The sequence below is a fragment of the Molothrus aeneus genome, chromosome Z (assembly GCF_037042795.1).
Source record: "Molothrus aeneus isolate 106 chromosome Z, BPBGC_Maene_1.0, whole genome shotgun sequence".
Lineage (NCBI taxonomy): Eukaryota > Metazoa > Chordata > Aves > Passeriformes > Icteridae > Molothrus > Molothrus aeneus.
The window spans coordinates 55,366,156-55,510,334 of NC_089680.1; the positions used below are offsets into that span (position 1 = coordinate 55,366,156).

The following is a 144,179-nucleotide window of genomic DNA, read 5'->3' on the forward strand; positions in this document are numbered from 1 at the left end:
GCGCTCCCGGCAGTGCCCGGGAAGGCCACGTGGCTCCGCGCGACCGCCGCGCGCCGACAGCGCCCCCTGCCGGCCGTGCCCCGCTGCAGAGCGCGAGCCGCTCGCCTTGGCACCGCCCTGGTGGGCGGGGTTCGGCCGGCGCTTCGCGCGCTCCTATTTGGCGTGGCCCAGGAAAGGGGTGGTGCCGCCTCCTCACGTGAGCGGGGGCCGCGCGCTCTCCTGCCGGATGGCGCCCTCTGGCGGTTGGCGGCCTCCCGGTCTCGCCGCGCCGGCATGGAGGGGAGCGGCAGCGACGGCGGGGCAGCTCCGGGCCCGGCCGCGGCCCCGGGCTGCGAGGGCGAGGGCTGCGAGGGGCTGTGGGAGCTGCCGGTGGAGTGCTGCGAGAGGCGGCCCGTGTGCGGGCGCTGCAGGTGACGCTGGCGTGGAGCCGCGGAGGTGCCGCGGGGCCAGTGGGTCCCGCCCCGCTGGCCGTGAGGCGGCGCCGAGGCCCCGGGCGGGCGCGGGTCGGTGGCACGGCAGGGTTTGAGTCGCCCTCAGGGACACCCGCACGGAGCGGGTCGGTGGAGCAGGGTCTCTCTCGCTCGCCCTGTGCGCCCTCCAGCGCCTATGGCATCGCACAGTCGCGGAACGGGTCAGGCTGGGAGGGACCGCACGGGGTCATCTGGTCCAGACCCCCTGCTCAAGCAGGGCCATCCCAAAGCGCACGGCAGAGGATTGCATCCAGATGGTTCTTGGGTATCCCCATGACGGAGACTCCACAACCTCTCTGGACAATCTGTTCCAGATAGAGTAGAGATGTTTTTCCTCATGTTCAGGTGGAACTTCGTGTGCACCAATTTCTGCTTGTTGCCTCTTGTCCTGAGGCCATCATGTCCCAAAGACAATGTACACATCTCTTGTGTAGCAGTAACATGACATGAATTAACTCTGTTGTCCAAGGAGTTGGTAAATGTGGTGGGAAATACCTAGAGGCTCAACACAGAGATGGTGCTACACCTTTTCTCTGTATGCTCACCTTAGAAAAGCAAAGGGGAAGCAATGTGTCCCCTCAATGCCATGCAGCGAGGCACCTGAGGCTCAGTACATCTGGACAGTCTTTGGTGCTTTGTGAAAAGAAAATGAAAAACTAGCTTTACTTAACAGCTTTATGGCTAATTTTGAAATCCATTCAAACATTGGTTAATACAACTTGTGAATTCAGGTGTCTTTTTGAAGCAGACAGTGACTTACGGTCTTACAGAAATATCTCACAATCTGATTGTATGCTTATGTATGTATGTATGTACTTTTAGTAAAGCAAGTGCAAGTTCCTGAACTGAAATGCTTGTGCATAACTGCCAGGGAAAAAATGGTTCTCAGCACCTATACTGATTCATCTGTTCCTGGTCATTGGTGAAATGAGTGGAAAGGCATGTAATTTTGCTGACAGTGTAGTTGCAGTCTCTTTTCAAGTGTCAGAGTTCAGAAGCTTGCTGCTGGAGAGTTTCCTGTATGTAAGTTGTAATAAAAAATATGTATCATGCAAGTCATAGTATTTCAAAGTGTTCACTGTTAGAAAAAGTAGTCATAAGCAATAGTTGATGCTCAGAGATGAAAACCAAGCAGGAGAGTGACACTTGCCTTTTGCTGCCCTCTTTTTCTCTTTAGCTCAGAGAACTTCTTGAGCTGGATGTAATATTTTATATCCCCCAGTAAATACAGGGGGTTTTTTGATGTGAATTTCTCCAGTCCCCCTTGAACTCATGTCAATTCCATGTATCAGCAACATCTGGCTGGTTAGCAAGGACACACCACAGGCCTACAAACCACAGTGGGGAGGAATTATCTTTTAATTTATTTTGGCTGTGGCTTCCACCTTCCTCCCTTGCACATAGTATTTCAGGTATGAGCAAGCCAGCTGGAGATTTATACCTTGGGTGATGCATTTCTGTTTATATTTATAAGGATCCTTCCTCATCCTATAACTGCTTAGTTACCTAGTTACCTTTTGGGAACTCTTTTAGAAAGCCAGAGTTGGTTTTTGTTAGCTACAGCACTCTGTATTTATTGATCCTTTCAGAGATCTTAAATAGGTCTGAAAAGTAGGGTTCCCTTTTCCTAAAGCTATGCCAATTATTTTCATATAAACCATGTATTTTTGTAAGGTTCTAGTAACCATATTTTTATTTGAAATCTTCTTTGTTGAAGTAGTTTGGCTTTTTTTTTTTTGGTTTGTTTGTTTTTGGTGGTTTGTTTTGTTGTTTTTTTTTTTGTTTGTTTGTTTTTGGTAGTAGTGGCTTACTGCTCAGCATTTCTAGTCCTTCTTACGTGCCAAGGAATTGGCTGAGTGAGAGTTAACCCACTGTCATCCCTTACTGAGCTTTTTAATGTTGAGTTCTTTTAAAATGCCTGTAGAGTACTTCTGTAATTGTTGTTTATTTTATTAGTGTGTTTCACAATATCTACTTCAGGTCCTTAAATTTTGAACAGATTCTCTGATGAGTCACATACAAAAATGGTTTCTAGAATAGGTGTCTCTCTGTTTTTTTTCATAGTAAATGTGATGCAAAATATTTGTTCAGCTCCTCATTACCATGCAGAATATTAAAACATCATCTTCCTAAAGAGCTGTGGATGAATTACATCTCCTTGTGAGGAGCATGGGAACAATGAGCACAGACACTGACAGAAATGTAGGGGCAGAGAAACCAAGGAGGATGAAAAGACCACAAAGCTACTTTTTAAGAAAAAAGGATTTTTTTTTTTTTTTGTGGTGGTAACAATGCAAGACTAATTTGTACATTCACTGTATTTTTGCAGTGTATCCCCTCCATGCTATTCTTCAGGATTATAGCTAAATTTTGCTTTACATTGATCATGACTTTCTGTGGCATGACTTGGAGTTGAAGTGGGTAACGCTGTAGCTTAGGGTGCCTCATGGGAAGCAATATTACCCTTAACAGTATCATGTTGGTTGGGGCCAGGTATATTTAATTGACTTCCTTAATTTTCTGAACTCTAGATTTTTGTTGTAAGGTTCCTTAATGAATGTGATTTAGGTCTGAATTCAGTACAAAAGCATAGAAGAATGGGTTCTCTTTAGCATCATCTGGTGATTTCTCAAGGGAACTGACTTCAGGTTCTGATTTTTTTTAGAAATGGCAAGAGAGCTGATTGACAACTTGCTAACAAGTGCTCAGTCAGTCAAGATGTGAAATAGAAATGTGGGAGTAAGGTAGATAAGTTTTCATTTTGGATAATGTGAATGTCACTTGAGTGTCCTGAAGGGACAGGATGTTTCTAAGTGTTATGTGTTGGAGACTTTTGATTGCCCATGGTGGTGGTGGGGAAAGTATTAGCATTTGCAATAGCTTATGGGGGAGAATTTGAATGGAATAATGTAATACAATTTTACATTTTGAAGGTGTTGTGTGTGTAAGAGCCAGTTAAAAAAAAGTTTAAAATGACCCTGCTTATGATTAGTGTTTCAGATGGCAAGCAGCTGATGCAAATGAGGTATGTACATCATACTGTTTTATTCTTGAGGAGAGAATTTAATACATAGTCTGTCTGCCAAAACCAAAAGGTTAGTGGTGATAAACTTTGAATGACTAACTTCTTAAGGCTTTCATAGCTAACTTAAGTATTCAACTTGTTTTCAGAAGTTAAAGCCCCACAACCAAACATTTAAATAGGAGAATAGGCTTAAAATAATTTCCAAATTGCTATTAGCTTGAAAAACAAAATGAGCAGGCCCCACAACTGAAGCAATGTAGGACAACAATTTGATTTTGTGTGTGATGCTGATAGTAATTTAACATTTTGAAATTGTGGACTTCCGTGGGTCAGATTTCATTGTGTTCTAGATACATGGTATTCTGTTGGGGGAAAAGCCTTTTATTAGTACAAGAGCCATGAATAGACTTCTTGCCACAAGTCTTGACTGTACATAGGAAAATTCCATTGTTATAGGAGAACTTCTGGGTAATATTTTCAGGAGAAATTATGACTTTAAACTGTGAGTATTATTTATCATCTCTGGACGTTGTTAGGTGTCATGTAGGCCATCACAAATACCCACTGATAACAGTCCTCTATATTTGCAGGACGGGTTTATGTTGTAGAGTTAGGTTAACAACAACTGGTATTTTCTCAGTTCTGCTGTTATATGTGCTGTGCTGCTGTATATATATTTCAAGAGTGGGGGGGAAGAAAAGGAGTAACATTAATCCTTTAATATAAATACTCCCTTTGCCTACATCTAAAATAATTACAGTGAATTTGAGTGCTGTGAGAGCTCTTGATAGCATTGATAATTCAATGATGACTTCTGATGACATGGTGCTGCTTCATATTTTGAGGAAAAATCTAATGTTCTTTTATAAGTGTCACATATTTGTTAATAATTCTGTTACGTCATATAAAGGCTGAGTCTGAAGAAGCAATTTGGGCTTTCTTCAGCACAATAAATACATGCATTTGCTTTATAACACACTGCTATGGTATTTAGGTGCAAACATGAATTTTTAAAGTTTGAGTAGCAGTTGCAGAAAGTGAAATATGCTTGCATTAAGTATTTTAGCAAGGGCTGTTGAAAGAAAACACTTCATAGCCTTTTATTACTTGTACTTTGGGATGATTTTTTCCATTTGGCATGTTTTTGTTATTGCTGTGTGGAGATGAATACCCATTTCCTATGAGGAAATAATTGTCAATTATCACCCTCACAGTCTGACATACTCAGCTGGGGCTGTAGCCTGGTCACTCTGTCATGTCACCATTGCTTACATTACAGAATCTTACATACAGAATAGGTGAGGTTGGCAGGGACCTCTTGAGATCATCTTGGGTTCAGACCCCTCCTGAAGCAGGACCAGCTAAACCAGGTTGCCCAGGATTGTGTCCAGCTGGGTTTTGAATATCTCCAAGGACAGAGACTCCACAATTGCTCTGGGAATTTCTCCCAGTGTTTGATTCCATCTGTGTTCAGATGGAGTTTCTTAGTTTACCTGTGTGTTTTGCCTCTTGCTCTGATAGTGGGTGCTGTTGAGAAGAGCTTCATCTTCATTCCCTCCCATCAGTCATTTATACACAGTGATAACATGTTCCTTAGCCTTCTCTTTTCCAGGGCAAAGAGTCCAATTTCTCAGCCTCTTCTTGTTCAAAAACTTCCAGTCTCATAGTCATTTTTAGCTGTGTGCTGGACCTACTCCAATAAGCTTGTTATGTTCTGGGAAGCCCAGATCTGGATCCAACACTCCAGACATGTCCTTAGTAGTCCTGAGTAGAGAGGAAGGATCACATCTCTTGACCTCCAGGCGGCGGTGTTAAATGCTGCCCAGTTTGCTATTGATGGCCTTTGCTTCAAGGGCAAGGACAGTTTGCTGGCTCATGATTAGTCTCTCTGCCAGTTTCTTCTCTATAGAGCTGTTTTCCAGCTAACTCTTGGTTCCAAAGGGTGTATTGGTGTCTGAGGCTGTTCTTTTTATTCAGGGCTTTGCATTTACCTGTGTTGAAATTCCATGAGGTTCCTTCTAGCCCAGTTCTCCAGTCTGTAAAGGTCCATCCTGCCAGAGGCCAGTATCCCCAGATAGGGTTCTTCTAGATGTGCACTGTCCATCCAAGGGAATGCATGGGTTGAATCCAGCTAAAACCTACTGCTCTTTTTGAAGTTCATTTTGTGTTTGTTCAGCTTTTGTACTATGCTAAACCATGTAAATACTTCTTCCATGCTGTTCTGGCTGGGTCAGAAAGATAATTGTCTCTATTGATTTTCTTGTGGTCAGGAAGATAATTATCTCTATCGATTCTCTTGGTGGAGGCCATTTACACAAACAGTTGATGCACAGAGAAGTTTATCTAAAGCAAAGGCCACCCTCCAGTCACTTTGTATTGAAATAAATCCAGCTTCCTTTGTGATAGCCAAGGAGCTTCCTACATTTTTTTCTGAACTTTTCTTGAAAGGGTTTTTTTATCATCAGTCACACCTTTGGATGGCCACACTGCCGAGTACTAGCCACTCCTGTCAACTGTGAGCTTTCTAAAGGCGCGCTCTGTCCCAGCATACAGGTCAGTGGTGAAGAGTTTAAATGGTGTTAGCCCAGTATCAATGTCTGGAGTAGTCCACTAGCAGCTTGTCTCCAGCTGGACTTTATCCCACTGGTCATGCCCTCAGCACCTGGCTTTGAGCCAGTTCTTTTCATTGTCAGTTTATCTAGGTACTTTATCAGCTTGTCTAGGAGGGTGAGACACTGTCAGAAGAATTATCAAAGCTGAAGTGAACAACATCTACTGCTTTCCTCTCATCCACCAAGGTACTCACTTCACTATAGAGGGCCATCTAGTTGATCAAATGGGATTTTCCCTTTGTAGATCCATCTGATTACTCTCAATATCCTTTTTTTCTTGTTTGTTTAGAAATGGTTTCCATGAGGATTTTCTCTACTGTCTTGCCGGGGGCTGATGTAAGGTTGACTGACCTGTCCTTTCCTGGACCTTCTTGCATAGAGGAATGACATTAGCTTTCTTTCAGACCTCAGGAACCTCTCTTATCTGGAGATCATCAAAACTGTCCTTGTCAGCCAGCTCCCTTAACATGCAGAATGCTCCAAGAAGGATCCACCGCATGGCAAGGCTGAGTGATGGCGGCAGCACTGCTGTGATTCCCCTGCAGCTCATGGTGAAGACCCACAACCCATGGAGATCTGTGGTGGAGCAGAGCTCCATCTGCCACTCTTGGAGAACCCCATACCCAAGCAGGTGGATACCCAAAGGAGGATGTGGTCCTGTGGGAAGCATGGCTGGATTAGACTCCTGGTGGGACCTGTAGGGCAAAGAACCTGCATGGAAGCAGGTTTGTTGGCAGGACTTGAGATCCTGTAGAAGGGACCCACACTGGTGGCAGTTCATTAAAAACTGGAGCCAGGGGAAGGAGTCATGTTGGAGACGTTTGTGGAGGACTGTCTCCTGTGGGAAGGGACTCTGGATCAGGGGAAGACTGTGAAGAGTCCTCTTCTTGAAGAGAAAGGAGTAGCAGAGATTGTGTGATGAAGTGACAACACTGTTGAGGGTAGAGAAGCTGGGAGTGAAATTGAGCCTGGGAAGAAAGGAGGGGCGGGGAAAAATGTTTTTAGGATTTTTGTTTTGTTCTTGTTATCCTACTCTGATTAATAGCAAACCCATTTCCCTAAGTTGAGTCTTCACCTCCTCTGGTAGCTGGTGAGTAATTTCTCCCTGTCCTTGTCTCATCCCATGAGCCTTTCATTATATTTTCTCCCCCTGTTAAACTGAGGCGGGAAGTGCTAGAGGCTTTGGTGGGCATGTGGCACCTATCCAGGGTCAACCCACCACTGACAGTAAAGAGACAATGGTGAATATGAGATTTGTCAGAAGAGCACAAGTAGCTGGTGATAAAACTTTGTTCTGAGATGAGGCAGAAACTGCCAGAGATAGTAATCTTTTGTAAGCATGAATTTGGCTTTCCAATTCTTAATCACAGTCCAAAGTTACGTTATGGAGATGCTATGTAGTGTAGTCTGTGTGGCTATCTCTAGAGTGTCTGCAGCATCAGCGTTTGCTGAGAGAGATATTTTGGTACGTTAGTAGTGTTTTGCGGATATGTCTAAAAGAGTATGTGTGAAAAATTATTCTGTTGATGAAATAAGTCTTATTTTGCTTTCAGATTTTTTTTGTAGAAGGACTTTGTAAGCGGCACAACTCCAGTTGAGGTCTGGGAGGAGGCAATTGCCTAGAAGGGAAGAACTGGAGAGAGGAACTGTTTTTTTTAAAGGGGTTGTTTCAGCTGTTGCTTCTAATAGAAGAGCGAATAAATTGTTCTGTGTGTTCCAGTATAGCTGAAGGAATCAGAAATTATTTATCTCTTAATAGGTTTTTGGTCTAAGGAACTGAATTTTCTTTCTTGTAACTTTTTCCTTTATTACTTTTCAAAAAATACTGTGCCTTTTCAATTCTGTTGTATCCTTGTGTTGACCCACTAATTGCTTGCATAGGTTTTCCAAAGTGTCGTCCAAACCTGGGGACATAATAACTAGAATGATGCTTTTGTAAGGTAATTTTAATGCAGAAAAGCCTGATAAAATATTTGAGGCCTTTTCACCTATAGGTAGTATTTCTTAAAAAAATAGCTAAAAGTATTTGTCAAAGATTTCTTATCTCCTTACTATGAATGTATTGTAAGCGTTTATTCCCAGCATTCAGTGAGTTTTATATAAATAGGGAATTCATCAGGGTAGATGTGCGGATGTATTTTTGTCTCCCTAAGTGTAGGTATATAGGCAGCTGAGAAGGTAAGAGAGACCTGGGTGCCAGTCAGGTGTCTGACCCTTCTCCAGGTCTTTGTCAGCCCTGTAGACAAAGTGAATCGCAAGAAGGACTCTGTTGCCATGATCATATTTTTTGTTACTTGATTTATGCTTTCTTAGCCAGCTTGGGGGGGTGTTTGCATTGAGAGATCAGGAGCACTGCACTTAGAAAGCTAGAAAGTGAGTTAAGTTCTTAAGCAAGAAGGTGCTAGTGGCCTCTTGGCCAGTTGGTAATACTTCACTTGCCAGCAGAGAATCCAGCCACAAGACCACAGAACAAATTATTGTTTTGAGTTTTATGCTTGAACACATTAAGAGAAGATAATTTCTGAATGGTTTTACAGCAGATTGCAGATTATTTTATCAGTAAGTGCCTATTTTTGCAACAGCAGAAAGTTACTTTACAAACTGAAAATTTATTTCAGCATTAAGTGGTTATGTTGATTTTCTTGCCACTGGAGAAGCAGAGATATTTATGCTGTAAATATGTCAGCTCTTCTGAAGAGGCTAAGGAATTTGAATAAGACTGGGGGTGTGAATAGCAAAAGTATACAACCTGAAAGTTTCTTCCATTCAAGAGTTACCCTTTTTGCTTGATAGACACAAATGTCTTTTAAGTTTTTATTTATTTTCAATAGAAGATGCTCAAGGAGATTTGAGGAATTTTAAGAGGGGGTCTTGAACTTGCGTGCTTGGTAGTAAACGAGATGTGGAATTTACCAACTACAAATTAAGATGTAACTTGTTTGAAATTGATTAACTACAATATATGTAATCTATACCACATTCAAGAAGAATAGCTAAAGTGGAAAAATTATCAAGCATTAGATTGGAAGTTCAGTGCCTTTTATAATCTTAACATGCTTCTGGTGATGTTGCTTTAAATGATTATAGTTTGCTCACTAAATTCTGTTACTTCTCTTGGCTAGAATTATAAATATCAAGCTAAACATTGGTTTTTTCTTCTGTGTTTAGCAGTTACTGTATATGCAGTAGTTTTTCATGCTGATGTTTCTTTGGTGTGTATTACCAATATTGAGTGGTGCCAGAGCTGTTGGTGAATTAAAGTTTTTGTGACTTCATTGTTACTTATTTCTGCTGCACTGAATTTCAAAGGCATTTATTAATTTCATACTATATTGTGATCAGATTAATGAGTAGTGACCTTTTTAGGGGGCTGGTTTTGTGCCTCAGCTGACTTGGTTAGCATACTTTTTTGATCTGTTGGTATTAAAAAGGAAAGAGAATATATCAGGCTGGCCACATATGGTCCGTGGATAACTATAGGTTAATAGGAGCACACCCGAAGACAAGAATTCCATCAGAGAATAATCTTGTTAGTTAAAAAAATGTAGTATGTTTGATTGGCTTCTACTCTGTAATTACACCAAGCACACCTTTTCCTTGGGGATGGTAGTGCATTGTAAAAGAGGTCAAAAATGCTTCAACATTGATTAAGCCTTCTCAGTTTAATTGTAAGGAATACTAAAAAATACTAATGGTTATTTTTCTTGATTTGCTTTTGATTTTTGTAAACCTAGCACAAAGCAAAAACCTAAAAAAGGATGAGTTTTACTTTCCATTCTTTGGGGGTTACAAAAGTAGCTGAAGACTGTTATCCATATACCCAAATAAGAGTTGGTTTAAGTGCAGCAAATCCAGTGATTTTTCATGTGATATCTGGGGTTTACGTCTGATATTTGGCATACGTAAATTCCAGCTGCAGCGCTATCTCTTTTGAGGAGAGGCAGCCCTGACATATCCCTGAGTTATTTATTTTGTAGTGTGCTATAGAGCTTGTCTGAACCTCCTGTGACTAATTGGTCTTAATTCTGTCGGATTCTTTTCAGTTACCTGTTGTTTGTTTTTTCTTTCTTTTTTTTTTTTTTTTACATTTTCCCTCAGTTTGAGTTTTGTTTTTAAAAAACCTTTCGTGTAATTTCAGGTGCATCACTCAAACCTTCTTCCTTTGTTGAAACAGTATGCCTAGAATTTCTTAGAATTTATTTTTTCTTCTAAGTAATCTGAGAATGATTTATCAGGGTCATCTGACTTCTTCCACCTGATTTTTTTCTGATTTCTTTCATTGATGCAATTTTTTTTTGTTTTCCCTTTCAGCTGTGATAATTGTTGGAGTCTTCTCTCTCCCTTTTAATGACTGTATGTCATTCCACTCCCTGATTTCCCATTCACATTTATCCCTTGCAATGTGTGTCCCTTTCTCATTTTTTAAAAGTCAAATTGTGTTTTGAACACTGGATTCAGTTTTCACTTGGCACTTTTATAGGGTTAACAGAGTTGTACTTTTGTTTCACAAACTCTGCTGAAATGTTTTTCATGAAAAACTCTAATGCTTTTTGCTTGGAACAAATAATCCCAGTTCAGACTCCTGGATCTGTCAGCCTAGTACTTGTCTGTGCTATTTCTAGAAGCATACCTGTTGAAATAAATAGGGCAGGAGATCTTTCTCCTTTTTAATGCCTTTATTGAAAATCAGCTTGGGTGGGAAGAACCGATGGGTCACACTCATACTGCCGCTGCTCCCATGAATGCCATGGAGGAGGAGCAAAAGTGCAGCTTTGTCCGCTGGTCAGCAGCTGGTTCGGTGGGGCTTCTGTCCGCACGAGAGCACCAGGAGATTCCCAGGTTTTCGGTTTGACATTCGAGGTTCTCTTTCCAGCCAACATCTTTTAGATTAGGGTGTGGGGTAAAAAGGGTCTTAGTGGACACTGGATTCTGTTCCTCACGTCTAGACATCGCTTCGACCCCTCAATTCCGTGTTGACTCGTTGTTTTTAAGGGTTTTTGCTAGGTTTGGTGAGGGGCTTCTTCATTTGCATGCCAACTCCGATGTTCCCTCCTCTTCACAGTCCATGTCTGCTCGTCTTCACCATCCAGGTGCCATCCTCCAGGAAGCAACAGGGTGCCACTCAACAAAAAGGGGAATTCCCAACCATCAACAACAGGTAGTTAACGAAAAACTATTAAAAACAGATGATTACCACAACAAACAGTTAGAACTCCACCCTGGCAGCAATTGGCTCAACCTGTGAGCTCTGCAACCTTTAAAAAAAATGGGCAACTTTTCTACTCATAACAGTGGCCCCTCTTTTTCTTTGATCAGACTTAAACTTAAGCTCGCATCAACTGGCAATTTCTGACTCATGAGCATAGAATTTCTTTAATTTTTTTGTATTGATTATAAATTTCTTGAGCACTCTGGTAATCATGGTTACTTAACTTTATTACTTTTTTGGTTTCTTCAGGTTAATTTTCTAGAGATCCCTAGGTTGGTCTGCATGGCAGACCAATTAATTAATTTTAATTAAGCAGGGAAAAAAGCATGGTAAAAAGAGCAAGCCAGCAAGCATAAACACGGTGACGAAAGCTACTTTTTTCCACCAATCTCTTTTGAAAGTCCATAGGTTATCCCACCAACTGGAATCAAGTGTAGGAGTCTGTTCTTGGTTACTTACATATGCTAGTTTTCTTATTTCGTTTGAGATGTTTCTAATGATTGTACTCTTCATCTCTAATACTGCCTGAAGCCTGATGATTCTGTTTAACATGGATATTGGGGTCTGATAACCCCAGGACTCATCTTGAGCCCAAGTGGCTGGGCCATAAGTCTTGATAATTTTTCTTGGGATCTGAACCTGGCTCTTACAACTTTGGATTCTTCCAATTTCTGTTGCACTTCGCCTCCTCTGTTTGGTTTTTCTTAAATCATCGTATGTAGGAACTCCTAAATTTCATCCAGATTCTTTGGGTAATAAAAAAAAAGCTGGTTTTATCATTCTAATGGTGCAACTGCCAGACCAGTCTCCTGGCAATTTAGTGTATGTTGTAGTACCACAAATCCAAAACAGATGTTTAGGGGCCCCCCAAAATGTGTTCTAAGTTTCTTTTGGGCATTCCCAATATTTAGAAATTTCTTTCATTCCCCAAAAGGGGTTTATCCCTTTTTCAGCACACTCATAAAGTTCATATGTTTCATGCTGGATGCACTTATTCCCTTCTGTTTTGTCAACAGACCAAAATTTATTTGGATCTCCTGGGAGCCAGTAGGTAGCAGAGTTTTTTACTGCTAAATACCTTTTACAAACCATTCTTCTTACTGGCATACAGTACCCCTTCCCTTTTCTTAAAATACCTTTTTCTCATGTTATTCTTGCTTTCAGATCCCATTGTTCTTTTCCCTTCACCTCTGTAACACTAAATTCTGGATTATTCTGTATCCAGTTTAAGATTTCTAACAGCCCTAGACTAATCCCTTCCCATGGCTAAATTTTGGTCATCTGGGTACTTCCACAAACCCAACAATTAGTTAGATTCAATTTGTGGATGATTTTTTCCACTGAATCCCTGAATAGATTCTTACCTCGGGATATCTCTAACTGGTTTTGTTCTCTCATTGCTTTTACTATCTCTTTCTCTTTGACCAGATCTACCGGGCTTGCTTCAGTAGCATCATGTTCAAAGCACAACCAGGCTTCTCCTACAGGGCACTCCCAGGAGTTGCTCTCTAAAAGTGGAGGTATTCCAGGCTATCCAATACATTTTCTTATCCTCTTGACAAAGGACCAATTGGGAGAGGTTAACACAATTAGGGTTAAAATTGGTGTGGACTCTTGACAAGGAATTACTTATTCCTCACAGAGGGGTTGGTAGCCCTAATTGCACGGCTGTCCAGGGCTCCCCAGAGCACCACCAGCAATTAGAACCATCATTACTACCCTTCCCAAGAGTGCAGTTTGGGTCATCTTGCATGACCTGCCCACCTAGCCTTGCCTCTTGGGGACTTTACTAAGAAAAAGCCTTCAAGCTCTTTAGAGTCCCTTCTACCTGCTTCTCTGGTTAAACCTCTCTTGGTTGGTCTTTCCTAATTTAGTTTCTCCTAGGGAATCATTCTGTAGAAGATTAACCTGGAGTCTTTGGTACTAAGTTGGGAGAACTTAACCAGAATTACTTAACAGTCTTTAACCTTTTTACAAACCTCTTTTAAACACAGAACTGTCTTATAACACTTTAAGATATGGTATGGTTCTGATACCAAACTCTTTTCAGTTCATCAGTCTTTTTGGCTCTTCCTTTTTAGAGTCAACTTTAAGTCTTTCGGTCCTTTTATAATTGTACAATCAGGTGAATTAACTCGTGATGTGGTTGAATCCTGTCCTCAGGGGGTGAGAGAGGTGTGGAATCTGGTCCAATGCCAGAAGGAGAAACTGACATTGAATTCTGTCCAGTGCCCAGAGGTGAGACTGGTCCTTTTATTCTCATGATGTGGGTCCAACCCTTTTCTCTGGTCCGCAATGCCAAATTAGCAATGAGGAGTACCTGAAAGGGGCCTTCAAATTTAGGCATTAATGGTCCATTATTCCAGGATTTTATCAAAGCCCAATCTCCTGGGTTAATGTTATGTACTTTTGTGTCCAGAGGGGAAGTTTGGGGGAGATATCCTCTTTTTCTAAGTCCTTCTAGGGTTCTTCCAATGACTTCTAAATATTTTGTGGTAGCTTCTTCTCCTTCCAAGTAGTCTACTGTGCTATAGGGTGTTAACAAGAATGGCAGTCCAAACATCATTTCATAGGGTGAAATCCCTATATCAGACCGGGGTCTTGTTCTGATGTGCAAAAGCGCTAGGGGCAAACACTTTAGCCAATTCATTTTTGTTTCTTCGATCAATTTAGTCAATACATTTTTGAGAGTTTTGTTCATCCGCTCTACCCTCCCAGAACTCTGGGGCTGCCACGGAGTATGTATTCTCCATTTCATTACTAAAGCTTCGATTATATTTTGCAATGTTTGGGCCATGAAATGTGGATCTCGGTCTGAGTCTATGGTGTTCACCATTCCATATCTGGGGATAATGTTCTCCAAGATTACTCTTGCCACGACCTGGGCTGTTTCCCTTTTTGTTGGGAAAGCTTCCACCCAATGGGTGAGATGATGTACTATAACCAGTAAATGTTTGTATCCCTGCGCTGAGGGCATCTCAGTGAAACCTATCTGTATGCCCTGGAAAGGTCTTAGAGGTAATTCCCTCCCTCCAGGTGCTACCTTTCTCATAACTTTCTGGTTTACTTTTTGACAAATTAAACACTTTTTTGTAATTGCTTTTGCCAGGCCATATACAGGTATGCACAAGTTATTTCTTAAGAAACGATCACACAATCTTTGGATCGTGGGATAGAGTTTCTTGCCCCCACACTTTCTCTAGCTACAGTAGCCATGATCCTAGCCTTGGCGTTTGCTCTTTCTTCTTCCCTCCTTAAATACACCTTCAATGCTTCTCTCAATAACTCATTAATGTCCTTCTCTTGCCAATCTTCAATCTTTTCCAGTTTTCTCCATATATCTGGCCAAGATTTGGTAACAAACTGGACTTTTAGTAGCACTTGACCTTCTGGGGTGTCTGGGTCTATTTTAGAGTACAATTGGAAGTTCCGCTTTAGGCGATTAAGCCAAGCAGCAGGAGTTTCTTCTGTTGTGCACCCTCAAATGCCAATTTGGTATTAGTTCCTTTGGGAACTGACTCTTTGGTCCCCTGAATTATCAAAGACCTATATTCTATCATGGCCCTCCTCCCTTCCTCCTGATTAGAGTTCCAGGTGGGATCTGTTAGTGGCAATTTCTGTTCACCTGATGGCACCTGGGGTCCCGGACGGTTGTCTTTCTCCCAAATTCTTATGCCAGCAACTTTAATCATCCGGACCTCTTCTGGTGAAAAAAAATATATTTAAAATGGAATTCATCTCCCCCCAGGTGTAGATATTTGGACCTAAGAATTGATCCACTTGATTGGCCATGCCCACTGGGTCCTCAACTAAATTCCCTAACTCTTTCTTGAATCCTCTCATCTCGGAAGCAGTTAGAGGAGCATTCACAAAGCCAATTATTTATTCCAAAAGTCCAGTTTAATGAAATTGAAATTAGGCAAATTGTGCACTAGGAAGACAATAAGTGGGTTAAATTAGAATGAATATGAAATGTTCAGGAATTCAATATTTTGATGCTTTTGTCAGATAGTGGAACGAAAATACTCCTGATCTAAAAAGCACCTAGAGTTTATGGCTTAATTACAGATGCCAAACAGTCTGAGGAAATCTACTGCCAGAAAAGTTAATTAGAGATAAGGCTAGTTTTGTTAACAATGGATTGTATTCTTAACAGCTGTAAAGTGGGAAATCAAGACAGTGGTATTTTATAAAAAAGGATGATCCAAAAAAGTTTCACACTTATGATTCCAAGGTTCTTATGGTTTGCTATGTATATGAAACAGTAGCAGTTCAATTCAATTTTATAATGTATGGAACTTGTTTTTCCTGGTATTTTTGAATTCAGAATTACACTTAAGCAATTTAGGAATAAGCTGCCTTTCTTCCCCCTCCCTTGATTTATTAGAATTGTTGGTTAGAAACTTCAGAAATTCTCTTTGTTAGAATTTTCAACAAATGAAGCTGTAAGGCTGTAAAATCATTATAGTTTATTTTGTTTCTAATAGAAGAGCTTGTTAATTGTACTTTCTAATAGGAAATTTCTTCATTAAAATACCAAAGAAATATCAATGAATTCCAATTGTGCTGATTCTTCTGGAGACCTATGTTAAGTTCTCCTTGAGCATCAAAGTTCTTTTAAAAATCCTAATGCATGAAAAGCAGGCAGCTAATACAGTGTATAAAGTTGATTTTAAGTGCCTTTTAGAATATGTCATCTCCACATAGGTTAAAAAATAACCCCTCGTGTACACCAAGCCTACTTACACCTATGCCTTACAAAAGTGAACAGGGATGCTGATGAATATGTGCTTTAAACTCAAGTGGTTTTAAAGATATCTAGGCACCCAAATATCGTGGAGCTTAAGTCTTTAAAACTGCTTCAGTAATGTCTTTGTGTTTATAATGGCACAGTGGATATAATCTGTCAAAATCTATTAAGCTGGTTATTTAATATAACTCTATTCTGATTTAATATAACTCTATTCTGAGCCACTGCCTTCATTTTGTATTCTGTCCACCTTGGCAAATGCAGATTTTGTAACTGTTGGCAGAGGGGCCGGGAGGAATTTAGTAGGGGCAATATCAGAGGCCTAATGAAGTCAGGTACCACTAAAACAAATGTGGGTAGGGGACAAATGGAAGAGGAGCACACCCTTCTTTGACAAACTGGTTAATGGATTTAACTGTCTGTAACCATGATGACAGGTTCTGGTTCTGGAGTAGGGGGTGGTTACCTTGGTCTGAATTTAAGAATATTAAGGGAATGTTTGGGACCTTTCTACGTAAGTCAAGCTGGGAATATACAGACTAGGTAATAGGTTTACAAAATAAACAAAATAAAGAGGCCTGTTGAGCTCAAGCAATCCACAGTTCAAAGCAGGCGAGGTCTTTGTGCGGGTTTATGCTGTGGGCAGCGCTATTGAACATGCTCCCAGTGCCCAGGCGGGCGGGGTGGAAGGCGTGCGCAGCCGTGCAGGTCACAGCCAGGTGGAGGGAACAATGCTACTGCAGGAGGTTAGAGCTGCCGTTCAGAGAGACGCTGACAGCTGTCTGGTCATGAGGAACCTCAGGAAATTCAGCACATTCGAAGCTCAGTTCCCAGGGCTTAACGAGCCCCGGTATCACTGTCAGCCTGCGTACTGGCCTGCAAGGGAGCCACATGCAGCAGAGGTGGGCAGCAGGGTCAGCAGCATCCCCTGGTGGGAGAAGAGGCCCTGTCCTGTCAGTTTCAATCAGAGTGTAGCTGTGTTTCAGTTTCACAAAAAACGAATTTAACTTTCTGAGAGTGGTTAAATGCTAGAGCTGGTTGCCTGGTGAGACTCTGGTAGGCTAACATCAGTTAGCTCAAGGCCTTTGAAATTATGTCTGCTTTGAGTCCAAAGCTGTCCAATTCTGAATTATTTTATGAGTCTGTTTATAGCTTTTTACTGCTGTGCTCTGTTTAAGTTAATACCAGTGGCCTCTCAGACCATGATACTTTTATGAGCGCAAAGTTAGCTATTAACTGTTGTGATCCTTCTTATTCCTGTCAACTACTTAATGGGGTACTCAAGTGCAGTCTAACCTTGTTTTTTGTTAACTTTTATAAGCATGCTTGCTAAATATATACTACACTAGTAATAAAACTAATGTTTCCAAGTTACACAAGAAAGTTTCATCTATGCAACAGACTTCTAACTTTCTTATTTTAAAGAAAGCGTTATTGTGGGGTATTTTTTCCTAGGACCTGAAGCCTGCAAAGCACGTTGAGTGGTAAAAATCACTCTGGTTCTGAGGTTTGATGTGGTGACTGCTATATTAAGCATTAAAAAACACTTGTGCTGAATTGATTGTTTACCTTATAAAAGCAGCATCTTTCAGTATCTGGAAAATGCTTTAGAACGGCTTAATGAATTTGATGCCTGGTTAAATAAAAGAGATACTCTGTATTCTGTAAAAATAAACACATTTTAAAGAAATAACTTTTTACTGTTAAGTAACAGGTATGCTGTTTTAAAATACATTATTTTGTTACATTATATCAGGAAACTGACTACTTTTTAATAAGATAGATGCTAGATCAGAAGCAGTGTATTTGGCAGAACTGCTGTTCTTCATAAAAAGGACACTAGAGTGCAGTGTGGCATTTAAAGTGCTCTCACAGCTAAGTGGCATCAGGAAATCTGAACAGAACATTGCACACGGCCTTTTTGGTATTGTTTTATATTGATGAGTTATACTGAAGTTTTCTGAGTGTCTAAATACAGCTCCATTCTACTACCATCTATGGCAGAAATGAATATTATACTAGAATACTTTTATTGACTATTCTATTTCATATTTAACCATTTTCCCCATACAGTTTATTTGTCATATACTCTAGTAACTGTGTTTTTGCTTGCATTCAGTTAGACTGCAGAATCTTTCTTTTAACAGGAATATCTATTCTTTAAAGGAGTTTTGTCTGATAGACATTATCTACTTTCATGTTAATGCTAAATATCATTTAGGAAGGGAATACTGTTTGTGCTCTGTTTTACCATAATAAATTATAACAATACCTTCATTTAATAGGGTTTAAGAATTTTTTTTTGAAAGGAGTAAAGGTTAAATTCATAGCTGTAAGTGACAGGATATAGCATTGTTGTGTAGATTGAGAAACATAAGAATTTAGCTCTTGTAACTTCTGAAATATGTGTGGGGACTGATCCTGCTTTCATTAAAAATCGACTACAGAATTCCCTTGACTTCATTTGGTGCAGAAGTGAGCTTTTAATTTAGCTTCCTTTTTTTATCTGCTTGTTTCAAACTAGGACTCAGACTTGGTTTTGTTATTAAAAAATAAAGTATATATTTCAATAGGTTCTGTGTTTAAAATACTATAGTGAAGTTGCATGAGAGACCTATTTTTCAAATGTGGAATGACCTATTCCTTTTGTGGACATAGAAAGGGCAGTTTTATTGAAACTTGGTCAAAGTGTTTTGAAGATACTGTTGCTCATGTAATTCAAATTTAAAACTGAAAAAACCCCATAAGCTGGGAAATAGAAATATAGTGTTAGAAGTTCTTATTCTTGGATGGATAGATTTTTGCAATATTACCCTTAATGAAAAGTTGATTAATAAACTTTTTTGATCAATAAACAAGAAATAACGAAACAACAGTGCAGGAAGGTTTCAGGTAAATTTAACTTGAGATCTGTAGACTGCATTTATGCAGCTTCAGTTGCTGTTTGAGCCCCTCACTGCACCTGGAATGTAGTGTCAGTGGCTCCTGTTAACAGTATCTTAATCTCAACTTCCCTGTCTCACTAAATAAGTTTTAATTATGAACCTTTATTATACATGGGGTGCTCAAGAACCTGTGTTCCCTCGCAGCAAGCTACCAGACTGAGAAGAAGAGGGAGAGTCAGCCACAGTTTCTGAGAGTCATGTGCAGAGGGGCTCTTTGTGCAGGCATGCGAGGGACTACCAAGCCTACCAGACCCAAGATGATGGTGCTGTATTCTTGAAAATGTTCTCTTTTTTTTTTTTTTTTTTTTTTTTTTAAGTTTTTTCCTCTTTCTTGCTTGGATTGGTGGGTTCCTCTCTTCCCTGGGAAATTCAGGACTTTTTCATGAGATGTTTTGGTTACACAGTCTTTCTGCTTTGTCTTTTCTTGTGGTAGCATCTGAGCTCATGAAACAGATTGAGAATTATAAGCTGGCAATGTAAGACTTGAGTTTAACTTCTTAATGTCTCAATGGCACACTTTAAATGCCATTATTGCTTCACCTTCTTCGACAGATTTAAAGCTCTGCTAGCTGTCTGGCATCAAGCTTGTCAGGGTGCCAGGTATTTTGCCAGACTGTAGAGCCAAGATGCATGAAAATGTCAACAATCTCAGGCTCATTAGTTTTTGTCTTTCCTGGCCTTTCTGTAATGACTGCAGTGCTGCATAAGCTAAATACTATTTTATTTATTTACTCCTATTAGTTCCAGTGGAAACCACAGCCAACTTTAATGCAAACAGTTAAGCTGCAGAAAGAATGTTCTGCTATTGATTTGTTAATTTAAGTTATTTACAAAGAAAGCTGCCTGCCAAAGTCTGCTTTCTTGTTAAAAGTTCAGAAAATGATACAGTGTGGATATTTTTTCTTTTCTTCTTTGCACCTTTTGTCTTCTAAAGCACTAGAAGATACTTGTTGCATCGGATATGTTTTGATTAGGCTTGTAAAGCTGCTGTGAACATACCAGGCTGAAAAAAAAAATCCCAAGCTAACTTGTTTGTCCTTTATTTATGATTTAATTGGTCAGGCAGAAAGGTTATTTGCCTTGGGAAATGGACACACGAGAACACAACACAATTGAAAAGTCTTTAACAAGGTTTGTGCTGCCTTTGTCCACATTTTTGAAATATATTGATTTTTCTCTGCATACTTTCAGCATAAAAATATGCAGAAGGTCACTCATTAAGGATAGCATACTCTTACAGGGTTCATACACATGCTGTACTAAAGAATCCACTAATTTTGTTGGGTAACCTGTTGATTCCTATTGTAGTGTCAAAGTCTAAAGGAAATGTCCAAATTAACTTAAAATTCTTCCAGTATAATTGCATGTCACTGCAGTGTTATAAACTTCTCCATAAAAGCCACTTCACCCATAATTGGTAATTCTCCAGATACTATGTCTTCAATATGTGCTGCTGCTACTACTACTGATGATGAGGATAAAATCTCTTGTACTATTTACTTCGTGTTGAAAACCACTGTGAAAAATATGGTAATGCAAAATAGAAGTTCAAAATGATGCATAAGCTACCAGATACTTGGAAGGAAGTACTTTTCTTCATTAATTTTAGATTTCTTTTTACAAATAGACATTTTCTAAAGAGAAATGTAAGCATCTATTTATGTATGTATGTTTATTTGCCTAATTTCTGAATAACTGCACTAACTGATGTAGTTTTCAAAGAAATAGGAAGGTTTTCTTTAATGAGAACTCAGAGCTTGTAATGAACTAAGTAAGTGACTGCTTCTGTCTCTTAATTCTGGAAAGTTGCCTTTTTAGTCTTAAATCGAGGGAAATAACATCTTGCAATCTTTGTAAGTAGGGCTTTTAAAATATATTGCTATAGTTGTTCCAATCCAGATCAGTTGAACTTTGACTGAAAATCATTACAAGCTGATCGTTGTTTGGTGCTGAAGAAGAAATGAGTTAGTGATGTAATCCTGTTTCTAGTAGCTGGCTGTCAATTGCTGAAAATTTAGCTGTTTTTGAGATACATGTGTTGCTTTTTTTCCCCCCGGTAGGAGCTCAGGACATAATCCCTGAAATATATTGGGTTGCTCTGAAAATAAATGTTAAAATGAAACCACATATAGTCTTTGTTCTTGTTTTCAACACTTATCTCGCTGAGCTTTATGTTCTCCTGCTGAGTGTAGGAGCTGGATAATGGTCTACTGCTTTTTTTTTTCTTTTTTTTTTAAATGGTGATTTGTGCCAGTAAACCATACTCAGAGCAAATGGGTCAAACATGAAGTTCTGTGGTGGAGAGCTAAATAATGAATAGCAGGTGCCTGGGGATCATCATAATACTGGGCACCTGTAGAATGATATTTGTAGCTGATAGGAATAGTGGTTTTGTGATTTTCTGAACTCAAAAGCATATCTTCATGCTTTAGTAACTTTTGACAATGGACAGCTTTTTATTGCTGTGAACTTCTCCCCCTGCCCATTATGTGATGCAACATAGCTGTTCATGAAACAGATGTAAATAAGTGTTTCTTTTTGCCCTTAGTCTCTGCTGGTATTCTTTGATGCCTCTGTGAATTAACTACCTTATTCTTTGCTCAGGTTTTCTGAAGTCCAGTGCTCTGGGCAAGGCCCAGGACTGTTTCAAATTTACAAGACAGCAAAGTTTTCAAATTGGTTGACTATGATGGAAAATCAGTGTTTTGCACCAGTGGCTGTGGTTAGAGTGGAAAACAGAAAGAAGGGCAAGGGATGTATCTTCTCCCCATATCATGTAGGAGCAGGAGAACTGCTAAGAGTACCAACTCTCAGCAGTTCTCCTGCTCCGACATGGAATCTGAGAAATCTACAAGAAATCTGAGTGCTAGGAAATAGTTCTGTGATCTCCTAGCTGCTCACTAGTACTGTGTGCTTTGTTGAGAGGCAGGGAGATGACTCTGTCTTCCTGTCCCCATTCTGAACCTATTTCTGTACCTCTTCTCTGAAGTATCTCTGACCTCATCCCATTGCCTTTTCCCTTTGCTGTATCCCTTGACCATGTTAGTTCCAGTGGGATTATAGGGCAGTTCAAAGGCAGTTTTTGTCTAAAAATACTGCGTTGCTTTTTGAGCACCTCTTTGTACTGTGACCAAGTTTGCTGTGTTGATAGTACCTTCTGGCAAGAAGAACAGATGCTATGTTATATCAACTGTACAGCTATGAGGAAAGTTCTCTGGAAATGAACTTTCATTGAATACAATGGTAACCTCTGTTTAATTGGTAAATTTTATGGTCTTGTTGGTTTGGAAGTTTGTGATACTGCCTTAAATGTCTTCTGGCACAAATTGGTAAATTTAATCTGGAGTATTTTAATGAATTTAATATTTAGTACTGCAGTGGCTTTTCCTGAAACTAGATAGAAAAGTTTTGGAACCCATACCAGAATATATTACAGGTTTAAAGTGTAAAAGGAGCAAGATCTATAAGTTAAAAGAGATAAAATAAGGTTTGAATTAGATCTTAGGAATAAATTCTTTGCTATAAGGGTAGTGAGTCACTGGAACAGCTGTTCCAGAGGAGCTGTGGGTGATGCATCTCTGGAAGTGTTCAAGGGCAGAACAGGGCTTTGAGCAGCCTGATCCTGGAAGGTGTCCCTGACTATGTCTGGGCAGTTGGAATGAGATGATCTCAAAAATCTTTTCCAACTGAGGCCATTCTGCAGTTGATCCACTGATACTGTTAGTCTAAATGAGTGTTTCTAGGAGGATGCCTTTTTTTCCTGGCTGGTACTCTGAAACAGTAAAAGGAGGAAGCTGATAGTCATATGGTATTGTATGAAGTCCTGACATTCAAACTCAGGGGCTTCAAGCTCTTCAACACAGTGAACTTTTGATGTGTATTGGAAAATGATCTGCAAAATGGAGAGATACCAAAGGACTCCATAGCTCTCTCATGATGTCATGAGATCTGTGGTAGAATGTTTCATATGAATTAGAATAAGATCAGCTGAATTAGTTTATTTCTGTGTTCTGTTGCTTAAAGTTGCTGTCTTTATTGTATTGAAAAGGTAACAAAAGCTTTTGTGCAGGATAACTAAATTTTCTTTAAATAGTTACCTTTTTACACCTGAAGACAATTTGTTTGCAAAATAGATGATTCATATTGTTGGGTAACAGAAAAAAAATTTTTCCATTATTGTGTGTAATCTTTTCCTTGAACAAAAGATTTTCACTGTGATTTGTATTGGATATTTTTCCTGTGCATACATGTCTAAGTGTATGTTTTTACTCCAGGAACAGAGATATGTTCCATTAAATTCACTGGTTGCACTATTAAAAAACTAAAATACTGAAACAAAAGCAACCCATACATCTGTTTTATTTAAAACTTCTTTTGGGAAGCAAAAAATTGGCAATATGCCTTTTTTATTTTTTAAGTTTTCTTTTTCTTTTTTTTCTTTGTCAGGAAGCTGGTGTTATACAGATTATCAAGTGGAAAAAGAAGTGCTCTATTAGTGTTCTTGGTGCTCCCTCCACCTCTGTTTCTGATACTATGTTTTATGTGGCTATTGACTCCTAATGAAGTTCGTAGGGATTTAATTTTACATTTTTATGCCTCATGACCAGTGACTTACTAAATTTTTTAAAAGAGACAGGAGGAAGAAATGAAAGTTGGAATACAATAAAGTCAGAGTAATGTTCTGTGCCTGATTTTTCTCAAGAAACCACATTAAAAATAAGGCTTGAAATTTTGCTTGATTAAAGAATGTCCACGATAAGCCTAGAAGAAACCCAGACAGTGCTGATGACATGAGAAATGACTTCAGGTATTTTTGATCTGGCTTCTCCAGCACTCAGAGTACACACCAGAGGTTTGTGTAGCATCATAAAAATGTTTTGTGTTTAATTATTAGTAACACTTTACAATTGATGTGCATTTTTGAGAACTGCCTGGCATTTAACTGCTGTTTTCATGGGATTATTTATTGAAAGTTTGTACTATTGAAAATGATGTCATATTAACTTCAGACGGTGTTTTTCTTCTGAATGTTGGGTTAGATTTGTTTCTTCCTAAATGCGTAAGTTTATACATATCTATGTGTAAGGTCTGTGTATGAGATCTACTTATCTACAGATAAGTAGATCTATATTCTTTTATGCTTCCTTTATAACTGTAGCGTTAAGGTGGATAATGCAAAATGTTAAATAAATGTTTAGATTTTGTTTGTCCTCTAACATAAAGGTAGCAATAGTAGCATTAGTTTTCAAATTTTAAAAAATACCTGGGCTTCTCCTTTTAAACTTCACCCCTCACCCCAGCTTTGTAAAACTCCTGAATGTTGTTTTAATGCATGGGAGTAATGGACTTGTGTCAGTATAAAGCATACCTAATAGTGTTATTATAAAACAAACATATAGTAACTTTGTGGCTTTTCTTCAGATTTCTCAGGTGGGTTTTGACCTTGAAACCCTTGGTGTTTTGACAAAAACAGTAGAGAAATCTAATTTAATTGAAGCAGCCATTTGTGTCTTGGCAGGCATGTTTTTTGGAAAATACAGTCTGGGGCCTGACCTTGGCAATATGTGGTGGAACATGAATATGTTGCTACAAGTGTTAGTAGTTAATAAACATCAGCTTCTTCCTTATTTTAATATTGGAAGCATTGTTTCTAGAACATGTGCTTGGCAAACTTAACCTCTGTATGTTTCCATACAAATGTCTACAAATGCTGAGCATAAGATTGCAACTTTGTTAGTTTTTGCTTACTTTGGGTTCAAATCCTCAAATAATTTACTGTAGTTTTCTGACTATGGGTGTATGAATACACGAACTTGCATTCACAGAATGATGCTTGTTTTCAGAAGAAGCCTTTGGACATGTAGCAGGGTAAAGTTCTGAAGCAAGTTGCAGTAAAATAATACAGAGACTTGGAAAAAATTCCAGAATTAGCTCACTGTTTCCCAGACTATGGCATATTTACTTTTGGAGTATCTCTGCCCAGAAACTAGTAATCACACTAAATCTGTTACCACAGTCCCCTGTCCAGATACAGTTCTTCTGGGAAGGTAAACTTAATGTTATTCTGAGTATCATTCATTGAGATATAAATAATGGAAAGAGAGCTATTAAGTCCGTACATGTATGTGGCTGTCTTTTTCATATGGAACATCTTGCCAAATGTGGAATGATGATTTTTTCTTTTAATCATGCCATTGTGATAGGTTACTTCATCTTAAATTTTAGACTAGAAAAGCTGTATTGAAAAACAGTTAAGAACCCACTGGGTATCTTTGAGCTGTACTGAAATTGCATACAGGAGAATATCCTGTAAAAATATCCTAAAATTATCCTCTTAAAATCCTAATCCCAACCGACAAACCTTTTCCTTAATATTCTGAACACTACTGCTCCTGCCTAGAGATGCTTGCTACTTTGATCTCCAGAAATGAGAAAAAGATGATGTTCAGTGTTAAAGAAGTTCCTGGTTCTGCTTCTTTTCTGTAACATCAGCTGTGTATGTAGGGCAAGACTAAAACAGCATCTTTAAACAAAAGAAAAAGACTAAATATCTTTTCTGCCTAGGTGGCCTTTCTCAGAGCAAAGGCAGCTTTTGTGGGGGTGGAACAGAACTTGGTTTGTTCTGTAGTGCTTCCTGTCCCACAGATGTGGACTGGTAATGTTGATTTCATGAAGAAATAATGTTGGGGGGGTTTTGTCTCACAATAACTGTTAGGTTCCAAAATAAAATTACAGAAGTAAGTCTTGTGCCCTCAAGATGGGGTTGTAACAGTGTGTATTCAACATAGTTAGGTACCTAATTGGGTGCTTAAAGTTAAGTGATGTATATGCATATGTAAGTAATTAAATTATATTGGGAAATTCTTTATTTGTCATAGTCTGTGCTCTGCTCCTTACAGATCAAATTATAGGCAGAATTTATTTTTGCAGCTATTTGAAAATACTTACTTTCCAGGTAATTTCTTTATTTTTGTTTTTTTTTTCCTGTGAGATTAACAAGGCCTAAACTATCTCTGAAAAATCCAAACCAGTGTGGAAAATACAAAAAGCATATGCCAAAGGGAGACTTGAAAATAAGTTATATCTAGTGAAATTTGTTATAATTAAACACCCTAAGGTCAGAAATAAGTGGGAAGTTCTTTTGTGTGCTTATGAGAGGTAATGAACAGTGTAGCTCATGGGATTGAAGTCAACAGCTAACTGTTCTGGAACAGCTTGCTTTAGTAGATTTTCATGCCTTCATCTCTCTCCAGCAGAAAATGTCATAATGTGGAGACCTTTAACAACTTTCTTGTAAGTGAAACCAGCTGTTGGAGTGAACCAGCTATTGGGGAGAAACCAAGGAGTCACACTTTGTACACACACCTGAGTTTCTGATGTACCTGATGATCAAAAAGAGGATGAACTTTGACTTAATCGGGGCACAGGCAAAAAAACAGACTCCACAGTATTTTCTGCTTCTAGGTTATTATCAAAACAGAGATTTCTGTTTAAATTGCTCACATCTGAGAACATTTGGGAAAAAGATAAGGGGATTGCACTGGAGAGCAACCCCATCAGACCTGGAAGTGAGGTTGTTTTCAGTTCGTTCATGATGAAGGTCCCTTGGGTAGCCCACTGAATAGTCAGGTTACTGAGTGCTTCATTTTAGGCCTGAAGTCTGACCATTAATACACCAGAATGTGCCAAATTTATGCTGCATTAGCAGCAGGAAAATACCAGTACTAGAAGGAAAAACAGGCAGCAGGCTACTGGAACAGTACGCCAGAAGAGTGTATCAGAATAATTTCCTGTTTGTCATTACATTGATTTATTGACTGTGAATCTTTTAGTCTAAATATTTAACATTAGTTTTTCTGGTGCTTATTTTGAGAAGTACCAATTTCTTGTTTTGCATCAACATTCCCCCCATCCTCACTTTGTATTGTGACCGGTGTTGGGTAACCTTTAACTGTATATCCTGTGAGAAGGGAATATCCTCTGTGCCTCAGTTGTTGGGGCTTGAAGTACACATTTTAAATTAGCACAGCCTGTCAACTGATAAAGAGATTATCAGTTCTTACTGCCTTTTTATAATGCTGCCATTTACTTTTAAATACTAATGTTTGAATGGGGATCACTTGTACTGGTGTGGATTACTGTAGCATTACTTAGTCCACCTGTCTGGGTGCATGCTCTTGTGAACAAGCAAATTCATTCTCTGTCAGGCTCATCATGAATTTAATCTGAACCTGTCTTCAGAATTCACTTCTTTGAATCACATCTGCTGCAGTGATTCACTGCTTACTGTCTCTCCGGTGTGCTCAACCTATGAAGTGTTAACAGTAAAGGTTACAAGGAGGGTGCAGGTGAAATTCTGCTCCAAGTCCCTGTCACTGCTGAAAATTATGACTTTGTATGTTTTAAGCATATAGAGTTTTGTTTGCAGAGATGGTGTGATTTTAATTGATGAATACATGTCGGAGTTTCACTGTTAAGAAAATTCTTCATTTTCCTGAGTAGTTGAATAATCTGTGCAAAGAGCTAGAGTGACACCTGCCCATGGATGTGTATGCAAATGTGTGTTTTTCTGCAGTGATGGTTCAATTTCTCTGTGTAAAACTTCAAGCTTACTTCTTTGCTTCTGTTTGTTCTTGATCATTCAGCAGATCAGTTTCATACTAAGCATAAGTTAATTTCTTTAGATACTGTTCTTCAGCTAGTCATTTCAACAGCTTGAAACAGTACACTAAAGAATTTAAAATACATTTTTTTCTGACTTAGATTGGATGTTCCTGGTAAGGATTTTTCTGCTTTCATTCTACATGTCTTCAGCATAAATGGAATTATAAAAAAGTAAAATACAGCATGTCTGAGTTTTCATGTGTGTATACATCTAAAATGTTGTATTCTAATCAATCATTATAAATATAAATTGTAAGTATTGTCTGTTCTATTATAGATCATCATATTGTTGAAACTAACTTCTTAGGAAAGAAGTAACAGACTTGTCTAATAAGGGTATGGATACTAGTAAGCTGCTCATCTTGAAGATGACGGAAGAATTTTTAGAGTGCTGTAACCCTAACTAAACCACAGGAAGTGTCTGAACACTGTTCTCAAAATGCTGTTTCAATGAAAGTCTTGCCTCTTTATTTTTAGAAGTGACAGGAGTTTCAAACATAAAATTACATGAGGTTTAATACGATGTGGTTAGGTGAAGTTCTTAGGGAATATGTATTTGTGCAATGTAGTTATATCTTCTTTCACAAGCTGCTGATTATTTTTATTGTTCTCTCACTCCCTTTGCCACGTAGCCGTCCTCAGAAGGTGTGTTTGTGTCCTTTCCTGCCTGTACATCCGTTAAAGGTCTCCACCTGCCTGTATATAATTCAGCATCCAGCAGAGGTGAGTAAGGCTATGGTAACTATGGGACTTGAGCTCTAATCCTAATGCAGCAAATGGTAGGCAGGAGGAAACAGCTGTGCTGTCAGCTCGCTGTCATGCTTCAGCCCCAGCCATCAGCTGAGTACCACGCAGTACCACAGTACTTGCCCCTCTGCCAGATGGGATGGGGATGAGAAGCAGAGGGAGAAAATGTAAAACTTTCTGTGAGAGAGATAAGAACAGTTTAATAAATTAAACAAAGTGAAATACAGGAGCAGTAGTACTACTGCTACTGCTACTATTAATGATAATAATAGCAACTGATGCATGATACAGTGCTCACCTTCTGCTGGTGCCCAGCCCATCCCTAAGCAGCAACGGCAGGTCCTGACCATCCCCAGTTAAATACTGGGCATGATATTCATGTGAAATAACCATGTTTAGCCTGTTTGAGTCATCTGACCTGGACATGCTCCCTCAAAATTTTTTGTGCAGCTCCTCACTGGCAGAGCGTGAGACACTTGAGAAGTCCTTGGCTTAGGTGAACACTACTTAATGTACTGATGTTCTCATTGTTGCTATCAACATTATTCTCATCCTGGATCCAGAACACAGCATTGTATCAGCTACTGGGAAAAAATGAATTATATCCCAGCCAAAACCAGGGCAATCATATAATGATTTTTCCTTTTAAACATCATGACTGAATGCCAGTTCATCTGAGTTGCTATATTTGTTGTTCAGTTCTTCTGAATTATTGTATCTTTGAAATCACACCTTATTTCTGTAACTCCATGCATGCAAGACATCTCAACTGTATAGTCTTACTGGAATTGAAATCTACTTGCCTGTGTACAAATTGTAAGAAAGAAATATCATTGTTATTAAGTAACATTAAATAAAATAAACGCACATGGGTGTGACTGGTGGGGTATCTTGTACGAGGCCAGGAGTTGGACTCAATGATCCTCATGGATCACCTTCTAACTCAGCATATTCTGTGATTCTGTGAACACTGTGTCTCACAGAGGTGCTAAGAGTTGATCCATGGAGAAATGTATTTTGGTTACAGCAGTGGTCTCTTATTGATATTAGCGTTCTGTTAAAATGTGAATTAAGCTATTCAACGTAGTGATGACTTTGCCTGTTTCCCCAATGAAAAACTATAGCTTCAGAACAGTATGTTTTGGTTTACCAATAGGAGGCTGTACATTGATGTTCTTCTCTTTGGTTGACAATGGCCTATGGAGGTGTGGATCATATGGTGTTTAGAAATTGTACCACAGTTACACAGATCTGGGTAGATAATGGGTCTGCAAATCAGACTGTGGAATTCAGAAAACTGTACTCTCATGGTGCAGCTGTTTGCTTGACATTGCACAGCTGTTCAATCAACATGCAAAGAGTAATTTCCTGAAGGAATTTAAACAGAACACAAAAGCTCCAATTTAAAAAAGTCTTCTCTTGCAGGGAAATAAAACAGAAGCCATGACGTGTTTGGGCTCTAAATGGGAAAACTGATTTTTAATGGACTGTGTTTAATAGAAATACTCCTCCATGTTACTTCCTATTTTAAAAGTACCTAAATATACACTGAAGTCACTTGCTGGGAAAAAGAAGTTTAAAAATATGCCAGAGATATTGAATTGGCATTTTAATTGTGTTGAATTCCCTGTTCATGATGGAGAGTATTAGAAAAAGTCTGCAGATTTTTCTGGATTTGTACAGCATTCCTGTGTCTGTCTGGAAGGCTATCTACAACTTTTTATTATTTAGCAATCAGAAAAGCTGTCTGTTACAATGGGATGCAAGTTTTCTATTACTCTATGTTGCATAATGATAATTTATAGAATAAACTATCCTTTAAACATATGGTAACTATCACTGTGGTAACTATCCAACTATATGAGGGCCCTTGGCTTATCAGAGATGAGTCCTATTAAATGGTGGTCTTTGGAGGTAGTCACAGGGGGTGCTTTTGGTTGCATAACTGCAGAGGGGTACATGACAAAAAATAAGTTCCCTTTGCTGCTCACACTCAAAACACAATCAGTCTTGAAGGCAGATGAGCCTTTTGGACTGTATCTGATCCTTCAGTCTGCCGTTGCATTACAGATACACTCTTAACAGTCTGTTTCAGAAATAACCCAATAAACTAACCAGATAGAGAATATCTTTCCCCTGCTGCATGTCAGTCTTAACTGTCATCCCCCACATGCTTCATTGTTGGCTTTGGAAGTCTGCAGTACGTTGGATTAAGCCTTCAACTCTGGTCAAATGGTGCTATTGAGACTGGTACTGAGGGAAGATAGTAATGCAGAAAGTCAGGAAAAACATTTCCTATGTTTGGATTAGTGTGACTAATGTCTTCACATTCACACCATCCAGAGGCCAAGCTGCCAGATAGACCTGCACATGTATCAGGTGTTGTCAAAGGGAGAAGAATCACTTGCTGTAGAACAGTGGATCACATGTGAGAAATTGTACTGTCAAACTTCCATTTTGCACAATAGCTACATGAATTATTTAGATTTTTGTTTTTGGAGGAATTCAAGGACAATACAGCCTTCCATGTCAAGGTGTAAATACTTGGTTTCAGATCAGTGTTATTGCATCACTGCTCATCATGAGACTAACTTAAAAACTAAAAATACAGAAATCCAGCATCAGGACTATTGCAAAGGTGATGGAATTATTTGCTCAGTCTGATTTATTTTTTTTTCTTTGCATATAGGTAAATATATATATGTATATATATGCCTCTCTCTCTCTATATATATATAGATAGATAGATACAGATATAGATATAGATATGTATATATATAGATATATAATATAAATATATAAGTAAATAGAATAATTGTGTCATTTTTCCTTTTTCATGCCTGCTGTTATGATCCAGAGATCGGTGGCATGGCTAGGTGTACAAACCCCTTTTTGTCTTACCTTTGTCTTTGATTATTCTTGGAAGTGATTGCAAGTAGGGTGTACTTTTCAAAACCTGAGTGATGTGTGTAACTCAGGACAGAACTCCTAAGCATCTTTCTGTGGAAATTGAGCCCTACCCAGGTTTTCTACTGATCCTGATGTTATTTCATTAATGCTAATGCTTTTTTTTGCCCACTGTTTATTATTCAGTGATTTTTCTCTGAAGTTTTGTTACTGTTTTTTATACTGATAGCCTAGTTCAAATTTATGATGATGATCATAAATTAGTTGAGACTGAGTTCAATATTGTCAATTAAAACAATACAATCTGAAGCATCAAGATTGGGGTTTTTTTTTCCTGAAGATTTTTTGTCCTGTTACCTGCTAAAATTTTTTCTCTGTCTGTAGTCAACAGAATTTGATAGAAAATAAAAACATTAATAATTCATAGAAGCTTTTCTTGATTTTATTCAAAAGTAACTTTTCTTTTTTTTACAGGAAAGTCGAGTGTTAAGAACGGTACCTTTGCTAGCAGCTTGTCTCCCTCCAGACAAATGCAAAATTTTAGTTGGTCGACGTTTTAATGAAGACAGGTGAGCAGGATTGCCTGTGCATTTTCTGGTTCTCTGTAAATCATAGGAATATATCTTTCAGTGTCTTTTAAAATAGCCAACAGTGTTCTTAATTTTTATTTCAAGTGTGCACACTCACATTCTGATTTCCAAAGATAGTCAGAAGCACTTGATATTCTTCCTTCAGGTTATAGTCTCAGTTCTGCGCTCTTGGAGTGTTCACATGGCTACTTTCAAACTCTTATCTGTTTCCAGTTCAGTTCTTTCCTTGTACTAGGTCTGTCTTGCTATTCTGTTTTGTTCTTTTTTGATTTGCTTTATCTGACTAACCATTTGGTGTCACTGAAGTAAAACTAATAGTTTTTACTCAGGTGTGGGAAATTGAGAAAGCAGCCTCGTTGTGAGGCTCGTTTAAAACTCTTTAAAATTTAAAAAAAGAAATATTAATTTTCTTCTTCCTCCTCTTAAAATTAATCATAAGAAAGTGTAGCTCTCAGAAATTTTAAATTATTTTTTCTAATATTCTGAGACATTGGAAAATATTGCTTTTCCATATAGCATCTTTAATCTTCATTAGATGAAGCTAAATCTTAGAAACCAGGTCTTGGTACAAATGCCAGTGAAGCTTTACTACATACATTTTTAATAAAGCAAATAGAAAGTGTGAATACTTAAAAAGGAAATTAATTCTCAAATTGAGTTGAATCCTTAGAGGAACTTCTGTGAGTGGTTAATATTTGCAGTTTTCTTTTCCTTTAATAAAAATTGAATGTTAATGTTAATACACATGACATGCTGAGCAAGGCCAGTTGAAATATACAAAAGTGTGGGGGAGAACAGAGGGGTAGGGCATCTGTTATCTCAATTCAGTAAAGTGATTACTTATTCCTGAATACAGAGTTAAGGTATAATTTACATAGCTGGCTATACACTGTACAGTATGGTTTTCTAAAACTCCAATTACAAAAGCCTTTACATTTGAAGGATCTCTATTAAAATACTCTCTACAAAGATAGAGAACTTCAAAACAATGGAATGTAGCAGGATGGGCAAAAAAAAGTGCTAATGTCTTTTCCCTGCATTGTTCATAGGCTTGTACAACTGCAGTATATTTGCTATTCACTATGGAAATGTTAGGGCAAAAAACAACTATTGTCTCTTATGCATGAATAAAGTACAATGTATTGGATTAATGCTCTTTTTAGGCTACTAATAAAGTTTTGTAGGCATTTGTTTTTTTATAATAATACTTTTCACTCAGAAGTAATTGTGGGCCTGTATTGACCAGAGATAACAACTGTATCTAATATCTAATATGTCAAAAGTTTGAATTATTTTGGTACCAGACTTTTATAAACAACCTTGTCACTATAGTTTTTAAGTTTCATTTTATATTTTGTGACTATTTGGATGGGGTGATTTTGTCTTTATTTTTAATTTTTCTGGAAAGGTAATCTAATCCTCAAGCTTTTCCTCCTTGCAAATATTCAGACTTTGGTGATTCTGGAGGCTGTGATAAAATTATAGATTCTAATGAAGGAACACTTACAAAACCCCAGCTGCAAATATTTCTACATCCACCACTCTGTTACTTAGGACAATGTGGGAACAATTACAAATTTATCTGCATTGCTCTCTGAAATCAAGCCACACAAAGTGCTGGTTCTGCACCTGGGATGGGGCAACTCTGGCTGTGTGTGTAGACTGGAGAATGAGAGGCTCGAAAGCAGCGATGTGGAAAGGGACCTGGGGGTCCTGGTCAGTAGTGAGCCAGGAGTGACCTGGCAGCCAGGAGGGCCAAGCGTGTCCTGGGGGGCATCAGGGACAGCATCACCAGCTGGGCAAGGGACGGGATTGTCCTGCTCTGCTCTGCTCTGCGCTGGGGCAGCCTCACTTTGAATATTGTGTGCAGTTTTGGTCACCACAACATAAATGACATTGAGCTGTTAGAGTGTCCAAAGGAGAGCAATGAAGGTGGTGAAGGGCCTTGAGGGGAAGCCGTGTGAGGGATGTCTGAGCTCACTTGGTCTGTTCAGCCTGGAGAAGACTGAGGAGGATCTCATTGCAATTACAACTTCTTGTGAGGGAAAGAGGAGGAGCAGACACTGATCTCTTCTTTCTTGTGACCAGCAACAGAACCCAGGGGAATGTCCTGAAGTTGTGCCAGGGGATACTTAGGTTAGATACCAGGATAAGGTTTTTCACCCTGAAGGCGGTTGGGCACTGGAACAGACTCCCAGGGGAAGTGGTAACAGCACCAAGCCTGTCTGAGTTCAATAAGCATTTGATCAATACTCTCAGGCACATGGTGTGACTCTTGGGGTCCGGTCCTGAACAGGGATGGGAATTGAGTCAATGATCCTTGTGGGTCCCTTGCAATTCAGCATACTCTACGATGTTGCGGTTCTTTGACTCTATGAAATCTCAGTATAATTGCCAGCCCTCCTGCAGTTCAGTGGCCTAGATTAGAAATTAAATGGACCACTTGGGAAAATTTGAGGCTTCACTTTAAAAGTAATAAAATGCAATTTATTTCTGTTGGTTTTCTGTAAAGCTGTTTAAGGTAATTATATACAATAGATATGACACTTTGTAGTGCTTGTTCACAAACAAGAATTCTTACTATATCAAATATCAATGAATTGAGTTTTGCCACTTACCGAATAATGTAAACCTGGTTACAGGTTGTGGTTCTTTATTCAGATAACTTTTTTGTGAGCTTTTTGTGTGCTTTGGTGTCATTATGCTATCAAACTAATTCATGCATTTTTGCCCCTTAGCTCAGTCAAGAATGACTAGATGCAGGCAGAGATCATCAGCCTGTCACAGCTTTTGTCATTCTGTGTGTGAAAGTAATAAATGCTGGTTAACTGAACATGTGCTAATTTCCATCCGAAACTGTATTTTACCATATCAAATTTCAGATCTCTCAATATAATTTAGATAGTATTCTCTCTGGCTGTTTTTTCTTTGAGTACTATAGACTTTAGCTTTGCAATAAGTCCAGAACAGTTCCTTTCTTCTATTCCCTCCTCCTCACACTTTCCCTCTCTCTCAGTGTGCGTGCTCTCCTGGCTGCAGCGCCTTTCTGGGCATATTCACAGGGAACACACAACTCTTGCAGCTTACTTACTACCAAAACCTTGAAAAGAGGTTATAGTGAGGTGGGTGTTGGTTTCTTCTCTGAACTAACAAGCAATAGAGAGAACGAGAAGAAATGGCTCTCAATATGTGCTTCCGTGAGAGGTTTAGATTGGAAAATTCCCTCACCAAAAGGACTGTCAGGCAGTGGAGCAGACTGCCCAGGAAAGTGGTTGAGTCACCATCCCAAGAATTATTTAATAGACTTGTAATAGATAGGGAGTTTGGGGATATGGTTTGGACATGGCAGTGTGAAGTGTCCAGTTGGACTTGATTGTGTTTGGGGTCCTTTCCAATATAAACAGTTCTGTGATGATCCTTGTGCTAATGTTTCTGTTCTTAAAGATTATGCTTTACATACAAAGAAAGTAGATAAATGATAAAAAAATAGATAAAACAGAGGCACTCTTCCTGGATATCTCTTATGCTTCTGTCCTGACCCTAAAGGGCCTCTTTCTATATGTGGAAATGACAGAGGGTAATTACATTTTTAAAACCATTTTATTACTTGATTGAAATTACTACCTTTTAGGAATTATGGCAGTCCACAGTCTTCCAAGCACAGGAGTACTGAGAGGGGCAGAGGCACCTGCCTATAACTAAGGTGAGATAGTAAAAATTATAAGAAAAACTGAGAAGTCCTCATTAACCTGATGGTTTTCTACAGATAATATGTTAGCATCTATTCTTTATTAGTAGTATTGTTTGCTACTAAATGGCAGTGTTACATTTTTAAAATCTGAATGCTTGCTTTTCACACTGGATCCATGTTGAATTAAAATCATCTAGAGAGTTTGAGAGCAACTGAGTCGATGTGTAATGAAAATGTATATGGTACAAAAATGGGATTATGTTTAAATTACACATTTCAAGAGCATGCATCCCAGAAATAATGAAATGCTTCTTAAGTGCAATCATGAGAATGTATAAATCTTTGGTGAAAAAGTGGCTGGATATTCAGACAGGAATGAAATATCTGAACCGTTCTGCTTAGCAGAGATGTTGTGCTAAATGGATTATAAAAGCCTACAATACCTGCTGCATACCAAAACTAAGGCTGATTTATAAGAGAAGCAAGTATTGTAGATATTTCTCTTATGGAGCTCAAGGCCATAGTTGTATCTTACAGCATAACTTTTAAATTATGTCATCTGTTTGAGCTTTATGTTAGCTGCTGGCCATGTCAAGCAGATAAAAAAATTTGTATTGATGTATATATAGAAAGAGAAAATTATTATCTTCAGATTGATCTTACTTTTCATTATTGCAATAAAAATCTTACCTGGATTGAGGTAAATTACTACAACTGTAAATGATACAAATTGCTTTTTCTTGGAAATGCCAAATTTTCTGAAGTTTGAAAGTCTGCAAGTACTGCGAAATGCCAGTGAAAGTATTGGAAATGTCACAGTGTCTGTATAAACGATTTTTCTTCAGCATAATCTTTATAGAGGACATTCCTTCAATTACTTGAAATCATTCTATTTTAAGCATGAGAGCAACTAAGGGCTGTCAATATTAATTACATATGTACTATATGTATTATAGAATTACAGAATACCAGCATGGAAGGGGACTTCAATGATCATCTGGTCCAAACTTTTTTTAGCAAAAACACAGTCTAGACAAGATGGTTAAACCTGTTCAGAAGAATCTTAAGTGTTCAGTGTTGGGGAAGTCATGGAAGTAACACTTGGTGGGAATTAAAGGAATGGAAGGACTAGGAAGAGGAAAGACTAGGAGAGTTGTGATTGTTCATCCTGGAAAGGACATGAGCCAATTGCAGCCTTCTAGTACGGGAGGGGAGCCTACCAGATAGATGGAGAGAGACTATTTACAAGGGGGAATGGATTCAAACTGAAAGAAAGTAGGTTTAGATTAAATATAAGAAGAAAGTCTTTACTTTGGGGGTGGTGAGACATTGGGACAGATTGCCCAGAGAAGCTGTAGATGCCCTGTCCTGATGTGCTCAAGGCCAGGTTGTGTGAGGCTCTGAGCAGTCTGGTCTAGTAGAAGGTGTCCCAGTTTGTGGCAAGGAGGTTGGAACAGGATGATGTTTCAGGTCCCTTCCAAGCCAAGCCATTTTGTGATTTTGTGATGATTCTATGATCCTTGGATGACCTTGAAATAGGATGACCTATGATCCTTGAAAACCAGTGTTTTCAACTGAATTGTCAACTATAACATCAGTTGTGGTGCTCCTAATATAAACTTAAAGAGCTTCATAATCAATACAGATTTGGAATAGTTTTAGTAATTCATTTTTTAATCCTCTAAGGGGATTTAAAATCTCTTCTGTCTCAGGATTAGGATAGTTTAAATTGAAGACTTGGGTTCTCAAGACAAACATGAAAATAATGACCAGTTTTAAGCCTTGGGTATTAGATACCGTGTAATGGGATGGCCTCTTGCTTTTGATTTTATGTAACAAGATTGTTGGTTAAATTAAAATGATACCATATTACTATAGTGTAAGTAAGGCTTAAAAAATAGTGGGAAGAAGTGTTTGCCACAGGCTTATCTTACAGATTTCCAGTTTCTATTTACAATTTTCCTGTTCATTTTGGAAAGACAAATCATTATGTTTTGGTTTTGTTTGTTTGTTTGTGTGTTTGTTCTTTGTAGTAAATGACATTGACAGGAATGAAACACAGTGTTGAATCAGTCTGGACTGTTTGCTGGAGGGAGGATGGCTGGCAGTGAGGGTGGTCACATGGTGGAATACTATGTCCAGGCTTATTGGTACACTGAATTCCATTCCACATTCATTTCATATGCATCCTTTATGGTCCCATTTGAGTCTTAATCTCAGGATCTCAATGTCTTGCACTTCAATACTGTCTGAATTTAACATTCTTAAAATTGTTTTTTTCACATGCCTCCACAGAGAGTGATAATGGAGTGCAGGTTTAAGTACACCCTGTATATATCAACTCAAAATCAATTATGAACCCTTTCTTTCTTCCCTAGTCCTCCCCACTCCTACCACTGCTTCCCCCTACAAATACATGTTATTGCTTGATTTTTGGAAAAGTGGCGCAGATGCCTGGTTTCTGGAACTTAAAAGGTGACAGTGACAATAGAAATTCCTCAGTGTGAACTTAGATGTTTACAGTGTGCCTGTATCTGTGATCTTGCACCAAGTGGATCTTGGTAGGTATCATGAAGAGCCCACTTTATGTGTTGACTATTGTTAATCCCATTCTGATACACCTAAGATGTGCTGGCTTCTCTTTCCACTTCACATGGTGTTTCAACTGCATAAAGATCTTCTCATCCTACCAAATTAGTTTACACCTTATGGCCACTGAGGTACTATGTAGAATTAATTTCTTATTTGATGTCACATGCTTTGGACAGTCAACCCTTGCTTTATATTTCTTTAAGCTTTCTGATTGAAGCAAGACTGAAGACTGAGAAATGAGTTCCAGACAAGTAATGCAGTCTTTATTACAAGACTAGCCTTTTCTTGTCTATTCCATTCTGGCGAGACGCCATCTGGAGTACTGTGTCCAGCTCTGAGCCCTTAACACAGAAAAGATATGGACCATGGACATGTTGGAATGAGTCCAGAGGAAGGCTATGAGGATAGTCAGAGAGCTGAACGCGTCTCCTATGGAAAAGGCTGAGAGTTAGAGTTGCTCAGTCTGGAGAAGAGAAGGCTCCAAGGGAGACCTTATGGAAGCCTTTTGGTACCTAAAGGGGATTTCAAGAAAGCTGGAGAAGGACTTTTGCAAGGTCTAGAACAAAGGAAATGGTTTTAAACTGGAAGAGAGTAGTAGATTTAGATTAGATACTAGGAATAAATTCTTTACCCTTTATGGGGTGAGGCATGGAAACAGGTTGCTTGCAGAAGCTGTGGCTGCCCCATCCCTGGAGTGTTCCGGCCAGACTAGTTTAGACTTGGCTTTTTGAGACCTGGAGTACTATTTAAATGACAATGTCTTTCACAGGTTTTTATAGGCTAAGACAGTGGTGTCCTGCCAACACTTCAGGAGTTTCTATGTACATCAACTGTACACTCAATACAGGCAGTGTTACTCCTGTGGTACCACTGACAAGTGTAGAAGCCCACAGGAAGGAAGAAGAGCGTGTAAAAGAATGGGAACTAGAACTGTACCAGTTAGTATAAGTAGTAATTAAAAAAACACCAAACCAATGGAAATTATAACATTTTCAAAAGTGTCCTGTTGGTGTGGACTATGAATTGCTAATATTTTCTCTAAGGTTAAAAATAGGATAATTGCAGTAATTTTATGCTAAGTGTTTGAAAAAAATTTTCTAGAATGCATGTATTAAATTTTGGTAAAAATTCATAATGTCTTTGGCTCCAATACACATTAGAGTAGTGATTAAGCATTGCAAAAGATGTGATATATTGCTTTATTCAGCTTTCATTGGTCACTTTTGTGGTTGTTTTTTCACTGCCCCCACTTAGAAGCTGCCCCCACTTTAGCTGTTGGAGGAAAACCAACAGCTTCAGAGGTGTTGGAAGGAGAAAGTGATAGATGAGAAAGGGAAATTTAAATAAAATTTGGTGGAGATGAGTGGGAGCTAATATTTGAAAGTATGTGTACATCATGAAAACTTTCAATAATCTATTTGATTTTATGTTTCTGTGCATTAAAGGTATCCTGAATTAGCAACTGTGTGCAGAAATCCCAATACTCTAATTTTGTATCCTGGAGCTGAAGCAACCAATTTGGAAGAAGTTGCAGTGATGTCTTCTAGTCCATCTGTTATGATTATCATCGATGGAACATGGAGTCAGGCTAAAGATATATTTTACAAAAATTCTCTCTTCCGCCTTCCCAAGCAAGTGAGTTATAAACTGTAAAATAAAAATTCAAAGTTTTGTCTAGTAGATTCTTGCTTCTAATGAGTTAGAAGGGAGTGGTTTTCTGAGGATGTAACCAGCTAACAAAAGAAAGACAACTTGAGGAATTATTTAGGCAATCGGTAAGATTGTAAGAAAGATGATTGTAAATATTGAGGGTTTCTACTTTCTCATTTGAAATTTGCTTTTGTTTATTTTTGAGCTAGCATATGTAACTTCATAGTGAATCATTGTTTTGCAAAATTGAAAACTAATTTGTGTAGAAAATTTTAGTGTCTTGTTTAAGATGTTAGAATACAAAGATTGAAATAAGTGTTTCATTTCCCCTGCATAAGTATTTTACATTACAGAAATAGGAAAGCTGAAAGTTGAATTTTCAGCCTCTTAGGAAAGCATCACACTCTTCTCATATGTGGTCTCCACCATATTAAAAATTCTGTCTCCAGTAACATTTTACAAATACTGTCCATTTGACTGTATGAATAATTTTGTATCTGTATCTTAAGTGTTTTCATCAGACTAGCATTGTTTGTGTACATTTAATTTTTTGACAAAGCTGCCCTTTTTATTCAGGGACATAACTGAAAGTGTATTTTAGAAAAAAGTATTAATACCAACAGTTTTACTAATGGAAAAATTAATTCCCTTCATCATTGGATCATAATTAGTATCCCTGAGGCTGTTAAAATGTTTATTTTATTTTTAATAATGGACAGCAAGCTTATGGATCATTTTACATACAAGTAATGCTTTTAAAATTATTAAATCCTGACTAAGGCAAATTGGAGATGATAAAGACTTTGAATTGATAGAACATGTAAAAATAATGGAATGAAAATTTAGTAAGATACTATACCAAAAAAACTCTTGGAAAATTGAGCAGTGTGTTGACTATAATGCATGAAACCTCATTTAAATATATAAATAATTTATCTTTTAAAAAATCCATAATATGCAGTTTGTTACTTTACATGTATTCTACTGTTGCATTAGATTTCACCAAGATATTAAGATATATCTGTGCACTACAACAAATGAAAAAAACCATTTCATGTTTACAAATGTGTTCCTATCATAGGAGGTTATTACACCACAAAGACTAGATATAAATCACATCTACATATGATTTTATAGACACCTAATTTGTCCATAACTGTTTTCTGTATGTTAAGATGTTTTGTACAAGATTCCATAGCTGTAGGAGAAAATGTAGGTGTAGGGTATTGATCTATAACCCTCTGTACATGAACATGGATAAAAATGTGTAGAGATGTGACAGGCCAGAGAGATTTTCTGGATGGAAGTTGATAATTGGGTACTGTGCACCTTTCCTCCCTGCAAGTGGGCACCAGAACTAACGACTGGATACGATTTGTCACTGGGGTGAGTCACAGACTTCCTTTCTGAGAAAGTTCAGAGGCATTGATTTATGAAACAGTGATGCAAGGGATCATACTTCAAGCTCTAGGAAAGAAAATCAGCAGACAGCATGAATATAAAAAAACATTCTTAGGAGATTTGCTTCTTTGTGCATACATGAATTCTGTAGTGCTTCGATTGCAGTCTTTAGCATTTGCAGTTATTCATCAACACTCGACTTCTTATCTGGCCCTTTTTTCAAGGAAAGGTATATTCTGACATTCATATCCTTCTTTTTTATTGGAATTGCATTGCTGCTCTTGTTTTAAAGGGCTTAAATTCTTAGAGTAAATTAATACAGTGATACAGTGATTCTTGAAGTATTAAGTTAATAAAAGTACTAATTTTTTCTTAAACTGTGGTAAATAGTAAATATATCAGAGCTATAATCAATATTTGGTTTGATTTTTATTTTATATGCTACTTGATACTTTCTATTATTCAAGTCACATGGGTGTGTTATGATGACATTGTTGGAGTAGCTTCCTGCAGGAAAAACTGTTTTTTTTCCCATGTTGAGGTGTGACCTGGCTGACATCAGTCTCTTAGATCAAGTTTAAAGGATACATTTAGTGGTTTGACTGTTATTTTTGCTTTATTTGTTCTGTGCTGTGCCAACTTAGAGCTTGCACTGTAGCTGCATACAGTCACCGATGAGATAGGTAAGGCTCCAAGATGACACACCCTGAGTGTGGAGCAGTGCAAGGGCTGTGTACACACCTGGATGTTAGACTAAGTTTGATCATTTTGTGTTGAAATTATCTTGAGGCACCTGTGCAGCCCCCTAGACACTTCTTAATGGTTAAAATTATGAGTAATGTGGGAGAACGTAGTTATAAAACTGTCTGCAAGTAAACACCAGCACTGTTAGGGACTAAAGTTTGTTCAACCTTTGGCAGTGTTCTGTTTCATCTTTCTCACTGATCTAGACATCATGGCCAACACTGTAGGGTTTTTTGGGCTTTTTACTATTTCTACATTATTTCTTGTTTTCTATGTCGTAGTTCATCTGTCATAGTTAAATGAACCATGCAAATGGTTCTCTATTTGAAAAAAGTTTTTGCTGATCATATCTTGAAACTTTGGGTTGATATTGCAATTTTCTGAGACAAAAGTGAGTTGAATATCCCTATATTTGAAATTCAAGAAGGCAGGCTTTGGCCCCAGAGAGAAAATAACGTGGATATGACAACAGCTATATAGAGGGGATGTTAAAAGTGAAGAGGATGTGATACCTGTAGGCATTATCTGTAATACAAAAAGAAACTAGACTTATTCAATAAATGGCGATTTGTGCTTTTAATCAATATTCTGGAGGTAGAAAAGAGCTATTTTAGTAATGAAGACATTAGCAATTCTTAACTACAAAGACACCATCGATTGGAGTCATTGAAAGGAATATTTAATTGTATTACTTTACAGCTTTGCTGATTTTGAGTAATACAAACTGCTATGCTGAATGATTTTCAAGATACTGTGGGATATTTTAATAAACTTGGCTGTTGTTTTAAATTAGTATTAAAATCTTGAGATCTCCAATAAAAGCTCTGTTAATTAACAGCTCAGTCAGCAGAGCATTTTTCCTTGAAAAAAATGTTAAAAGAAATTTAAATTGCGCTCTTCCTGAAAGCCCCAGAGGAAATAGATATATATGAATCTAACATATTTAACCTTATCAGAAAAATGTAAATTTATGTCTTAATCCAGAATCATTCTTATTGTATGGAATTTTTTTCATAAATTGCAAAGCATGAGGTTGGACAAAATTTTTAGCAAAAACCTATGAGGCACTGGGGTTAAGGTGACTTTACAAAATCACAGACTTAAGTAGATTGGAAAAGACTTTTGAGGTCCTGAAGTTCAGTTTAGGACAGAACACTACCTTGTCAACTTGTTGGCACTGATACCAAACACCACATCCTGTATTTCCTTGAAAGTCTTTTCCCCTTCAGGGACAGTGACTCACTCCACTGCCTCTCTGACCAGCCCATTCCAGTGCCTAATCATCCTTTCTGTAAAAAAGTTCCTCCTCATTTTCAGCCTAAACCTCCCCTGGGGCAGCTTTAGACTGTGTCCTCTTGTCCTGTTTTTAGCTATGTGGGAGAAGAAACGGAGCCCCACCTGGCTACAATCTCCTTTCAGGGAGTTGTGGAGAGTGATAAAGTCTCCCCTGAGTTGCCTCTTCTCGAGGCTAAACACCCTGAGTTCTCTCAGCTGCTGCTCATGTGACTTTAATAGTCTTTAATATGATTATTACATTGATTACATAGGGTACTCCATGAAATAGCACCCTCTGGAGAAGCACATTATCCCAGGATGCTTTGCATAGCCACAACTGAGGAAGGGGTCTGCAGGCTTTTGTGCAACAGCTGCTGTTGCAGAGGGGATACAGAGAAGGTATTCAGTTACCTTGGAGAAGCAGATGCAATAGTTGGAGAGAAGAACTAGCCATTTGGCACAGTTCATGTGGTGGTGTATTGTGTGAAGCAATCACAGGCCACTGTAGGTGAAGCTGCTTCTGTTTATGAGGAGATAAGCACAGCATAGTGGGGAGAGATGACTAAACTCCTGCTTTTGGCTTTCTACTCCTTCCGCACTTCAGCACCAAATAAGAATTGAAAAAGTTAACCTGAAAACCATATATATAAAAAGTAGACAATCTATCCCAAGTGCTTATTGTTTCATTGGAAGTAGGTAATACACAAATTATTTTTATTTATGGATGAGTATTTCTGGATCACTGTTGTAAATCCAGGAATATGCTATTCCAAACCTGAACGAATTATTTCTAGCACCTGATATTTTTTTCCTTTTTTAAAAATCCAGTGGAAATCTTTGGGTCTTCCTACTTTTGTGGGATAATTGTAGAAAATAAATACCCATCCTTAAAAATACTTGAAAAGTGCTACGCAGTGGTTGTTGCCTTTGCTGACCACTTTTTGGAAGGGATGGGAACTAAAGAGAAAAGGTTTATAGGACTTCCTAGATAGTACGGTTTATTATTTCTTACTATTTTTGCCATCTTCCTGGTCTTGTGGCTGCACAAGGTGCAGCCAGCTTAGGACAGGAGGGTCCCTGCCTGGCCTGCAGCTCCCTCCTTCCCCTCTCTTGGGTTGTTTTGAGATTATCTTCCTGTGACATTGAGGCAGAGCTGGGTTCCAGGGCTAAATGTGGTGGGATCTGAGGAACTGTGTGATTGTTCTGAGGCTTTGATGGGCTTTGCACTGAGCCCTGCATCCACTGGCGGGGAGATTTGTCATTTAGATGAAGGCTTTGAGTCCCTTGTTTGTTGTATATGTTTGCCCCCCACCCTGGACTGCCAAGATGCGTGCTTGTCCCAGAGGTACTGTGCTGCTTTCTGTGTGAAGCCTTGTCCATGAGTCCTGCTGGCACACATCTGTCCTTTCTCACCTGTCATCTCATCTGGCTTACCTCCGGGGACGGGACAATAGAGTCCTCCCCTTGCCTTGTCTGCCCTGCTGGCAGTGACTCAGCCCTAGGCGGGGCTCGGTGCCCTCAGGGCACACTGGCTCTGACTTGGGGCTCAGCAGAGGTTTTGCACCTCTTGGATTCTGTTTTTTTTTGGTGCCTCTGTGCTTCCTCCTCAGAGGAGAGGAGTCTTGGGTCAAGAGCAATGCATATCAGTGTGCATGGTAAGACTGAGCAGCAGAGGCACTGGGAGCTGTACCATGCCATGCTGATGCCAAGGGGACTGTCCCTGCCCAGGCTCTGGAGCAGCTCTCACCACCTCAGTGTCATCACATTTTATTTTGAGAATATTGAGGGGTGGGAAAAAGAATTCATATTCTGGTATTCAGGTACAAATAAATAGTTTTAAGTGAATGTGGAATGGTGCATGGATACTGTATTTCCCTCTAATTTTTAGCTGAGGCATCAGCATTGATCTAGCCAACAGTCAAGAAAAATTTCATTTTAGACAGTCAGGTATGGGGCATAAAGTATAGTTCACTGTTATTTTTTTTTGCTTTTTTTTCCTATGTTGTTATATGTAACTTTCTAACCTAATAATCTGTAATGCTTTGACATTTTGTAGCGACAAAATACTTTGTAAATACCTCAGAACTAATTTCATTAAATTAGTGTTCCAGTTTTAATGTTACCATTTGCACAGACTGTTTGTCTTCTTGTTTCTGCCTTAACTCACTGTTAGTCTGAATGGTGTGTCTGCTTGTACATGAGTGGGCTCGGTTTAAGGCTGGGGGAAGCTTTATATTCATTGTGACTTTTTAATTCTTTGTCGATGCACTCTTCTGCCACTTATTGGGCATAATAAGTTCAGCAGCATTGTGCCAACAAATTATCCTATTTATGCATTCATCACAGCATTGCTGTTATTCATGTATTCAATACTTCATTTTCTTTTTTTCCATCATGCCTTCACAATTTCTAACACATCTATTTTGTTTTCCTTATACTTTCTTCGCTACATGAAAATTGGTATCACATCAAATTGGTATCATCTGAAATCTGGTTTCTTACAGCAAATTTTTAACCTTTGAGCTTTAGTGTTTAGTTCAGCTTGCACTGTATGCTTAAATCTGCTTGACTAGTCATGAGCATTTGTAATTGTATGCTTGTATTGTCAAGCACTGGTTCTCAAGCAAGTTGATGTTTTGGTATCCAACTTTAGATTATGCTTGGGATCTCTTGCTCCTCCTCTCTCTCCCTTCTCACGCTTCCTTCCCTGAGATGGAATTTATTTTCTAACCAGCTTTCTTGGGGCTCAAGATGTCACTTTTAAAAGATTTTAACAGATCTGTCTGCAGTCTTGCTTGAGCTTTTAGAACATAAGAAGTAGCTTTGAGACTGGGGAGTCATCATTAAATCTGACTTACTGTAACTACTCCTTTAACATTTGAAAATAATTTGTGTATTTCTTCTCCTGCAAGAGAATTCAGATGCCGTATTGAGACTATATGGCAGAACCATCCAGAAATTGCAAGAATGTATGTGTAAGACTGATTGTTATTCAGAGATTTTCACAAACACTGCCTATACCATCATTTTAGTGAACATTTAGAGATTTGGAGACTAGAGTTTTTTATCAATATCAAGAGCATCTATTTGCAGTAACCCTTGTAGAAAAACAACCTTTAATAGTCAGAAAGTATTTCAACTGATGCAAAGCAGGCTTTCTACATGATCATTTTTAGTAAGGGCCATGTAACTAAAAATGGTAATTATAATTTTGTTGATCTATCTACACAGTTGCATCAGAAGAGTGCTAATCTCCTGTGTGTTAGACTGCATTATGTGTATATAATGTCATGCATGACTGTCCTAAGGAGGAAAAGTCATTCCTCCAATGCTCGAAACTTCCAGCACAATTGATGCTCATATTCTTGAAATAAGGATAAAGTATCCAAAATGATCTTTTGACGACAAAATTTATGTTCAGCTCTAGAATTGTCAGTTTTCTGAGGACAGTCATGTGTCAATGCTTTCTTACCCAGTCAACAGCGAAGACTCAGAAAGTCTTAATATCACAGTTTAAGATTATCACAGTCCTTGATGACTGCGTGAGTACTGCATGTTGTTGGCTGTGTTTCTGCTTATCCTTTCACATATCTAGGTACACTGCAGTAATATTAATAACTTAGTGGAAAATCTGATTAAGAATAGGATTAGGAGATCCAGCGATATAAGTGCAGTATTGGTCTAGCTCAATGCAACTGTTGAAAACAGGTGACGTACCTTACAAATTTACTGAAGCTGTTTACCCACCTGCTTCATGGCTCCTTCAGAAGCAATCTGACTGAATCAGTGCAAAGGTCACTTTTTGCAGATCCCTCACCAAATACCCTCAATAGAAATGTGTCATACAAAGAAATGCTGTCTTGTTTAAAAAATGCTAAATGAGGCATCAGTAACTGGTCTGTTTTCATAGTGACTGTAATTTTATTTTATGATTTGTAGAGAAATTGTTAGTGGAGCCTGCAGTGAATCCAGGTTGTTCAACATATTCTGAAATAATACCAAAGGTATACTAGTTAAGTGACAAAATGTCATCATGGCAGTAAGTAATTGAAAGTGGTAGTGATAACTCAGTGGAGAGTTCTATAAGGAGTGTGAATTTCAGTAACTGGACATTAATACAGTACACATAAAGTACAGGAAATTCACTGTAGATAAATGTTAATGAAAGCATATTAAAAAACGATTTTTTTTTTTACAAATGGGCAATTTACTTGTCAGCAATGTGATTTTGGGATTATAATAATAAATTTGATGCAAAATTTAGTGCCCAAGAGCTAGATGCACATCTGCTTGCTTGAATGCACACATGCTGTTCATTTCAGGCCCAGAAGCCTCCTATTAAGAAAAGGGCACAAAAATTCACAGACAACTAGAGGAAAACTCAGGCCTCTAACTACATTATCTGTGTACATTTTGGACTTTTCATACAGAGAAGACAACATTTCAAATTCTGAACCAGATTTGGAATTGTTAAATTGTCATGCACTTAGGCAATACCACTGATGATGATATTTTTCCTGCATTGAAATCTTTGCACGAAATACCCCTTGAACACTTCTTGTTGTAATACAAATTGAAAAACTTTTGGTGCAGTACAGAAATTCTTTTAATTGTTAATTGGAACTGGGATTCCAATTTGCTGATCTTCTGTTTAGGAGTAGTAATCAAATATGATGAGTGATTAACTTTATGCAAGACTCTCTCTTAATGTGCAGTCTTTGTAGATTTACTTGCATGAATTGTAAAGTAATACCTATAAAGCCCTAAAAACATGCCTTGGCAAGCTTCTTAAAGGGGCTCACAATTTTTCATGTACTCAGAGTTAAAAGCATAGGAGAAATGCAGACAAGATATCCTGAAGCGTCAAACAACAAAAAAAAGCTTTAATGGCAGCTTCAGAAAAGCAGAGAATGCTGGCAAAAGTTTAAAGCAATATACAATCAACATAAAACACTTCAAAAAGCATTAACTTGGTGCCCCATTCAATTTAGCAGGCTCCAACCCCATCCCATTTTAAGTTTCTCAAAACTCCAGGAAGAGGAAATTAGAAGAAGAAAGAGAGAAAGACAGAAAAGCTGTAGAAAAGAGCATACACTTCTGGTTCATGGTGTTCAGCTGATAGGAAGTCCAGCAGGAAATAGAGTCAAGACCTGTGCTAGCTTAATGTCCTGGCTAAACTACCCTTTGGCTTTCCTGTGCCCTTTCCCCAGGTGGGACTTCCCTCATCTGGCCACTCTGGGGCAAGACTGGGGCTCCAGGGCCAGGTGTGGAGTATTGCCTGTGTTGTGCCAGGGAGTGCTGGCCACTGTAGGGCTGGGATCCAGGCCCAGTGCAGTGCAAGGCATTGCCTCATCAAAGGCAAGGCCCAGCCCAGGATGCGCCCTTATGCTCCATGCACCCGAAATGTTCCAGCCAGCAGTCCGCCCAGTCTCTTGGATACCCTCTCCAGTATTTGTACCTGAGTTCATTGCAGCTCACCTTACTTGCTTTTTCCTGCCTTGGCAATTAGTTCAGAGTCTTCTGTAGTGTATACAAAAATTTCTTTTGCAAATTGTAGAACCGTAGAATGGTTTGGTTTGGAAGGGACTTTAAAAATCATCTAGTTCCAACCCTTTCTACAGTGAGGGAACTACATCAGTGGACAGGGCTACAGGAAAGGGGTACAAGTGTCATCTATCTGGACTCCTGTAGAGCTTTTGACAGGGTCCCCCACAACTTCCTTTTCTCTAAATTGGAGAGAGATGGGTTGGATAGGTAGACTGTTAGGTGGATGAGGAAGTAGGTGAACAGTCACATCCAGAGGGTAGTGGTTTAGTGAGGGTCAAGGGTTTAGTGTTCCAATGGGAATCAGTGGCAAGTGGTACCCTCAGCGGTCTCTACTGGAAGCAGTGTTATTTATTTAGTGTCTTCAGTAATGACACAGACAAAGGGATCAAGTGCACCCACAGCAGATTTGCAGATGACTACAAGCTAAGTGGTGGGATGACACTCCTGAAGGATGGGATGTCATTCAGAGGCATCTGAATGAGCTTGAGAAGTGGACCTGTGGAAGCCTCATGAGGTTCAACAAGGCCAGGTGGAGGGGTCTGGACTAAATGACCCTTGAAAAGTCCCTTCCAATTAAACTATTTTATGATTCTATGAAAATAAATAAGTAAACTGAGAGTTTTATTTCTTTCTATGTATGATGGGCTTTCAGCTCAGGTATCCTAGCCAAATTTTGCCCAGAGTAGTTCAACATTTTCTTAAATTCAGTTTTCCCCATTTTTCCTATTGAATTTAGGTATTCTTCATTGTACAGTTTGATGGCCTTGAAATGAACTAGAAAAAATGTGATCTGCTAGTAGATAAGGTAAATGCTACCATATGCTTTCTTTCTTAAACATTTTTTTAAGCTGTTTGCTCATATTTATATGAGATCCTAGGAATCCTGCGGTAAAATGCATCATAATAAAGCTGTTAAAATAGGTTGTACATTTGCTACCTATTAAAGGTAAACATAATGGTTTTGAGGCAAGACCCTCAGGATGATTTATGAACTTGTTTGTGGCAATAAACTGCAAAGCTTCAAGGTACTACACAAATGTTCTTACTCAGCACTGCATTTGTCAAAGGGTCATTCCTGCTGAGTTTATTTACTCCCTTCTGTCTGACCTTTTTGTGACATTCTCTCTCTGTGCATAAGATGGGTGCAGTCTGCTAAATATAATTCTATTTGCAAGCAATATAATCAGGTTGTTAAGAACACTTACTGTTTAATTAAAATACCATAGTACTACAAAAAAATCCTTCAAAATGCTTCACTGTCTTCAATACAAAGGGAAGGTGTACAAAAGGTGTTAACTGATGACAAGAAACTGTGTTCTTTCACCTCATAAACTGATTAATTAAAAGCAATGATGCCACTTTATAGTTGATGTGCTGTCTTCTGAAAAGGCTCTATAAATTTGAAATGTCAAGGTTATATGCTGTCTAGAACTCCAGTCAATGGAAGAGAACTTCAGCAATTTTCAGGCAGGGGGAGCTTTTCTTATTATCAGCTTCTGAGAAACGTGGCCCAAATCTGCTACAGTTTGGAAGATGTGATTAAATATTTATTAAACACTTAGACATTTCTGTTCCTTTTCAATTGTTCACTGACCATCATGTAATATGCCTGAGTAGCTGTCAAGACAAACTGGTCCTTGAGATTCCAGAGGTTTGATCTTTCACCAAAGCCAAGTCACATCAACATCTGTTTAAAGAATTCTTTGCCAACTTACCTTGTTGCTCTTGTCAAAACTTCATGTTGTGCAAAGTGAGTAGCACTTACTGGATTGTATTTGTGTGGCCTCTGCGGGGTAAGCGTGGATTCACAGATGGTATGGGATGTCTGAGAGTAAGTTCTATCAAACAGCTTGCTTGAAACTCTGTCATCATAGGGATTCTTTGGGAGAGCATTCTTAACCCTCTTCTGTAGGAATCAGTGAAGAGATGTGCCAGCTATTCTCAGGACTTCACTGAGCACTAAGAAAGAAATAATAGAGCTGCTCGCGGAGTATGGAGAGCAAGGGACAAACTCTTGCCACTCCTTTTATTTAAAAGAAAAGACATTAAAAAACCCCCTTCCTCTACGGGTCCACCTGCTTTTCAGTTGAAGTGGTGCCACTGAAGTTACTAGGTAGGAGAGTCCCATGGGCTTTCCCTGAAGGGTCAAATGCTAGACAGGAAGTCATAAAATGCCACCTGGTTTAAAGCAAATTACATGGTAGATGTGATGAAATGCTAAAGTGTCAAAAGGTTTAGGACACTGAATTGTAGTTGGCTGTAGGGTCTTCTGTCAGCGATTCAACTTGCAGCAATACCAGAACTATCAGTACAAAATTAATGCATAACTTAATTTGCTCAGCTATGCACTATGCATAGCTGAACAAATGCTGAATTTAATTATTTTCTGTTAATGATGAGTAAAGTCATGAATGAGTTGGTGAAGAAACTGTAATGGTTTGAGGTTCATTGAATAGTTATAGCATACTTTTTAACAGTAAGTGGGGTTTGTCATCTAGTCCTCTGGTATATTCAGATAATAAAACTTTATTTGTGAATTTGCCATTTTCAAACCTAGAGGATTAAGGAATGAGTAGCATTTTGTTTCTGAAAACATGTTCAAAAATCAGAGGAATTTCGTTGATGGAACAAGCAGTTACTCTAAAGTGTACTCGGCCATTTACATAAATTCCTTCCAGAGAAAGTTAAAATTTCCTTCTAATGTAGTTATTGCTCACAGACACAAGTGTAATACAGTTTATGTTGTATAGCAAACTGTCTAACACCTTGACAGTGGTTTACAATTAATGTAAAAGTAGAAATATAAAACCATTTGTTCATTTTCACACAGAAAACACCCAGAACAGAAGTAAAAGCAAAATATCAAGTCACTGTTGTCATCTGGCTGTATCTTAATTAACTCTTATTCTGATTGCTCTCTGAATTTTTTATAAAATCTCCTATTCAATGAGCTCAGGAGATGCAGAGAAAAATACTTTTTCTCATCTCCACAGTTACGAAACTTCAGCAAGTGATGAGGCCTAAATAATAAATAGTGCCAAGTAGTAAATGAATTTGTTTTACAGTCCCCCTTTTATCTTTATGCTTTTTTCACTCTATTTTTATTTGTTACAGTTTACAATTTGCATGAGAGAAATTCAATACTATATTTTGCCATAGAACCTAAATAAATGAACAATGCCCAGTTTAATTCTGCAAGGGAAAGAAGTATGATCATGAATAAAAAGTGCAGGTGGGCAGGAGACAAATCAGAAGCCAAGGCAACAAAGACCAGCCACAATGGTTGCAGCAGGGAAAACTGTAGTAAGGCTGGTCCTGGAAAGTATGGATTCAACCAACTATCCATCCGTACTCATGGAAGAAAAACACTGCACTTTCACTGACTTGTTCCAAGCACATTTCTTATCTATCTGTATATGACAGTAGTGTGTACTAATAGTGATTTTACTAATAATCCCACAGGGTAGCCCAGTTGTCCTTAGGGTGAAGGAGGCCCTGTGAGCCTTGGCAGTAAATTTTTGTTTGTCCATTATATTGGTTTTTCTCCAACTGTGCAATTTTTACTGTAGCAAGAAAACTTGTTTTCATTAAGTAAGTAGTTCATAACCTATCCTGTGTATGATGACTTGTAAGATAAACATAATGATTAACAGCTGTTACATATTGTGAAATGTTTGACGTGTTAAGTTTTTAGTTGCTGTCTTATTACAACCAAAACATAAAAAAAAAAAATTGAACTCAAGACAACAAAATGTTTTATGCTAGGACTGTTAGAAATTGCTGTTTAAGAAAACTGAGATCAAAGAGAGAGAACTGGGAATTATTTTGGGTCAGGATTGTAGGCATAGTTGAGATATGATGCTGAGCAATCAACAGTATTCTGTCCATGTGACATTTAGGTTAATTTGAATGACATTAGTCATTGACATTTTTCTGGTAAATATGTATTTATTACCTCTCAATACAATGACATTTTCTTTGTGACTGAAAGGTGTGAGATGATTTACCAGATGTCAGATGTGTATGCTTCTTTATTCTTGGTGTTGTGTTCCACTGTGAGGAACTGTGAGGAGTTCTTTTAATAATGATGGTTGGGAACAAAATTAAGCAAAGCAGGGCAAACATTGCATCTGTGAACCATTTATTGGTAATGAGAGAGCAAGATAAAAAGGAGTTACTCTACCAAAGAGGGCTACAGAAGACAGAGCAAGAGGAAGAAAAATGGGATAGAGGGAGAACAGACAGAGGGAAGGAGAGAGCATTACCACCAGAGGTCAGGGAGTGCTGTCTGTGTCCATGAGGCACGGGCTGTGGACGGCTACTGTGGTGATGGGCAACCAGACAGGGGAGGGGTGCTCACAAGGGAGAAGGTCCAGAAACCTGGACAGAGTCACGGTGAGGATCACAGTTGTGGGCAGGCTCGGAGGCAGGCTGGGTTGGACACAGGTGGCTCAGCAGGGACACAGAGGTGAAGCAGGCAGGGCGCTGGTCAAGGGCACAGGGAGGCAGGGCAGATGCGAAAGCGAGCAAGAGCTAGCGAGGACAGGAGAGCCAAAAGGCTGGGGCCAGGGCAAAAGTGTAAGGCTCAAAACGCCTCGACTCAAAAGCAAGTTTTGACAAGCAAGTCTCAAAAAGCAAGTCTCAAAAAAGCCCTTTGAATCACCAAGCTTCAAAAGCAAAAGGACAGCCCCAAGCCAACAGCCCACACTCAAAAATCGTGTTTGAAAAGCCCCCCAGGGAGTCAAAAGGCAAAGAACAGAACAGTCCCCCAGAGCTTCTTGTGCAGTTACTTTTTATGCCCTGGCTCCTCCCAAAGTCCACCTGCTGACAGGAGACCATTGGCCCAATGTCCCAGGGCAGTCCATTGGCAGAGACCTTTTGTCACCTGACTGGAGAGCGTCTCTGGGGTACAGTGTCTGTGGTGTTCCCCTGCTGACTGCCTGCACCATGTGAGACATGAAATGGTTGCCAAGTGGAGTCTCCCCAGAGACAAGGCTTTCCTCCATCTTCTCCTAGCGACCTCCTGGACTTGTGCAACCCCTCTCCTACATGCCTCTGACAACCATTGTTGAGGCATAACAAAATTGAATTGATTCCTCACACTTGGGCAGAAGCTTTTTTTCTTTTCCTTTTGTCTCATAATTGTTGTCAAACCCTTCGAAAGATGTCTGAATATCCACGTGCTAGAACAATTCAGAAGCATTTGCAAATTTTGTACCATTATACCCATATTCTCATGGGATAAGAACATTTCGTAAAAAGTAAACTGGAAATATATTTAATTTTGATTAAATTTGCTTTCCAATAGCTACATTAATTGAAGATTTTTTTATTCTTTTACTCTTTCTTTTCATGTTCCCTTCTTCTTCTGCTGCTTTTCCTCTGTCCAAGGAAGTGCCTACTGCTCTTCCCATACAGTAAGAAAACAAGAAATTACACAAAGCAAAAATAATTGGTAGGTTCCAAAGAACAGTATCATTGCATTGATGCTACATTTTGACACTGAGGTATTTAATTTTCATTTTCAATTTTCTGATATTTGCAGGTAATTATAGTTAAATGGCTGTAACAATACAATTAATTAATTTTTCTTTCTTCATTTCATGACCCCATTCTCTACGTTCATACTCTTCACACTGACTGAATTTACTTGCCACACTTTCCTCTTTTATTAATTATTAAAAGAATAGTGCTGCATAAAATATTGAACTGTTGGCTGGCATTAATTTTTTAAATGTAAGCAGAGCAAGAGAGATATTACCAGAAATAATTTCTAGATTTTTTCTTCTCCAAATATAAAAAAATACAGTGCCTGGAAATTAACTGGAAATGCATAGTCATTTTACAAAGTGGCATGAATAGCCTATATGACATGTACTTAAATATAATTATTTTTCCATAACTTAATGGCAGTATTAAATTATTTATTTCCTTAGTTGTAGGTCAAATTGTGCAATTACAGAAACTGAGACCATAACCAGATGGTATTTCAATTATTTTTTTACAGAATATATAGTCCAGATATTCCTAGGTCAGTTCTATCTTCTCTAAAGTCTTACCTGTGAATATTTTCCTTTCCTTACACTTTTACTGTCTGTTAGCTCTTCGTTTTTTTGACATTTTTATCTGCTTCATGCTGTGTTCTTTTACAGGAGGTAAAACTGTTCCTTTTGGGTTAGAGCTGCAGCTCATGTGCACTTGGACTTTATTTCAGTTACCTGTTTTCACTGAAGGCCAATCTATTTACTATTTAGCTTCCTTTAAGGATGGCAAGGCCTCCTGGTTGGTGGTGGTTTTTTGTTTCTTGCCTTTTTTTGGTTTTTGTTTTTTTTTTTTGTTTTGTTTTGTTTTGTTTTTTCTTTTCTTTTGGGTTTTTTTTGCTTCTTATGCTTGTAAATATTCATACAGGAAACGAAGGGGATTATACATGTCCCTCAGGGCTGATACTGGGGCTGATACTGTTCAACACCTTTTCTGGTGACAGGGACAGTGGCATTGAGAGCACCCTCACCAAGCTCCCTGATGATACCACACTGTGTGGGGCAGGGACATGCCCAAGGCAAGGGATGCCAGCCAGAAGGACCTTGGACAGGCTTGGAAAGTGGAACTGTGGGAACATCAAGAAGTTCAACAAAGTGCAAGTGCAAGGTCCTACACCCGGGTCATGGCAATCCCCGACACACCCACAGGTTGGGAAGAGAAGTGATTGGGAGCAGCCCTGTGGGGCAGGACTTGGCGGGGATGGCAGATGGAAAACTCCACATGGGCCAGCAGTGTGTGCTCACAGCCCACAAAGCCAGACGTGCCCTGGGCTGTGCCAAAAGCAGCGTGGCCAGCAGGGCGAGGGAGGGGATTCTGCCCCTCTGCTCTGCTCCGCTCTGCTCTGCTCCGCTCTGCTCTGCTCTGGTGAGACCCCATGGCAGGGCTGTGTCCAGTTCTGGTGTCCCCAACTTGCTCCTACATGGAACTGTAGGAGCAAGTCCAGAGGAGGGACATGAAGTCAATAAACAGACTGGAGCACATCCCCTACAATGCCAGGCTGAGACAGTTGGGGATGTCCAGCCTGGAGAAGGGGAGGTTGTGTGACCTCATGGCAACCTTGCAGGATCTGAAGGGGGCTGCAGGGAAGCTGGAGAGGGACCCTTCATCAGGAACTGTAATGACAGGACAAGGACTAATGGCTACAACCCATTCTTAGGCAACCTGTTCCAGTGTCTCACCACCCTCACAGTAAAAATTTCTTCCCAATATCTAGCGTAAATTTCCCTCTTTCAGTGTACCCATTACTCCTTGTCCTGTCATTACTATGTGTCTCCAATTTAGAGGCAAGGATGTCCTGTGAAACTGTATCCAAAGCTTTGCATAAGTACAGGTAGACAGTGTCAATTGCTCTGCCCTTATCCACCAGTGCACCCTTATCTACCAATAGCTCCATCACAGAAGACAAGATTTCCCCTCTGTAAAGCCATGCTGGCTCTTTCCAGTACCTCTTTGTTTTCCATGTGTCTTAGCATGGTTTCCAGGAGAATCTGCTTCATAAGCTTGTCTGGCAGATGAGACTTCTCTGTAGATCCCTAGATCTTCTGCTTTCCATTTTCAAAAATGGAGCTTATGTTTCCCTTTTTCCAGTCATCAAAGTCTTTAAAGTCATGCCCTCGTGGATTGAGGGTTTTGTGACAGGTATCTACTTTTTCAGGCTGTCCTTTATGACAGTTGCATGGCAGTTATTCCCTCCAGTATTTTAGAAAGAGAGTGCTCTTAAGATGTCACTTTAAATTAAAGCCAGGATTTTGAACAAGATAATTTATTTATATTCTTGATTTAAATTTCAGTAGCCTGCTGAGACTAAATTTACTCAGCCTGTCTTCTCCAGCACAAAGTTAATTTTACTAACTGCATGAAATTTCTGTAAGATACGGAAAACTGTTTTTGCTTACAGGTAAAAGGTGCTTGTGCAAGGTGGATACTGAGTGAAAGATCTTCCCCTGCCTGTCACCCATCCTTTGTCTGAGGTTGTTTTTGCAGTAGCTTCCAGAGAATGCTCTTACTGCCTTAAGCACCTTGAAAGCAATTTTTTGTTAGGTTCTAGAAGGATGGGCAAGATAGCAAGATGTGATTGCACTCTTTCTGAGGTTTTTTCTGGTGCCTTTTGAGGTAGTTTAAAGAAATGGCTATTTTTTTTCTGAAAGGTATTTATTAATATGTCCATATTAATAAATAGTGGTTATTAATAAATAACCACTAGTTACTCATATTAATATTTATTAATATGAGTAACTAGTGCCTATGTTAAGCAGGAGGACAGATGGTACTTTCTTCATTCTTGAAAAGTTAAGCAAATTAATTTCCAAGCTGACATTCAGATTTTCAAAAGACACTATCAACATAAAGAGGAAGGGATCTTAAGTATTAAGTTTTTTATAGAAGCCACAGAAAAATATATTATGCCTCTGCCTTTTTTGAGATGCCTGTAGAACAGGCAAGAATTGTTTAGTGTGCCCTGTGAGACAGATGTACTAACTTTTTTGAATTCTCGGTGATGTATTATTTTTCAAGTATAATTTTGCATAATGTTGGGTTCTCTTGGAGAGTAAAGCTGGTGAGGATAAAGCTGCTAAGAGTAATGATGAAGAAATTAACACAGAAAAGATAAAAAGATACTGATATTAAGGAGAGGACTTAGAGCTTTCTGCTAGACCTCCAGTTCTATTATTTAAAATAAAAGCAGAAATCGGTTTCCTGTTTTTACTGACTTAAATTTTTAAAATTTCAAACAGCAGGTCTTTGACCCCATCAAGGCAACACTTTTGCTCCTATCAATTTTGAACAGCTGAACAAGATCAGCTGGGTCTTTAGTTGCCTGGAGCATGTTCAAGGAAGGCTCAGGAAGAAAAACTCTGCCCCAAGAAACACTGAAGGGTCACAATTTTTTCTGTGGTTCAAATCCTTTGTAAATGCTCAAAGGCTGTAGCATTTGCTGAGGAAATGGTGCATTGGCAGATAAGCAGAGTTAAGTTAGTGTAACAGTTTGTGAGATTTGCTGAAATTCAGGCTTTTGAAGCAGGAGTCTTCAGTTACAAATAGAAATGAAACTTTATTTTATGTGTCGCTTCCTACTTCTGATGGCTGGGAAATTAAGTCCCCAAACTCCTTCACACTTACAGAGAGCAGATACACTAATTTCAGTGTCTTGGCTGAATTCCAGTGAGTAATTGCATTCAGATTATCTAAATTTCTCTCTAGTTTGAGTTGGCTGAGATAGTTTCCATCTTCTTTCTTGTTATTTTTGTGAGCAATATTAATCTGGCTGCTGTTTTTTCAACTTGTCATTTCTGTATTTTGATAGAAATTGATATTATTCCAAAGTGTACATATGATCTCCAAATTACTTTGAAGCAAAAACAAACAAGTTGTTGTATTGTGGTATCTGTCTTTTTATGGAGAAGCACTTCTAAAATGTCAGATTTATTATTTTGAAGTGTACTTAAACAGGGTATTTTTGTATACTCATTTTGAATTGAGATATTGAAGTCTGGTGTAGGAGGCAGACAGTCTGATTTTGTCTTAAATTAACTGTATGAATATTTCTGTAAATTTGAACTAAATTTGTTCAGCTGGATTTGAGAGACACAGGTGACAGATAAAGAATTAATGCACATAGATAATGCAGAAACTTGGATGAGATTGTTGCAATACAGCATCTGAAACTATTAACTGCACAAAAGGCAGTGCAAGTTTAGACCTCTTGGGGAAAAATTAAATAAGTCATCTTCCTACCCAATCAAGTCTGAGGACAAGTAAATATTTCATATGTCTAGGCATTTTTTCCAAGAAGATATCTTCCTGTGTCTGAAATATTTAGTAACTATGGTAATTTGTTTTGGTTTCTGTATTGTTTCTGCTTTGTTTTACCATTCAGAGTTTATGCTCTGAGTAGGTGGAGTATTGTATGTTTTATTGGTTCAGTAAATGTATCTAGTTTCAGATGGGAGCTTTGATGAATCTGTCCAATTTGCAGTAGACAAAGACTACCCTGACTGTATTTAGGTGACTAGGGATGATTTATTTAGATTGTGCTGCTTTAAAGAGTAGGGTAAAATGCATGCTGAAAGAAGCCTAAGAGACAAAATTGTAGCTGGCAGTTGTCTTGATCACATATTCTTCCTCTGATCTCCACCACTCTCTATGGTATTTTAACCTTATCCCAAGGAAAGTGTAATTTTTCAGAAAAATGGATGGGGACACTTGTTTCCATCCTTTCTCTTTCTACTCAGGAAAGAAGAAACTTGTTGCTGCTGCTGTTGCTGTCAGTACTAGAAAGTTGCCTTTTGTGCCTTGCCAGTTGTTTGAGAGCTGCAGTTACACACATTTTGGCTCCGTGGTTGTGTGGCAGTGTACAGGCCCCTTTTCTTTATAGAAGTTGTGTGCAATCATTGATAGGTTTTCTTTCTCTGGAATGTTGATTATTTCAAGTGTTTTTCAGCATGAGACCAAGGAATGAAGTATAGAAAGCAGGAAACAGAACTATTCCTAACTCCTAGGAAAAAAACCCTCATGGCGCTGTCCAAGGGAGGGGCAAACCAGTGGGCCTGCAGGTGCTCCATCAGGTGGTTTTAGCCTCTGGAGATGTACTCCATGAAGAATGTAGCTGTCAGCTGTTGAGAAAAAGGTGTGAATATATGTCTGCTTTGCTGCTCAAGACATGTGTTGGAGAAGTGATGGACTGAGTTCACTCTGTTTTTTGATACCTAGGTAGAAGTTTCTAAGTGGTCCCTACTTCTTCCAGCATAGTTTTCTGTATACTTCAATTAACTAACTCTGTGACATGGTCACAGAGAGAAGGCATAAAACCAAAATGAAAATACTATCTTCTTTTTCTTTTCATTATCTACACTGATGTCTACATTCTACATTTTTTCTTCCTCTGAAGTAATTTTATTCTTTTCTGGTTTTTCCATGCCAAATTGAAGAAGATAGGCAAGAAAAGCTTAATTTTTCTGAATTTTCCTATATTTGAGTAAATTGACTTTTTATAGCTAACTTGCTTGTGCTTTCCAGAATGCCTTTTGCTCTTTTCTTGTTTCCTTTTTTTTTATTTTACTATTTTAAATTTCATTTAAATTGGGATAAGTAAGGCAGTGGAATTTCATCTGACTTATTTATGTCTCTTCAGCAGTCTGGAATTTCTCCTTTTATAAATGGGATACCTTGAACTTTAAGGCATGGGTAAAATTGCTTGTAAGAGAGATGAAGGAAAATAAAATATTTCAAATAAAAGGAAAAACAAGAAAAGTGGAGGAGGAAAGTATTGAATAAAGTGAGGAATGGTGAAAGACTTCTGGCAGGCAAAATGGGAACAATATTATGGCCATGGGGGATCACTCACTCATTTTTTCAAGAAGCAGAAAAATAAAAGACAAATAAAAGACTCATTCATGGGATGAGTTTAAAAAAAAAGAAAATTAACTTACTCTTTTATAACCATATGTCTGGGTTTTTTGTATTGCACTACAATGTTGTTGGAAAAAGAACTGAGAATTTTTGATTAAGAATATTGACAATATTGCTAAAATATTATTTGTTTTGCAAATTGCATTTTAGATATATGTGGAGATGGAAATCTTAGGAATACGGGAATAATATCTGAATTTTCACACAGAGTCAAGTAGTGTAAATTGGGTGTTGTTTCAACCACTTTTTAAAAGCTTGGTAAAAGCTTTTGGAGCTATTGGTTGAATTAAATTTCCTTTACTTAAAATCCTTTAATTTTCAAGATAGTGTAAAGTGTTTATCACTTCAGGTAGAGCCAGTAAATTATTTTCAGACAGGATTTTGTTAAATAAATAGTTCTAATTAATCTAATTAGCCTAATTTGTTATGTGAATAAATAGTTTCTAGAAGTCTGAGATTCAGAACTTTGACAAATAATATTTTGCCAAGATAGAAAATGTTAATGACTATGTGGCCGTTGTAGCTTGCATGTTTTTGTGTGTTTAGAGTAATAAAACAAAGCATAAGTGAATAAATCTATTTTTGTTATAGCATATATATACAGCAATTGAAATCAGTTGCTGAAATTTCACTTAGCCTTTCTCTAACAAAAAATTGCATTTCCTTTGCACAATTATACAGTTACCGTTGTGCAGTTTTTATTTGTGATGGTGACTCATGTGTATTACACTGAACAGTAGCATGGCAATGGCATTTGGAAGACCAAAAAGCAAAAAGAAAAGAAGATGAGTGAACACAGAGGGAAAGGGGATGTGTTTTGCTCGGTGTAGAGAACAGCTATCTCATGTGTTATCCTGGCCCATTTATTTTACTAGAGTTTGCTATTTTTCAGGTGCAGTTAAAACCCAGTATTTCCAGTCAATATGTAATTCGTACACAACCAACAAACACCTGTCTGTCTACTCTTGAATGTGCAGCTGTTGCTCTTTCCATCCTGGAAAAAAATAAGAGTATACAAGAGGTATGTAAACTTAAATACCTGAATTTTTCTTTTATGAATGGTACAGGGGCAGTGAAGGTACTTAGCTATTAATGTAAAACTTGACAGTTAAAATCTTAATGACAGTTGTAATAGTTTTGTTGCATAGCCAACTAAAACAGGAATGCAGCAATGGATACAGTTTTTCATTTATTAACTCTGGAGTGTTCAAATTGCTGTGACTCTTTCACGTTGTGCTCCAACAGTGAACACAACAAAGTGATCTTTAACTCTGAAAAACCTAATTCATTTTGTGACAGGAGATAAGGTATGTTACTGCATGGAAAGAGGTAAATTGTTTTCTCCAAAAACAAGACAGCAGAGATGATCTGAATTCCCCCTTACAGCTATCTTGAAGATTAAATGCTTTTTTAAACCATGTCTTATGATCTCCTGCATTCCTCAGTCATGGAATGTAACCCACTGGGTTATGTCTGCCTACCAGCTCGCTCACAACTCTTACATGTCACTGGAGGAATTTGGGACTTAATAGTTCTTGAGTTTAAGTTTATCCCAGGTCAGAGAATACTAATTGGACATTAGCCTTTCCTTGTAAATTGTGATCCCACTAGTCTGTGATGGAAGAGGTCATTAAGAAAATGTCCTTCTTAATCTTTTGTTGCTGACATTAGTAATATCAATTTAATAAGCCCTCTGAAAAACACCTACAAGTACTTTTACACCACTGAGCCAAGTCTGCAATTCAACTGTGTGCCCAGAATTCAGTAGTGAATGATCTGTGAAAAAAGATTTAAAGCCCATCCATGTACCCCTACATGCTCTTCTTCACCCTGGAGTGCTCATACTGCTCTCCATCAGCTAGCTAATATTTTCATATATTAGGTATGAAACATCTGCCTATTAAAAAAAGTGCCCAGGTCAAAAATTGCTCCTGCAGCTGGCATAATATATAGTATGCCATCTCTGTGTCTGCCTCTGTGACACTAGACTCACCTTAATATTAAATTAATTGGATATAAAACCCAGATTTGGACAAAGTGTATAGACACACAAGAAAATAAGGCTCAGAAATTGGAACTCCAAGTAAAGATGGTTTTCAAGAAACTTGTGTATATATGTGGGGTTTTATATTTACCTTGTCCTTTGTTGTGCTAGGACAACATATTTTTCCTTTGCTAGAACTTCTGTCTTACAGTGAATGCTTAGTTAATGTCTATAGTTACCAGTCTTATATTCTGATTCACCCCTACCACTGAGAATTGGCCCAGCCTACTTTTCAAAGACAAAATTTCTGTTTTCTCTAAGCATTGCAGTAGCCAAGAGCTACATTAATGCATTTTTTATACCATCTCTGAACTGAGTGCTATTCCCAGCATATGAGACAGTGAACTGAAGTTGAGAGCCATGGAAATTAAAAACGTGCTGGTTTGGTACCCAGTATGTCACTTAATTTTCCGGTGTGCTCTTAGAGTCATATTTTTCTCAGTAGAATCTCAGCTCCTGCTGACTGCAGTTACACATGTGATTGCTTTACACCTTTACATCTGCACATGGGGCCCCCCTGACTTAGCCAGGCAACCAGAAAATGAAGAGTCTACAGTTAGGGACCACTTGAGATACATTTGGTTTGTGTGGTTTCATTAATCCTATGCAATACCTCTGGGCAGAAGCATGGACACAGTTGTGTCTCCAGGATTGCAGTCCAGGTACCTTGATCATGAGTCCCTCCTCTCTTCCTAAAACCCTGCCTCAAGAGATTTTTGTGCAAGCCCAAGCAGCTTAGTTATTGTGACTTATTCTATTGCAGCTTGTTGACCAAGCCACAGTAATTGATTGTAGTCCATTGCTGAGGTCAGCTCAAAGCCATAACTTACAGTAATGTGGCTAGGGCTGAAGTCAAGATTGAGTGGTTCCAAAGGAAGGAGTGAGGGATGGCACCATGAAGGTTGTGTATGACTGCTCTGCGATTCTTTTCAGTACATCTTCTGTTCAGGTCCACCTTTTGTGTCTCCAAAGGGTATACTTTAACAGCATTTATCGTCCAATTTGTATTTTATTAGCATTTTTAAGTAGTCATTGAATTAAAAAAATGATAATAATTGATGTCTCTAAAATACCTTTCTAAAAGCTTGGAGTTCTTTTGTCCCCCACCCCTTCATGTTTCTGCAGACTATACTCCATCCACTTCAAGCTTTATGCTCTTTCCAACTTCAGCATGGTGCCCAGATCCATCACAGCAAGGAACATCTTCTCAAAAATGGCTTATATGACAAGCCCATGCCAAAGAATAAACGCAAACTCAGAAGAATGGAGCTTCTAGTGAATAATATTAAAATATAAGAAAGTTGTACTGACTGTACAGAGGGGTTTATTTGCAGCTAGCAAATGAATATGAATCTGGATTTGATCCAAGCAGTTGACTATACTCTAATAAAAGAACTTTTAGGTCCTTCTTAGGCAAGAGTTTATCTACCAGTGTGACAAAAAGTAATGGATGAGCTTTTTTATTTATGCAGTAACCCAGGTGCCTTTGTTCAGATGATGGAGGAGCATTCTCATTTCCTGTAGAGAAGAGGAAGAAAACTGGACTTAATTTAGACTTATGTTATCGCTTGGATGTCAGATATGATCCTCAGTATGACTGGATGAATTTATTTTGGAGAGGCTTTTACCAGTACAAAAAGACAAGAAATATGAATATGGATGTGATGGAATGGTAAGGCCTCAGCAGTTAGAATAATGTTGAATTACTACTGAGCTTTTTAGCTTCATTATCTAACTAGAGTAGACTTTAAAAGCATAATCCCGATATTCTTTAGTTCAGATGAACATAAGGCATGTTATTTGAACACTTCTTTCTAACTTTGAGATTTTTATTTCTTCTATAATTAGAACTCCTTTTTGTAAATTTACATATTTTTTACAATGCAGCCAGGTTTAGTTTCTCCCAGACTTAATTTTTAAATTAAGTATGCATATATTTTTACAAGAAATTGAACAATTCTGACTTACAAAAATAAAAGTAGAAATCATGATTTTTGGAATTATAACTCAGATGCTTTGTTTTTACTTGAGCAAAAATTAGTCTTCCACAGATGGGGAGATGTTGTGGATGTAAATACATCATACTCATACTCTGACATACAATGATTATGCTACTAAAGGAATTAAACAAGCCCAGTGTAAACTGGTCTGTAAGAATTATGATGCAATGACAAATGATTATGTCTGGGTACAGCCAACTAACATAATTATAGATCCTCTAGGCTTCATGTGTTTAGTTTTTCACTTCTAACAGTGATATGTGTACTTCTTTCTAATAGGAATTGCTAGAAGCAGAAGAATTGGGTATTTTTACAGGCTTTCTGAAATAATATTTTATGATCTGGAGGGAAAAGTAAAGTGAAGTAAAGGTTCTGATACTCCTTTCCTCTACATAGATGTCTCCTGCATTTAAGAGATTAAAATGCTTAATGTTTGTCTTTACTGTCAGTTCCCCTCTAGGTAACAACATGAAGCTAATTGGGTACTAATTAGTATTAGAAAAAGATATTTTGTCTTTAATTTATGATTTGTAAGATAAGAAACTACAGGAATGGGGTGGGGGTTGGATGAGGGGATGTGTAAGCATAACTAACTGAAAGCTTTTCTGCAATTAATAAGGGAGGTCAAAATTAGGTCAGAGATTAGCTAAGAAGTTTTAGTTAACCCTGAGCTAATAGTGACCTTTTGTTTAGGCATGGATAAACAATATAATTTGTCTGGCTATGTGAGCAAAGCTTATATAACCTTTTCCTCTTCTCCCGGTCTAGATAAATCCGGTATCTGTCACTAAATTCAGCAAAGCTGAATTAGTTTTGACAAATCTGAAGCAAACCAGTCTCATATGATTAATGATAGCATAGATGCACTTTTGTTCACATTGGAACAGAGCAAGGGCATGTTTATTCCTGTAGCACACCAGTCGCCAGGCTAACTTGGAGTCTGAAGTTGTAGTCTTGTGTAATTTGTGTGCACAGCCTTGTGTGGGATGCTGTGTCCACTTACCTGCTGGACTTGTAATCTTCCTTCCCTATGCCCTGGGACATGGTAAACATGGGTATCAATTAAGCTTTATTGTTCATGCCATATTTACATACATTGATGATGTTTGCATATAATGTTGTATATGTTAATTTAATTTACCTTATTTTAAATTCATCTCCAGAGGCAGTGTATCTTTTGACTTACATTTTGAAGTTTATTTTACTAGGCAGAAGATTTAATGTGTCTTTACATAATATGTGAGTTTATATTATAGAGAACAGAAAGAAATTTGTATTACAGCTGGGATTCATAGCCATCTGCAAAATGCCTTAGAATTACAGGATCAGAGAAATAGTTGCCTTAATTGAGTTATAATCCTACATTAAATACTCTTCTGTGTGGAATCTGTGCAGAGTTTTCATGTTTTTCAGCAATGGACAAATTCTGCACGGCCTACAGAAAGCACTTTTTCACTTTGTTGATTCCTCTTGGTCTTTTAATTTTGCTCCTGTGGGTAACAGGATCTTGTAGGATCTTCCATGCTGGATGCATGGAAGCTTTTAATTGTTAATTTCCTCTGTTGTACAATACCAGATCAATCAATATGCAACAGTTACTGAAAAAATTAAAAACAATGTATTGCAAACCTCCAGGCATTTTAATTTTTTGAGGTTTTTTGTATGTCCCAGCTCAGTTATAATGTAATGAACACTTAAGTGCAGCACAGCAGTCACATGAAGTTCAGTTTCAGATTTGTTTGAAGCTATTAGACACAAAATACAGTACTTTTTAGGTGGAATTTGCATGATTTTGAAAATACGCACAGTGTAAGAGGAAAAATTTAGAAAGTTTGTTTTCAGGTCTTTTGGATTCAGAATTTGCCAATAAATACATTACCTCAAAGAAATGAATACTCTGAAGTCCAAACTCTCTTGACAGAAGCTATGTGTGATGATGAAGTAGCATTCTTTGTAAGCAATTTCATTAGAATAAATTTAATTTGCAATTTTACTTTGCTGGAATGGTAAATCCGTTTCATTTTTCCCTTACCAAAAGATTAATGAGTGAAACCCACCAGTCTAACAAGATATTGATTAAAAATGAAGGAATGTATTTGCTTCTCATGTTTGGTCCTTTGTCCTTGTCCACTTTGTACTCCAAATATTGCTACCAAAATGAAATCTGCTTTCTGTGTGCCTCAGCCTTATGTGTTGGGAAATTGGTGGCATGGATAGCAGGCTTTTGAACACATGCAAATGTTTTTCAGAGGTGAACACCATATTTTCATAGTCAGTAGGAGTAAGTCTATGAAAAAAGACAAGGATGGAAATGTTATAAAATAAGAGCACAAACTACACCTCCCCTTTTGTTTAGAATGCTTTCTTATTAAAGAGATGCTCAGGACAAACATAAATGTATTTTTCTTCAACATTGTACTTTTGTTGCTTCATAACCCATACTACCAATAAATTACTCTTTTATTAGTTTTTCTTGAGATAAAAAGGAAACTTCAAGTGACTTCAAAAGAGGCAAAAATTATTTTAAGACCAAGGATTTTCTTCTCAACTGCTACACTAGATAAAAAGTTGCTTATGTTGCATTATTTTCTACAACTTCCCTGCTTGTTTTGAAATTTAATTAAAAACTGGACTTCTTAAAAGAGATAGTGGTTCATGCTTTTCTCTTGATGTTTGTGTGTTTTATGTCTATATACATGAATGCACATAAATTATATATTTGTTTCTGCCTCAAAGCAATAAAATACCTAATTTACTGTGGTATGTTCCACTGCATCTCTTCAGAACTGAATTTGTTCACATGTGCTGATATTAAAAATCCTAGTCATTTTTTCTGTCTTTTTAACACCTTTCAATCAGTTAATGAAGAGATACAGCTTTGTGTATGCTATTTGAAGAAAAATGGTTCCTTTGTTATTCAGTGAAACCTGCATGAAGACTAACGTGCTGTGGCAATTTCTCAAGCATTTCAGTTTCAGAGCCCTCTTCAGTCTTTCTGCAGTGGTGACTGACTGCTGTTTGGTGCCACACAAACATGCACATCTTCCCACCCTGAAACACCACCCAAGTGCTGCATCCCCAGTTCTGTCCCCTAGTAGGTGCAATGAGAAGAAAACCAAAATAACAGAACTGTTTCTGTTCTTTTGCAACCATTTCTTATCTCCCTTCTACAAAATGTGCACTTCAGGGACTTTCATATTGCTTTGGTTATGGGGTTTGTTCCTTGTATTCCAATTCACAATCCTTCCAGACTCCCAGCCCTGAGAGCTGCTACTTTTGTCTCATAGGCACAGATAACATACAAAAATAAAGAGGAGAGAAGAGTATATGTTTTAAGTAGGATGAGAGACTGTTGTGGTTTAACCCAAGCCAACAGCTAAGCCCCAGGCAGCCACTTGTTTGCTACCCCACCAGCAGGATCGGGAAGAGAACTGGAAGGGTAAAAGTAAGAAAACTCATGGATTGAGGTAAAGACAGGTAAATAGGGAAAACAAAAGTTGTTCACAACAGCAAAGCAAAATAAAGAACTGATTCACTGCCTCCTGTGGGCAGGCAGGTTTTCAGCCATCTCCAGGACAGCAGGGCCCCATCACATGTAACAGACTTGGGAATACAAATGCTGTCACTCTGAACATTCCTCTCTTCCTTCTTCCACTAGCTTTATGTGTCGAGCAGGATGCCATGCAGCCTGGAATATCCCTTTGCCTGTAAGCATCTGCGAGTTGGGATCACCTGTCCTGGCTGTGTCTCCTCCTGGCCTCCCATGCCCCCACAACTTCCTCACCAGTGTGGCAGTACAAACAGCAGAAAGGCCTTGGCTCTGTGTAAGCCCTGCTCAGCAATAACAAAACATCTCTGTATTATCAACCCTGTGTCCAGCACAAATCCAAAACACAGCCCATATTAGTCACTGTGGAAGGAAATGAACTCTACCACAGCCAAAACAAGTACAGAGACTTAGGTAAAAGTTGTTTCTCTTGTTAGTGTATGTTTGCTATAAAGCTTAGTACTTGTCACTGTGGCTTGGTATTCCACATAATACCAGGATTCTCCTGTTTATGAAATATATCTTAGGTTAGCTGCATTGGTTTAGTGGTTTAATATTTACTAAATATTTCTTTGAATTCCATTGTATTTCCTAAAAGATGCTAACTACCTTTGTATGTGGGAAGGTACCTCTGTCAGTAAGCAGCAGCAGAATTGCTCTACCTATGGGACCATGGAAGCAGTAACAGAGAGCCTCAGAAGCTGTAACTGAAAGATTCTTTTGGACTTGAATGCTAAGATTTGCTCTCAGTGAAGAGAGATATTAAAGAGTATATACAAGTTACTTAAAGCACATGAAGACATACCAACTTCATGTGTTAGTGGAAAAGAACTACAAAAATATTTTGCAAATTAGTAATATATAAACCATTTTCTGCTTATATACTTGAATGGAAATATAGATAATGTATTTACAAAATGCATTTTAATTTTAGAAGTTTATCACCATTTTGAAATATGTTTTAAAAGGAAAATTACATTTCTATGAAACAAAAAGTCTTGCTTTTAGTTGCTTGTTTTCCTTTTATTGATGACTCATATATATATATGTATATAAAATGCGTAGATAAAAGTAAAAATAAATTTCTAGTGAGATTTTTATATGTTCTTTTTAAAGATATTTTAAGATGAATATACTGAGAAATAGGTCATATACCTGTCGTGATTAAGCATTTGCAGAATTGAGGTCATGTACATTACGTTTGATTTTTTCCATAATTACCAGCAGAAGGTAATGAGGAAAAAATTATACTGTTCTATATTAATGTTTCAGCTTGTGGTGCTTCATTATACTTGAAGTAGTCCTCTAAGGGATTTTAAGTTCATCCAAAATCAAGTTCCCTGTTTTTTCAGGGATTAGATAGGATGTCTTCAGTCAGTGCTAGATGTGCTGGTGTATGCCAAGTATGGAGTCAGTATTGTGGGGAATACTAGGTTCAGATGAAAAGTTCATTCCTATATTTTTCCCTAGAAAGATTATGTGGATTTTCTTTTTCACAGCAAATTAAATTCCATAGAGTAGTGCCTGGTTTGCTTTTGTGATGTTTTTTTCATGGGTGTTTAATAGAACTGTACATAACTGGAATCTTACTAGTCATTCTGTTTCATTCTGAAATGTATCAATAATGGATTAGTTAATGAAAGGTGCTAGTAGTCAGGTATTTGCCAAAAACATTGAACACTTGTGGTCTGTGACCCTTGCCTTATCCAAAGACACTTTCTTTAATTTCTTTGAGCAGGCATTGGTAGTAGATGAAGTACGTACTTCAGTTATCTTGAAACTGTTGTGAGATTATCATTTTCTTGGCTTTGTTCACCTGTGTCCTGCCAGACAGACATTTCTCCCCTCTGGGGAGCACTTACCTGCCTGTGATCATTGAGAGTTTCTTTAGCCCAGCAAGCTGAACCTACACCTCAGCCTGCAAAACTAAATCCTCCCTGCCTGTTCAGACAGCAATCATGTTTCCTTTTGACCCTGTTGTCACTGTGGGATCGCAGATGATATTTTGCAGAGCTATTCTGGTACAGTTGGGGCATTATGTGCTTTTGGTATGAGAAAGGTGAACATACAGGGGATTTATCTGAAATGGAAAAAAGAAAATGTCAGTATTGTCTGATAATAACAGACAAAATATGAAAGCAAACTTTTAAGGGCCAGATTCTACACTTTACCTAAGAGCTCCTAACAAGTGTTCCTTGCTTATATACCCTTCTCAAGAAGCCTGGAAAATCACTGCCCTTCTGTTGCAGAGAATAGAAAAACAGTTCTGTCTTTCTGCCTTTATAAGTATTTCTGTCTCTAGAGGCATGTATCACTTCCAAGATGGGGGAAAGGGTCATGACTATAGTGTAGCTCAAAACTGTAATGCTGAATATCACAGCTTTAAAAGTGAATCTGTGCATGGATGTGGCCTCTTCTTTAGGATATTTAAGGACATCAAGAGAAATGTAATTGTACTTAATAATCTGGCAAGAAACATTCACTTACCTGTCAGCATTGTTGACTTCAGACATAAATTGCTCTAAATTATTGCTGTTGTTTTCATAATGTGTGTATGAGAAAATGGTACTAAGTCAAAGTGATAATGAAGTTTGAGGAGAGGGAATTGAGTATTTTTGGTTCTTTTTTAAAGGTAATTCTAAAATTCAGAAGCACAAGACAAATTGCTAGAGGAATTGAATTAGATGTGGAGAGCTGTATGAGTAACAGAATAAGAGAGTGTCTGACTCTTAATTTGCATCTGCTCTTCCTAGCACCTTGAAATCAGAAAAAATTGTAATGTGAATTTCATAACATTTTAGAGAATTTCATAACATTTTGGATTCAGTCTCCATCTTAATATTCTGTTGAAATAAATGATTTTTTTAAAAATGTCTTGTGCTGCTCTTTTTGGAGATATGAACTTTTGTGAAGTTTCAGAGTATACTGTAGTGGTTTGGATTAAATTCACTGCAAGTTTTACAGTTAGTAGATTTTTAGTTACAGGGGTTTTTTGCCTGTAAAATACTGAGCATATTCTCTGCCCAATATTACTGAAGCAACCACAGAAGATGGAAAGCTAGTTGCATGCTGTATATGTTTTCAGCTTTCATGATGAAATAGAGTCCTCCTGAAATAATTGCATAAATTGTGTCTATTCAATATCAACAGGTGATTTTCATTTCCTTTATAAGTTCATCGAAAATTATGGTCATATTAGTGCCTTTATTTTGAGACAATTACTACTTCATAAAAGTAGATGTTTGGCAAGTAGTTACTTATACCAATTTTTATTTATGTCAAAATGTTACTAACGTCTACCTATTTGTATTTCTTCACTAATTCTTAAGAACTTTGTCCTCTGCCCAGCAGGTTGTCCATCTTCCAGTCTAAGGTTCTGCTCCTGATGTGTGTCAGGTAATCCATGATGATGAATAAATTCTTCATACGCCACTTCTTTCTTGGGGGAAAAATGCAGTGCTTTTGATTAACAACAGAACTTAATAAAGGGGAAAAAATAAAATATGACAAGGGTATTCTGCTGAGTGATTCTTCCAGTTAAGTTGATGATTTCTACAGGAGCATGCCTCATGAATAATTCAGGTAAGATGGAAGCAAGTGCTTTGCTGGCCAATGATTCAATGAAGAAATTGTGTTAGAACCAAAGCATTCTATGTAAAATGCATGATACTCTTAATGTATATGTTTAAGTATTAATATGTTTTGTCCTATAGGATAACCAGGGTGCAGTAGGGTTGAGCCCCAAACAGGATTAATGTATATCACTTCTGAAGCTGTCATAAACGCTCTGTTTTAAAATGGAACTGAGGGGAAGGTTACTGTTGTTTAACATAGCAGCAGGCTCCAGTTCTCAGGCAACCTGAACTGGTTTTCAAAAGAGACCCAAAATTTTACAGATGGCTATGAAAGCTCTAGTGAAGAAGCAGATACTCCACTCTATGTTGCTCTGCTTCCTGAAGAGTTAAATTTCTTTGAGTAAATAATCTGAGCAGCAACACAAGCAAGCTTTAATAGAAACATCTTTCAAAAGTGATCTATGGTAGCTCATGTACGAAATGCATAGTAAATACCAACTGTTGTGTTTTAATTTCCATATTCATTAAATAAATATATTTGTTGTGCAAATATGCCTTGTGAATGCAGCCACTGGATGCTTGAGTTATATAGAGGATAATGACTTTTATCTGAGAATCTTTGAAGAGTTTGAAGACATTTCTTAATTTCTGCGTTTTCACTGTAGTGATAAAACATGCTAACTTGCTTCCTATGCTTAAAAGGAGTTTTTGAGAAGTTAATGGATTGGTTGCACCATTCCTATTTGTTTGTTCCATTAGTGCTGTTTGATAAGGCTGGAGTTCATGGTGCAGCATGAACTGTGTGTGTTGGAGGCCTCCCTGAGGAATGTACAGCTGGAGACTGCCTTTTGCTTCCACTTTACCTTCACTGGGGCATTGCACACTGGCATAAGGACTCCACTGCAGCATGTAAAATTTGTTTAAACATCCCAGAAAATGTGTTGTAATGTGCAGTGGCATTCAAAATTTCACTGCAATATCTGGATAGTTACTGCAGAAATTCTTTTCTCCTTCTTAGCTATGTTATCCCGGAAGTTCTGCCAGCATCACTGACAGGCTCAATGTTGGCCAGCAGTGGGTCCATCTTGGAGCCAGCTGGATCTGGCTCTGTCTGACATGGGGGAAGCTTCTGGCACCTTACTACAGAAGCCACCCCTGAAGCTTCTCCCTTTCCCCCTCCCAAACTTGCATCAGAACTGCAGTACTGTGTGCTTGCACTGCTGACAGCACAGATGCAGGACAAGGTTCCCATGCCCAGAGAAGCACACACATTTAACAAAGACCAAGATCAAGGAAAAATCTGCAGCTTTAAGGAGTACAGGGACAGCAGAAAAGTGGCAGCTCTCTTGGGATTTGAGCACCCGTGGTATCTTTGTGCTGCAAGAATGGTGAACTGACCCTAACTCAAAACAACCCACTGATGATCTGGCAAGGATTCCATGATTAGGACTTCAGAGGAAGACAATCCTCCCAAATCCTGGGACCACATCAGTGTGACCCAAGGGGAAAAAACCTTCCTTACTGCAGATGCGGGGCACCAATGGTGTTGTGATGCTGCAAGAGCAGCAGACAGTAAATTACCACAATGGCCCAGGGGGATTTGCCAATCTGCCACAGGGCAAAATTCCTTCCTAACACCAGAGCTGCCCATTTCCCGAGCTTGTGAGCAAGCCCAGACCAGGGACTTCTCCTACTGAGACACAAGCAGCCAGGTAGCTCATGAGCTGAGCGCAATGTGCCATCAGCCTGGAAGAGTCTAGCAGAGCCCTTCCCCATTAGGACCTTGGGAGAGCCTTCAGCACAGGGCTTGGACACTCCTGCAAGCCACACTCCTTCCCTTGGGCTTATGTGAGCAGAGGGCATCACCCTAGGACTTGCTGTGACAGTCCTTGCAGTCATCTCCTGCTCTGCTCATGCTGCTCATAAAGCTCAGGAGTGTGGGAAACGTCCAGCCTTGAACCTCTGCAGAGTCACCTTCCCAAACAATTGCCATGGTTTCTCCAAGAGAAGGCAGGCAGTGCCTCGGGGTGATAGAGAGCTGCTACTCTTCTGTGCAGCACGACAAGGAACAGGCCATGGCACAGGTCACTGCATTCAAGAGCAACATAAGAAGTATGTGGAACTGTTGGAATGAGTCCAGAGGAGTGCCATGACAATTACCGGACAGTAGGAACACCTCTGCTATGAAAACAGGCTCAGAATTGGGGTTCTTCATCCTGAGGAAGGAAAAACCTTCAAGTACATAAAGTGACAGCATCAGGCACAGCACCAGGCATAGCATTGCCAGCTGGATGAGGGAGGGCATTGTGCTGCTATGCTCTGCTCTGTTCTACTCTGCTCTGCTCTGCTCTCCTCTGCTCTGCATGGGAGCAGCCTCACCTCAAGTGCTGGGGGCAGCTTTGGGTGCCATAATGTAAGAAAGACATAGAGCTGTTAGAGAGTGTCCAAAGGAGGGCAACCAAGACTGTGAAAGGTCTCAAGAGCAAGACTTACAAAGAGGAGCTGAGGTCACTCGGCACGTTTAGGCTGGGGAAGGCTGCCAGAGATCTCATTGTGGTATACAACTTCCACAATGGGCAGTATTGCTGTCACCTATCTGGTGACAGTGATAAGATGCAAGGAAATGGAATGAAGCTGCTGGCTGGACTCTAGGAAAAAGTCCTTCCCTGAGAGGGTGGTCAGTCACTGGAACACTGTTGCCTGGGAAGTGGTCATCATGTCAACAAGCCTGACAGAGTTCAAAGGCCTAGGTATTTGGACCCAGTAATCCTTAAAAGGGTCCTTTCCAACTTTAGGTATACTGCAGTTGCATTATTCTACTACACATCTAAGGTAATTGCTTGAAATACCACTAAACACTATTTCCCCATTATTTGGCAACGTAACAGCTTTCTGTTTTTAAACAAGTTGACAATTTGTACTTGGCAGATTTTGTTATGAATAGAATTAATTGTGTATAGCTCTTGCATACTGTCCTTGTCTTTTGCAGTGTGCCATCTAGGATATAATAGGTTTAATTAAACCTACTCAGTTTGACAAAACATATTTTAATGATGCTCTGTAATGCTAGAGATTTTGCATTTAATAGCACTTAGAACATATTGACACACAAAGCAGTTGTGACATGTTTATATTTCAGTGTTCCTTGAATCCAAACTCTGTTTTAATAAAAAATGACACAGTATTTATTATGCTATGATACGTAGGTCATTGATTATTAAGGATGACATCATTTCAGGAAAGTAGATGTGATTGCTCTGAAATGTAATGACAGTTTTACAAAGATTATCTGTACTTCAGGCTCCCTATGGCTTTCGATTTCCTTTCAGTTAATTAACTTTAAAAATATTAATTCCAGGTAGCAGGTCAGATTCATCTACAAATAAAACCTCAGAAATATGGTTAAACCAAAATGGGTCACTGTATTTTAGTCCTTAAGTCTCAAATTGTACATGATTGAGTTGGGGTAGCTCATGCAGGGCCAGAACTCAGTGATCCTGACGGGTTCCTTCCAGCTCAACGTATTTTTCAATTCTGTGATTGTATGATTTTTAGTTAAATATATGCATACAAATATTTCAGGAAACATTGTAGAGTAGTAGTATTTCTTGATGAGTGAGACGCCGAAAATGGTGATGTGTGTGTACAAGCTGTGATGTAGAATAATTAATGTTAAACATGGTTACAGCATAAAGTAAACATGGTTACATCCTGTGGCTGTTCTTTTCAACCCAGTGAGCTGTCCTGTTAGCCTTAAATGCTCAGTGGAGCAGCCTTTAAGCTTGTTCCTGCAATACTACAACTAATTCAAGCTAATTTCAGTTCTACAAACTGGTATTTTTACTGGTGCCTTTTCCTGTTCTCTTAATAGGTTTTTGTCTCTCTGTGAAACAGAAGTCAGGTCTGCAGTCTTGCTAGAGATTTGTCGCTCAAGCCACAATTTATCCTTGGCAAAATTGTAATTCTCATAAAACGCAAATATAGTTTATGCTTTACAAAAATGTGAGATACTACAGATCCCTTTAGGAGCACTTAGATTTTGCAACTCTTTCATCTTCCTTTGTTGTCTTTTCCTTGATTTTCAACATCTCCTTTATGCTAGGAATTACATTTGAACCTCCTTTGTGACTCTCTTGACTTGCCCTCTTCCCAAATTAGAGCATATGCCAAACCACCTCTCTGAAAAGTTGCATTTAAATATATTTCCTTTGGCTTTTGTCTGACAAGTTGCCAAAAAAAAGAGTAACAGTTTTCCCCAACTAATAAATTAACATATTCTTTCTCTTATTTTAAATGCCTACCTTTTGATTGGCCAGACTTGAGAATTACTTCTCTGAGTCTCTGGAATTTAATTGCATGTAAATTAGTTCTTTCATTTGCCTGAATGTGCTAACCACTTTCTATTAACATTACTTTCAAAGACCCATTTTCTTTGCTCCAAAGACCTCATATCTCAATGTAAGTTTACAATATTTTCTGGTTCATAAGACTGAATCTTAAACTAAAACAGCAACACAAAATTGGTGCTGCCGTGGCATCAGTTTTGTACAAACTGATATGTTTAAATTTGTTCTTTGGGAAGTTCTCACTAATTTTGCCATTTGGGATCTCTTAGGCCTTCATGTATGTTAACTGACAATTTATCAGACAGTAATTTTCTGTAAAGCACTTACCAGACTATAAAATACAAGAGACAGCTCAAAATTTCTGAAGTATATTGTAGGGGATGTCTGTGGGTGAATTTGTAAGGTTGTATTCGTGCTTTTTTGTCTTATGTAAACTCTTGGTGATCTGTATATTGGTACACAGCAGGCCTTGGCTTTGGGCTGTGTCTGCTTCCCTTGGTGAGGAAGCTCTAGTGTTGGACACAAGTGCTACACAAGCAGGAACCAAACTTTCTCTTTTCCAGTGGGACACAAGGGGTGCATTCTGCAGGGGCCCAAGTCTGCTGTGGTGGAGGTGCAGCTGGCTTGCACACTGCTCACTGCATTTAGGCACACAGGTGTAAATATTCACCAAAGTCCTGCAGAGCTTGTTGTGCCTGTTCAGTGTGGTCAGAGGAAGCCTAAGTCCTCCAGGTGTCACATCCCTGAGCTCAGTGAGCTCTGTGCAGCCCACACCTGCTGCCACAGGAAATACTGCACATCCTGCTGATGTGTGCAGCAGGACCCTGGTACTGCAGGGCACAAATTATGTGTGAGGACACGAACTTCTCTTCCCCTAATTTTCCTCTTGGATCTTTGTAAAGCCTCTTTGACAATGAGACAAAGACTGTGATGGCCAGAGGAAAGATATGTTAAGGCATTCTCTGGAACATAATTTTATTTTAAATAAATTTTACGGCATCAGAAGTGACTGTAGTGTCACAAAACCAATGTTATTCCTTCCTTGGTAAGGAGTTTAAACACAGTTAATATTTAGTAATTAGTGAAGCTATATTTTTTCTTAATTTGCGTTAGTGTTTGTTAATTTTCTGTCTAGTGCAAACATACCATCTTTCATTAGAAGGAAACTTGGGCTCTGATTTCTCAAAGATCCCAAGGGAAACTTATACTTTTGAGCACTAATCCTGCTAAAAGTAATGTAAACTAGTAATTTGATTTAATTTGTAGCTGTGGGTAATAGACATGCAGCCTTCAGATGTAGGCTTATATTTTGTTGATGTTATCGTATAAGCAATTTTCAGATGAATGGAAATATTTATGTAGAAGTTGACTGTGCATGACAGTGCTAATATTATCAGACTAGTGCCTAGTGAATTCCCTTAAACTATCAGGAGTTAGCTCAGGAGAAGCTTAAAATTATGTGAAAAGTCTCTAAGACCTTTCAGTGGATCCATCTAAAACTAAATGGACCTGTAGAATGTACTAAATCTGATAATCAGGAGATGTAAAGTCTAGTTATTTTCCCTTTTTCACTATTTCCTTCTAAAATGTTTCTCTTTGTAGCAGCTCATGAATGTAATAGGCTCTTGTAAGTGACTAAAGGAATTCCATTTTCCTTGACTTTTTTTTTTTTCTGTAGATCTAGATGGCCTTAAGTGGCAGCATGAAATATTGTTTTAATAGTATTTGGAAGCTGTGGCAACTTGCTTGTGGATGTATGTGAGCACTTGAAATATTGTTTAAAAAACTTGAGTTCATGGTGTGTATTTTAAATGTCCTGCTCTTAGGAATGTTGAAAACAAATTTTGGTTTTTCAAATGAGTAGCCTGTTGGTAAAAGGAGTGAGAAATAGCAAATACATAGACTTGCCTCTTAGGGAATGACTATTGTGTGGTGGTAGAATGCACTCTTTAGTCCAGAAATAGCAGTATGACACTGGGGGACATAGAGATGGCTGAGAAGCAAAATTGTTTCAAGGGAAATGTGTTAGTGAGGCATCAGTAAATGTGCAGCTGGGACGGAAGGAAAATAGCTGGTAAATTTCCCAAGAAAAAGAGAGAACATTGAAAAAATGTTGTTAGTGGTATAGACAAAGAAAGTACTAATATAAAAATGGGAACTGGAATGAATTTGGAAGTTGGTTTTCTAAATTGTATATTATATTTGCATATTGAAAACTTCATAAGCATTTTTGTGTTTGTGTAAAATATTGTGTGTTGTTAGAGAAAGAGGGAGAATGTGTGTATTTTGTCACCAAACTGTGCATAAATTAAGAGTAAAATTTGGCTTTGATTTTCCAAGAAACTTTTTTTCAGCCTCTTGTTCTATAGTTTTTAGTGTCATAAAAATCCCTTTACAGGGGCTGTGCTCTGTGGTGCACTGTTGGATGAACTTTTTAAAAATATATTTTCAAACAGAATGCATTAGTGGAAACCCTTAGGGAATTGCTTTGTTCACAGCAGAAACTCCTTGATTATGCTGCAAATGCATAAGGAATTATACACAGAAAAGTACAGAGTACAGTACACAGAAAGTACAATTTTGGAGTTTGTCTCAAATTTTATCCTCTTTTTTTAATAATAATTTTAAATTATGTCTGTCTCCTTATTCTGAAAATGACATAATAGTGGGGTTTGATAGCTGCTCTCCATTTTCTAACTTCAGTGAGGGTAGTTGAAGGGAAAGAGGGTCATAGAGCCTTCAGTAAAAGAAAACCTACTGGGCCTTTCATGTCCAACTACTTTTTCACTGACCCACAGACAGAAACCTGTGAGGTATCTTCTGGTTTGGGTTCAGATTTTGTTGGATACTAGCACTAGCAGGGAGATTTGGATGTGTGGGACTCTGAAAATCCAACTGTGAAACAGTACCTGCAACCAGTGTCCAGCTTTATTTCAGTTAAAGCGCAGCAGTGGGGTTTAAACTAAAATGCCCACATCCAAGTGCCTTGGATAAAGGAGCCATCAAGCAGCAACAGCTGTTGCAGATACCAGTGGGGAGCAAGATCTGAGACCATTCCTCTGAAGAGCATATGGGGAAATGTGGGAGATGTGTGGTGAAGAAAACCACCAAGCCTTTAAAATCTTGAAGCTATATACACTTTTTAAGTGTATATAGTTTTTAAAGTGTCTCAATAGTTATGTAGGATAATACATAGAGCTAAGGGAGAAAACCATATCTGTAAGGCTACTTAGGATTTTGAATTACTTATTCTGGGGAATGAATCAGGAAAGTTTTGACACCTTCCTATTTCAAGAAAACTAATGCAAGAAAAAAGAAAAAATGCATCTTTTCTGAGGAAAGCATTAGGTGTTTTTTTTTGTTGTTTGTTTGTTTTATTTTTGGTTTGTTTTAGCCTCTGTTTATAATTCAATCCTTGTTCTTTACACAAGAGCTGTTTTGCTATAGCAACTTTACTAGGACCCAGTAGAGTTCATACATAGCTTGTAAACAACTTTTTTTGTCTTTGTAAACCCTTCAAACTAAAAATTTTGTCATGGTTGGAGAGAAATGCACATTGCAGGATCAACCATTAGACCTGAAGACGGACTAATTAGACATTTGCCTTTTGCTACGTGATATTAGGACTTAAATTCTATCACACCTAAAGTTCATGCAATTCTAGGCATCAGTCAATTAGATAAAGGAAAAACAGGTCAATTTTATTAGGCCTCCATGACTCAGGCAATTGATTATGCTGAGAAAACACAGGACTTGGTGCTTGAGCGGAGGGTTTGCTTTCGTAATTGACTAACTGTTGCCTCCTGCTCTGTTGACCTTCACTAATTTGTAGTATTGTCTGTCATTCCTTATCTGCAGTCAAGTGGGGAGGTTCATATGTAAACACCAACATTGTTAAGGTCAGGGGGGACTGTATCTGTCTCTGTAGCCAGTTCATTTTTAATTATATGCACAGCCAGGCTACAGGCTTTATGCCACTTCGTTCTGCATATCTTCTGAAAATCTGCAGCTTTTGTCAGACTGTCATTGTTTTAATAATAGGAAATGAATAATGTAAACAGCTATGGATCATTTAAAACCCTCAAGAGCGTCTTCTGTTACAGTGCCTGTGCTGCCACAGCACTGCAGGAGGGTGGCATAAGAGCCAATCTCCCCTGAGAATTGGCTTCATCCAAAAGCATATGATGCACTGGTGTGCCCTGGGTGGTGTGGTGCTGTGTCACAGAGGTCCTGCTGCGGTTACTGTGGAATTCTTTCCCTTTGGAGTATCAGTGTAGGGGCTGAAATTGAGAAAAAACTGCCCAAAACTTCTACTCCCAAATGTTGCATAAATACTCTTACATTGTATTTACTAATGTTTCCCAATATGTCTACACAAAATGGAAAAAATGTGTAAATTATTTCAATGGCCTGGTAAGTTTCCAACATTTTTAGAAAAATATTTATTTAGCCTTATTACCAATACAGCACTTACATGTTTGCAATTTTTAAATACATTGTCAGTCCTATTAGTTAGAAATAAGGGGACAAAAGTGCTCTAGGATTACTGTTGTTTGGTAGTTTCCTTAACATCACATTCCTTCTGCAGAATTCTTGTATTTTTCTGCCTCCTGTATTTTTATTACCTCTAAATTGTTAGGAAGTTTCAGTTCTGCTGTGATATATTCCATATCTCAGTGTATTTTAACACAAGCTATATTTGGTAGTAACTGTATTAAATGTCCTTATTCTAATTTCATCTCTTTGTTCAACATAGCAAGCTTTCTATTTCAGCAAGTGATTCTTCTTCCTTTGATGTTTCTTCCTTTCAGATGTTTGTATGCAATTACTTTCTTTTCCCCTTACTTCACCTTGGCTAAGGTGGCATATATGATAGTCTTTAAGATTTTTTTTCTCAAATTTGTCCTCAAATTCATCCTCTAGCCTCTTATACTGATACTACTTAGCCTAGAGCTATTTTCTTTCCAGCTGTCTAGCTAAATAAGAGAAGTCTTGGTGCTATCACTTTGCTAGCAGATGACTGTTCTTTCTCTGCCCTGTAATGAAACGGAGGACCCACACATAATCTTTTATTTCCCTGCTCTATATTCTTGTGAGCTGTCCCATCACAATCTGCATTTAATTATTAGTGTTCTGAATTATTTTGTATGCAGAGGTTCTAGTTTGGATTTTTTTTTCAGGTTGATTTGCAATGTAATTTGTTTTTATCCCAAAGCTTTCTTGTTTTTGAAACAATACATGCATGCATTCATAACCCCCACAGGCATTCTATCAGTCAGGAATAAAATTGACACATTTTCTTCCTGCTAAAGATCACTAATAAGAATATTAAATAAGTGTGTTTTTTCTAACTGTGATTTGAGCAAGAAGTACAAAACCAAAGGGTTTGCTTCAAGGTCTTGTTGTGAACCAGTCTTGAATGTATGGAAAGATGAGTGCATTAATGAACAATCAGCACTTTCACTTTGGCAAAAGTCAATGAAAGTGTTTTTAATGACAGTGACCTACCTGATCCTCCCTCCAGCATCGCTTCTTCAAAATGATCTTCACAAAACAGTGCTAACATGTACAGAATGCTGAGAAGCATTAAAACCCGTCCTGCATGTCATGATGACTAATTGAAAGGAACAGCTTGATGAATTTTCTAGTTCAGTTGTCTGGCTTTTGCAGAGAAACTGCATTTCTGAAACACAGCAAGCTGAGACCAAAAAGTTGTTGCCTGTAGCAGTGAATCTTTGATCTGGCTCTGAGTGATGTTGCATAGCTGTGAATTCCTCAAGGAGTGAATGATGAAACAAATGTTGAAATGATGAAACTTCAGTTCTGGGCTGTATTACTTGCAGATCAGGATGATGGAGCAGAAAAATTATCAGCATCCATATTTAACCCTGCAGCTGTGTTACATTGCATTTCCTTGAGCCCATGCTCGTGTTTATTCCTTGCATTGCTTTCTTCAGAGCAGTGCTGTTTGTGTGTTTGTGAGCCCTAACAGTGATGTGTCTTCACTCAGACCAAGTGTCACTCCTGCCTGCCAAGCAAGTGTAGATGAAAGAAAGGAAACTAATTGGTGCTCTTGGGAAGCTGCAGTAAAATACTGTCCTCCTGTGTCAAATTTCTACATATGAGAGTGTAAAAAAGAGCAAGAATTCCACATTTCTTTGTGAGCTTAGGAGGTGGTGGCAAGACCATCAATGAAGGATGCTGTAAATTCCTTGTACAGCTAGTGGAGAGAAGGAAAATCCTCCAAAGGTTTGTGTCCTGACATTTATGTATAAATTGCTTGTACTTTCTTGGGTGTTATTTTCCCACAACAGCCAGATATTTATCTCCCTGCCTTAGTAACATTGCTGTAGTGATGTGCAGATTAGGAGTGAAAGGAAATGAAAGCAAGGTCAGCCCCCAAATGAAAAAGCATTCTGTTTCAACAAGCCCTTTTTTTCCCAGACAGAAGGGAAAGCTTTTTTCCTTTAAACTATGCTTCATCTTAGTGACAAGTGACTGAAACACAAGAGTGAAGCAGAGATAGAGAGAGATGAATAATGGGGTTAGTTCAATTTGGCCTTTATTTCCAAGGTTTGGTCAAAAACTGACTACATGATTTGAGAAGAATTGATTTCTTGTTTTGTTTAGTTTAATTTTTTAAAAATAGCAATTACAGTTTATAAAAACCTTGCCCTAAACTTGGGAAATATTGTGACAGAACTAGGTACAGCATTAGTACAGTTTGTAAAGAAATAATATATTATTTATACAGTTCATATAATCAAGAATAATTTTGAAGTGTTTTGCAAATAACGGTAGCTTGTATGAAAACCTACACAGTGCATGACATTGGCCAAGTGACCTATGACAAGACACCATATTTGAAAATTACTTTGAAATTGCTGATAAAGAAAATTGCCTTTATTAGATCATGGGGCAAAGGTGGCTGTAGCTACGGAAGGAGCTCAGCTGGAGTTGGAGACTCAGGAGTTTCTCGAGAGGTTGGTATCAGGGCTGGGAGGAAGGAGTCTGTATGTGTGGACTAGTGGAGAATAAATAGTGGATGGGAATGAAAGGCTGATATTTAGTGTTAGAAACCTGAGAGCTGTGATGTTAATGTAAGTGACATGCTCTTCTCAGATAAACCTCCTAAGCCCACTTTTCTAATTCTTATCATGTTGATTTACTAATTTCTCCATCTGATGTTGGTTGTTGGTGCTGATTTTCCGATCTTACTCTCTAACATATTAGAAATTTCAGGAGAGAATATTTTAACAATCTTAATGTTTTAAAGCCAGAGATCCCCAGCCTCTTTTACAAAGAGTCAAACACTGATGCAGAGCACTAGACAAGTCAATGTCATAACTCAGAAATGAAAAAAAGCTGCAACAATTGAAAATTTGAAGGGAGATTATGAGTGTAAAAGGGAGACTTCAAACATACAAGCAATTTTTTGTAATGTGCTGTTTTTATGTAAGTGTTGTCGATCTTGGCTGCCAGTCAGTGTACAGTACAATTAAATAGTGCCACTTGTTTATAAACCCAAGGATTAAGTCTATTACTCTACTTCTCTGGCCTTCTCATCCATCAAGAGAGGTTTTGAAAAAAGCATGTAGCCACAGCCTTACCTGAGGTATTTGCATCTCCTGAGAGTGTGATACTTTCTTTTCACAATGCCAGAACATCCCAAGCTGCTGAAGACTTGTGTTGAGGAGATATTAGATACTACTGATGGCTGTAGTTATACATGGAGTTGTACCTGTGACTTTCTACTCTCCATGGGCCTGGTTTTAACTAAGTATGATGCTTTCTTTGGTTCAAATGTCCAGCCTTGTCCAACCTATGCCTTGTCCAAAAGAGTCAAGTGGGGCTGAAAAGTAGGGTGATCTGTTATATTCTCAGTTTCTGTTGACTTTTGTACTATGTGCTTTGTATCTTGAAGGTGCATGACAGATTTTTTTCTTACTTATTCAAGTTTTAGTTTATCTTACAATTTTTAGTTTAGGTCTGAGTTAGCAATGTAAAATACCTGTATTTATCCTAAGCATTTTCTCTTTAGTTCAGTTTTCATGTTTCAGCAAATACATAGGTTGAAGCAGCAACCTTACATATTCCTGTTGAAAGAAGTCCCAAATCCTTTTCATTTCCATATACTTTAGGGTCATAGTCCCATGTAAACAAGATGCAGAATTTCAAAGGCTTCAGCTTCTCTGCTCTAATGTGCTGGTCACCCAAAGACATTCACTTCATTCTTACCTCCTATCTCCAGAATAAGAATGACTATGGTATGTTGGCTTACCTGGAAGCTGAGGTCATGATAGTAATCAAATGAAAAAATGCTTATGTAAATATCCTTCTCTTCTTCACCACAAACCTGCATTCAACCTGTATTTTTTATTGCCAGTTTTACCCCATTGTGTTGGTAAAATCATCTGTGATTTCTCCTTTTTGATCCTTGATCTTCCCCATGAAGGTTAAACTTTACAGGATGTGGCAAATCTTGGCACAACAGAGATCTCCCTAGTTCAGTACTGGCATCTTATTGGGGGTCTGCAGTACCTGTGCCACCCTCCCCTGGACCTGTCACTTTCCTTCTGTGCTGCATCCAAGTTTCTAGTCTTTTCCTCTGCTTCCAAACTGCAGAGATCGAGACTGAAAATACAGTGTTGTTTTCAGTCGTTACTACTGCTGAAAAATACAGTTAGTAAAGTACCTGCTTGGGTTAGGATTAAAGGAGAACCTGTTTGGTCTTTGTTTACAGGATTGAGGAAGGCAGATGGGAGCCAGCCTGGTGCAGTGCAGTAGGGTTGATTAGCCAGGAGATGGCAGCTGAAGTACTCCTTTGCATTTGGAACAAAAAACAGCAGTAAGAGTGAAAACCAGCCTGTAAATAGCACAGATATTGCCTCTCTGCATGGGAAAACGCTGTACTTCATTAAGGCTGTGCTAAACAGAAAAGTCCTAATGGATGTGTGTTTTTATGCAATCACCTCAAGCAGCCCTCTCAGCCTTTGCATTAATTTTGAGTATTGTTGTGCAGTGGCATTCACAATTAATTCAAAGCTTGGAAAAAAGTACTTCTTTGCCCTTTCATGGCTGTGTCTTTTCTGACTGACTTAAAAAATTGCTGGATAAATGCTGAGTTTTGATGGATGGAGAGCCCATTTTAATTTTTTTGTTTCTTTCCAGAGGTTAATGTCCAAATATGTTGCACTTCGAGTGCCACAGGTAGTCAGAATATAATGTTTCAAATGGCAGTGATTTTAATGTTGCCAGTTGGGTTTAAGTGGTGTCAGCGCAGCTTCACCATGACGAACAATCTAGTCTATATATAAATAAATAGGCCCAAAATGTCTATTAAGTTTGCAAGGTAACATAAGTAAAAAACAATCAAAACACAATTCCTGAGGTAGCCCCTGGCTATTTTGTCCCTTACTGAGTAGAAGCCTCATATTAGAGGGTGTTGTCAACCAGCCAGTTAATCTTATAGAGGACATAGCTCTTTCAGATGCTTAGGTTAAGTGGTTAGAAAACAACAAGCTACAGCTGGCCTGACTTCTTTTTATGGAAAGAAATTACACAGATATCTGGAATCATAGTTGTTTAAAACAATTTTCACTGTTACTAAGATGCAACAGCTAGCTGAGGATTCCTAGTTTTGACTAAATGTTCAGAACAGGCAGTCCTTCAACTGTACAATTCTTTAAAGGACAGGTTTTACAAGTGAAAAATACACTTTTATTCCCTATTGAACTCAAACTAACCAAAACCAGCCAACCAACCCCAGAAAGAAAAATGAACAAGAAATGCTGCCCTCCAAAACACCAAACCAAAACCACCACTCCCTCAGCCTCCCCAGAGTCCCCTCTCCCAAACCCCACCAAAGAACAACCAAACAAAAACCAAATGCCAAACCAAACAAACACAAATCCTGGTGTCTGAATTGGACTCTGTGCTTCTCCACTGGTCTGAGGGCTATCGCTGCTTTTAGGGACTTACAGGACTTTTGTCCTGTAATGTCCTGAGTGCTTGCGGCTTCAGGTCCTGTCCCTGTACATGGACTGAAGATGTGTTTAAATCTTTCATATGTTGGAGTAAGATCTCTTTCTGGTGTACTTGCATTCTGGTGACATACCTGTGCTATCTCATTGTGTCCACTGAAATGGATGCAACAGCAGCAATGCACACTTGGAGAGCTCTAATACTCAATTGGGCACCTTTCCACAGCAAAGTCTTGGAGGTGATTGCAGGAATGTTTCAGTTCTTGAATGACGAGGTGGACGCACAGCAAATGTTGTTCACTCCACGCTAAGTTTTGTAGTCAGCATACTTTTAAAAAGTATTTTTCTGCTTGGTGAATATTGGTAGCAGAATAAATACTTTTATATAAAACATCTTTTAAAGATGTGCAGAACAGCACCTGTGTAATACTGCAGCAAATTCATGAAACTTGCCTTCAGTACATCTTTCTTTGACGTGCTCTCCCCTCCACTAAGCTCATCCTTTGTTTCCTCCACTCTCTAGTCTAATGGGAAAAACCCAATAAAGTCTCCTCCTAAGCACCCTCCTTGTCCTTAGCCTAGTTAAGAATGTCCCAATGTCCCAGCAGGGTGCGACTTCAGTGCAGCATCCATCAGCTGTGCTTTGTGCAGAAGCTGATTTCCTGTCAAAGCCACTGGGCTGGGGAACAGACAAATCTGGACTGATCCTCACATCCCATACAGCCTGCTCATTTCTGTGCTGAAGTGGGATTTGTGTGTGCATCACAGGGTTTCCAGGGGATGAACTCTAGCTCCAAGGCACTAGTCCTGAGCTGCTGGAGACCATTGGTTTCTGTGCTGTTGTGGCTTTGGTGAGCAAGAGAAACGTTTTGAAATAAGGATGTCACCTGGGGGCACTATTGTAGCCAGATACTTGTGTCTCATGTCATTTGCATTTGAAAGTTTATAGCAGCAGAATATATTTCTAGAAAAGCTGCTCTTTATCAGAAGATTTCTTTTAGCTCAACTACTGGTTATAATTTTAAATGATCTCTACCCCTGAGCAGAAAAACAGCAAAATTAAGAATAAAGAAACCTAATTTCCTAGGTTGCTTACTGTTGAAGTTTAGTTTACTTTATTTGGTGAGCCATACCTTATTTTATCTTTAAAAATTTCCTGCAAAACAGTAACCAGTTTCATGCGAGTTCTGCCAGAGCAAACATTCACATAATTTTATCTTGTAAGGTAAGCTGATATTCCATACACTTGGTTTCTAAATATGCTTTCTATGTCAAAAAGACAGTCTGTATCCAAGATGAATTTCCAATATCCATGCCTTGTTGCAAGAAATTGCAAATTGCTTGTTGCAATTGCATTACAAAAAGTGCTTTGGGAGCATTTGTTGCTCTCATTTCTGGAGCTTACCCTTATACCAAACAGATATATCTCTCATTGGTTTTATTTTGTAGTAGGTAAGGGGAAATAAAAGAGAAGAAAAACAGCTCTGCTTATGTTTGTGACATCAAATGTGCTGTGACAGAGTAGTAATGAAATAGTAAATAACTGTTGACAAAACAGAAATCATGCTCTTTGTGATATCCCATATGCTGAGACTATTGTGAGAGTCACTGGAAATTGTGATACCTTATACATGTCTTGTATTTGGAAAAGGCGGGTAATTCCCATTCTAAAATGTACCTATGTAAAATTCTCATCTTCTTTTCTTCTGCGGTTGTAAAAGGTCCAACTCGACAATGAAAATACCAAACACTGTGTCATGAAAGAGTACTTTGGAAAGGAAGGTAGGTACTGAAAATGTTAGCTAGGCAGGGGCATTTACGGTTCCTGCAAGCCATTCTGCCATTCTGCAAAGAAGGATTTTAAGAGTTTTAAGATTAGTGAGTAAATTTTTCCTGCATGAGTTATTACTAGTGGCCTTTTGTAGCATCCCTTCAGCAACTGCTGCATGACATGACCTTTTCAGCATATTTATCAGTCTCAGATGTATGGATGATGCAGAGTTACAAATGTGGTTGGTGGGGGAGAAATGACCAAATCAAGGGGGCTGTTCCAAAACCAGGTTTTGATACAGGTGATTTGGAATACATCTTTGAGCAATGTATTTTACTGGAGGGATATTCTGACTTACTGCAGTGGTTTTCTGATACTCTGTGACATTTCTGGCATGCATCAATGAAGCTTCAGATATTACAGTATACCATCATATCATTGGAGTCAGTGACAAAAGTTCTGTTAATTTCAATGGCATAAGCTTAAGGCTTGGGTGTCTGGGTGAATTGCTGTACTGATTTAGCATTCTGCTTTTTACCCTTGAAGGATCATGCACAAAAGCCCCAAACCAAACCATGCCAAACCAGACCAAAGGAAATGAAACAAAATGAAACAAAATGAAACAAAATGAAACAAAACCAGACCAAACCAAACCAAACCAAACCAGACCAAACCAAAGCCAACAAACAAACAAATTTAATTTCTATTTTTCTGCATTAATTCATTTACATAGAAACTAACAAAATGTCCATGGGAGTTCCTGTGTTGCATTCCTGGCACTGACTTACAGATTTAGACGCTCACATTTTACAATCACTCCACCCAAATTTTCAGCTATTTCCTTGGCAGATATGAATAAACAAAGAAAGATTGCAAATTATGGTAGATTGGGATGAGATAGGATATGTCATGATCCAGTGTTTGTGGTATTGGAAGGAAGAATAAGATTCTTAATCAATCACCTCACTTTAACCTCTAATTTCTAATAGAATAAGGTTTGTATATGGTATCAGTGACCTAAGTTCTGCTTTTTGAACGTGTTTTAGGTAGCTTTTCAATAAACATGCTACATTTCTGATAATTATATAGTTTCTTGGTGTATTTCTTGTTCTCATTTTCTGTTTTATGACTACCCTGCCGGACTTCAGATTTCCACTGTGACTCAGTTAGTGTCATTAGCACCTGTTTTAGAGCCTGGAGGCTGTCCAGGGCAGGATTTTATTTCATAGCAGGTGCTTCACCATGTGGCTGTGAAATCTGGGATGTGAACAGTGAAGAAATTCTCATTGTGTGTGTTCCTAGAGCTTTGATTTAGCCATTTGTGTAGATAAATAACACTCCTCTTTACTCTGTGAATTCAAGTCACTCATCTCAGAGGTCTGCTAAGGCTCTTCCTGGCCAACAAAATGGTCCCTCAGCTGAGGCCTGTCCCTGCTCAGTGTTGGGAGTTGCTGTTTTGGGAAATAAGACACTCTAAGAAATGAAGTGAGGGTCCTTTGAGATGCGCAGGTTAGGGAATCCAGTAAACTCAGTTCTATCCTAGGTCTAGCTTTTGCTCCTGTTGATCTCTGCTGGCTGATTTCACCTGTTACTGACTCACTGCTTACAGAAGGGAGTTCCCAGTTATTGTTAGCTCCTTCTACATTGTGTTATGTAAATGGATGTGAAAATGAGCAAACCTGATTTTGATTTTTTTGTTTATACACTCTTCCAGTGATATGAAGAGGAGCAGACCTGCCATGAGTTTGTGTATTGTTGTCCAAAGTACCTGAGACTCCCCAGTCCCAGTTTATGAGAGAAGTTCAAGTGAAAAATATCCATGAATACCTGACAAATTTCTGGCTCCAAGAGGTGAAGCCCACAGAGAGGGTGTCTTACACTACTGAAAATGTATAAAATGATCAAGTACAGCATAGGGTATGTTTAAAAAATTACTTCTTATAAACTTTTATTGAAAATTCCTCTATTTGTCCAGAACTGCTCCCTGAGGTCATTTTCAAAAACCTTGCCAGAAGTACCTGATTTGAAAGCAGACATCTGGTTTAAACATTTTGCAGATCATAAATGGAGCTATCTCCTTAAGAACAGAATAATTTCCATAGGGACTTGACATAGCTTGTGGCATTATTTGAATTGTGGCAATGCTGTGATGCTTGATAGTCTTTGGCTCTTCCCTGTTTAAGTGATGCATACAGAGCAATTAATTCTAGAGAAGCCTTTAACATTTTCACTGGCTAGACAGTAATAGAGATGCACCAGAAGTCTGGGAGACTACATCCGGTTGAAATCCCCAAATTACAAATCTTTTGGGAACCTACGCTTGTTAATCTTATGGTGAGGATTCCTGCCCCCTTTCTCCACCTTTTCTTATGCTGAAATGAGTTTTGCAGTTCTGGTAGATGCTGATCTCGGCTGGTGGCAGAAACACTGCTGAAGTCCACTGAAGAAAGGAGGGGATGCTGGGGAAGAAGAGTGAGAGGAGATTTTTACTGTGCTGCAGTATAGAGGAGAATTTAAGGAGAAAGACTACAAAAGGACATAGAAACAGATAAGGAAAATTGATCTTTGAACTTCAACATGGTGGCAAAACCAGATTCAAACAGATCTATTAAAAAAAACCAAACCAAAACAAGAGCAAACAACTCTGTTATTTTTTTTTCCAATTTATCTTTTCCTTTTCCTTGTGCTTCTTCTCATTTTTAATTCTGTTTTGTTCAGAACTGTATGAATATATCCTAAAGTTTTGGATTTTGTGGTTCTAATCCTGCAAATCTATCTCTCAGCTAAGCATTAATTACTTGATGAATTACCTTTAAAGAAATCCAGAAGATTTCAATGCAATAAAACATTCTACTCCCTAGATCATATTATGTAGGAAAGAAAATTGAACACTTGGACAAACTTCAGAATTTATAATGAATTTATGTGTTTTATAACAGCATTAGTAATTTTTTATGAGGTTTTCATTTATTTCTTGTATATCATACATGACAGAATGAAATCATAGAATATCCCGAGTTAGAGGGGACCCACAAGTATAATGGAATTCAGTTCGTGGTTCTACACAGTACAGTCCCAAGAGACAAGTGCTTGAGAGCACTGTCCAAATGTTTCTTGAGCTCTGTCAGGCTGGTGCTGTGACCACTGCCCTGGGGAGCCTGTTTGAGGGCCCAACAACCCTTTGGGTGAAAAACCTTTTACTAATATCCAAACTAAACCTCTCCTGGCACAACTTCAGGCCACTCCATCATGTTCTGTCACTGCCACCACAGAGCAGAGATCAGTGCCTGCCCCTCCTCTTCCCCTCACAAGGAAGCTGTAACTGCAGTGGGGTCTCCCCTCAGTCTCCTCTTCTCCAGCCTGAACAGACCAAGGGACCTCAGCCACTCATCACACGGCTTCACCCCAAGGCCCTTCACCATCCTCATGGCCCTCCTTTGGACCCTCTCTAAAGGCTCAATGTCTTTTTTGTGTTGTGGCACAAAACCTGAAAAGATATGAGGGTAAAGGCAGAATTGCCCCCAGCACTTGAGGTGAGGCTGCCCCAGAGCAGAGCAGAGAAGGACAATCCCCTCCCTTGCCTGGCTGGTGATGCTGTACCTGATGCCCTCCAGGACACCCTTGGCCCTCCTGGCTGCCAGGGCACTGCTGACTCATGTTCAACTTTCTATTGACCAGGACACCCAGGTCCCTTTCTATGCAGTTTCAATTATTTTAAAATAAAGAGTGCCACTCCTTTAAGAAATTTGAAAAGTAACGTTACATTTATTCACTAACCAGAAAAAATTGTAGGTCATGCTAGATTGAAAAACTTGCCTAAGAGCAGCTGTCAGAGTGGTCAGATGCAAATTTTCAACTAGCATTTTCCCCTTCCCATGAGACTGGGAAAGGAGAAATTAAATGAATATAAATTATAATGTGTTCAGTTGAAGGCAAATGGCTTAACTCTGGACAGAATACCAGTCAAAAAAACTCATGCTTTTTCCACACCCTAAAGAGTCAAAGAAAAATATACAGCTGGCACCTCTGTATATGTAGATGAAGCTGAAAATGTGGGAAGTGGAATTAAATTAGTCTATTGTGTCCTACAATGTTTAGTGTCAACATAGCCATTGGAATTTTTATTGAAATGTTTTTGACTTTTCTGTTTTTAGTCTGTTTGTTGTTAACAAGTATATTTTGTGATCTATACTTTTAAAGATGGTGAAAAGAATGGAAAGGACAAAGAATGTAACTGAGTTTGAGATGCTTGTGACTATGGCTTCTGATGGGTAGAGAAGACTATATACAATTATTTTGTTCGAACATGGAGAAGCCACAGCATAAAGACTTCCAGTGATTTTGTGCAGGTATTTTGAGGAATGTATGAGACTGAATAGCTCATAGTCCTAGCTCTACACTGTTTGTTCCAGTGAAGCTCCAGTCCAGCTTCAGGAATGAGGCAATAGAACTCAGTTTAATTGAGCAGCTGAGTGACTTTCTGTTTGAAAAAAGGTTTTGCCAGCATCAGATCACTTTGATCTCAAACAACATTGAATCCAAACAGTTTCCATGTACCTGAGGACTCTTTTATGTTATAGGACTACTGATGGTTGTACTGTAAGGCACCTCTGGCTGCTTTATACTTTTGCTTAAAATACAGGAATCTGAGCAGTTTAAACAGTTCACAAACACAAAATGAGAAACGTCTTAGTTTCCCCAGTCACAGATGCTGCATTGCTTGTATGTTGATAGAAAGCAGCCATCCTTTTCCCACATGGGAAGAGATATCAGGCAGATATGAAGGATCCTCCCCAAAGTCTATGGTGCTAAATATGCATCACAAAATTCTAAATTTTGTGTCTCCCTGCTGCTACTTAGTACATGGACTGTGTTAGTGCTGGGGATGTCACCTTGTGAGGTCTGAAGGGCTTGTGCTCAGTGTTACACCTGCAGTCATTGTGTGCTGAAGAATGCTCCAGACTTGTACACATAAGTCGCAATGAGCCACAGACAGCACGGCTTAGCACAGGCCAGTGGCTGCTGTTTCCTCATGCAGAGCCCTGAGAGAGTCTGGGCACAGAACTGACAGAGTGCTTTGCTGATCTTACTACAAGTCCTTTCCCATGGGTAACTTTGCTTTTTTTAGAAGCAGTACCTGAATTCTGTCTGAAAATTTTTGTGGGGCTGGTTTCTGGTATGGTAACACTTAAAATGGTACATGAGAGAAAAGTTTCGTTTGTTTTATTTCCTGACATCTCTCTGTGGGAATTGTTATGAATGCAGCTCATTATACTAACCCAAATTTTCCTCCCCCAGCTGAAACTCTTTGGTAGGTTGTGTCTTATATGTTGTGAATACTGCCTTTACCCTCATATCTTTTCAGGTTTCCACTTTATACCACTCTTTCTTTTATTGTTTTGTTGGGCTTGCTAACCTTTTTCATCCTTAAGGTAACCTAGATAGAAAGAATGATTTCTGGCTTTGAGTCCCTAGAAAACAATTTCTGAACTTTTCAGCATGAATATGAAGAAGTGGAACTGCAGCATAGGAAACCCTTTATGGGCTAGATCTTGACAGATCTTAATAATATAATATTATCTTTCAGGAAGAAATGAGTGTGTTCACTACAATAATGTGCTGCTGTCTCTGCCCCAAATTCTATTGCTTTTTTTTTTTTTTGTTATTTGAAATATTTTCTAGCCTAACTCCAAAGAGCAAGCTGCAAATAGAGATGAAGTCTTTGTAGAAGAGCACCTGCTGATCCTTTGTGAGGCAGCCTTACCTGTCCTGAATCTGCTAGATCTCTTGGCAGCGCTACCTTACTCCTGCTGGGTGAGAAGTGGACTGTGCGCAATTATACTTGACTTATTTCCTGGCCCAAGTTTTTTATTTTGTTGAGTCTACAGTTTTCTTGGTTAAGCTTGACACAGAGATTGATTTTTTAAAAAAACTGAATCACAGTTGAATTTTACAGTCAAAATCATTGAAGGGGTTGCTCCTGACTGAGCCATGGCCACATAGGAGATGGGAGCAGAGCACCTGGGACACTTCTGCTGCCTCCAGACTGGAAAGGGAAATGGGTTCAGTGGAAGATGCCATTGCACAGCCACAGCAGCGCTCACTGTGTTGGTGCCTTGCAGCCAGTCCACCTGAACTGGCACTGCCCTTGTGCAGAGCTGCTGGCTCAATCCTCAAAATGTCTAAATGTTACTGTGAACTCCTTTTTGTTTTCCCAGGAGTGAAAATGTTTGGAGTGATAAAAGACATCTTCCCACAGAGAGATTGTGCAGAGTCAGACACACATCTACACCAACCCCCTTCACAGAATCAGAGGGTCACTGGGTTAAGCTGGGCTGGGAGGGAGCACAGTAGGTCATCTGGTCCAGCCTCCCTTCTCAAACAGGGTCAAACCAGAGCACATGGCACAGGATTCTGTCCAGAGAATTTTTGGATTTCCCCACAGAGAGACTCCATCCTCTCTGGGCAGCCTGTTCCATTGTTTGGTCACTCTCACAAGTAAAGTCTTTGAAGTGTTCCATACAATTCTGAGCACTAATGGGCCAAATGCCTCTAAACTTCTCTTAGGTTACACAAAATTCATGTCCTTGCATAAATGGATTAAGCTACTAGGGCCTAGCTAGTTTCCAAGAATCATGATAGTGTTATCATTACATAAGATGAAAAACCATGAGGAAAATGGGTGGGAAAAGGAAAAGCATTCTTGTGCAAAAAGAGATATGTAGAGCCAAACTTCAGCTGGAAGATGTTCAGCTTTTTATCCACAAGGGAATGTAGGAAAAGTTGCCCCTAATTTTTTTTTTCCAATAAAGATAGTAATTAAATTTTTATATCAGATAACACCATATTATAGGCACTGAGGAAAACTTTTCTTCCAGTACCAAGCAATCATTGCATTAGAATTGCATTTTAATGGAGAGTGTGTTAGTTCATTATCAAGTATTTTCTTTCATGGTTCATGTATTCTAAAAATGCTCTTGCTCTAGAAAGTTTCTTTTCAGATTCAGGTGAGGTTTTTGAAAAGCTTTGTGTGAAGATGCTCTCTTTTATTTCTTTAATCTGTCCCTATTTGTGTGATCTAGCTGGCAGTCTCTACTGAGGAGGCCACAGTGTGCAGTGGGATCTCTTACAGTCAAATACCTGGAGTCCTGTACCATTATGCTAAATGTAGAAAAGTAAAGGAAATTTTTTTGTAGTTGCTGGGTTTTTTTTTGTTTGTTATTTTGCTTCCAGCCAATGAAAATAGTTGTTCTAGGGGTAATAAAACCAGGGACAACAGAATATGAATTTTGTTGGTAATGGAAAAGGACCCAGGAGGCTTTGGGATACTTCTTTGAGCAGAGGATGCAATTGCCTTAAGGCAGGATTTCATCAGCTCACCATGATGTGGAGATAACAGGCATGGGAGGAAAAGCAGAGCTGAATACCCTAAAACTTACCTTGAACTGAACTTCTACTGCTTCTACTTCTTAACCAAGGTGGTTATGATATTTATTAACTCTGCATATTAAATTAATCTCTATGAATGTCATTATCCTTCATACTATCCTACAATTTGGCCTCAAATTCACATATTGAATTTGTTGTTTTGTCTGTACATTTGTCTACATCTTTCTTTCACAGAAACTTTGCAGGTCAGTGCAGCAACTGTAGGATACTCGCAACTAAAAAAAAATAATAAAATGCACAAGCTGTTAAGGATCTTTAACAGCTAGTTGAGCCAAAGTGTGATCAGGAAAAGTAACTGACTTGGTTTAGGGTAGTGGGGTAGGGACAACCTACCCATAAGGATTTACCTGAATTATAAGTCAGGATCTATCTATCTATCTATCTATCTATCTATCTATCTATCTATCTATCTATCTATCTATCTATCTATCTCTCTCTCTCTCTCTCTCTCTCTCTAATCTATCTATCTATCTATCTATCTATCTATCTATCTATCTATCTATCTATCTATCTATATCTATCTATCTATCTATCTATCTATCTATCTATCTATCTATCTATCTATCTATCTCTCTAATCTCTCTCTCTATCTTGCAAAGCTTTGCCTGGCTCAGGATATTGATCAGAATAATGAAGGAACTATCCTTTAGCCATTCTTTGAATAAAACACCGATTGTATTTGAGAAGGGATGATTTTGATGCAGAATTGTGTTAGAAAATTATATAGAATCCAATATGTTGCACTTACATGTTCCTGATCTCTTTCATTGTCTTAATTTAAGAGCTGCTGAATTTCCTGACTGACATATTTTTATCACAGTTTGATTCCTTCTTGTTTAGGCAGCTTTTGTCCATGTCATCTGTCTATTCCTTTCCACTTGCTCTGTGAAGATTTAAAGAAAAAAACCCAAACAAGCATGAAGAAGAAAACTGTCACTGACATGGCCTTCCTAGTTTTACTGAGAGTGGTAGGTATTATTGTTACCAAAGGGAAAGGATGCTCATCTACAAATCCTACGAGTCTCAAGGAGGAACCTGTGGTAGAGTAAGCATGTGTCTTCCTTCGGAGACAGACAAGCCCTGCCTCTGCTGCCCTGTCACAGGAGCAGCTCACATGATCTGTGTGCAAAAAACACCTGTTAATCCCTTTGGTGTGAGGGAGGGCTGTTCTGAGCCTAAAATGAAATAAAATTAGTTCAAGGGATATGAAGGGGAAAACTGAAAGAATTTGCTCCATTGAAGAATTTTAAATGAGCCCTAGGGCATTGTCACTTCTTTTGTTTACACAGAATGAGAGGTTGTTGTTGTCTGGACAGCTGTGCTGCTCACCTCTGAAGGATCTCGCCTCAGGATCTGGAAGATGAAAGGTCTGTGGTTTGCTTGGCACTTAAGACTCTTGCTTACTGCCTCTGATTTTCCGGCAGCTGAAGGTACAGGGGAGTAAAGGTTTCTGAAGAAGGCTGTTCTCTTCGAGAGAGAAACTTGTAATTATTTCTGATGAAAGGATTTTTAAAGCTTTCATTATTGGACCACAGCAGAATGGTTCTGAGTCTTAAGACAGAGGTTACTCTCTGGTGGTTTTTTTGTTTGTTTGTGGTTTTGGTTTTTTTTGTATGTTTTTTTGTTGTTGTTGTTTGTTGTTGGGTGATTTTTTGGGTTTTTGTTTTGCTTTGTGGTTTTACTTTTTTTTTTTTGTGTGTGTGTGTGTGTGTTTGGTTTATTTGGGAAACTTCAAACAGTGTGGTGTCTCTGAGGAGGAAAGGGAAGGAGCATGTATTTCTTTGCTCACAGGTCAGCCCTTTATTTTGAAATAGTTGTGTATAAATACAGGAAAAGGACTTCAAGAGCTTCTGCCTTCAGAAAAAGCTGGCTGTGGACAAAGGACCAATCTTCCCTGAGACAAATATTGCTGAGGAGTAATTATTAGCAGCATGCCTATCAAACTGAAACTGGTGCTGGGATTTCATATCTAGTATAAAACTCTTACTGCTATCTACTTAATACAGACTGGGTATATCTAACATAATTTTGGTGTTGTTTAATTCCCATTGAAAAAATATTCTCTTTGAGGAGAAGATAGAGGATGAGTTCTATTTTACTCAGAGATAAAATATTTATTTTTTTCTAAGAGAAAATATTTGTTTCTATAGAAAGAGTAGAAGTTACTTTTCTTGTCTTGTTGTGAAGTACCTTTAGAGCAAGGAGAAACCAGTTGAGCACAGATCACATTCCACACAAGAGGAAAGTAGACTTTAGGGGCCTTGGAAAGAAAGATAAACAAATAAACAAAACAAAAATATGCCTTTTGGACAAAAAATTGAATGTTGCCCAGTTGTAAATGTTCAGCATTAACATCATCACAGTGATCTTTTAAATGAGTCTCTGATATATTTCCATCATTTGTCCAATTCACTGTTTTTTGTCGTAAGATAATTCCTTGGGAGTCACCAATGTTTGCACAGCTACACTGACAATATAATTCTTTATTTGGATTCTTCCTAGGGTAATACAGTATCTTGACTAGAACCAATTTAACAGTATTTGTGTCATAATTTTGGTTCACTGCAGAGGTAAAATAATTAAAGAGCAATTATTAGACTGGAAATAAATTTAACATCTTCTTGAGCATCTAATTTTAGGATTTCTTCTAATTAAAATAATAGAAATATTAAACATGTGAGGATAAATCTCCGTTTGGGATGCTACTATCTTTACTCCTTAAAAGTGAGAGAAGATTTTTTGGATTTATGCCAATGTCACTGAAAGCTGAGCCTGGCTTTGATTGAGTCTTCTTGTTTGTCAAGATTTATAACTTCCTGGTGGAGAGATGAAAGAAGATGGATTTTTTTTCTGATGTCCTCCAGAAGAGTGCTTTTACTCTGATTACAGCGTTTCCCCCAAAATTCATAATGCTTTGTGAGTTGAAATGGTGCTTCAAATTTCTGGTAATTCACAGTTGTGTATTTGGGATCTGGGATTCCCAGATCTGCCTTCCCTGGCAGCAAATTATGTTGTCCAATTAGAATATTTAACATTCATACATTAAAGTTAAGAGGTCTAGGAAACACGGAAAAAAGTATGTCATAAATGGCAAAGAGAAATAACATCTTGCATGGTCAATAATTAAAAATATAAATTATTGCTTCACAGTGTTAAAAAAAATAAGCAAAGCTTTTTCATTTCTTAGTTTGAAACAACAAAAAAGTAGCTTTTTCCCTGCAGACTCAAGAGATTTTGCTGCAACAATCTTGTACAACACTTGCTACATTGTAGCTTTTTACTGAAGAAAATATAGAATTCATCCTGAAAGAGTTTCAACAAGTCATTTCCTTAGTTGTTCTCTGAAGTATTCTTTACATCCATAAAGATTATGAGCCACAAGACTGGCATTTTAATTTTTGTCCATTACTGCACTCCTGAGACAAAATGCCATAGCAACAGGGAGAATGGCAGTGAGGTCCTGTGCTCACACTGTGCTCGGCCGTGGGCTGCTGCAGTGTACCAATATTCACTACCAGATCTTACTATCATTTACCTCTGGCATGTGTAGTTCCCTGAGGCCCTGAAAGTGAAAAAGACCCTGCTTTTGGCAAGTGGCAAAGTCTAGTCACTTCACACCTAAGATGTGGTGTCAATAAAGGACTAGCAATATTTTTAAAAAAATTATGCAAATGATTCAAATTAGATTTATTAAAAATTATGAAGGAGAGCAGTGAAGTTTTAACAAGCAGCTATGCTGTGCATTATCTGTGCACAAAGCAGATGTAATGATGCATTATAAATGCTGAGAAAATTTAATCAGTGTAGAAAAAAATATAATGAAATGGTTGTTTAAACACTGCTAAGCTAATGTTATAGTAATTAGTTCCCATTGAGCAAGACATGGTGCATATTATCTTGGCTGTGTTTGATTAGTGATCCTGCCTATGACATCTTGTCTTGTCTTAACTCTACTTCAATGTAATTTAAAAATTTTTTAATCCTAACCCCAGTTAAACATACAAAAAACAAGCATGGCATCAAATTCAATTGTTCTTCCTTTCCTTTTCTAACACAATCTCCATGAAAGTCTGCTCTGATTTACTGTGGCTATATATGAGGAGGCTGAACACTTATGCTTGCAGAAAACATGGTTCTGTGGAGGTTGTGGGGGATTTTTTCCCCCTGGAAATAATATCAGCAATATTACTTGTAATGATACTCATATTTTTCAAAATGTCCTTGTAGAAGGTGGATTGGAATATACTGAAGTTTAGCTATGTATTTTTTCTGAGACTTCTGTTAGCTGAGTAAGACATAGATTTCACCACTGGTTTGTCTCAGTTCTTCAGAGCCTGTAGGGACACTTTTTCGCTGATAGCTGTACGTCAGTCCCTAAAATGAACCATATGGAAAATTCTAATCATCAGTTCTTTTACAAACAAAAAGCTTGTATATAAATAAAGAAGGGATCTCATTAATCTTGTCTATGGATAATTATTTTTAGGAGCTGATTAGGGCTTTTGCATTAGGAACTGTCTTAAAGTCATAAAGATTCTGAATTGTGGCTGATGTCTTTTAATCACATTGGATCATAAATGATAGATGGAACTGTATTATTTTTGGAACCTTCAGTCAATGAGACTTACTCAAAGTTTTAAGATGTGTTCAGCTCCTACTGAACAAAGTAATGAAGGACTTATGAGAGTTGAATTAAAAGCCATTAATGGAAAGTTTAGAATCCACTCTCTCGTAATACTGAAGAGCAGAAGAGGAGGAGACTGTTTTGCAAATGTGGAGTAACAGCTATCTGTTGATAGGGAAAACAGATGTTGAGAAGAAAGACTAGACTCTAAAAACCAAAAAAAATTCTCAATACAAATGATAATATAAAAGTACGAGTGGACTACATAGCACTACATTGCAAACTCTGCATGTTCAGGTCTTCACAAACACTAGAAGAGTAAAGATTTATTTCTCACTTTGAAGAAGCATGCAAACCATGCGTGTATCTGCCTTCTTTCTCTTACTGAAGAAAAGTAGTTAATTGTTATAAAACATGAACCTTGACTGTAATTTTAACTAATAATTTGTGTATAAAACCTAAATTGATACTGTCAAGGTACTGTTCATGGCTTTAGAGTCAGTAAGAATTTAACATGATGAAAGTTGTTAAAAAGAGAAATGATCTTCAGTGAAATATTCTAATTTTTACTTGCGTGAGTACTTGAAGGCTTCATCAACTTTGTAACAGTTGTACTATGGATTTTGGAGTGAGACCATTTCTAATTAATCTAGTCACACTTTATATTTTTGATTGATCGCTCAGTTTTGTGGACCTAACGTTATATATTTTTTGAATCCTCAGATTCATAATAGTATATGTTTGTAAACTGCATATCTATTGCTCAGGGAAACTGCCCATCCTTTTTTAATCTTTTGGATAATTTTGCAAAACTTTGATTCCACTCAAAGAAATTAAAACCCACTATTTGAGAAAGGAGTGGCCCACTGATCTCAGGTCTAGGTACTAGTTGGTACAATTATTACTGTTGGCATAACCCTAGAAATGAAAAATGATTTGGGGCTAATTTGAGAAAGGAACAGGTGAAGCTGAAGTAATTTAGGAGCAAGGAGAAAAGGAACAAAGTGCCAGCTGCTCCAAGAATCATTGGCTTGTATCAGTGCAGCATATGGGAGGGCAAATCATAAGTGCATGATTTCATCATCTCTGTGGTGAAGGCTTTGCCTTCAGAACAACAGTACCCAATTTTTGTTGTGGATTTTTTTTTTGGTTAATAAAGAGGATTAGGTTATGGCTGCTCCAGGAGGATCCTGCAGAGTCAGAAAAGAAGCCAAGACATGGCTTTCCTCCAGAAATGCTTTTTATGTTGTGGAGAGTCTTAAATCAAAAGCCTCAAAGCTGAACTGAGCTGACAGTGAATCTAACTAATATACATTTAAAGAGAAAAAAAAAAACAAACAAAAACACCACACAAAAAAATCTGTATGCACTTACCTAAAAAATCTATATACACTTACATAGGTAAAGGGTTTGGTTTTCCTTTATTAGTTCTCATGTTCTGTTAAAAGCTTTTTCTAAAATCTTCAAGTTGCTTAATGCCTTCTATCTTTGTGAAAGTAAATATTTTGTCACTGTGATGCATCCTGCTTTGTTCAGAGACTACACTTTGGACTCACATCTGTAATTGCAGCCATGACATGAAGATACAGGGCAAACCTTATAGGCTGATTTATCTTTGTCAGAGAGGTAGCAATGCTCAGCACTGAAATCCAGGATATACGTGACTCTAAATAGAGCAATTTGTCAAGTATTTCATTGACACAAATTGAAATGAAACTGAGTTCTCAGACTCTAGAGGTCACTTTGCAACAGGAAGAATTCATTATCTACGTATACACAGAGGAAAACTGTTCCACAATTGAAGTTGATTTGTGAGAGGTAGATGTACACACATAAAACTTAAAACTCATAGGTCACACTTTCAAAGTAAACTAAAAGAGCCTACAGGCTCCTCTATTCCCTGGCTAATAGCCCATCAGTTCCTCTGAAAATAAAAAAATGCTACTGTCATAGTAGTGAGGTCTATAGAGTGTTTCAGACTCTTTAGGTTTACAGAAATATACAAATTACCTGCTTCAAATCCTAGATGAGGCAAAAGTCTTCTCATGAATGTGTATTAGAGTGCTGCATACATATATACGTGGCATCCCAACCTAAGAAGAATCCTGTTTTTTAAGGTTAATTTATTTTATTTCACATATGGCCTACTTTCAAAATTTATTAGGGATGTCCTCCTCCCTTGAAGGCATGCTTACATTCAAGCCTATTGCTTCAGAAGCCTGATTAAAATCTTTCCTGGGTTAAAGCACAGCTGTCAAGAAAGAAGAAGAATTCTGCTATGCAGAAACAAGCTCCTCTTTAATTTGCTCAGATACTGTTAGGAGGTGAAAAATGCATGAGAAAAGACAAGGAAAGAGAAGAAGTAATGATAAAATTGAGAGGGGGTGAAATACACATTTTGAGCTCCAGGGAAATTTATCTTACATGTGCAGTGTTTTATGGCAGGGGAGCAAAACACTGCTGGTAGGCTAAATTTGTTGGAATGGGTGTCTGATCAGCAGTAACATCAGGATGGTCCCAATGGTGGAGATTTGCCAGAGGGGAGGAATATTGCTTTCCATTGCAGAGTTTCAGTAGTACTTAGTCTCCCTTTTTTCAAATGCTGCAAGTTTTCTCTGCTTTTGCCTGTGGGGACACTGTCTGGTTAAGCATGACAGTACTTCACATCCACTTTGCACACGTGTGGAAGATCCCAGGCAAAGAAGGACTAGTACTCAGGATTTGTTTCCCTGCAGTGGCACCTCTTAAAGGCCACTGATATGAATGTGCAGGTTTGACTCTCTTTTGGGGTGAAAGATAAACAGATTGACTAAGAAATGAGTAATTTGAAAGCAATGAAAATTCAGCCTGAAAGGTGGAAATATGTTTACTGTCTCCTCTATCTAGAAAATGTTTGGTTGAGGCATCCACTAGAGAGATAACTACAGATGTGTGGTATCCAGATGCTTTAGGCAAACTGAAAAATCTTAAAATATTAGGACCACCATGTATCTTTTTCTATGTTTGGGTTTTTGCCCCTTTATAATAAGTTTCAGAGATAGTAATATTTCAGATGGTACTTTGGTAAATATTAGTCTAATGAAACTGTTGGGAAACTGAGAATGACTTCAGGAGGATCATTCACTGCTCTCAATAAGGGCATTTTCAAGATAAATCATCTCTTATGCTTTTATCTACCAGAACTTCACTGATGTCAGGGATACCACTGCTTCAACTTTGCTGTTTGCCTGGATGAAGGGTGCCGTGCTCTGGACAGCAAGGAAAGTCCCCTGGAAAACAAGGCAGACTTATAACTTTTATTTCTTGTGAGTGTTCACAGTAGTTTTTATGATCTACTAAACTGCAAGTGTTTGTTGGGACTATTTCTTTATACTATCATCCATACAGAGTGTAACCTGTTATTGTAATTTGTCTCAAAATTATTTCCCCACTAATTTTTTACTTGAAGAACAGCTGTTTAACTGATGCCTTTCCTGTTAAAAATATGCTTTCTGATTGATGTTTGTCACTGGGAAGAAAGCTTCCTTTGAACACTCTTATCCTGCTCTGATCCTGCAGATGTCTCTTAATATGCTCCTGGTGGGTGTCCTAAAGTTTTTGTATTGTTCTTTGTTCTGAAACACAGACAGAACATAGAAAGACAACCAGAAAGCTCTGGTTTGCAAAAAGCAAGTTGTGCCAAAAGCTGTAGGAGACAATGTTTATTTTGGAAATGCAAATTCTTGTGCTATGAGTATTCAAGGAAAAAAAGGTTAAAGAGATATTGCCATGGGTAACTTGAAAAAATAAAATTGTACTAAAGTGACAGTAAATAGTTAAGACTAAATTAATAGGCTAGAGATTTCTGGTGATGACAACCAGAATTTGCTCAGCTTGGCTAGGAATATTTTTTCTTGTAAGTGCACCATGATTTAACCTCTGAGTAAAGTAAACACCTGATGAAACAACAAACTTATTAATATTGAAATGCCTAATGACTCGTTACTAAAAATACTGAGAATTCAGAAGAGGACTTTTATGCAGTAGGAATATGAATTTCTCTTCACTGAAAGTCTTAAGTTATGCTTACACAATTAGGCCAGGTTATGGACTGTACAGCAAATTTTATCAAATTGATTATTTAAATAGGAGCAAATTACATGATAGTTGCACACTGCTGTCTGTAGATAGCCTTGAAATTGCAAAGGACAGAAAAAGAAAAAGTAGACAGCTTTGTTTTCTGAGAAAGAGAGAGGGTAGGAAACACTAAGGAGTCCAGACATTCATTCTGACAAGTATTCTTCAAGATTTGGGATTAGGGTATGCATTTTAGAGTGATGTAGATTAATCTGGAGACTATATGAAAAAGCCTTAATGTAGTTCAGAAGAAAGACTGCTAGAGCAGCAAGTCTGATATAGACTAAGAGGCAAACCAATTTGTTAAATGGAAAAAATTAGTTTAAAAAATATTGTCCATAAATTTCTGTTCAATTTTGACTTACTGCAACTAATGACAAATATGTATATAAAAAATAGAAATAAAAATACCATAACAACAGGCAAGAGAAGTTGTAAATCCAACTGCTGAGAAACTTTTTCCTAATACCTGTTTGGAACTATTTGTGAATACTGAGACATTACAGGTCAGTCAAGTTGGTTGGCTAAATTCTTCCTGGGACATTTGGAGTAGTTTATTGATGCACTTAGGGGAATGTGGTGTTGTGATAAAACCCCTTTTCTTGATTACATGTAATCACTACACCAATAAAAATATAAGGTAGAGCTGTAATAATTATGATTAAATATTGTAGTCTAAATTTTGGAATTCTGGATATGTTTAACGATATTTTAATCAGAAAAAAAAGAAAAATTACTGTTGGAGCACTGTTTTGAATATTTAAAAATGAGACTTTTTTGTTAATGTGAAATTTTGGTTTGGAGGAGAAATACAAACAGTCATTGTATAAAGTCATTGAAGTCCATAATGATTACTGATTATGTTTTTCTTTCCCTAATGATAAAACATGAATATGTTTGTCACATTTGGAGCCCTAAATTGATGGATAAAGTTAATATTATGACTGGACTGTAATTTTGCTGGTAGTTTGTAAATCAATCATTATTATCTGTTTGCTTTTATTGTAAGGAAAAGGGAAGACAGCAAGCAAATATTTACTTTAGATTATAAAAAGCCTTATTTATGAAAGATAAGTACAAGTATAAATAAAATTCAGATGGAAAAATGTGAATAAAATTTTGATCTTATATTTTATGAGGAAGAGAAAAAACTGCAATAGTGTGTGTCTTTGAGGAAGAGCTCAGCTTTAATGGAGGTTTTCTGTTTCAGTGGAGAAATAAATTTTTCAGCTAAAACAATCAAAGCATTAACTAACAGGGGAAATATGAATGACTATAAAACCTTAAAAATTAGGGTTCTATAGAACACTCTTGTGGGAGTCTAGAATAATTGTTTTAAAAAGGACAAAAGCAGAAAAATATTTCAAATTTCCTGTATATAACAGACAAAGGATGACAAAGTCCATTTATATATGGGGGTGCTAAAAAGATGATGCAGGGAAAAGACAAGTATTCACAACCATTTCACTTCTGTATCTGAAAATAAATTAGCTGATATGCCACTATCACATGAGGATGACATACTGCCTTCTCATCCACTAAGGAGGATATTAATTAACAATGCTTAAAGATAAACACTTCGGACAGAAAGCCTGGATGATTTGCTACAGTCTAATACGAGTGGTTAAGATGTCTTTCTTATTAACATTAATATCTAATAAATGTGAAAGATTATAACACTTCTGAGAGGTATTTGAAGTAGACAAGCATTGCATGGGAAACTTGTTAAACCGTGCTTAGCCTTAGCTGCTGTAATAGGAGGAACTGATACTGGATTTGGTTAAACAAAACTGTAAAGCAGTGAGTTTCACATTTTTCTATGGAAAACAGGTCTTGTTCCAGCAGATTATAACTTTGGTTGCTTAAGGTAACCTCATAAATACTATCTCAATGGCATTCCTTCAATGAGATTCCATTTTTAAAATGCCACTAAAATAATATCAGTACATAAAGTGTGTGTTAAATAAATTTAAAGTCAGATAGTGGATATCTCATAAAATCCCCTTCAGTTGTGGTATTTCTAGTAGATTTGTTGGATTGTGCACCAGAGACAGTTTAAGTGTTAGTGTTAGGTAGAATTTATTACCTAAAAAATAAAAAAAAGACGGTAAAAAATTGTTGACTGTAAGATGATAGAGACTGCAAGAAGAGTGAAAATTTGATTTAATGACCCTGTTTTGCATTATTTCAGCATATTTGATTTACATAAGATAATTTCTGTATTCCAAAGGGAAAAAAGGAATAAAGAATGAAACTGAAGTTGTTCTGAAAAAAATCTGGATATTACAGATGACATGAACTCAGAAGAAACCATCAGTGAGTAATTCCATCCCTAAAACATCTGTACATGCTTTTTTGAAATGAGTAATCTTGAGTGGGAGAAAATGGGAAGTGTATGTCTGGTTATGGAACACTGTGTATTTTACACAGTTCTGCAGTCCAGTTCTGAAAAAGTAATTAAGGAATAAGGAACAATAGAACAAAATTTCATCGAAATGTGGAATGTAGAGTGCATTAATGTGAGAGCCTTTACCTCAATACATCTAGATCATCAAAGAAAGCAACATAGTGAGAGAGAAAAGCAGCTTCCTGAGAAGCAAAGGCAGAGTGCTTAACCCTCATGGACAGACCAGAAGGAAGAGCAAATGTCTGGAACCAAAAGTCAGACAGATTCAAGTAGGAAGGAGAATTTGTGTCTTTGAGGGCGGGGGATGAATCACTTGGAGAAGCTGTCAAAGGAAGTGGTGTTTCTTTTCTAATCCTCCCCATCCTGCTGTTCTTGGCTCTAGACTGAAAGACTATTTAGAAAATATGCTTTAGCTGGACACTGTTTAGACTTTAACATCCCTGATTTTAGACATCTTACAAGGTCAGCTAGGTAAAATTTAATAGTCTTTCATTCATTGTATGTTGAAACAATCTTTATCTGCATTGATATCCAAAACAGAAAGAGTACCTCATGCTGTTAACTTCTCTGCTCCTACAAAAATAACAGAGGACAATGCATCAATACCTCAAAAATTAGGAGAATTGGGTGTGGTAGTTACTTGAGGTTCTCACAAAATGTAGTCCTCTTTCATTATTACTTAGTATTGTTTCAAATCTTGTGTGAAGTCAGGAGCAAACAGGCTAAAAGCCAGCCTGAGGACCAAGGTGTAAAATCTATATATTAATCTCTGAACATTGCTGTCTATTCCTTGTGCCTGGCTGTAGTTTAAGGTATTGCAAATAAAAAGTGTTAAAATATTTTGGACAATTTCTTCTTTCTATTCTGCTTCATGTAACACAAGAGCACAAAAAATTGTACAGTGGTGAATGACTCATACTTTACCCAGAGTTAACTTAATCAGCAGTGACTAAATAATGAAGATGCTGCATATTGGTTTCAGTAAAAGCAGAGATTTCAAAATTACCTTCCCATTTCCTATCAAAAAAGTAGTAAAGAAAATTGCTCTCCTACTTTGACTAAAATGGTCAAATGCTAAACAAGAATTCACATTTTTTTTTATTTGTTATCTTGAAATGTAAGAAAAAGCAGTTGTAATTTTCCTGAGTTATCTCATTTATGACTATGCTAAGTACAACTTATTCAATATTACCAATGGTAGGCAAGAAAATGAAATGCTTCTGTAAATTTTAAGTCATAAGAAATTCAAGGTTCAGAGGGTCAATAATAGAATCTTACGTGTTCAGCAGACATAAACAGAGCTAATCAGTTAATGTAAATTTCTTCATTGTTAACAATAATCTGTCTTCTTGTGATCCTACTGTTTCACAAATACCTTTTCCAAATCACTTCAAGAATGAAAGTAATTTTTTTAAGCTATAGAAGGCGTATGTTAAAAATGCAGAGGAAATAATGAGGAGGGCACAGTACCAGTTTAAGTACAGATTTTTTTGGAGTTGAGGTTTTTTTTGTTTGCTCACTTGGCATGTTCAGAGCAATTTAGCAAGTGTGTTGAGTGGCATTGTTGTCAAGAGGTACTATATTAATGGTGTTCAGGATGTCAATATTTAGTACGGTAGTTACCCTTCAGGGTGTCTAAAATGTACTTGCCTGATTGAAATGGTGGAAACCAAAAAAGAGCAATGGGATTTGGACAGCTGGAAAGCAAACGACCTAGGTAAAGTGAGCAGGGCTTCACAGTGGTTAGTGTCTTGATAATTTCTACTTTTATCGTTTTATTGCATTACTGTAAATCTTGAGGAAGGTTTGAAATTATGTAGATGAAGAGCTGATTCATTGTGACTAAGGTGCTAGCGGGAAAGAAGGCATGTATCATTCTCTTTCTAAAGAGGATGGAATCCCTATTTATTTAATCACAGATTCACCAAGAACAAGAAGCATGAACAACCTCTGAACACCACTATGCTCAGAGAGCAGATTTCTTACCCTTTGGTAACTGGTTTGTACCACAGGCTTTCAAATGTAGGGTGTTTTCCATGCATTTCTTTTGCATCACTGTCATGAACTGACCCCATTTTTATTCTGGGGATTGTTACTCGACAGCTATTGAGTGGGTACTACTGATCACATTGCCTGTCTGTTGCCTGTGTCACTGTGTAATACATTACTTGCCATGGAACTGACAAGGCAATGCTTTCACTAATAAGCAGCTAATTGCCTGGAATGCAGTTGGAAACTTGTTTAAATTCAAACTAAAAAAATTGTATGCTCTCAGAGAAAAAATTTCATGAGAGGAAACCACTTTGAGGTGCTTTAGATATGTATGGAGATATTGCTCTATTAGCCTTATGGAGGCTTGAACCCAAACTGTGGTGCAGACTTAGAGATGCAAAGACTTGCTAAATAAATCAGAGGCTGGATTTATCTGCTCAGTCTTGGAATTCATAATTTTACACAGCTCTGCTTCCAACATCCATTTCCAATCTGTGGAATGATTGATTTGTCTTAGTTCTGGTCCCAACAGGATTTTTTGTGGAGGAAGCATATTTCCCAATAGTAAACACAGCTTCAGGCATGTATATAATGAAGCACCTGTCTCTGAAGAACATGAGAGAACAGAACTCCCATCACTGCTATAGGATAAAAAGAAAACAGTGGGCCCAAATTAAAAGCCCATGCTACAAGTCCCCATAAAAATGAGCATTCCTATTCTAGCATGACTGCAGTGTCGTGCAGTGACCATGCCACACCAATGAGGACAACATAAGTAAAATGGTAGCATGTACGTTAGATGCCCCTTGAAGAAGAATATTGAATGTATTTTTGAAGCAGTATCAAGCCAACAGCTGGTTGCAATCATAGTAATGGCTTTGGGTATTGTAGAGCTGTGGCTTACCAAAGTAGCCCGTGGATTGCTGACATTTTGGGTACTTTTTTCAGAGGCCGTGTTTTTCTGCAGTAGTGCAAAGCAGAGCTCTGCATTCAGGCTGTAACTTCTGGTTTAGGGAGTTACAAATGGAAAGCTGTGTGCAGGATATGGGAGCAATAAAACACTTCCTTTCTTTTTCTCATCTTTCTTGTAATGTCTATATGAATATTTTTAAATTCCCGTTTTTGATTGAAGAGAATTTGTGCTAAGGAGGTGTGGAGTGATTCCTCATATCATTGCTTCTAGTTCAACCCAAACACTCAAAGAACTTTGAAAAAAAATTGGTTTAAGATTGATCTCCTGTTACTGTTAATACATGGTAGTAAGTATGAAAAGGTCAGGAAAATGGGTGAAATAGAAATGCATTTCCTATTTCTTTCAAAGGCTCCAGGGTAGAGAGGTGATCAAATGCACTGTGGAGCCAGGTTGTGCAATGGCATGAGAAGGGGCGAAGCTGCTTGTAGAAGAATGAGAGGAGTCATAGGCAATACCAGCCATTGCTGCAGTTACTGATGTGTGTCTGTTAAAGTGATGCTTCCTTTTGGTGTGTCATCAGACTGCCATGATGCAGAGCAGTCCACAGTGGCAAGTGACACAAAGAACGTTTAGGCTTCACCCTTTTCCAGAGCCCATCAGGAGTTGAAAAGCTGAAAATTTATAAGCGGCAGGGAGGACTTCAAATGGCTGCTTTAATTAAGATGAGCCCACGTACAGAGAGTATGTAGCTAAAAGATTGTTTTGTGCAGAAGCTGTACGTCCCTTGCTGCAGAGCCCAGACAGGCTGTGCAGTGAGGTTGGCTGAGGGAGGGAAAGAATCCTCTCCCAGGAAGCACTGCAATAGAGATGTGGCTATTTCAGCCTTTGCCATGGGGACCTAGATTACATTTTTCACAGATGATTGGCACCTGCTCCCTGTGCTTGACAGAGACCTTTAAATTGCAGGAAGATCCTTGAACTCTGCTTTCAACATGAGGCTCTATAGAACGCTAAGTACTTTCTGAAATAAGGTTTCAGTTGTCTTATATTGAGCATTCACACAAAATGGAACATTTTGACCTTGTTATTTCAGTAAAAGGAGAAATGCAGCACCAGTCACCTCACAGTACTGGGATATTTGAGAGATGTGCTGAATACTGTTTGAAAACTATTTGACAGCCTAAAAAGATCTGGACAATAAATGCACATATGTTAACCTGTGTTTTGTTGTAAATTTGTACCTGTTATGTAAAGCATCTGTGGCTGCATTTGAGCATTAAGGATGCCCACACAAAATCATCTAAAAGTAATCTCTTCTTTCAAAACACTTATTTTATAAACAGATAGATCAGGACTTTGCTGTAAAAGATTTTGCTCTTAATAGACTATAAAATCAGCTACTCTCATATAGACTGCTGACTCTTCTAATTGTCTTGTTTAAATCAAGCATTGTTTTGCAACTAGAATATTTTTTTTGAAGGTGAGATTCACAGAGGTGGTATTAACAAGGACTAGTTCAACTAAAAATATACAATACAGCTTAATTAATGTGTAAAGCTCACAGAGAAAATCACTTCTTCTAACTGCTGTATCATTAAGATTAGAGGCTGAAAAATCTTCCTTCCTGAAGGTTCTCAAGATAAAAATAAATCCGTAGCTTTACATCTTTCATTTTTCATTTTTATTTCCATTCAGTTTTACTGATTGAGCACAAACTGTAGGAACCCCAAGTGTGTGCAGACAAATGAAAAAATAAAGTACCTTTTTTTATAAGCCTCAGAAGCTTCAGAGGGACTGTATTACTTTCACTCAGCAAAAACTACTTTAAAAAAAAGAAGATAAAACCATATTTGATAGCTGCTGAAAGAGGGAATAATCCAGATACAGACATTATGGCACAACATGCCATGCAGTTTCAATCTGCTACACTTTAGTAGCACATCAGTCACAATGAGCCTATTGTGAAAGGTTTTATCCTATTTTTATAATTTCTAGGAGACCCCTGGAGGCATTAGGAAATATGTATATTTTTGTGTGAAGGAGCATGAACAAACTGCCTTCGTTATAATCTGAGCAGTTGTTGATTGATAATTCTTATAGGGATCCTAAAATGGAGATTTCCCAGCTGTGCTAGATGAGACTTCTCATCTCATCTAACACCTATAGCTCCTGAAAGACTGTTCCAAATCTCATCAGACCAGAAACATGAGATGGGTGGACTGGGCAATGCAAGTGCACAGTCCACAGAGCCCCCATTCAGGCATTGTGTGTCAGCATTTGCCAGCAGACACCATTTGGAGTCAACTCAGAGACAGACAATGACAGATTTAGCATCTTGCTCCATTTGCAAAGGCAGCCCAGTGCACATGCACATACATGCAGTATGAGGAGCATGCCGAGGAACTACCAGAGCCTCCCTGCTATAAACAGCACCTGTGCTGCCAAATGGTGGTGCCACTCCATGGCCAGTTCCTTCCATGTTGCCTCCAATTTATGAAGCAAGTTCCCAGGACCTGATCCCTCTTTCTCTGTGTGGGAAAATTAAAAATTAGGATGCTAGTTTCCCCTTTCATGTGAGCAATTTGCTTGACCACAGGATGATGTGATTGAGTAGGGCCTCTGCTCAGTAAATAAAAGCCATTTCACTCAAGCAGTAAGACAAACAGCACACTGTCGTGGGGATCAGCCTCCAGAGTCTGGCTTACCTAGAGATTCAGGATAAAGGTTCCTCTAGCCTTATCTCTCTGCTGCTCTGAATTGCCTTCAATCAAATCTTGCCAGTGACACAGGACTGAGAAGTTGTTCACATCCCTCAAGTGCAAGGACCCACATTTTTCTCATGTCACATTTTCTGAGATCAAGTCAAATTTGCTAACACACATCAGATTCTTTTCTCCTCATCTCGCCAAGACTCACTTCTTTCTCAATATTCTGCATAAACTTTAGGCTAATTTCCAAGGCTTGCCATTGTGTGAGGTGTTCTGCTATTTTGTTTATCCTTAGAGGTAATGAACAGAAAATGGCAGTGGATTTTCTTCCATTTCTTACCCGCACTGCTGTGGGACAAAATGCCCATAAGAAAAAAGCCCACCAAAATTGCCCTTATGCCTGCTGAAGCTGTTGCTACAGCCTGCCCAAGGCACTGTAGGTACTGCCTTCCCAGGCTGAAGTGTAACTATGAATTTCAAATTGACCTTTGCATGTGGATTTACTGTGCACTAGCTGTCTATTAAGACTTCAAATCCACATATAGGCCTCCAGCAGTGAGTTAACCAAGCCCCCAAGCCTCCAATCACTTATAAATACACCTCTGCTTCAAGAAAACTGTGAGCAGAAATACCCTATGCTAAATGTTGAGTATGTGTTTTATACTTTGCTGTCTCATAGTGGTATTTGGTTAGAAAATGCCAAAGTGGTGGTTGCCTGGGGAACTTGAATTCAGCTCTTTTTGCAGCACACTCACGTCAGTCTTTGAGCACACTAATAGATAGGATTTTTTTTCCAAAATTTATTTTCTTTCAGCATGGAAAAAAGCAATTAGTATTTTACTATTATTCTCTACTCAGAAAGTACAACTAGTTATTCTGTAGCTGAAAATAAATATTAGAAATTACAGAGGAAACTTCATCCGAAGCATATACAGACAAAGTGTTAAACAACAGGGAGAGCCCTACAATGAGAAGTCCTGGGTTACCTTAATGAATGAATATCCTGTGAACTATTTTGCTAATAATGTTGAGAAAATTACAGAAATTTTTAGTACTTATCTGCATTTTTTTTCTTCAGAACCTCATATATTGATTTTATTATTGATCATAATATAGAAAAAAGGTTAATATTGAAAAACAAAGGATTGCTATTTCATTACTTAAAATAAAATTTGGAAACTATTACCATGTCTGAAAACTGTTATCACAATGTTATCTGAAGTTCTACAGTACTGCCCTGATGTATGAAGGAAGGTGTGCCTGGAGTGTCTGCTGAGCTCAGTAGTAACTTCATCTGCAGGAAGGCTACTCCTTACAATGAAAACCCAACCACCTGCTCTAGCCCAGGCACTTCTGCAGCATTTCAGCTCTAGGGCAAAATCTGGCTATCGGTTATGTAACAGTGGCCACTGTGAACCTGCAACAAGGTTTTTGTGGGAGCTGTACTCTTCCAGTTTGGCCCTTATTTTTGGTGCCTTTTCTTGTCTTTGCACCCTGAATGACAGCTCTTTTTGCCTCTCAGATCTCCCAGATAGTCTGGTCAGTATGCTCCCATTAATTCCTTTGGGTTCAAGGCAGTGCCCCAGCGAGCAGAAGAAAACAAAAATCAATTGATACCTACAATAGATGCATTTTTCCTGTAAATAAATGATCAGCAAAATTACTATATCTTATTTTATAGCAAATTTATCTGTGCAGACACGTATTTGTGTTAATGAGCTACATTAGATTGGTGAAATAAACTGCTGGACTTCATTAAAATTAAAGCACATAGAATTATTCTGAGATCACCCTGTTCTTCCTGCCTAGCTTTGTACAAGCCATAAGTTATAACAACCAACAAACTTTGCCAACAAACAACCAACTCATGCTGGCTTTTGTTATTTTCCCCCTCTACTAACCTTTCCACAGGGTCTGTAGGGCCCCACTATTCTACTTTTATCACCAAGCACAAATAGCTGTGGAGCAGTGTGCAGCATCTTTCCCAGAACAGTCTCACAGGGAGACTGTGTGGGTAGGTGGAATATTTTTTGAGATATTTTCTGATGGTTGTGTTCTGCCAACTGGCTCATCTCTAAAACTATTTTCAACATATTTTTCAATCCAAGGTTCATTATTTTTAATTGTCAAAAAAGGTCACGTGTGTTGCATGACAGGACCGTACTTACTGTCATGAAAAGCCACTCTTCTAGTAAGACTCATTAGGTACTTGCTTGAAATATTTTTCTAAAAAGGAAAAAAAAAAGTTTTTTTATGGCAAGTGGTACCTCTGAACACCCAGAACACATCTGGTTGATGAGCTGCTCCCACTTGCCTTTCCAAGTACACGAGGTCCTTGTTTATGGCATTCCTATTCAAACATCTGGTGTTTTTAAGACATTTTCGGAGAAAAGTAGCTTTCTTCTCCTGTGCCCAGAGACTACAAGGAGTTTCTCTCTCAGAGAAAGCTGTCACCCAGATTGTTCTGCACAAATGGAAAGTAAAGGGAGACAACTTTTGCCTTGCACTTGGCATAAAGCCAAGTGCACCAAATATGGTACTGTGATCCCTGGGTGAATCACAGAATTGCTTCTGCCCTGGCTCTGGAACTGTGTTGTAGACCTTGAGAAAATTTCTTTATAAATCTTTAATTCCTTCTTTGCCTTCACCATTAACAATATTCTTCCTGAAGCAGTTTCATGTTTAAGGAAACATGTGAATACTTCTTTTTAGGAGATCATTTCACAGGTGCAGGTGTGTAGTGTCCCTTGTGTGGCGTCTGAATGCCCTTTACTAACTAGAATCATGTTTTAATGCATTATCTAACAGGTAGCAAACAACATTTGTTCCCACGAGGCTGTTATATTCAGCCAGCTTGTGTGTAATGAGCAAGGTGGCCATTAGCTTAGGATTCTGCTCATTGCTCTGCACTGATGAATACAAACTACCTGCGGCCCTCAAGAACATTGCAAGTATTTGGGAATTCAACATTGTTTTCATAAAGAACTCTTAAAACTTAAAGATGACAATATATGAAGTCAGTTTTTTTACCAGTCAGGCCAGCTAGCTGGGGAAGTGAGTGGGAAGAAATAAAATGAAGAAAAGGATAGGGCAAGCAGGAGCAAAAACAACACTTCCTTTGTGCAGATGGTTTTTATGAATACTGCTGTCCAAACTTGGTCTTTGTTCAGCTTTAACTCTTTGTTGCTTTTATAGTCATGAAAGACAAAAGCAGATCTTAAATCAAGAAAACATCCTATTTTAGAATGTTTCATAAGACTAGGTCTATGTGCAACTTTTTCAAAAGAGCTGAAACATATTCTTACAGAGAAATAAATACCTAAGTTGTGCTCTCTAATTCATGGATCTTAAGCACTTGCTGAGCTGTTTTCACTAATTACATAGCCAGTCATTGGCCCAAGCTATGCATCAAAATCATTTAAGTTACCTAGGTCATTTGGTTGATTGCACTCATCCTTTTCTGTGAGCAAACCAGTATTATATGCTAAGGGAGGCAGAAATAAACAGGACAAGAAAAAGAATTTCCACTTTGCTTAATAAAAAGATATAAAAAAGCATCCATTAGTTCCTATGCCTCACAAACCAGAACAACATGCTCTTACCTTGAAAGTTTTGCTGTCAAGGTCACTTCCAAGATTCAAAGTGACTTTCTGAGCCATGAACTGCTGCAGAGCAGCCTCATATCATCTTTGTATGAGAAGGTGCCCTTTCTTTATGCAAGATGGAGTAGGAAAATTTTTGCAGATTGCCTGACTTTTGGATGCTGCCCATTAGAAAGATAAATCTTCACCATTGTTTCAAGGTTTAACAATAAAATTCAGTGTGGACATGAAGAAGTTGATTATTAAATATTGGATTTGCTTTCCTTTACCTGAGGCCAGAACACAGACCTCTTAAGACAGATATGTGTGTGTGTGTGGTGTGTGTGTGTGTACATGCAAAGAAGAAATTGAATCCCTCACTCATTGCTGTTCTGTTCTTTTTTTATTCTGTCCATGAATTTTGTGAGGAAGCAAATCTAAAAGTGATTTGAAGTGGAAAAGTTTACTTTTTGGACTCAAGACAGCTGTGAAAAGTTTAAAATTATGTCTTGTCTTTATGAATATAGTAAAGCCAAGAAATCCCAGCTAGAAGACTTCCCGGTGCATTTTGTCCTGACTCTTAAAGAGGTTACCTGCTTGACATGGTTTGCTATGGGCATGTTATGAAGGAAGCCTGGAGACTGCCATGCAGACTGCCTCCTTACTCTGCCATGCCTGCTGGGGACGCCACACTACTCACATCTGCAACTCACTATTATTATTTCAGAAATGTCCTTTAAAAAAATGTCACCTGCAGTAGTAAAAATATTAATAGTGTAATAGTAAAAGTGAATTTTGGAATGCATCCAGCCATCCTGCACAGAGCAGACACATTCTAAGCAAGACGACCTTAAAGAAAACCCTGAAGAAAACAGTCTTAATTTTTATATCTGTATAAATATATATTTTCAGTGAATGTGGTGGCGTGTCTCTATATATATATTCTTATGTGCATATATATGTGCATATATGCTTTTTATATACGTATATATAGAAAAAAGTACGGGTCTAGCTTCATGTGAATGCTTCAGAAAGAAGAAAGGTGGGGATATTAAGTTAGGCAAAAAATGGTCAAAGACCAAATGTCTCTGTTCAGACATTGTTTGCAGTTTCACATTTTGGCTTTTTGTCATTACCTTACTACTTTATGCCTCTCAAATTTTAGATGATGCTTCAGGGATTATCATGTGAAAAACCATGAAGAAGTATAATATGGAGTGGTCAGGAACTAGATGTAGTTGATCTATATAGTCTAAAATATTATGCAATCAAATAATTCAGAAAGGTGTTCTGGTGACTTGAGAGAGACCTCACACCAATGATGTTTTTATGCCTGTTCAAAATGAGAAATTTTAAATGCTAGCTAGGTTAAAGAAAAAAACGAAGGAAACAGAAAGAGAAAAGAACAGCTTGGTTGAATGCTTTTCCAATTTTCCTTATCTCCTCTGAGCAACTGTGGACCTATTGCTTTGGTTTTATGTACCACTTTATAACATATAAAGACCATTTCAGACAGTGGCTTTTCTGGTTGAGGACTCCATTCCTGCAGTGCCTGTCCAGCACACTCTGTGTAGGGCATTGTTTTTATCTTAGTGTTTCCACAGGCATTTACATTTATTAGTACGAATGTGTAGAAGATCTTTTTCCACCATGGTTTTGACATCGTTAATATTGACTGTGCCTGTGGAGTCACCTTGAAGTAAATTTTGGGAATTTTTTGGCAGTGATAGTAATCCACAGAGTAACAGGAATAGGAATAACATGTTAAGAAGGGGATATTACCAGGTATCTATAGGGTAACTTCACATGGATGAGCGATCATCACCTATGGGATAAGAGCCAAGAAGTGGTAAATCAGCACCTTGTCCATTAAATATTTTAGCTAAGTTCTTACAGATAGGGGAAAAACCCGTTCACGTCACCCATTTCACGATTTCTGAAATGTAAAACTAGATCCCACAGGCCAAAAGAGGGCATGCTTCCTCAGTGGTATCTGGATGACTCTTAGTTGCAGAGAAAGTGAATTAAATTAGGATCCACACTTCACGTTAGTCCTGCACTAGAATGATTAAACTTTTCAGTGCTGTTGACTTAGATCTGTTAGCTTGTTTATGATGGAGGCTATGGGAACTGTCAGTGGAGACCTCAATGATAGTGTAAATTAGCCCTGGGTACAAGTAAAGCTTTATAGTGTTGTACTAGTGTTACCATTGACATATGAACAAATGCATTCAGGTTTGGATCTTTGTGTGGCTGGATGATTTTTTTGCCTTGTGGGTAATTATGAAAATTCTAAAAATTCCCTTAGGAATAATTTAAAAGTATTTTAAACAGTCAGGAAAATGTGAGTGCTTTCAAAACTCGCCTTTAAAAAGCTATCCATAAGACTTACAGCTCTAACAGCATCAGTCCTCTAATCTTGATGCTATTTTTATTCACTATTAGTATAATTAGTTATGTGAATCTGACTGAAGGCATCACTTCAGTCAGGGAAATAGAAAAACTAATTAAAGACATTTTCAAATAGCCTTTTGCAGACAAGAGAAAGCAGCCGGGGGAGGCAGTGGGAGCAATTTTAGGTATCTTGCAGATTGATGAAGTGCTTCAATTTTTATTCCTTAATGTGTGCCAGTATTAAGCCAGTGGGGCAAACAATCAGCATTTACTTAATGTAGACATAAAGGAAAAGGAAAAAGAATGAGAAGATCAAACTACAGCCAGAGCTAGAAGGTACAGTCAAAAACCTTGTTAATTTAGATTGCTCTGAGGTGGCTCACCATTTTCAAAATTATTTTTGAGGAGGAAACAAAGGACAACACAACGCCTTTTGAAGTCAGAGTCCCTTTTTTCTTCCGGTAATGAAGTCTGACAGATTGTCTTTGATCTTTGAAACAATCTACAAACTTGTACAGCTTTGATCGCTAACATAATAGATGTGGTGTTATTTTCCGTGTGTGTTGAAAGTGGGTCTTAACCAGCCTAGTTAGTAGGGGTGCTAATTGAGATACAAAGAAGCCTTACCCTGAGCATGGAAGCAAGGTCTTGCTAGCAGAGGACACACCTGCATTTATATCCTGTCTCTTTAGAGTGAAAGCCTGCAGTGGAGAATCACAGACTGCAGCACTCTGTATTGCTGCCTCCCCTTGTCAGATACTCGTAGTTTTACAGGATTAACACAAGTAGGTTATTTTTATGTCTCTCAGTTTGTATAAGCTTTATCTCGCTGTGTCATATTTCTGGAGAGCCTACTGGTGCTTGCTAGCAGGCACTCTATTAGCACAGTAACATGATGACAGAATTCCCTTTCTCTCGGTGAGCACTCCCAGGCAGATGCAGGAAATGTGCCTGAGGAGGGCTACTTCTCTGTGCTGTGCTCTCTTAGGATAACCCATATTTTTCTAAAGAAACAAAGCCCAGGTTTGGACTTGAAATTGCAATTTGATGAACTGTTTCAGAAATAAAGGGGAGAATGCATGTAATTTCATGGTATATTCTTGGAACAAACAGGCTCAGAAGTCCTGCAGTGTGTTCACATAAGTGGAGCTGCTTTAATTATTAGCCACAGATATCATCATTTAGGTTAATTTAGAAGGCAAAATTTTTCCTCTGTCTCATTTATGATAGCATTTTAAATGCATGGCTCTTCTCTGAAGGCACAAAGAAGAGGAAGGCTGGGGAAGGATTTTCTGCCCTTGGCAATGGACATCTTTCCTGTCTGCATGTGCAAATAACCCCCTTTTGCTGGTGGTGGTGCTTTTATACAATGATAAACAAGAGCAAATGGGATGGCAAAAAGTTTATGGGATTAAGGCTTATAATAAGTGTTATCAAAATGTTCTTGAAGCACCATATTCTGAGAAGGTTAACTGAGATCATGACACTAAAATAATTTGCTTGGGCAAATGTCAGGCTTATTTTTAAAGAAACCACACAGTGGAGTCCAGGACTTACTGAAGGCTTTTGTTTTCAAAAGACTCCATCTAGTGTGATGAGTCTAAGCAGAAACAGATGTACCTGGAAAGTACACAAAAGGAACGTAAACTGAAGCTTCAGAAGAGTCTTTACCCCATATGCTAGGATATCAGGACTTGCTCTGTAATTCTGCAAATTCCTCCTGGTTTTGGAGATTGTCATACCACAGGGTGTTTGGAACCCTGCTAGTACAAAGATCTGCTGTGGAGCACCCAGTCACCCAGTTCAGTCTTGACAATCATGCCTGGATATGTAAGTTTTTAGTTTAGCCAAGGGAATATAGAATGCTTTTCAATACCAAGGGAAGACAATGCTTTTATGATTTTCTGAGCTTTTGATCTAACTGAAATATTTCAGAAGAGTGTTCTCTGAAAACTGGCTTCTTTTGTGCATATGTGGAATCAGGTATCCGTGAAGCCTAAACTGAAATGCTCTGTGTGGAACTCTATTGTTGTACTCCCGTTCACCAACAAAGGGATCCCAAATTCAGGCATAAGACAGGAATACCATAGTAGAGATGCTGGAGAGGAGAAAACACAATCCCATCATCAGAACTGGCTTTAACAAAGTTCTGTTTGTTCATCTGGACAGCAACAAAATCTGTCTAGCCTTGGGTTGGCATAGTCTCACTTTAGATGTAACCATTTAGTTGTCAATTCTTGCTCTGGTTACTCCTATATGGAGGCTTTATAGTTTCATGTTTTTAACATTTTTTAAAAATTTGTTTGTGAGGCCATTTTAAGGCCTGAGGAATTTAGGAGTGAGAGAAAAAAATACCAATATAGTGGTGGTCAGTATATTTATTCATTAAAATGTTAATATTATTACAATTTTAAGGAAGCTGAATTTCCCCTGAGGGAAAAGGAATACCTCCATTACTTTAGCCCTCACATGGCTAGGTTGTCTGTATTTGATCCTGAATCATTGGGCATGTACCTATTGTACAAGCAGGAGTAATGACAGAGCTCTGAAGGACAATTCATGTAGGAGCTATAGATCTCAAAATCAATAGAGTGCTGCAGAAAATAATGGAAACCATAAATGTCATGATAAGGAAAGACATTAATGTCAAATTATGGGCAGAAGACTGACTGAAATAATGTGAAACTGAGGTGACAGGACAGTGAAGGAGCAGTGGTACTTTATTTATCTTGCAACAGAATTCTTGTTTTATTACAGTGCCTTGAATAAGGGATATATCCAAAATCATACAAAGGGCTTTTTGTGCTATATAAAATGGATGAATTTATGAAATGGGGCAGAGTACCATCTTTTACTGCATTAAAACAATGGAATAAAATATGGATATGTGGCTGATGACAAAAAGCTGCTCTGCTGTACATAGTAGGTTGTTGTTGTTGAAAGCTTTCAAGTCTTTCTGCTCTGAATGCCCCCAGTACCATCCCATGTTTTGCAGAGGAAGCTGTGGGTTCAGAAGCTGTAGTTTGTGCATGGTCCCAGCCAGAGCAGGGACCATGGTCTTTCTACTGGGGTTCATCTTGAAACAGTAATTCTATTCTATGCCATAAAATTCTGTATCCTGGACATCAGCCAGATTTTTTCTCATTCTCCTGGATTTTGAGATGTGCCTGAATTCTGTCAAAGACTGTGCTATTGGACTAGGTCCCTATGTTAGAACAACTTCTGGTTTTAATTTGCCATAGAAGAATATTAGGCAAGGTTTCAGTAAGGAAAAAATCAAACTGAAAAAAAAATCCAACACAGAACAGAAATGAAATCAGGATTTTTTTTTTCTTGGTCAGGGGGCCTGTGCTCTCCAGTAAGTCTGTTTGCTTATTAAAAAGAATGTGGGTTTTACTTAAAGATTTACCAGGAGATTCTCCTTGCTGTCCTGTTGGGCGGCGCACATTTAAGTAGTTGAGTATTTATAAAAAAGAAAAGCACCAGAGAGAAGATTTTCAGTTATAATGTAAGCTTTGAATCAGTGGTATCAGAGACAAAACTGGATTAATATAAATCCTTCAAGGGATAAAACACATTTACAGATTAACCCTGACCTCTGCTTAAAAACTCCCAAATTCTCTTTTCTCTATTGATTTATCTAAACAGAACTGCCTGGCTGCACACAATGAAATGCTTCCTCTGCAGGTCAATTAGCAGGCACCTGGATAAGGCTCAGGCTTCTGTTAAAATCCCATTAGATGCTGCTACAGGCAGTTGCTACGTGTTTTCTACCAATATGAATATTGTATTTAGAAATGCAGGGTATATGGTATAAAAATTCTGGCAGCTATAAATCTTCTATTTGAAATGGATGGCTTTATTGACTGCTGCTGTCTCTGAGATGGAGAAATGGGGAAATCTGTTCTATTCTTTTGATTTAAAATGAGAGAGCACTATTTAGGGATGATTGATAGTTGGAAAGTGACTTACCAAGTGCTCCACAGGATTATATTACTCTAGATAATAGGTTAAACAGGAAAGAGAGGCTTCTGAATTCAAAGGCACTAAACATCATTTTATTGCAAATGAGAAAAATCAGTGCAAGTATGACATGGACATGTTCATTTATATTCTAGACCAAACTAAAAGATCATTCTATAAATTATTAATTCCAGTCTAGATGTGTGCTACCCTGAACTGTTGTCTGTCATGCAATATTTCATAATTTTTCATGTCCTGAAAAGAGGTATTTTGAGTCCATCCTGAAGCTGTTCCATGTCCACTCACCCCAGAACTTTAATGTTGCCATAGAAAATCTGAGACTGTATCAACCTGTTTACTACCGTATGTTGGGTTGCATCTGTCTTCTACCCAGTGGAGTTGTAATTGGGAAGGTCACCAGATTTTTTTTTAATGTCAGGAAATTTCTTGTGAATTGAGGATAAAATTATGTCTCTGTTGAATAAAAGAGCAAAAATTATTTTGCTTTTTTGTGGAGCTAGCATTTTAGTCAAACTTTTCCACATGTCTATATTTAGGTTATGCTCCAAAGCACACAGAGAACAGATGGGAAAATCATTCAACCTGCCTGTATCTCAAGTTTCTGATCTATACAACTAGGTGGATAATAGACACCTCAGGTATTTTAATAGTTATTAATGTTAAAACATTTGACAGCTTTGAATTGAGATATAATCAATAGGAAGTTTGTAGGAATTGTATTATTAATAAAGCTTTATAAATATACAGTTGCATTGTATCATTGACTATAAACATGTCTCTCAACTAGAATTTATCAAGTAAACATTTTTGAGGGATGATTCCCAGTGCACAGTGAAAGGTCTTGTTATTGAAATATATTGAGGATTACAACTGACTGTAAGAGTTGACTGCATAGCTGCAAGGCCCAGCTGTTTTTTTAAATGTCTGCAGTCAAGAAAGACTTAGGACTGGAAGAAATCCAGTGAGTTGTGCAGTTTCCACTAAATGAGAGAACATTTACCATCTCTTATTACTCTTAACCTTTCAATGTTATTTACTTAGAACTTTTGAGAATATGCCATTCCTGCACACCTATAAAACACACAGTATTTTTGTACTTTGAACTTTCTGTTGGCATTGAACAAGCAAGGTGTTTTGATACTACCTAAAGTGTTGCCACTTTTATGAAATGAGAATCTGTAACATCCCCAAACCTCCAGACAGCTTAAATTATTTTGGAAAAAATCAGTAGGAAAGGCATATTAGATCATGACCCTGTTTTGAAAGACATACATCCTTGAAAGCAGACAGACATTAAACTGAAGTGACACTTGCTGTTAGTCAGTTTCTCTGGGAGAAGCTGAAATGCTGCCTGTTCTTGATATCTTTAGTTACAGTCCAAAGATATGTCTATAAGAATCAAAGTACTTTATTGTTTTAAAGGCGTTACAGTTTTAGAGGTGTTGAGGTATAAGCTAGGTGTTTAAAAAGTATAATAAATACATGTTTCACCATAAATTATGTATAGGTTGTAGAACTTTTTTATTTGTTTGTTTTATGAGTTAACTTTACAGTTGGGTAAATGTAGCTTAATAAAATATTTGGTGTTAGAAATATCATTCATGGATTGTTGAGATTATTCCTTGGATACACTTTTTGTCTGTCTTGTATGGTGAAGAGGGATGCAAAATGTTATATGTGGAGAGTAAGTAGGCACAAAATGAGAGTGGAGGAGTTGCACATTAGAAGGAAAAACCCACTTTCTGGCAATCAGGTATATCCAGCAGTGCCTTTTAAAGCACCATTGGATGTCTTGGGTGCTTGATAAGTCACAGAGCCAAGAGGGACATGAATCCCTTCAGAACAAAGGCTGCTGTTTGTTAAAAACTGTAAGTTATTGCTATTACAGCATAAGGATTGTGTCAGTGTTGCTGACTAAGAAAAGCCTTGGGCCAGTCTCCTCAGAGGTAGGATGAGTGTAAGCTCACCACATCTGTCTTGTTCTCCAGAACTTTATAAAAATAATAGCAGCAAAAATGATGCTAAATACTTAGTCACCAAGGTTTACAGGTTCCGTTCACTATACAAAATACTAACTTTTATTCTGTTTTTTCATTCTTTAAAAATTATGGAGGATACATTTATTAATCTTGAAATGACAGGGAGAAGGCATAACCACGAGGAATGTTTTTTTGGAAATGGGTGCAATTTTATCTTGAACCCTTTTTTGAGAATTTTTTTTTTCAGTTATCAAAAATATGTCACTGGCAAATACAGATTGTGTCTTCCTTTGGCCATTTGCCTCATCCATAAAAGACTAAACATTATGAAGCATTTGTACCAGAACTGCTGTAAGGAAGGTTTGGATATATATGTCTTACTCTAAATTAAATGAAAACTATTAATTTTAACTAGTGAACATAAAAAAGAATAATTTGGGCTGAAAATTGGAAAAGGATTGATTTTATAGGGAAAGTCAAATTTCTGGGAAATAATAGAAGTGTTTGTTTTTCACTAAGCCCCTCTCTTTACCAGAGCTGCAGACATCTGTAACAACTTCTTGAGGCAGAACGCAAATGTAATTGTGTGTCTTCTTAATGAGTTACAAAAACAATGGAATTCTGAATGGATATGGCAAGTAAATTTTATTTCTTCTCCATTTTCATGGATTTAATGAGAGTTTTATGGTTTTTATCACACACTAATGCGGATATCAACAGACAGCTAACATTCAAATATGTAATTGCCACAGAGGATAGTAGGAATCTGTAAATAAAATAGCAATGACCATTTGATTGAGTTTGTTTGTTTGGGTTTTTAAACATTTTTTAGTGCCTTCCTTGTTAACATTTCCTTTTAAACTGTATGTGCTGCAAATCTCAAAAATTGATGTTTATTAATTGCTTACATAAAAATATTACTTTCACCACAATGCTTCAAATACTCAGTAATATCAAAGTATCTGAATTATTTTGTTTCTCTGAAAATAAAAATAGAGTTTGGGGTGTTTGAGTGAATATATTCTAAACTATGTAAATGTAAGCAATTTATTAGATACATTTCTCTACCAATGTTTTAGTTTCCTTTAAAATGGTTTTCAACTTCATGCTTGTTTTCATACATTTACATGTGTTTATCTGCATATTATTTCAGGACTGTGAAAAGTCATCCTGAAACAGCTGTTTCCCATTACAGTGCTGCAACTGGCACTTTGGAAAATGCAGATACTTCACAGTTGTTCTGTTGCCATCCAGGACTTGTCTCAGGAACAATACAGTAAATATGTTTTTCAAGGAAGGCTGTTCCATAAAGTATGCTAGTATTTCAGCAGAAGCTTCCTTTTTCTTTCAGTTGTGTATGATGCCAGGGAGAATAACACACTGTCTTAGAGTACTTTTTATTTTGTTATGGTGTAGCTTGAATTGGTTATGGCCAGCTGTGTGCCTTAGTCTTGGATATTCATGCACAAAGGTTGTGACTGACAGCCAGGACTGTAGTTTCCAGTGTTGAAAAGCTGTGATAAATAAATGACACAGGATAGTCTATAAAATAATATTGTTATTGTGTTTGAAATGCCTACATTCTGCTTGCCTAAATAGGGTGATGTACTAACTGGACTGCATCACTTCATATCAATTCAGTATTCAGAGAGGGATGTAAAAAAAAATGAATTAAACATTCATTTACATTTTAAAATTAGTTTTCCTGGTTGTATGTGATAAAAACAAGGTTCTTTAACTTTTCCTGTAATGAACGTTCATTGCTGAATGTCAGCATTTGTGTTTCTGTTATATTTGGCTTCTGTAAGTCTTGGTGTGAGCTTGTGAACAAAAAAAATATCAAGCAGAATTTAGGTTTACTGCAGAATGTGAAGCTTAAATATGTTATCAGTAACTGGCTCCACAGAAGGAATTTGAAGTTTTAAGAGTTTCATTGACTGAGTCAGGAATCAAAACAAGTTACATTTGTGCTTTTAATCAAAAGTGGATGTGACTGCCTAAAGTTCAGATTTTAAACAGGCAGCCATATGAAAATTAAATACTCTAAATGTTTCAATGAGGAGATTTTTGAAAAAAAACCAACAAACCCCCAAGTATTTAAAGAAATTGATGAGTGAGAACTTTCTAAGAAAGAAAAGGCAGCACTCACATACATTGTTAAATATTACCCCATCTTAAAATATTCATGACATGTCACCCTGTAACAGTGAATTCAGGGAAAAAACATGCTTAGGAGCTTTCTGCATATCATAATACTTCTACCTTTTTATTTCTCTAGTTTCTTGTGCAATTTCTGGCCATTATTAAGATTCTGCTGCCCAATAATTATTAGTATAGGTCTCTAAAAATATGGCACATATAAGCAAGTATTTAGGTGAACTTACTATTACTTTATTACCCACATTAGCTATGGTGGGGTTTTTTTAACCTTTAAATTATCAGGAAGAAGGCAATTTATGATGTTTGATTTATGAAACAGCAAAATGGTGTTAATTCCTGTTTTCAGCAAAAGTGACTTTTAGTAAGGCCCAAAGGAACATGAATATTGCATAGCATACTTTTCAAAAATTACTTTAAAAATACACTTTAAGCCCTCAAATCTTTTAGGAAATTTTTAAAGTTCTACTGATTGTAAGTAATTTCTCAGCTGATAGAATCAAAGAGTGTTTCAAGTAGTTCAACCCTGAAGGTATTTATCTAAATTATGGTATTGAAAAATGTTGTAGATGGTTCAATCTAATCAAAGGTACATTTTAACCCACAGTCCTGTCTGCAGCATTGACCAGCACTGGCTGTTTATGAAGGGGACAGAAGATTGTGCATTGAAATATGGAGCTTGAGAGCCAGACAGGGATTTGTATGAGGTATTTTCTCATCCAAAGGAATGTCATTCTCTGTTTAATCTTTATTAAAATGTATGCATAACTACTTCTTGAGTCTGGTGTACTTTTATTTTCTTAAATGTGCAATTGCTTTCATTGATGGGGCAATTTTATTTCCATCAGCATGAGAAGCACAGTAGAAGTGGCACTTATATGCTTCAAGGGGCAACTTTGCTAAAACCAAACTGACATCAAAGTAATTGTGTTTCAGTATTGTCAAAAGTCCTTTGCTTAATTTGAAGGCCCAACATAATTGTGCTCAATTTTTCTCTATTTCCCCATTGTCAAACTCTGCAGTACCATGCTCAGTCATACTGCACAGTGCTGACATCATTTCTCATTGCACAGGCACACACCAATCTCCAAGAGCCAGCCTGTATCCAAGGTCATGTGAATATGCTTCTCATTTGGTGAGGAAGGAAAACATTGAAACGATTAGAAAACTGGGACTGGACTCTTTTTGTTCTCATGTTCCTTTTTGACTCTCACATATTTTTAACTGATCATTTACAGATTTTCTGGCTAATAGGCATTCATTCTGGGTACTTTCATTGTTCATTACTGGTACTGGGTGTTTATCTGATGTTGTTCTTCTTTTCATCAGTCATTCCTTTATAGGTGTATCTCTTCTCACACAATAAATCTGCTGGTTGGATTTTGATTTATTGTTTTGGCATTGATCCTGCTGTGGAGATGCTGTCTAGGAAGACATCTTACTGAGTCTGGTAACTGATCTGCAGTTTTAGTGTCCAGAATATTGTTACTCAAAGCGGAAGTAGACACTGAAATTGGCAATGCAAGATAATGTGGATTATAGATTTTCAATGACCTGTAAAAACCTTTTACCAGCAGACTTTGCTGATCAAGAGGGCCAACCAGGCCTGTGGTATCCTGAGCTTCATCCAAAGCAGCGTGGGCAGCAGGGTGAGGGAGGGGATTCTGCCCCTCTGCTCTGCTCTGCTCTGGTGAGGCCCCACCTGCAGTGCTGCATCAGCCCTGGGGGCCCCAGCACAGGAAGGACATTGACCTGTTGGACAAAGTCCAGAGGAGGGACACCAAGGTGATCTGAGGGCCGGAGCACTGCTGCTGTGAAGACAGGGTGAGGGATCTGGGGATGTTCAGCAATCTAAAAGGTGCTGGACTGAAAGATGCTGCAATCTTTCAGTACATAACGGGAACTAAAAAGGAAGAGGGAGAGGCACTTTATTAAAGGCATGTTGTGAAAGGACAAAGGGGAAAGATTTTTTTAACTGACAGAAGATTTGTGGATAAGATGTAAGGAGGAAATTCTTTACTGTGAGGGTGGAACAGTTTGCCCAGAGAAACTGTGCATTTCTCATCCCTGAAAGTGTTCAAGGCCCAGTTGAATTGGACCCTGAGAAACCTGAACCTAGTGGGTGGCATGTCATTGCCTGTAGTGGAGATGTTGGAACTGGATGATCTTTCCTTTCCAAATCAGGCCATTCTGTGATTCTAAGAGTGTCAAGAATAAAGCAAAAATGAGAAAAATTCTATATAAAAGTGTCTAATTCTGAAGCTGATTTTATAAATTGGGTAAGTATTCACTTAAGTAAGTGGAAAGGAAAATTATCTCTGCACTATACTCCCTTTTTTATTTCCAGTGAAGATAAAAGAGTACATGATACCCTACAGGTGCACACCTCTTTTTGTCCTTGGAGGCAAGAGATAATTCCTTCCCTCTAAGTACTTGTGCTGCTGAACCTTTGGATGCCCTTTGCTGGCTGGTGGATAATGTTTGAAATGTATGCAGTGCCCAGAAGGTTTCTTTGTAGCATACTTAGTATGGAACAACATGAGTTGAAAGAAAGGGTTGGGCGGCAAAGTTGAGGGGGAAACCATCAAAGAAGGATCTATAGGTTGTCATTCAGTTTTTTCTTTCTATCTGTTTCCATTGAGCTCTATTTTATATATAAAAAAGAACTAGTTGTTTCTATGACCACAAAAGAGATTGAACTATGAGAATCTTACTTAATGAAGCAGAGCTTCATGAGAAGTTGTACCCATCCCACCCATGCTGTCAGGCAGTTTTAAGAAGTCCACTGCTGTTAAGGGAGAAGGAAACCAACACAAAAATTTGTTCGTGTTCTCCTTTCTCCTCCCTTTAAGTTGTAGTATTTTATTTCCTAAGTTTTGCAAAAATGTGTGAGGAATATACCTTTCAGGTAACATGTCTTCCATTTTCAGGAAAGCTCAGGTGGGAGTAAAAGGGGAGATTTAAACACAATGGACCCATGGTAGTAACACTGCTCACATGCTAAGAGTGGGGTAGTGCATTCTGAGGAAAATGAAACAGATTTTAAAGTTAGTTTAGGAAAAAACTCCAAATATGTACGTAAATTATACTTTATCTAAAAGAAATATCTCTAACTGTGCCTAATAAAGAAACAAATTTTCACTGTGGGAATTGAACAACATTTTTAGCAATATTTGAAGGCTGTCCATCTTCCTCCAACGTAATTGGGAAATAAGTTATTCTTTAACTTACATTGTATTCTAGGCTGGATTTATAGCAACCTAAAGAACTTCATTTAGTTACAGATGCATGGAAAATAATTTATTTTAACTAGAATTAATTTTTGCAAAGCAAGTTTAGCTCGAAAAATATCCTCAGATAATTTCCCAGCCAAGGCTACAACTCATTTTCTTGGACAGAAGGTGTGTTGCTGAGATACCCTTTGATTTAAGCATCTACTATGTTTCTCACTTATTCTCTGAAGTATCATCTCTGGAAGATGGTGCTCTTGGGTACTGCAGTCAGCTTTGGGATAAATGCAGATTTATAGAGGCTATCACTGCTCTTATTCTCAGTAGTCTATGCCCCAGAATATAACACCAGAGTCCTTATGTTGAGGAGTCATGTCTTGGGAGGAATCCATGTGTGTACCTTGTTACTTACCTGCATCCCAGGAGAGAATCTACAGCCCAGCTATCTGATTTTTCAAACCTGGCTGCTTCTATCATGGTATAACCCTAAAAATTTGATAATGCATATTTTTTGCTGGTTCTTTCTAGACCAGTAACGCTTTTTTAGAACAAGTACAAGATTTTTGCTAATCAGGAATTTGCAGTCCTTCTGGAACAACTGCTCCCATGTGGATTTTCCATGGTGTCACAAGTCCTGCCAGAAAACCTGCAGCAGTGTGGGCTCTTCTCTCCATGGATCCACAGGTTCTGACCTGTGCTCCAGTATGGTCTTCCCACAGAATCACAGTGTCTTGGGAATTCATCTGCTCCAAGGTGGGGTCCTCTCAGCTGCAGTTGGATTTCTGCTCCTCTGAGGACCTCCCTGAGGACACAGCTGCCTCACCATGGTCTGCACTACGTGCTGCAGGGGAATATCTATGCTTGGAGCCACCAGCGCCTGCTTCTGACCTTGCTGCCTGCAAAGCTGTTCTCCCATATTTTTACTTCTCTCTTCTCTGGCTGCAATTGCAGTAAGCAAAAGTTCTGTAGGCTTTCCCCCACCTTAACTCTATTATTCCAGAGGTGCTGCCAACATCCTAGTGGGCTCAGAGTTGGGTAGCGCTGGCCCCACCTTGGAGGGGGCTAGCACTATTGGCTCTGTTGGACATAGGGTAAGCTTTTTGAAGCTTCTCACAAAAACTTTCCCTGTAGTCCCACCTGATATCAAACTCTCACAAAACCCAGCATGAGGATTCAGCAAGTGTAAACCAGTGGGGTTCACATTTGACTCATATTAGCAGCAATATTCAGGCCTGTAGTACTACACTGTAAAAGGAAAATCGAGTCTATTATTCATACAGTAGAGGAGATGCCAAAAGTCAGACCCCACAAATCCTCTAATAATCACTTTTCAGCTAGTAGCAGCAAGAGAAAAGTGCAAAGTAATTGAACTATCACTCTCTGCCTTTAAATTGAAAGATTGTTATGGTATTACATAGTTGGGGGACAATTCCTTCCCCAAAGAATATTGAATCTTTTAGGCCCATTATGCCCTTCCAGTTCAATGGCATTTAATTCCTATTGCCATTTAACTGCTTTTAAAATTGCCAGTCAAATTAACACATTGCCCTGAACTGCTGCCTTGGGATTTATGTCTGTTAAATCCCTCAAATGTCATGCAATTTTTGTTTTCTAGTTCAAACACAAGCTTTAAAAACCCTTTGGAGTAAAACCCATCTCATCTGTCTCATACTCTTGCAGCTCTATTTTGCCAAGGCATAAAGTCACTGAGAGTTTTTCCGTAGAATGTGTATGGAATGTACAGAATGTAAGGAAGCAAGGAAACTGTGGAGCAAGTGTTTCATCCAACTGCTGGGAAACAGAAGAGCAATGTTTGGTCTCATATTTTTGTTTAATTTTGACAACAATTAAAATTTTATTCATGACTAAGGCCTTTTATTAGACACTCAGTTAATCTAGAGGATGAACTCCTGACTCACTGATTTTTACCAGACTATTCAATTGAGAGTAATTGCAGGAGACAATGAAGAGATGGATGTTTCAGAATGCTTTTCTGACCCTGCCCTGGCCACTGCTGTTATATAAACATACACTGGGAAAACCCTGAGTCCCAGACTTTGTGAAAGTGCTTTGAAAACTTGGGGTATAAAAATAATTTTGGATTGAAATTTCTTAGAGCTGTTCACACCCATTCCTTGAGAGTATGTTCTTAGACTTATTTTGAGCTGAATCTTTGTTTTATGTTTTCTTTTAAAATAATTTTTTTCTTTTTATGTGATATTAAAAATAATTTGCGGCAAATTTACAGCTGGCCAGTTTGAATTAAGGTAAAGGGTTGAAGTCTGAAGATATGGAAGTCATCAAACACTGTAAAATGCAACTTTGTTATAGACATAATGATGAATGTTAGAAGAGATGTCAGATATGTCTTGGATTAAGTTTTCACAGACATCCTTGAGCGAAGACCTAAGGGAGTTGACAAACACTTGGTTTAGGAAACATGGACCATTTCAGAACCTTGAGGATTCTCCTTTTAGAACAAAATGGATGTTAATTGTCCATTCTGACTCATATTAAGAATTTCTGTTCTTTCTTCTTGTAATTACATTTATATAAATATTAGTACTATCATTTCTCTTAATATTTTTCATTTTTAAAACAAGAAGATTAAATACTAAAAAAATTAAGCAAAGCTGAAGAATGCCCCCATCTTCAACTTTTAACTTCATCTTATATTCAGTGTTTGAAATTTCCAGATTAATATGCTCTTTCATGGTAGCTGTATATGTCTGCAACCAACACAGTTTCTAAAGGAAAACATAGGTCTAGAGTTACTTGATGGGATGGTAAAGGTATCTTGTCCTTAAACTAAAGACTAGAATAACAAAACCACCTTTATCCTGCTCCAGCTGGGAGGGGTTTAATGCAGGCCTGCAAATATGGAAGTGAGTGTAACTTCAGCGTGGTTCACATGCTCCTGCTCCTTGAGTGTGCTGCAGCTCCATCACACAGCAAATACCATTCCTCCCACATCCTCTGTTCTGCCCAGCTGGTGTGGAAAAGACATAGGAGAGCTTTTTGGGCAATTATCTCAGAGCAGGAAAAGCCTTTTTTTGGCAGGCTTTTTTCCAGAGCAATATGGAGATGGTCAGTATTATATTATAGATTTTCTTTCCAAATATCTTTTTTTTTCTGATTAATGACTAACCTCTGAGTAGTGATCACTGTCTGAAGCTCTGTCATTAAGTAGGCAATGACTTTGATCTGAGATGTGTTGGGAATGTTGATGACTAAGCAGTTTATGCAATATTGCCACTTACTGACTGCAACATGAGTTGCGATCAGGCATATGGACTTTTTTCTTTTTTTCCCCTTTGTGTACTACTATAGCAGCTTCTATAAAATGCTGAGATAGCCACCTGTTTTTTTTAAGTAATTTTAAGTAAAAAAGGTAATAATTTTTGAGTAATTTAAGATTTTTTAAAGTAATTTTAAAGTAATTTTTTAAAGTATTTTTAAGTAATTTTATAAAACAGTGCAGATGAGATTCAAATAAAAGTTTATACATTACTTAGGCTTTGTTGTGCTTTCTGTTCAAAAATATGCCTGCACTTTTTGGACTTCACATTGACATTTTAGTGAGTTCAGCTCAGATTACTTCAAAAGCAAAAAGGATTAGTGTGAAGCTTAGTGCAGGGCCTTTCAGATGAGACCTTTAAAAAGCATCACCATTACTCTGCCAGATGAGTGAAGTTCTTGTAAAACTCTTTAGTCATTATGTGTTCATGGCTCTAGAATAACATCCAGACTCTCAAGTGGAAAAATTAATCATCTTGGGTGTGCTCCTCCTCAAGTTATTTTCTGTTTTAGATTATATATATATATATATACACACACACACACACAAAACCACACACACACACACCCTACTTCTTAAGCTTAGTGACATACCATCTACACTGGAGTTAGAATCGTGTTTACATGGTTGCATAGTTGAGGGGAGAACATAGATTTTTGTTAAAAAAAGGTATGATCCTTTTCCCCAGTCTAAATTTCAGGATGCACATTCTTGCATGAAGTGTTTCTGACATGCCACAGAAAGTTACAAAAAACCAAGAACAAATCTGAAAAAGCATGTCCTGTGATTCTCTCTTTCCTTGGTCTATTGTCAGGTGTGATATACTATTTTAATATAGAAAGGGCTATGGTGTGCTACTTCTGGACATTTCAGCAATTTTCTTCTGGGCTATTACCAAGTTTTTATCTCTTTTTATTTTTACTTTGTGTTCTTGTTAATGTCTACTTAATCAAATGTTGATGTTGCTACTTCTGCTCCATTTATTTCATATCATTGGATAAACACACAGGTTTCCACAAGTATTAATTTAATAAAGTTTCCTCACTTGCTTTCTGGACCCTGGAGTGACTTTATGATTTGGTTGGGTTTTTTCCTCTTTTCTAACACAGAGGAGACTGCTCCTACTCTTTATATTTGGAAAACAAACAACCATCAAATAATATTTCTGCTGTCCTTTCAAGAATATTTTTAAAACTTGGTATTTTGAAAGTTAGACATGTGATGTCTGGGGAGAACTGGTATTTCTAAATGAGTTAGTCTTGATGTAAAATTCATGCTGGCCTCAGAGGGAATGCTAAGGTTTGGTAGGGACTGCAGGATTATTCTCAATGCACTTTCTCTCCTCTGTACTGTTTGGCAGTACAGCAGTCATGCAATAGAGGAAGATGGATGTTTGCCTACTAATTTGTCTTTAAGAACAGTATTGCATCAAATGCAGAACATCTGTACATTTATAATCTTAACTGTGGTCCATAAACTATTCAATACTGGGGAGAAAAAATGTTGTGATAGTGATTAAAATTGGTATCGCTGCCTTAGTCTGTAAACTTTTCTGATGCTTAAGCTTCCAACTTCCTTGAGATTGACAGAGAAAACACATGAGGAGATATTTTGATATTTAGCAAAACCCCTGCTTGGGATTAACTGACCTTTCCTATAAATCAGAATTTAAGTTGCCAGCTGGGCACTTTGTCATATGCAGGAAGCAAGAAAATGAGTTTACGAGCTGTCTGAAGAAGAATGTTACACATGTATTTTCCCCCCACCCCAATGTTCTGCCTCTTCTACTACAGTAATGCAAGAGATATTCAGGAAGATTAAACCAGAAAAGGTGTTTGAGCTCCATTAACTCTTCATCCTTTCACAGAGAGCATGAAAACTATGGAGAAGTCGTTATTAATGACTGTTTATTTCCAAAAGAAGCTGCTCCTTGGCTGGCATAAAGGTGAAATCATAAACTCACATAGCATACTCGATAGTATTATGCCATGATTTTTACCTACATTGCTAGCCAGCACAAGTGCTTGAAAATTGTTTTAACAGTTTATATTGATAAAATATATGCCAGTGAGTCTGTCTGATTCAAAACATTTCCCATGAAAGTTGATTCAACTTAGAACTGTTTAACAGCTGATTTGTTGAGCTGGTATATATAATAATGATTCGTCTTTCATGTGTCAGAAAAAAATCAACTATCTTTACAGGGAATGTTCCTGTGCAAAACTGAGATAAGTGACAACAAAATCAGCTTCAAGTTACAGGAATAGTACTTCTTTAAAGACTGATGACATCCAGGCTTGAGGCAAGGAAGTCCCAATAAGTGCTATCACACTGCCACATGTAAAAACTTCACATTTAGCTAAGGGGGGAATTTAATCTTTCAGCTGCACAACATTAGATTTCTCTGGAACTGCTCCTATAAGGAGTTCTTCATGATGCAGTTTCAATGAATGTCTTCACAAACAGTGGCCATATGCAGAAGAGATTTATTTTTTCTGCAGGCTCAGCGAAGTCCGAGTTGGTTAGATCTATGCAAAACACAAAATGAAAAGTAATGCTGAGAAAATGTGCTACATTTTCCACTAACTACATGCATTTAGGAAGCAGTAGGTCTTTTCTAATCTCAGTGGGGTTACTCATGTTCTGCACATTGTCTGTACTTACTCAGGCAACAGTTTCAATCTGGGCTTCACTTCAAAGAAATGAAAAATTGCGCATTCTAGTCTGTTTTACCAGGGATAATGAGCACAGGAAGGGCTCGTTCTTGAGATTTATGAGGGAAAGAGTAGTGTTGTTCAATAAACTGGTGAGCAAAAACCAGCATGATGTGGTTTTATCTTGATACCAATTAACTTATATTTGCATCTGCATGAAGCAATTAGGAGTTATCATCATTTCTGTGGAAGAATTTGAGTGTGCCTGAACCCATGGCCATCTCAGACTCCTTCCCACAGAATCTCCATCCTATTTTGCTATGTTGTGCATAGGTCCCAGCCCTGATTATTCTGGAGATGAGCCATTTCTTGCTGCCAGAATATCTGCTGTTTTTCTCCAGCTTCCCATGGCACTCTCAGGATAGCCAGATGTCCCCAGGTACTCAGCATATCTGTCCTTTGTAATACGGGTGTGTACAGCATGATAGAGAGCAGAATGTTACATGTTCCCCCAGAATCTGACTCTATCTAGGTCCTTTCCTGTGGCTGGCTGGGAACGTGGAGCCCTTGGTCTGCATCATATTGTTGTCTGAACTACTTGAACTAGGCTGTTTCCTCTAGGGGTTACCAGACATTCTGCAAGTGTCTGACCAAGTTTATTATTGGTATATTGGGGTAAAATTAATGACATCAGCTTTTCTATTTTGGTTCTAAGACCTGGCTTAATCTTTATTTCTAAACTTAACTAATAATGATTTACCTGAGCAATTCCACTTTTCTCTGGTTTCTGGTGTATTCACCTGTGATAGGAGGTGGGTGCAGAAGTAGACGTGGTAGATATGGACTGGGCTCCAAGAATCACTTGACCCATTGAGAGTCTTTTTACAACTGGGAACTTCTCTGCTAGACCCTGTGCTCCGTGATGTATATGTAATCATGTGTATTAAAAACCTCCTGTACTTTTTCTGATTAACTTTTCCATTAAGTAAGACTCAATGCTGTTTGTCAGCATTGGCTGGAATAATGGACTTGTGTGCATATTTACTCATCAAGGAAATACAGTCATAATATCATAGTTGGTAGCTTTAGGATTTGTTTTCAACCTTTAACCAACATTTTATTGGATGTTTCATTTATTTTAGAAAAGTTGAGAGCAATGAACAGTCATGGTACTTTTCCAAATTGCAAACCACCTCAAAATTACCCATCTGGATTACCAGCTGAGTAGACCTCTGCAAGTTGCATCTCACCTACTGTCACACTAATGATTGTAATGATAGCTCTGTATGAAGTTAATATCCTCTTGCTTCACCCTTTTTATTGCTCTGGAAACTACTCAAGAATAATTAGATCTGTGTTGATCTACTTTGATCAAGAGCATTGAGCAGAGTGATATTATGGTTTAAAATGGGTCCAGCTTGTAGTAGGAGAGCATGCAAGAAACTGGATAAATGACTCAGGGTGTACTGAGCCAAGACCTAGGGAATTTAAACCAAGCTTTCCTGAAAAAGAAATGAGGGGCAAATGTCTATTAATACAAGATTTTGTAAGTAACTGGCAGGAGCTGTTGTACATATAATCTTCTGTGATGGAAGGAAGTAACAGGGATGATCTGAGTTGACTTTTTGTAGCCCAGTGACACAAAAGAGCTCATGACTTCATTCGGGATTTCAAACATGACTTTTCAGGTTGCTTTTTTTTTTAAGATCTTGGTCGATTGTCCTTTACTTTCGTGAAGAAAAGCTTAAAGGTATAAATCAGATATTCAAGCTGAAAATTGCTCAAGACTGTGAGTAATCTGACATGTTGTCTGGAAAAGAAATGTGAGACTACCTGCTGTTTCTCCACTGCTCTGCTCTGCTAGCCCAGAGGCTGCCCTTTGTCTGCAGTATGTCACTTGAGTGCCCACATGTTTTACATGTCCTGGTCTTCCTTCCTTGAGCCTGGGAAGTGTGGGAGAGGAAGCAGGAGTCATTTGGAAATTTTGTGCAGGGACAAAGGAGAATAAGCAGGAGAATTTTGGTTTTACTTAGTTTAGCTTACTGAAGTTTTTTTTCTGGTTCATAGCAGTACATAACTCAAATAAAGATTACAAGCCACAAAGAATATTCTTTAGTAAATGCAATTTCAATTTATTACAAAATTGTCTTTTAGATGTTTAGCCCATCATGGAAATTCTGCAACATCCTTTCCTCCAAATGATTTTCTAGAAAAATATTGTGAAAAAAAAATTGTTTCAGATTTGCAACATGTAAAGGAATTAAGCAATAGGACAGGATGATGGTGCATTAATGGAGTATAAATACATACCTGGAGTACTTTGTATATGAAAGGGTGAAGGCTTGGGGTCTTTAATCACCCAGAATGACTGTTAATAATCAATTAGGGCATAACTAGATGTATACTTAACTTCTATGTTGATAACAATAAATATGATCAGCATAATCTTTGTTAAAAGAAAAAAAAATAATGTTGCACTGATTAAGGCCAAACTGTTAATTCAAAGAGAGAAAAAAGAAGCAATAACTCTGGAATGTTTTCACATGTTTTCTAAGTGTACTTTCAATTTACAATAAGCATATTATGGGCCTCATTTTTCCAGTTTCTATTTTTCCATCTCTGTACAGATTTGTTCTACACGATCCTGTCTGTATTTCCATCCATCCACAGGATGTGCCTGAAGCTACAACTCTGTGCTTCTGTCTACCATGACATCAGACTCATGGGGAGTGGAAAACACATAATCCAAATAAAATGGGCTACTAAAAGTCACTCATGCCAATTTATTGTGATCTGGCATTCAAAAGGTGAAGATGCCACTGTTGCAGGTGGAATTTATGGCTGTCAGTGCATTAAATGAATAGGTATAAATTTACATCTACAGTGATCGATTCCTTTGGAGCACTAGAGACCTTCAGATTTACCTTCACCCAAGATTACTCTATAGTTGTGTGGTTTTAATATTATGTAAGGCTTTCATTTTCTGTGAAATTATTCTAAATATAAGATCATATATGGATGTGGCAACTGCAGACAAGAAAACATGAACCTAGAAAATATAATGAGGTGTTGAATATTATTTAACATGACATTGTTTGAAATTAATTTGTCAGTGTGGACTAAGTAGAAAAAGTAATTCTTAAAAGAAGTGATTTTTCTTACATAGAATCTGAAATAGATAATTAGGATATGATTTCGTCAACGTTTAACAGTTAAGCTGATTTGACAGTGGTAGACCGATATCCTAATTGATACAGGATTGTAAATCCATTTATCTCAGTTTCAAAGAAGTAGCATTTAAAAAGACTACATTTCAGTAATTGAACTTTGCACACTGTACTATAAATTAAAATGAGAGAAAAATATGAAATAATTGTTCAGTTAGCAGACAATCATTAGGATGACTGTGCAAAATGTTTCATACCATCAATGTATATTTAAGGGTAGAAAAGGGAATCAATCCGTCAAACCCTTTAGGCCGGTACCAATACTGGAATGCATAGGGGGCAGGGGAGCTCAGGCTGCAGTTAAGGAAAGAATTAACAAGTGTATAATCTGAAATAAAGACTTTTATTCAGCTGAACTGAATATAATTTGAGTCATGAAGCTGTGAACCAGAATAATATTATATTGGAATTTTGCTTAAATGTGTTTTCCCTTCCTACATCTCCCATCTCTTTAGTTTCCAGGCATACGTGGGGGGTTTGTACAAACAATTAAAATGTTTTTCTTTAAGGTCTCACAATACTGAGAGAGGTGCAATTTTGCCATGCAAGATAGAAGTAGAAGCAGAGAGAAACAGACAGCTGAAAGTGAGGTCCTGGTACATTGAAATGTCTATTCAATCTGCCATGTGTGGGTCTGGGTAAATGCGCTCTCAGGCCAGGGACAGAACCACCCTCTTCTGACCCCAGCTTCCTGTGGCCAGGCACAGTTCTTCACTTTGGATACAACAGAGTTTGCTCTCTGTGATTATTTCTGCACACAGTAGCAATTTTGCTCTTGATACAAGAGCTATAATAATGCTTTTCTCATCAGCCTGGTCAGCTTTGTGTCTATTTATATGTAGAATTCAGGAATAATGTAATTGTCTGTTGTGACTGATAAATACTTATTTTTGCTTTGCCTTTCATTTTGCAGCAGTGTGCAGACACAGCATTTTGATTTATTGGTAGTCCTTCTATTTCACACTGAGAAGTAAATGTTTGAAGGACAACTGTATTATGACTTCATATTTGGGACCCAGAGCAATTTATTTCTGTGCATGCTTTTTTCATAGATTGCTGTGATTTTCTTTACATAATCCTCAGGAAAAATATGCCTGGAAGACACATTTCTCAGTAACATAACTCATTTTCTGCAAGGCAAAACACAAACTATCTCTGCCTGCTTTGGCCATTCTCTAAAAGTTAAAAAAGCATCAGACAAGGATGTAGAATGAGATGTGTACACTGCATTTCAGCCAACCAAAACTATAATGTGCTTGAATGACTTTTGAAACAGCTGAACATGATGTGTATGATGAGATGTACAAGACAGTATTGGCCTAGCCCTCTCACTCTCATCTGATAACTGCCTAGGTTATTTTTTTTCTCTATTTGACACTATCATTTGAGAAATCCTGTTTTATCTGTTTTAAAGTTTTAAAACAGTTTTTATCTGTTTTGACAAGTTTTTATCTGTTTTGACAAGTTTTAAAGCTAGCATACTCCTGTTAAGGATCTAGTGCAGGTATCTTTCCAATACTAGCAAAATAGCAAGAAAAACGTTGCTGTAATCTTGGCCTAAGTTATGGCTCTTAAAGATGTCTGTGCACTGAAAAGTAGGTGAAATGGAAATGTTTTGACAAAGAAAAAAATGTGTTGTCAGCTCTGTTTTATCCACTATGAAAGAGGGAAATGGAAACTATCCAGGGTTCAGACACTGATGACTAATATGATCTCCTGCTAAAACAGATTAAGGGAGTACTGTTCTGCTTTATCCCTCATTCTTTTTTTCCAGTGAGATGCACAACTAAATGAATGGCTTGTGTGTTGGAAAGAAATCTTTAAAATAATGAAAGAATGACCATGAAAGGAGTACCATTTACATCATAGGATGACAAAATATATGAACAATACAGACTGAATTGTTTCTCTAATGGAGTGCCAGTTATTTAAATGTGCATGAGGTACAGTTTCTGTGCATTGTAATTAATGCCAGTGTTTAGTTTAACTGTGGCAGTGACAGAGGGAGCTCCACAGAGGGCAAAGCACAAAGTGAAGAAGGGCACTCATGGCCACTGCTCCTCAGGTCCCTGTCAAATAATTGGACCATTATATGGCTTATTTTTACCAAACTTGCTTTCTGTGCTTGTCTGCTATCTCACTCATGAGCCAAGAGCTCACTCCACTGTCGAGTCCCTCTTGCACTGTTCTTCATATTACCTGCAAACTCTGTTTTGCTCAGACGTAGCTTAAAAATTTGTAATAAAATTACCTTTAAACCCAGATATTGATGGTCTTGTCTTGAAGTGTCTTTCCAAGACTTCTGCTGTTGATCTCCTCATGTGACATTCAGCTACGAAGAGTATGCAGAGCAATTCTCAGGGCTAAAGTTGTACACTTAAAAACCTGTATTTTGGAAATGACAAAGCTCCTGCTGGGACAAATATGATGCAAGCCTGCTTCCCTCAGCTTCTTGCTATCTGCCAACCATTTTTACAGTCTTCTACTGCACCCCATTGCTTTCTCAAGCTTTTCTAGACCATGGTCAAAGGACTCCCAAAACTGTCAGAGTATTTTGGAAGCAGACTTACCCGAGGTGGATCTGTGGCGGTAACTACCCTCTTACCTGCTGCCCACTGTCACATGTGAAGCAACAGTCTGTGGAGTATGACTTGAGACATGCAATACCAGATTCTGTGTTCAGATATAAGTGGCAGAAATATATTTGTAGATAATGTTAGCAGATGTTAATTTATGTACGCTTTTGATATCTAAAGCCAGGTGCCTTTTATAAGTAACTTGTCTGTGCCTACTTTCAGATCTATCAGGTTATGGCTCTTTGTAATTCTTCTAATTATTTCACTTAGGTGAGTTATAGGATCATCTACATTTTATTTAATTTTTCCCTTGTAAATACACAAAATATATAAATTCAAACGAGAAATGCCTCTGAACATTTGTGTGTGTTTGAATCTAAAATATGAATATTAATTTTGTTTTTCTCTGGAACTGGACTAGTGTATAAGGGGGTATAAGAAGAGTAGCTTGCCCTTTTCAGTTTTTTATTCATTTTAGAGTAGACCCTTGCTCGTCGATTTGCTTTTGCTGAGCTTCTTCACAAAAGCAGAGCGGTAACTTTTCACTCTGAATACAAGTAAACAATGAATTTTCCCTCAAAAGCAGGCAGTAGTTGCTGTATTGCAGAAGACTACACAAAGCTGAAGTCAATGCCACACCCCTGCCTCCAAATACTGGGAAGATCAGTACTCTCAGGGATGAGAATACTCCCATTAACAGTATCTCAGGGTTTTTATCAGTCATCATCTATCTTCTTCTGATGCCAGCATTTCATTTATGGCAGGTTCAATTGATATTTTCAATTTCAATTTAAAACCTACATTCTTTTCTGAGTCATATTCTTGTCAGTTAATAATCATGATACCTTTAGGAAAGAAAAAAACAAACCAAAAAAAGACCAACAAACCTTTGTTTTCTTTTGCTTTCATTAGTATTCTTCTTCCTTCCAAAAAACTCCTTTAGCTTTATTTTTTTTCCTGGAAAGGTGAAAATCTATGTTTCTTGATTTGCCTCTAATCAAATAAGATCAATCAAAATATAACTAGAAATTTCACAATGTTAGAAATCTTTCCAATAACGACAGTATCCTGTGGTTCATAAATTCTGTTCAATAAATACCTGACTCTACATAGTTCATCCTCATCTCATTTATTTCAGTTCCAGATGAACAGCAAGTTTCTTTCATAAACTTTGCTACCCTTAAATTTGGTGGTACCAAAGTGGTACCACATGATGTATAATGGTTCTTCCTCTTCTGGAGCAGCTGCTGAAACTTCCATTCTTTGCTGATCCTTTCCTCCCAGCAGTCCAAGTACTTCCCTAAAACTTGCCTGTACCTTGTCTATTTCTTCACTGCTTTAGGAGCATTTTGCTTCATAGAGTAAGATAATATTAATCTCATTAAAAATGATTTGGCATGCCTGATATCCAATATCCTAGGAACACTGCAAATGTCCATCTAATATTTTTCATGTGTTTTTTATAGAAAACAAATTTTGATCTGAAGATCTCATTATGATCAGAAAAGCAGAAAGAAACAGCAAAATACCATATGGTTATCACATTTTATAGTCTGGTAGACTAAATTGGTCCTATGGCCATTCAAAACCAGAAGTGTCAAATAACATTGACAAATTAGTGCTCTTTTAACTACAGAACCAATACAATTATTGACCATTTTTGTTCTAGTTTCTCTGAAAAAATGGCACATGTTATGCACATGGCTACAGACTTGAAATAGTAATTCTAGTAAAGACTTCAAAGAGTGCCCTGCAGTGTTTTTATCCAGATCAGAACTGTACTGGGAGAAGGCAGCAGTTTTAATGAAAAAATGGGCGATGAAAATAGTTTTAGTTTAATGTCCTTGTAGACCTGACCTTTGGAGGTTAAACATTAATAGGCTGATAATATAGAGGTGCTCTCCATTCAGCTGTAGTGCATGGGTACTTATATGAATATAGTCCCTTGTGATGGTTTTCCAGTAGATGTCCTGCTGAGGTGCGGGCAAATGTGGGTGTTGTGAGTGATTGGGGCATGAAAATCAAATGAAGTCTGTTCTACCAAACCAAGATAATGTACTGCATGAACTCCTGCTCTGTTGAGGAACATTTTCTACATAATACTACACAATAATAATATTTGATAACATATTTGAAGTTTTTAATGTTGTCATTCAGCTGTAATCTCTATAGCTCTAATATCAAATAGCTCTACTCATATTTTATGAAGACAGACTGGTAGAGACTATTTTATAGAAAAGTAGTTTTTTATTAGATCTAGCCTGTTCACCCAGAGATTTCTTTTAAATGTGGAGACTGAGGACAATGTAAGGGTAGGGGAAAATGGAAAGCTCACTTATGTCCAGTAGGATATATTTAATTTTTTGAGACTTTGGCAAGTGTCATGGAATAAAAACAGGAAAGCGTGCAAAGTTTTTAGAGTCCCAGCTTGCAGAATCCCTAGCTGCCTCAAGCAAATCTGAGGAAAAGCAAGATGCTAAGGGATTTCTGCAGTATAACCTTTTTGTACTTAGATTTTTTATGCTATATTAAAAGCAAGTTTGTTAGAGTTGCACATGTTACTAACTCTATAATGATAAGATACAATACAATGAACAAATTACTAGGTAAATTTGTATGTGAATGCTAGTGAAAGTATATTATGGAATTTACTAATATCAAATGTATCTATGATTGAAAAGATACATATGTTCAAATTTAAATAATAATTTTTTTTGAGACTGATTGATTGATTGATTGATTGATTGGATTGATTACAGATGCTGGAAATTTTCAGCACCTTAGTGCAGTCACTCAAATCTTTCAGAGCCTTCCGATTTTTACAATTGGCTTATAGCTATATGTAGCCATTGCTTGCTCATGTCTGAATTTTAAAATCTGCTACATTGAGCAAATATTCTATTAAGAATCAAATTCTGTGAGGTATTTTCTGATATGCAAGTTCGTAACACTGGCTATTACATAAAATATATATATTTGATGTAATAGCCAGGCTTATGAACTTGTATATCAGAAAAGCTCCACAACTACAGCAACAAAAATATATATAACATTACATTTAAATACATTATGATATTTTAGCTTTTTCCCTCATCAGTTACCAGCTGTAATATCTGTTAGTACTGCCTTGAATGTTAGCCAAAAAAAAAAAAAAAAAAGAAATTAATACAGACAATTTAATAGTCTAGGTGTGAGGCCTCCTGCAGTTAATCTCCTTGTAGGGGATTAGTAAGCATTTCTATTGGGACACACTATGTGCTACAAGTGCTACATTGGTACCAGAGAAGTTATAATTTCCCTATTGAAATAGAGTAAAAAATGTGAAGAATGCCTGGAAGCAGAATCAAATTAATT

The 144,179-nt window shown here is 37.9% G+C and overlaps 1 protein-coding gene across 1 annotated transcript; it reads left to right on the forward strand.

Moving 5' to 3' along the window:
- The first annotated feature begins 273 nt into the window (after positions 1 to 273).
- On the forward strand, positions 274 to 63,617 carry DTWD2 (DTW domain containing 2). The gene is made up of 6 exons (XM_066569588.1): positions 274 to 410; positions 28,308 to 28,398; positions 31,804 to 31,898; positions 39,648 to 39,837; positions 61,163 to 61,291; positions 63,440 to 63,617. Exons 1-6 carry the CDS (start codon positions 274 to 276, stop codon positions 63,608 to 63,610), a joined length of 813 nt encoding a protein of 270 aa, XP_066425685.1. The 3' UTR covers positions 63,611 to 63,617.
- The last annotated feature ends 80,562 nt before the right edge of the window (positions 63,618 to 144,179 follow it).

What these genes read in the sequence shown, in the direction of transcription:
- DTWD2 (XM_066569588.1), top strand. Translation starts at nt 274, where the DNA reads ATGGAGGGGAGCGGCAGCGACGGCGGGGCAGCTCCGGGCCCGGCCGCG. An exon ending in CCCGTGTGCGGGCGCTGCAG is followed by an intron (nt 411 to 28,307) that starts GTGACGCTGGCG and finishes TTTGCCACGTAG; the next exon opens with CCGTCCTCAGAAGGTGTGTT. An exon ending in CGACGTTTTAATGAAGACAG is followed by an intron (nt 31,899 to 39,647) that starts GTGAGCAGGATT and finishes TGTGCATTAAAG; the next exon opens with GTATCCTGAATTAGCAACTG.